Source organism: Ranitomeya imitator, chromosome 2 (assembly GCF_032444005.1).
Source record: "Ranitomeya imitator isolate aRanImi1 chromosome 2, aRanImi1.pri, whole genome shotgun sequence".
Classification (NCBI taxonomy): Eukaryota; Metazoa; Chordata; class Amphibia; order Anura; family Dendrobatidae; genus Ranitomeya; species Ranitomeya imitator.
Window position 1 is genome coordinate 246447035 of NC_091283.1, and position 144179 is coordinate 246591213.

At 45.9% G+C, this 144179-nt stretch overlaps 1 protein-coding gene across 1 annotated transcript; it reads left to right on the forward strand.

The window, feature by feature from the left end:
• Window positions 1–24314: 24314 nt before the first annotated feature.
• Window positions 24315–76210, forward strand: LOC138662893 (oocyte zinc finger protein XlCOF6-like). The gene is made up of 7 exons (XM_069748886.1): window positions 24315–24374; window positions 25676–25864; window positions 25994–26155; window positions 26238–26361; window positions 26441–26538; window positions 26737–26827; window positions 71898–76210. The coding sequence occupies exons 1-7, from the start codon at window positions 24348–24350 to the stop codon at window positions 73400–73402; spliced, it is 2196 nt and encodes a 731-aa protein (XP_069604987.1). The 5' UTR covers window positions 24315–24347; the 3' UTR covers window positions 73403–76210.
• Window positions 76211–144179: the final 67969 nt, after the last annotated feature.

Genomic DNA, 144179 nt, shown 5'->3' on the forward strand with positions numbered 1-144179 from the left:
GCAAACTTGTGTCCTCATTCGTTACTGCACTCCTCACCATCTTCCATCTACACCACAGGGAGCCCTGGGGATATACTCCACCTGTGGGAAGTTATACCATCTAACTGCCATAACATCACCCCAAAGGACCCCCTAAAGCAGCGTTGGTCCCCACTGACCAAATACCACAGGTGGTGTCACGAACACAAACTTTTTCCCCTTTAAAATCCTTTCCCCTTTAACGTTGGTCACCACTGTGACATCCACTTTAAGTACTGGACCCGGTACCGAGTAACCAGCCGTGGGGTGCTCCATCTTTGGCGTCACGAACAGGATGGACTGACCCAGCAAATCCGGTCATGTGCACCTAAAAGACTGTGCCTGAACCGTGCTTTATTGAGAGACTGTTCACTGTGAAATACCACCAAAAATTGCCGCCAAAACCGCCGCCATTACAGCGCAACGAGGAGTGCTGGAGAAGAAGGGCGTGCCACCATGGGAGGAGACTACCAGAGAGGAGCGAACAGTGATGAACACCCCCTACGAATTTTACTATGCGACGAGGATTGGCCCGTCTGCCAAAGAGGTTTGCCTCCTGATGTGTTATGGCGGGGACAAGGAGGAGAAGAAGCCCCGGCCCGAGGAGACAGAGGAGCAGCATGCTTGTGTGGTCGTAGACCCGGAAGAGGAGATGGTGACCAGCGGGTACCCGAAAGACGGCGAAGTGATCCAGGACTCTCTCAGGCCACCTGAGGACTCAGATCTGCTGCTGCCGGAGGATCCAGACTACCTGGAACCGCAGGTGGAGGAGCTGAGCCGCCAGCTCCTAGACACAGAGCTGACAGCAGTGAAGAAATGGAAGTCGGCCTAGTGCAGGAAGATCGCTCTGGAGGAGTCACAGTCCGTGCAGCAGCTGACTCCAGAAGCCTCATCAGCGGAGCGGACTGGAACCGGTGGAACCACATCAGACGCAGGTACAGAAAGCGACCCTGCCCCGGCGACTGATCCCGCTCCAGCGACTGCTCCTCCCCCAGTCACTGACCCTGCTTTAGCGACAGGTCCTTCCCCAGATGAAGGCCCTGCTCCGGCGACTCTTACCGCCACCGACGAGATGCTGACAGGCCCACTCCCAACACCCATAGGCACACCGCTGAAGGTGAGCCCTGAGGAGGTGGTTTTCCAATGGGACAATCCAAGAGCAGAACAAATCGGGTCCCCTGGGAAGGCCCAACCGGAAGCATCCCATATTGAAGCCCTCACCTGGGAGGAGCATTACCATCGTCTGGTGCTAAAATGGAAGGAGGAAAGTGGGAGTGACACCCTACGCAAAGCGCCGGCCCCTGAAACCCAACAATGTAACGAAATCCCAGTAAAATGAGGTATAGTAGTAGCCTTCCACCTAAAAAAAGGTTGGGGTTTCATTCAGGAGTCAGGAATGCCGACAAAGGTCTATGTCACCCGCCGTGATGTGGAATCTCATCTCCGGGAAGGACATTCAGGCCGGGACCTATACCGAGGGAGTCATGTGACCTACACCCGTCACTGGGGTGAAAAAGGCTGGTACACTAAGAATGTTAAGAAATGCGTACCCACAACAGCGCCACCTAGCGTCAAAGTTGATACCATCATTATCCCTCCGGTCACGGAGCCAGTAACCCCTCAAACCATCACTACTACCTCTGTGTGCATAATCACCACCACTGAATCCACTGTAGCAGCTGCACCAGTAGATATGCATACTCAGGACACGCAAACTCTAATTACAGCCTGTGACTTGCCCTTATATTGGACCATACCAGGGGCTACCATGGATGATGCCACAACTGAGATAAAGTAAAACAATTCTGAACATGACTGTAAATAGTTAACTTAAGCCTTTGCTACAAGTTTCTAAATTGACTGTTGCTGTTCACAAGTTCATTAAACCCACCAGGGTTTCTACTTAAAGGGGCCCCACATTTAAAGGGATCCTATGTTTACAAAGTTACATTTTGTTTAAAGACACTCGAGTCATGGACAGTGAATGGCTCACAAACTTTCCATTGTAAATAGTTTGCGCCTTCTTAAAGGTGTTTCCTACTTGTTTTACAAAGAAGTTTTAAAAAGACTGCTTCTAACATTTCACTGAAAGTTACTTTGTTTTTCAGAGACCTGAAGAAAAACCCATCTGGTATGGCAGGATTCCAGGTCTGGATACACGCCTTGTAGCCCGCCCAAGGCAAACGTTGAGGGTTAATGACGGGTCCCTCGCATCATTGCTACTGTTGCAAAGTTAATGACTGACTTGAGTATTGATTGCACTACCTCAGTATTGAAAGACTTTGTATTTTGAAATACTGTTTGCACTAGGGTTGAGCGACCTTGACTTTTTTAGAGTCGAGTCGGGTTTTGCAAAACCCGACTATCTCAAAAGTCGGGTCGAGTGAAGTCGGCCGATTATGACGTTAAGTCGGGATCAACCGAAACACGAAACCCAATGCAAGTCAATGGGGCAGCATAGTCGGCAGTGAGTGGGGGCCAGGAAAACACCTAGAGTGCCCATTTTAATGGCAAAACCATCCATTCTTCTTAATGAAGCTTGTCAATCTTAATTTCCCTTATAATAATAGTTAGGCATTGGAAATTGGGGGTCATTTGGCTAAAGTTGTGGGGGGTAGGGCTGGTTCAAGTATTTAGTGGGCCCAGGTAATCTGGACCACCTCAGGGCAGTGGAGCAGGGAGAGGTACCGGTAAGTATTTAAACTTTGCATGTGCTGTGATCCTGAGCAAGCAGGGGGGGCCCACTCGTTGGCATTGGCACTGGCACAGGGCCCCTCAAAGTACGGCGGTGTGTTTGCACGGCGGGGGCGCCTCCCACCGGCAGCGACACTTTTACGTACTATGAGGGGCCCTGTGCCAGTGACGTCACCAACGAGTATTCCTCCCCCCACCTGATGAAGGAACCTGCACTTTCATCTGCACCTTCCTCTTTGTCCCCGTGTAAGGTGGTATGGTATGCGTGAAGAGGAACCTGACTTTCAGCAGGGCCACAATCTTGCTGTGTAGCGTGCACGAGGAATGTTGCGTTATGGGTCAATGTACCAGCAGACTCATCTATCACTGGCTGGGCAATGGGCAGGATGAGGAGGAAACACAGATATAGGCCCAAAGAATAAAGTGGGCTAAATGCAGTTCAAAATTGGTAACAGGTCTAACCAGGGGGCATTGTTTTGTTCAGTGGAGGACAACTGGAATGAGAGGCTGACACAGAGAATAGGCCCAAATCAGTAAGTAGTCTAAATGCAGTTCAAAATTGGCAACCGTAGTAAACAGGCGGCACAGCTTTGTTCAGTGGAGGAGAACATCAAGGAGTGGCAGACACCAATAGTAGGCCCCAACACAACTAGTAGGCCAAATGCAGTCTAACATTAACAACTACTTAACGAGAGCCTGAAAATTGAATTTCAGGACAGGAAACCAGGAGAACAGCAAGGAGCGGCAGACACTGTTAGTAGGCCCCAACCCAACTAGTAGGCCAAATGCAGTTGTTCCATTTAACAACTATTTAACAAGAGCCTGAAGATAGAAGCTCAGGAAAGGCAACCTGGAGAACACCTTGGAGCGGAAGACACCGTCTCTACAACCCAGACCCAACTTGTAGGCCGAATGCAGTGTTGTTTTCAACAACTACTTAAGAAGAGCCTTAAGATTGAAGCAATGGAGAGGCAACCTGGGGAACACCTTGGAGTGGAACACACCGTCTCTATACCCCAGACCCAACTTGTAGGCCGAATGCAGTGTTGTTTTCAACAACTACTTAAGAAGAGCCTTAAGATTGAAGCAATGGAGAGGCAACCTGGGGAACACCTTGGAGTGGAACACACCGTCTCTACACCCCAGACCCAACTTGTAGGCCGAATGCAGTGTTGTTTTCCACAACTACTAAATGAGAGCTGTAAGATTGAAGCAATGGAGAGGCAACCTGGGGAACACCTTGGAGTGGAACACACCGTCTCTATACCCCAGACCCAACTTGTAGGCCGAATGCAGTGTTGATTTCAACAACTACTTAAGAAGAGCCAGAAGATCAAAGCAATGGAGAGACAACCTGGGGAACACCTTGGAGTGGAACACACCGTCTCTACACCCCAGACCCAACTTGTAGGCCGAATGCAGTGTTGTTTTCCACAACTACTAAATGAGAGCTAGAAGATCGAAGCTAAGGAGAGGCAACCTGGGGAACACCTTGGAGTGGAACACACCGTCTATACACCCCAGACCCAACTTGTAGGCCGAATGCAGTGTTGTTTTCCACAACTACTAAATGAGAGCTGTAAGATTGAAGCAATGGAGAGGCAACCTGGGGAACACCTTGGAGTGGAACACACCGTCTCTATACCCCAGACCCAACTTGTAGGCTGAATGCAGTGTTGTTTTCCACAACTACTAAATGAGAGCTAGAAGATCGAAGCTATGGAGCGGCAACCTGGGGAACACCTTGGAGTGGAACACACCGTCTCTACACCCCAGACCCAACTTGTAGGCCGAATGCAGTGTTGTTTTCCACAACTACTAAATGAGAGCTGTAAGATTGAAGCAATGGAGAGGCAACCTGGGGAACACCTTGGAGTGGAACACACCGTCTCTACACCCCAGACCCAACTTGTAGGCCGAATGCAGTGTTGTTTTCAACAACTACTAAATGAGAGCTAGAAGATCGAAGCTATGGAGAGTCAACCTGGGGAACACCTTGGAGTGGAACACACCGTCTCTACACCCCAGACCCAACTTGTAGGCTGAATGCAGTGTTGTTTTCAACAACTACTTAAGAAGAGCCTTAAGATTGAAGCAATGGAGAGGCAACCTGGGGAACACCTTGGAGTGGAACACACCGTCCCTACACTCCAGACCCAACTTGTAGGCCGAATGCAGTGTTGTTTTCCACAACTACTTAAGAAGAGCCAGAAGATCAAAGCAATGGAGAGGCAACCTGGGGAACACCTTGGAGTGGAACACACTGTCTCTACACCCCAGACCCAACTTGTTGGCCGAATGCAGTGTTGTTTTCCACAACTACTAAATGAGAGCTAGAAGATCGAAGCTATGGAAAGGCAACCTGGGGAACACCTTGGAGTGGAACACACCATCTCTACACCCCAGACCCAACTTGTAGGCCGAATGCAGTGTTGTTTTCAACAACTACTAAATGAGAGCTGTAAGATTGAAGCAATGGAGAGGCAACCTGGGGAACACCTTGGAGTGGAACACACCGTCTCTACACCCCAGACCCAACTTGCAGGCCGAATGCAGTGTTGTTTTCAACAACTACTTAAGAAGAGCCTTAAGATTGAAGCAATGGAGAGGCAACCTGGGGAACACCTTGGAGTGGAACACACCGTCTCTACACCCCAGACCCAACTTGTAGGCTGAATGCAGTGTTGTTTTCAACAACTGCTTAAGAAGAGCCTTAAGATTGAAGCAATGGAGAGGCAACCTGGGGAACACCTTGGAGTGGAACACACCGTCTCTACACCCCAGACCCAACTTGTAGGCCGAATGCAGTGTTGTTTTCCACAACTACTAAATGAGAGCTGTAAGATTGAAGCAATGGAGAGGCAACCTGGGGAACACCTTGGAGTGGAACACACCGTCTCTATACCCCAGACCCAACTTGTAGGCCGAATGCAGTGTTGTTTTCCACAACTACTAAATGAGAGCTGTAAGATTGCAGCAATGGAGAGGCAACCTGGGGAACACCTTGGAGTGGAACACACCGTCTCTACACCCCAGACCCAACTTGTAGGCCGAATGCAGTGTTGTTTTCCACAACTACTTAAGAAGAGCCAGAAGATCAAAGCAATGGAGAGGCAACCTGGGGAACACCTTGGAGTGGAACACACCGTCTCTATACCCCAGACCCAACTTGTAGGCCGAATGCAGTGTTGTTTTCCACAACTACTAAATGAGAGCTAGAAGATCGAAGCAATGGAGAGGCAACCTGGGGAACACCTTGGAGTGGAACACACCGTCTCTACACCCCAGACCCAACTTGTATTCTGAATGCAGTGTTGTTTTCAACAACTACTTAAGAAGAGCCTTAAGATTGAAGCAATGGAGAGGCAACCTGGGGAACACCTTGGAGCGGCAGACACCGTTAGTAGGCCCTACCAAAGTAGTAGCCCGAATGCAGTTTTCAAATTCCTAGAGGCTGAAAACAAGACTATTGACGCTCAGCTTTTTTCAAAGGAGGACAGCTGTATTGAGTGGCGCAGACAGACACAGGTAGTAGGCCTTAATCCAAAAATGTGGCTCAATGCAGTTTTAAAAAGGTTACAGGGGTACACAGGCAGCATTGGTCTGGTCAGTGGAGGACAATTTCAATTATGGACCGCAGACAGACTTTGTACGCCTACTATTCAAGAAAGGATGCTCTATGCAATTAAAAATAGGATCCAGGGGTCCACGGGCAGCAGTGGTGTGGTCAGTGGAGGAGTATTGGAAGGAGGGACCGCAGACAGGCGTAGTAGGCCTAACATAACAAAATTAGGCTGTAGGCACTTTAAAATTGATTCCAGGGGTACACGGTCAGCAGTGGTGTGGTCAGCGGAGGACAATTTGAATTAGGGACTGCAGACAGACTTTGTTGGCCATTCCCTTGTGGACCATGCATCCAAAACATTAACCCAGTGCGCCATAATGGACACGTAACTTTTTGTGGACATGCCTACTGGTCCATGCGTCTCTTGTCAGGTGCACCTTTCTACTGTTTGATTGCCTGAGTGCTATGACAATGCAGACTTTTTCATGCCGGTGGAGGGCTGGGATGGCTTTTCTCGCAAAAGTGTCGACTGGGTAGCTTGAACCGTGGTACAGCGTAGTTCATCAGGGCTTTATAAATATAAAACAACGGAAAAAAGTTGGCTCCATGCACTCTCAGCTTGGTTCCAGGGGTACACGGCCAGCATTGGTTTGGTCAATGGAGGCCTAGTGGAAGGTGGGAGCGCAGACAGGCTTCGAAGGCCTAACATAATAAAATTGTTCTGTAGGCACTTTAAAATTGGTTCAAGGGGTACACAGGCAGCAGTGGTCTGGTCAGTGGAGGCCTAGTGGAAGGAGGGACCGCAGACAGGCTTCGAAGGCCTAACATAATAAAATATGGCTGTAGGCACTTTAAAATTGGTTCCAGGGGTACATGGGCAGCAGTAGACCGGTCAGTGGAGGCCTAGTGGAAGGAGGGACCGCAGACAGGCTTCGAAGGCCTAACATAATAAAATATGGCTGTAGGCACTTTAAAATTGGTTCCAGGGGTACACGGGCAGCAGTGGTCTGGTCAGTGGAGGACTAGTGGAAGGAGGGACCGCAGACAGGCTTCGAAGGCCTAACATAATAACATTGGGCTGTAGGCACTTTAAAATTGGTTCCAGGGGTACACAGGCAGCAGTGGTCTGGTCAGTGGAGGCCTAGTGGAAGGAGGGAGCGCAGACAGGCTTCGAAGGCCTAACATAATAACATTGGGCTGTAGGCACTTTAAAATTGGTTCCAGGGGTACACGGGCAGCAGTAGACTGGTCAGTGGAGACCTAGTGGAAGGAGGGACCGCAGACAGGCTTCGAAGGCCTAACTTAATAACATTGGGCTGTAGGCACTTTAAAATTGGTTCCAGGGGTACACGGGCAGCAGTAGCCTGGTCAGTGGAGGCCTAGAGGAAGGAGGGACCGCAGACAGGCTTCGAAGGCCTAACATAATAACATTGGGCTGTAGACACTTGGAATTCTCTTGCAGGGGTACACAGGCAGTATTGGTGTTGTCAGCGGAGGGCGATTGTAATGAGTGTCTGCATGTTAGTAGTCCCAAACAATAAATACATGTTAATGTCTCGCATTACAACAACACGAAAACACAAAAGGGTGCAATCATTAGGTACAGGGGTGGGCTCCTCTGCGTAGTTTCAGACCTAGTAATTTGGCGCAAAGTATTTACTTGGGTAAATATAGGACACTGCCCCTGACTATGTTAAGTACCATCATACATGTCAACACAATGTTATTGTCAGTGGCAGGAATTTAAGGATGTCAGCGCATAGACTAAACATTGATGGAACTGTGAGAGATAATTATGCAAGTGGTAAAGCAATGTTTGAGCTGGGGGTGGGGGAACTCTCTTGTGGCCGGCGGTACAGGCCCAGGGCCCCTCATGTTACAACAGTGTGTCTGACGTTGGGTGCGCACCACCACCGCCAGAGACACTTTATTGTACTATGAGGGACCCAGTGGCAGTGCCGTAGACCAAAAGCGGGCACACCAACCTATTCAGACAAACAGCACTCTCACGGGTGCTTGCGCCAAGTGGTGATACCATGGCCCCGTGTGGGGAGTTTGGCCATTTTGGGAGGTGTAAACATGTCGTATGCTGGACTATCAGCTGCTGCAAATTACGAGATTGGTAAAGTCATTCAGAGTAGTCGACAGGCAAGACCTTTTCATAGGAAAGCTAGGTGTCGGCCGGGCAAGGTGGGGCAAAAGATTTTGAAATCCAGTTGTGGTTCATTTTAATGAAGGTTAGATCATCAACATTTTGGGTAGCCAGACGAGTCCTTTTCTCGGTTAATATTGAACCTGCAGCACTGAATACTCTTTCTGATAGGACACTAGCTGCCGGGCAAGCAAGCTCCTGCAATGCATATTCTGCCAATTCTGGCCAGGTGTCTAATTTGGATGCCCAGTAATCAAATGGGAATGACGGTTGAGGGAGAACATCGATAAGGGATGAAAAATAGTTAGTAACCATACTGGACAAATGTTGTCTCCTGTCACTTTGAATTGATGCTGCAGTACCTGTCCTGTCTGCGGTCATAGCAAAATCACTCCACAACCTGGTCAGAAAACCCCTCTGTCCAACGCCACTTCTGATTTGTGCACCTGTAACACCTCTGGTCTGCTGCCCCCTGCAGCTCGTGTGAGAACGATCACGGGCGCTGTGTGCTGGGAATGCCTGAAGCAAACGGTCAACAAGAGTTGATTGTTTGGTTGCTAATATTAGTTCCAAGTTCTCATGTGGCATAATATTTTGCAATTTGCCTTGATAGCAAGGATCAAGGAGGCAGGCCAACCAGTAATCGTCATCGTTCATCATTTTAGTAATGCGTGTGTCCCTTTTGAGGATACGTAAGGCATAATCCGCCATGTGTGCCAAAGTTCCAGTTCTCAAATCTGCGGTTGTGCTTGGTTGAGGGGCAGTTTCAGGCAAATCGACGTCACTTGTGTCCCTCAAAAAACCAGAACCCGGCCTTGCCACGCCACCAATTTCCAGTGTACCCGGGAAAGCTTCCTCATTAAAAATAGACTCATCCCCATCATCCTCCTCGTCCTCCACCTCCTCTTCGCCCGCTACCTCGTCCTGTACACTGCCCTGACCAGACAATGGCTGACTGTCATCAAGGTTTTCCTCTTCCTCTGCTGCAGACGCCTGCTCCTTTATGTGCGTCAAACTTTGCATCAGCAGACGCATTAGGGGGATGCTCATGCTTATTATGGCGTTGTCTGCACTAACCAGCCGTGTGCATTCCTCAAAACACTGAAGGACTTGACACATGTCTTGTATCTTCGACCACTGCACACCTGACAACTCCATGTCTGCCATCCTACTGCCTGCCCGTGTATGTGTATCCTCCCACATGAACATAACAGACCGCCTCTGTTTGCACAGTCTCTGAAGCATGTGCAGTGTTGAGTTCCACCTTGTTGCAACGTCTATGATTAGGCGATGCTGGGGAAGGTTCAAAGACCGCTGATAGGTCTGCATACGGCTGGAGTGTACGGGTGAACGGCGGATATGTGAGCAAAGTCCGCGCACTTTGAGGAGCAGGTCGGATAACCCCGGATAACTTTTAAGGAAGCACTGCACCACCAGGTTTAAGGTGTGAGCCAGGCAAGGAATGTGTTTCAGTTGGGAAAGGGAGATGGCAGCCATGAAATTCCTTCCGTTATCACTCACTACCTTGCCTGCCTCAAGATCTACTGTGCCCAGCCACGACTGCGTTTCTTTCTGCAAGAACTCGGACAGAACGTCCGCAGTGTGTCTGTTGTCGCCCAAACACTTCATAGCCAATACAGCCTGCTGACGCTTGCCAGTAGCTGCCCCATAATGGGACACCTGGTGTGAAACAGTGGCAGCTGCGGATGGAGTGGTTGGGCAACTGCGGTCTGTGGACAAGCTCTCGCTTCTGCACAAGGACGAGGAGGAGGAGGAGGAGGGGGTGCGAATGCCTACAGCCAACTGTTTCCTAGACCGTGGGCTAGGCAGAACTGTCCCGAAATTGATGTCCCCTGTGGACCCTGCATCCACCACATTCACCCAGTGTGCCGTGATGGACACGTAACGTCCCTGGCCATGCCTACTTGTCCATGTATCTGTTGTGAGGTGCACCTTTGTACTCACAGATTGCCTGAGTGCATGGACGATGCGCTCTTTAACATGCTGGTGGAGGGCTGGGATGGCTTTTCTAGAAAAGAAGTGTCGACTGGGTAGCTCGTAGCGTGGTTCAGCGTAGTCCATCAGGGCTTTGAAAGCTTCACTTTCAACTAAAGGTACCTTCACACTAAACGATATCGCTAGCGATCCGTGACGTTGCAGCGTCCTCGCTAGCGATATCGTTCAGTTTGACACGCAGCAGTGATCAGAATCCTGCTGTGATGTCGTTGGTCGGAGCTAGAAGGCCAGAACTTTATTTCGTCGCTGGACGTCCCGCTGACATCGCTGAATCGGCGTGTGTGACACCGATTCAGCGATGTCTTCTGTTGTGATTTGGTAATTCAGTACCACAATGGACATAGAAGTCCAATACTAGAACATTTACTGGAGGCCAGGATCAAAGCACTAGGTGGAGTTAAATAGAGCAGCACCTAACGACTTCACCACATCACCTGAGGAAGGAAACTCAGAAGCCGCAGTACCACTTTCCTCCACCAACGGAAGCTCATAGAGAGAATCAGCCGAAGTACCACTTGTGACCACAGGAGGGAGCTCTGCCACAGAATTCACAACAGTCTTCACTGGTAACCAGGGTAAACATCGGGTTACTAAGCGCAGGGCCGCGCTTAGTAACCCGATGTTTACCCTGGATACCATCCTAAAAGTAAAAAAACCAAACGCTTCATACTTACCTTCCGCTGTCTGTCCCTCGGCGCTGTGCTTTCCTGCACTCACTGTGAACACGGCGGACGGAAAGCAGAGCGGTGACGTCACCGCTCTGCTTTCCGGCCGCTGTGCTCACAACCAGTACAGAGAAGCACAGCGCCGGAGACAGACAGCCGAAGGTAAGTATGAAGCGTTTTTTTTTTTTACTTTTAGGATGGTAACCAGGGTAAACATCGGGTTACTAAGCGCGGCCCTGCGCTTAGTAACCCGATGTTTACCCTGGTTACCGGCATCGTTGGTCGCTGGAGAGCGGTCTGTGTGACAGCTCTCCAGCGACCAAACAGCGACGCTGCAGCGATCCGGATCGTTGTCTGGATCGCTGCAGCGTCGTTTAGTGTGAAGGTACCTTAACCGGTAGGGCATCATCTCTAACAAGATTAGTCTAGCTATGTGGGCGTTCAAACCCTGTGTACGCGGATGCGAGGATAAGTACTTCCTTTTTCTAACCAGAGTCTCATGTAGGGTGAGCTGGACTGGAGAGCTGGAGATCGTGGAACTAGCGGGGGTGCCGGTGGACATGGCAGACTGAGAGACGGTTGGAGACGGTATTGTTTCCGCCGGTGCCCTAGATGCAGTGTTTCCTACTACGGAACTGGTGATTCCCTGACCCTGACTGCTTTGGCCTGGCAAAGAAACCTGCACAGATACTGCAGGTGGTGCGGAAAAATGGTGGCCTTACAGTGACGGAAGGGATGTAGCGTTGCTGACTAGCTTCATTGGCCGAGGGTGCTACAACCTTAAGGGACGTTTGGTAGTTAGTCCAGGCTTGCAAATGCATGGTGGTTAAATGTCTATGCATGCAACTTGTATTGAGCCTTTTCAGATTCTGACCTCCGCTTAAGGCAGTTGAACATTTTTGACAGATGACTTTGCGCTGATCAATTGGATGTGGTTTAAAAAAATGCCAGACTGCACTCTTTCGAGCATCGGATCCCTTTTCAGGCATTGCAGACTGAGCTTTAACCGGATGGCCACGCTGTCCTCCAACAGGTTTTGGCTTTGCCAAGCGTTTTGTCCCATCTACGGGCCCGGCAGATGGAACCTGTTGCGACGTTGATGCCTGCTGCGGCCCCTCCTCCTCCGCTTCAGAACTACTGCCGCCTGCACCCTGTTCCCCCAATGGCTGCCAATCGGGGTCAACAACTAGGTCATCTATAACCTCCTCTTCGAGCTCGTGTGCAACTTCGTCTGTGTCACCGTGTAAGTCGGTGGTATAGCGTTCGTGACGGGGCAACATAGTCTCATCAGGGTCTGATTCTGGATCAGTACCCTGCGAGGGCAATGTTGTGGTCTGAGTCAAAGGACCAGCATAGTAGTCTGGCTGTGGCTGTGCATCAGTGCACTCCATGTCAGATTCAACTTGTAATGGGCATGGCCTGTTAAATGTTTCACTTTCTAAGCCAGGGACGGTATGTGTAAAGAGCTCCATGGAGTAACCCGTTGTGTCGCCTGCTGCATCCTTCTCTGTTGTTGTTTTTGCTGAAGAGGACAAGGAAGCGACTTGTCCCTGGCCGTGAACATCCACTAGCGACGCGCTGCTTTTACATTTACCAGTTTCAAAAGAGGAGGCAAAAGAGCTAGAGGCTGAGTCAGCAAGGTAAGCCAAAACTTGCTCTTGCTGCTCCGGCTTTAAAAGCGGTTTTCCTACTCCCAGAAAAGGGAGCGTTCGAGGCCTTGTGTAGCCAGACGACGAACCTGGCTCCACAGCTCCAGACTTAGGTGCAATATTTTTTTTCCCACGACCACCTGATGCTCCACTACCACTACCCTCATTACCAGCTGACAATGAACGCCCACGGCCACGACCTCTTCCACCAGACTTCCTCATTGTTTTAAAAACGTAACCAAAGTAACGGTATTTGTTGCTGTCAAACAACTTACACGGTGAGCTATAACTTAAGTATGATTTAGATATCCCTTTACAGGTGGGTGAGACCGCAAGGAAAATCAGGCACAATGTTACACACTCTGTTTTTGGTGGCACCAAATGAGAGAGATGCCACACACGCAGGACTGTCACTCATGCACAAATGTCAATATTAATCTCCCACTGTTTTTTTTTATTTTTTCAGGAAGAATTTAGAAAACAAATAATAAAAAATGATTTTTTCAGGAAGAATTTAGAAAACAAATAAAAAAAAAAATAGGCTTTCTATGGCCCACTATTTGAGAGAGAGAGATGGCACACCCAGGAGTCAGGACTGGCACACAAGCAGAAAGGCCAATATTAATCTCCCACTGTTTTTTTTTATTTTTTCAGGGAGAATTTAGAAAACAAATAAAAAAAGTGATTTTTTCAGAGAGAATTTAGAAACCAAATTTAAAAAAAAAAAATAGGCTTTCTATGGCCCACTATTTGAGACAGAGAGATGGCACACCCAGGAGTCAGGACTGGCACACAAGCAGAAAGACCAATATTAATCTCCCACTGTTTTTTTGTATTTTTTCAGGGAGAATTTAGAAACCAAATTTAAAAATAAATAAATAAATAAATAGGCTTTCTATGGCCCACTATTTGAGAGAGAGATGGCACACTCAGGACTGGCACACAAGCCCAAAGGCCAATATTAATCTCCCACTGTTTTTTTTTTTGCATGGAGAATTTAGAAACCCCCCAAAAAAAAACAGAAAAAAAACAGAAAAAAAAAATAGGCTTTCTATGGCCCACTATTTGAGACAGAGAGATGGCACACCCAGGAGTCAGACTGGCACACAAGCAGAAAGGCCAATATTAATCTCCCACTGTTTTTTTTTATTTTTTCAGCGAGAATTTAGAAACCAAATTTTTTACAAAAAAAATAAATAAATAGGCTTTCTATGGCCCACTATTTGAGAGAGAGATGGCACACTCAGGACTGGCACACAAGCCCAAAGGCCAATATTAATCTCCCACTGTTTTTTTTTTCAGGGAGAATTTAGAACCCCCCCCAAAAAAAAACAGAAAAATAAAAAGGCTTTCTATGGCCCACTATTTGAGACAGAGAGATGGCACACTCAGGACTGGCACACAAGCCCAAAGGCCAATATTAATCTCCCACGGTTTTTTTTTTCAGGGAGAATTTAGAAACCCCCCCCCAAAAAAACAGAAAATTTAAAAAGGCTTTCTATGGCCCACTATGTGAGATGGCACACACAGGGATGGCACTCAAGCAGAAATGCCAATCTTAATCTCCCACAGCTTTTTTTTTAGGGAGAATTAAAAAAAAAAAAAAAACAGGGACTGTCCTACAATTACTATCTCCCTGCAGTAATCTCAGCAATGTATGGCAAGCAGCAATAAGGAGTGGACTGCTGCACAAATTAAATCAAAAGTGTGGACAAACAAACAAGATAGCTGTGCAGAAAGGAAGGAACAACAGGATTTGTGCTTTGAAAAAAGCAGTTGGTTTGCACAGCGGCGTACACACAGCAATGCAGCTATCAGGGAGCCTTCTAGGGCAGCCCAATGAGCTACAGCGCTGAGGAAAAAAAAATGTAGCTTCCACTGTCCCTGCAAACAAGGGTGGTGTTGGACAGTGGAAATCGCTACAGCACAAGCGGTTTGGTGGTTAATGGACCCTGCCTAACGCTATCCCTGCTTCTGACAAAGCGGCAGCAACCTCTCCCTATGCTCAGATCAGCAGCAGTAAGATGGCGGTCGGCGGGAACGCCCCTTTATATCCCCTGTGACGCCGCAGACAGCAAGCCAATCACTGCAATGCCCTTCTCTAAGATGGTGGGGACCAGGACCTATGTCATCAGGCTGCCCACACTCTGCGTCCACCTTCATTGGCTGAGAAATGGCGCTTTTCGCGTCATTGAAATGCGACTTTGGCGCGAAAGTCGCGTACCGCATGGCCGACCCGCACAGGGGTCGGGTCGGGTTTCATGAAACCCGACTTTGCCAAAAGTCGGCGACTTTTGAAAATGAACGATCCGTTTCGCTCAACCCTAGTTTGCACCCATAAACGGAATGTTAAATCGTTGCACTTTGCTGATCTGGTGCCTAGAGTTGGTTAGAAATGCACTTTATATGCTAGTTGGTTAATATATTAGAGTTAATATAGTGAATAATAGTAAAATTGAGAGTTGAAGTTAGATAGTATTGTATACAGATATATAGGAAGATATCTCATGATGCACTGCTGAATAAAATGAGTAAGATACAGTGAGTCCGTGGGGGTTGGTTTAAAGTTTTGTACTTGAAGAAGAGTAAAGATAAAATGCTTGTTTTGCACTTTGAAGCCTTAAGATAGTATACCCATAGCGGGTAATTGTTTTTCATAGTTAGTTAATTGTTATATTGTTTTATTAAATTGCTCTATTCTTAAAAGTGTATCCACCATGTAAATAGTTCATGTAAAGTTCAAGTGTCCTCACCTCCCATAAAGGGAAGCTCTAGTTTATATAATTAACTTCCAAAAATTGTAAGTCTTTTTGCTAAATTGTATTGTTGTTCTTCTTTTCCCAGTCCGGGAGTACTGGATTTAACAGGGGGGAATGTGGCTCCCCAGGGCCCTGGTCGTGTCAGTAGCATTGCTTTCCTCCCGGGGAGAGTGTTGTTACGCTTGAAGGCAAGAAGGGATAACTGCAACCAGCTGTTAGGGTTGGTGGAACACACTGAGTATATATATATATGTATAAATAGGTGCGTTCGTAACCCGGGGTCCTCCGTGCAGGAGAGGACCCTGCTGCTCGCAAATGGCGGTGCTATAAGCAAACTCTGTTAACTCCACAGAGTCGCTAGAAATAAGATGCTGTGCCCTGTTAGCGTCACAGGGGAGCACAGCTAACTGCTGAGCTGATGGAAGTCAGTGGTCACGCACCCAGAAAAGCACACAAACACTCCTCACCGGAGGTGCCGGTATTCTAGGGGCCTATTTCAGCCGGGTCCCACACATACAGGTGCGACCACAAATAATAAGCTCATGACATGAGGTGACACTAACGCATGGCCGTGCGGCCATGCAAACCTTTTATAGCTGTAGTAGATTCAGGACCTTCCTAGAGGACCAATGATAGCTGCTGCAGTACCTGAGCATGTGATCCCTGACCTCCAATGAGAGGTCTTTCCTTGGGCATGCTCAGTGTGTGCAAGGCAGGACTTTGTCCCAGAAAAGCCTGCTCGCCGCTGACCAGTGCAGGCTACAACAGCAGAGCCTAGAAAAGCAGCAGTAACCCTTTGCACAATATCAGACTGAGCGAGACGCTGGACCAACGTCTCTGCTGAGCAGGCTCCACTGCGGTCGATGTAAAATGGGAGACCGCAGCATACATGGCTTGAGATCCCCCTGTGCAGCAGCCGGATCTCGACTTCTAACACCAGGTGTTGTGATAGGCAATTCAGTAACACAATGTACATAGCGATCAGAGCACATACAGTGATCTGACAATAACCCAAAATAATAGAACGAGCTCTGAGACGTGGGAACTCTGCAGACTGCAATCCCTGATCCTCTCCTAACACAACTAGAGGCAGCTGTGGATTGCGCCTAACGCTCCCTATGCAACTCGGCACAGCCTGAGAAACTAACTAGCCTGAAGATAGAAAAATAAGCCTACCTTGCCTCAGAGAAATACCCCAAAGGAAAAGGCAGCCCCCCACATATAATGACTGTGAGTAAGATGAAAAGACAAACGTAGGGATGAAATAGATTCAGCAAAGTGAGGCCCGATATTCTAGACAGAACGAAGATAGGAAAGATGACTTTGCGGTCTACACAAAACCCTAAAGAAAACCACGCAAAGGGGGCAAAAAGACCCTCCGTACCGAACTAACGGCATGGAGGTACACCCTTTGCGTCCCAGAGCTTCCAGCAAAACAAATAGACAAGCTGGACAGAAAAAATAGCAACAAATAGCAAAGAAGCACTTAGCTATGCAGAGCAGCAGGCCACAGGAATGATCCAGAGATACACAAGTCCAACACTGGAACATTGACAGGAAGCATGGATCAAAGCATTAGGTGGAGTTAAGTAGAGAAGCAGCTAACGAGCTCACCAGATCACCTGAGGGAGGAAACTCAGAAGCTGCAGTACCACTTTCCTCCACAAACGGAAGCTCCCAGAGAGAATCAGCCGAAGTACCACTTGTGACCACAGGAGTGAACTCTGCCACAGAATTCACAACAGTACCCCCCCCTTGAGGAGGGGTCACCGAACCCTCAACAGAGCCCCCAGGCCGACCAGGATGAGCCACATGAAAGGCACGAACAAGATCGGGAGCATGGACATCAGAAGCAAAAACCCAGGAATTATCTTCCTGAGCATAACCCTTCCATTTAACCAGATACTGGAGTTTCCGTCTTGAAACACGAGAATCCAAAATCTTCTCCACAATATACTCCAATTCCCCCTCCACCAAAACCGGGGCAGGAGGCTCAACAGATGGAACCATAGGTGCCACGTATCTCCGCAACAATGACCTATGGAATACGTTATGTATGGAAAAAGAATCTGGGAGGGTCAGACGAAAAGACACAGGATTAAGAACCTCAGAAATCCTATACGGACCAATAAAACGAGGTTTAAACTTAGGAGAGGAAACCTTCATAGGAATATGACGAGAAGATAACCAAACCAGATCCCCAACACGAAGTCGGGGACCCACACAGCGTCTGCGATTAGCGAAAAGTTGAGCCTTCTCCTGGGACAAGGTCAAATTGTCCACTACCTGAGTCCAAATCCTGCTGCAACCTGTCCACCACAGTATCCACACCAGGACAGTCCGAAGACTCAACCTGTCCTGAAGAGAATCGAGGATGGAACCCAGAATTGCAGAAAAACGGCGAAACCAAGGTAGCCGAGCTGGCCCGATTATTAAGGGCGAACTCAGCCAACGGCAAAAAGGACACCCAGTCATCCTGATCAGCAGAAACAAAGCATCTCAGATATGTTTCCAAGGTCTGATTGGTTCGTTCGGTCTGGCCATTAGTCTGAGGATGGAAAGCCGAGGAAAAAGACAAGTCAATGCCCATCCTACCACAAAAGGCTCGCCAAAACCTCGAAACAAACTGGGAACCTCTGTCAGAAACAATATTCTCTGGAATGCCATGCAAACGAACCACATGCTGGAAGAACAAAGGCACCAAATCAGAGGAGGAAGGCAATTTAGACAAGGGTACCAGATGGACCATCTTAGAAAAGCAATCACAGACCACCCAAATGACTGACATCTTTTGAGAAACGGGAAGGTCAGAAATAAAATCCATAGAGATATGTGTCCAAGGCCTCTTCGGGACCGGCAAGGGCAAAAGCAACCCACTGGCACGAGAACAGCAGGGCTTAGCCCGAGCACAAATCCCACAGGACTGCACAAAAGTACGCACATCTCGCGACAGAGACGGCCACCAAAAGGATCTAGCCACTAACTCTCTGGTACCAAAGATTCCAGGATGACCAGCCAACACCGAACAATGAAGTTCAGAGATAACTCTATTCGTCCACCTATCAGGGACAAACAGTTTCTCCGCTGGGCAACGATCAGGTTTATTAGCCTGAAATTTTTGCAGCACCCGCCGCAAATCAAGGGAGATGGCAGACACAATTACTCCTTCCTTGAGGATACCCGCCGGCTCAGATAAACCCGGAGAGTCGGGCACAAAACTCCTAGACAGAGCATCCGCCTTCACGTTTTTAGAGCCCGGAAGGTACGAAATCACAAAGTCAAAATGGGCAAAAAACAACGACCAACGAGCTTGTCTAGGATTCAAGCGCTTGGCAGACTCGAGATAAGTCAAGTTCTTATGATCAGTCAATACCACCACGCGATGCTTAGCTCCTTCAAGCCAATGACGCCACTCCTCGAATGCCCACTTCATGGCCAGCAACTCTCGGTTGCCCACATCATAATTTTGCTCAGCAGGCGAAAACTTCCTGGAAAAGAAAGCGCATGGTTTCATCACTGAGCAACCAGGACCTCTCTGTGACAAAACAGCCCCTTCTCCAATCTCAGAAGCATCAACCTCGACCTGGAACGGAAGAGAAACATCTGGTTGACACAACACAGGGGCAGAAGAAAAATGACGCTTCAACTCTTGAAAAGCCTCCACAGCAGCAGAAGACCAATTGACCAAATCAGCACCCTTCTTGGTCAAATCGGTCAATGGTTTGGCAACACTAGAAAAATTGCAGATGAAGCGACGATAAAAATTAGCAAAGCCCAGGAACTTTTGCAGACTTTTCAGAGATGTCGGCTGAGTCCAATCATGGATGGCTTGGACCTTAACCGGATCCATCTCGATAGTAGAAGGGGAAAAGATGAACCCCAAAAATGAAACCTTCTGCACACCAAAGAGACACTTTGATCCCTTCACAAACAAAGAATTAGCACGCAGGACCTGAAAAACCGTTCTGACCTGCTTCACATGAGACTCCCAATCATCCGAGAAGATCAAAATGTCATCCAAGTACACAATCAGGAATTTATCCAGGTACTCACGGAAGATGTCATGCATAAAGTATTGAAACACTGATGGAGCATTGGCAAGTCCGAACGGCATCACTAGATACTCAAAATGACCCTCGGGCGTATTAAATGCAGTTTTCCATTCATCGCCTTGCCTGATTCTCACCAGATTATACGCACCACGAAGATCTATCTTAGTGAACCAACTAGCCCCCTTAATCCGATCAAACAAATCAGATAACAATGGCAAGGGGTACTGAAATTTAACAGTGATCTTATTAAGAAGGCGATAATCTATACACGGTCTCAGCGAACCATCCTTCTTGGCTACAAAAAAGAACCCTGCTCCTAATGGCGACGATGACGGGCGAATATGCCCCTTCTCCAGGGATTCCTTCACATAACTGCGCATAGCGGTGTGCTCAGGCACGGATAAATTAAACAGTCGACCTTTTGGGAATTTACTACCAGGAATCAAATTGATAGCACAATCACAATCCCTATGCGGAGGTAGGGCATCGGACTTGGGCTCATCAAATACATCCCGGTAATCAGACAAGAACTCTGGAACCTCAGAAGGGGTGGATGACGAAATTGACAGAAATGGAACATCACCATGTACCCCCTGACAACCCCAGCTGGACACAGACATGGAATTCCAATCCAATACTGGATTATGGGCTTGTAGCCATGGCAACCCCAACACGACCACATCATGCAGATTATGCAACACCAGAAAGCGAATAACCTCCTGATGTGCAGGAGCCATGCACATGGTCAGCTGGGTCCAGAATTGAGGCTTATTCTTGGCCAAAGGTGTAGCATCAATTCCTCTCAATGGAATAGGACACTGCAAGGGCTCCAAGAAAAACCCACAACGTTTAGCATAATCCAAGTCCATCAAATTCAGGGCAGCGCCTGAATCCACAAACGCCATGACAGAATACGACGACAAGGAGCATATCAAGGTAACGGACAGAAGAAATTTTGACTGTACAGTACCAATGGCGGCAGACCTAGCGAACCGCTTAGTGCGCTTAGGACAATCAGAGATAGCATGAGTGGAATCACCACAGTAGAAACACAGCCCATTCAGACGTCTGTGTTCTTGCCGTTCAACTCTGGTCATAGTCCTATCGCACTGCATAGGCTCAGGTTTAATCTCAGGTAATACCGCCAAATGGTGCACAGATTTACGCTCACGCAAGCGTCGACCGATCTGAATGGCCAAAGACATAGACTCATTCAAACCAGCGGGCATAGGAAATCCCACCATGACATCCTTAATGGCTTCAGAGAGACCCTTTCTGAAAATGGCTGCAAGCGCAGATTCATTCCATTGAGTGAGCACGGACCATTTTCTAAATTTCTGGCAATATAGCTCTATCTCATCCTGAGCCTGACAAAGAGCCAGCAAATTCTTTTCTGCCTGATCTACTGAATCAGGCTCATCGTACAGCAATCCAAGCGCCAGGAAAAACGCATCAATATTACTTAATGCAGGATCTCCTGACGCAAGAGAAAATGCCCAGTCCTGAGGGTCGCCACGCAAAAAAGAAATGACGATCCTAACCTGTTGCGCTGGGTCACCAGAAGAGCGAGGTTTCAAAGCCAGAAACAGTTTACAATTATTCTTGAAACTCAGAAATTTAGTTCTATCTCCAAAAAACAAATCTGGAATAGGAATTCTCGGTTCTAACAAAGAATTCTGAACCACAAAATTTTGAATATCTTGAACTCTTGCCGTGAGCTGATCTACACATGAAGACAGACCTTTAATGTCCATTGTAACACTTGTGTCCTGAAGCACCCAAATGTCTAGGGGAAAAAAAAGACAAATCACAGTGCAAAGGAAAAAAAATGGTCTCAGAACTTCTTTTTTCCCTCTATTGAGAATCATTAGTACTTCTGGCTTCCTGTACTGTTGTGATAGGCAATTCAGTAACACAATGTACATAGCGATCAGAGCACATACAGTGATCTGACAATAACCCAAAATAATAGAACGAGCTCTGAGACGTGGGAACTCTGCAGACCGCAATCCCTGATCCTCTCCAAACACAACTAGAGGCAGCTGTGGATTGCGCCTAACGCTCCCTATGCAACTCGGCACAGCCTGAGAAACTAACTAGCCTGAAGATAGAAAAATAAGCCTACCTTGCCTCAGAGAAATACCCCAAAGGAAAAGGCAGCCCCCCACATATAATGACTGTGAGTAAGATGAAAAGACAAACGTAGGGATGAAATAGATTCAGCAAAGTGAGGCCCGATATTCTAGACAGAACGAAGATAGGAAAGATGACTTTGCGGTCTACACAAAACCCTAAAGAAAACCACGCAAAGGGGGCAAAAAGACCCTCCGTACCGAACTAACGGCACGGAGGTACACCCTTTGCGTCCCAGAGCTTCCAGCAAAACAAATAGACAAGCTGGACAGAAAAAATAGCAACAAATAGCAAAGAAGCACTTAGCTATGCAGAGCAGCAGGCCACAGGAATGATCCAGAGATACACAAGTCCAACACTGGAACATTGACAGGAAGCATGGATCAAAGCATTAGGTGGAGTTAAGTAGAGAAGCAGCTAACGAGCTCACCAGGTCACCTGAGGGAGGAAACTCAGAAGCTGCAGTACCACTTTCCTCCACAAACGGAAGCTCCCAGAGAGAATCAGCCGAAGTACCACTTGTGACCACAGGAGTGAACTCTGCCACAGAATTCACAACAACCAGGCACCACAAACATGCAACACATTTACACTCCAGGCCAACAGGGGGAGCTTTTGATCGTACTTGCTAGGTGACTCCCCATATATATATATATATCTATATATATATCTATATATATATATATATATATATATATATATATATATATATATATATAATTGGTAGTCTGTAGGGAGAGACAGAACAGTACTTGCCACGGAACAGACTGGATCAGTCTGAGGCAAATCAGAAGGTTTTACAGCGCTGCGTAGCCCCAGTGCAGCAGTCCCTTGAAAGAGACATTGAGAAAGCCGAATTGGCTGCAGAAAGCATGCAGGAGAGCAAAGCACAGGAGTGGATATTAGAGGGAGCCCAGCCCCGAGCAGGCAGCCTCCTTCTGAGGTGCAGAAACCGGTAGCCAGAACACCGAGGATTGTAAGGCCCTCTATGGCTATGTGCACACATATCCTGGTCTACTGCGGATTTTTCCATGGCAGATTTGATAAATCCGCAGTTGAAAACCGCTATGGATTTACTGCGGTTTTACAACTGCGGATTTCTATTGGAGCAGTTGTAAAACCGCTGCGGAATCCGCAGAAAGAAGTGACATGCTGCGGAATGTAAACCGCTGCATTTCCGTGCGTTTTTTTCCGCAGCGTGTGCACAGCGTTTTTTGTTTCCCATAGGTTTACATTGTACTGTAAACTCATGGGAAACTGCTGCGGATCCGCAGCTGCGGAAACACTGCGGATCCGCAGCACGTACCCTATGACTTACATAAGAGACCGGCAGGACAGATGAACTTTAGGTTACCTGTCCGACCTAACACCCAGGAGGCACGGTGGCATCCCTCAGAGGCCGGGGCATGCTAGAGTCCCTATAAACCGCATCAAGCCAACACTCATACGGGTAATGTCCTATCCTACCCGGGGGACAGAGAGCGAGACATCTGTGAGGACCATATGTGAGCTTTTAGCAGTAAGGAACTACAACACCATGGCGGTAAAGGAAAGCTTTTGATTTCCACCTGGGTAAGGGGACTTCTAACTTGCCTCCAAGCCGGCCGGACATTGCCTGCCCTGTGATCTGGTACTCTGGACTGTGGATGCTGAAGCCTTCAGTAAACAAGGTAAAGAGACTGCAACCCTGTGTCCTCGATCTTTACTGCACTCCTCACCATCTTCCATCTACACCATCGGGAGCCCTGGGGACATACTTCACCTGTGGGAAGTTATACCATCTAGCTGCCACAACATCACCCCAGAGGACCCCCTAAAGGTGGCATCACAAACATAAACTTTATCCCTTTAAAGACCTTTAATGTTGGTGACCAGGGTAACGGACCGGGTCGCCACCGTGACATCCCCTTTAAATACTGGACCCGATACCGAGTACGCAGCCGTGGTGCATTCCATGTGCACATACCCTAAAGGATAGGGAAGGTGAGCTGTGATTTTATTAATCTCTCTGAAGTCCAAGCATGGACGCCGCCCTCCATCCTATTAACAAACCCCACAGTGACTGGAGAGGGGCATGGCCGTATATGACCCTTAGGCCGGAGTCACACATGCGAGAAACACGTCCGTGTCTCGCATGTGAAAACCAAGCTCTGGCGCCGTCACTTGGGAGCGGAGCGTGCGGTTCCATGTGTTGCTATGCGGCCGCACGCTCCGCTCTGGAGTTCCGGCGCCAGAGCTTGGTTTTCACATGCGAGACACGGATCTGTTTCTCGCATGTGTGACTCCGGCCTTAACCGGACACTGGAAGGGGGTAAATAAGTGAAATTTCGGCATTTTAGCTCCTGGTGTGGAGGCGATAGCACAATCATATGCCGCCATATACTAGACGTCCGGTAACCGGTAATAATTCCCTCATGTGTGGGGTCTATTTGTCTCCAGAGAAATCACACGTTACATTCCACACATAACATTGTGTAGAAAAGGTGGCGCGAGGTAATTGTGCCAGTAGTGAGGGCGAATAATGGCGGAAATGTCACTGACTGAGGAGAAGTCTCCATGTAGCGTCTTCACTGCGGATCACGTGACCCCTGACTCCTCCCCCTGTGACCTCATCACAGGTCCTGTGCGCACAGAGCAGCCATATATGTGGAGTGCGGCTCTGCAGGTGGAGGTATGTGGAGATTCCCCATTACTGAGCGCGGGGACATTAACCCCTTCTGCACGGAGACTCTTTATAAGAATCATAACGTTGTTGTTCTGTTTCCTGTAATAGATACATACGAGCCAACTATGGAGGACAAGAAGTGAGGGAGCGGATTGTTCTCCTAGTACAGGGCCCCTTTCTTGGCCCCACACAGTGTAATGCCCCCATTATGCCCTGTAAGCAGGGTTCTGCCCCACACCCAGCTGCCTCGGGCTCTTTACCATTAGCTGGTACCTCAGATTCTTCCCCGCACCCCTTTCCTTTGCTTAGCGCCAAATCTGTTCTGCCTTTGGGGCTCCGGCCTTTATAATATCAGTAACCTGCGTCATCAAGGTCTCGCCGTGCTTGGACCTTCTTATGCCCATTTGCAGACGTCTCCAGCTGTGCCGCTTGACCCATTGGAAGAATTTAATATGCCATTGAATTTGGATCCAACCCTTTGCATCAATCGGAAGATTTTGCACTCACATTTACTTTTGGATTAATTATCATGTGCTGTATTTTTATGGAAATAGTGTTGTCTGATATTATGGTATGATTAATTTAATTATTGATATGGGGCTGCCCTGCGGTAACTTCTGAGGGGAGTATTTGGTGGCGCGCATGTGCCGTGTCTATCCAGCAGCTCCTCGTCTGCCGCGGCGTCTTCCCAGCCTCTCAAACATGCTTTCCTGCATGCAAGATTGTGCCTGACGTCAGCGGCCGCTGTAGGACCTGCGGAGTGCAGGGCACATGCGCCAAGATACCAATACTATTGGCTGAGACACATCATGTGACCGGCGTTAGATGAGTCACCAATGGGATAAAAAGGTCCTTGTGTGCAGTAAGAGTTATCCCCTTGAGAAAGCAACAAACAAACAAGCGAAACTTACTTTGGGGGCTCTGTTGGATTCCTCTGGTGTCATCCACCCCATTCTGGTGTTAGCTGCTGGTAAGCGCCATTTACAGCTACAGTATTTGCTTTGACGAGTACGGTATATGGTTACTTTGGGTCAGCACATCATTTTTTTTTTTCTTTAGTGCTACTCATTTCGTTTGGTGCTGGCTGCAGGGAAGTGCTATTGTACAATTTATTCAATGAGACCACACTATTGCTCTATATTAGCACTTTCATTATGGCATGCCTTCCTGATTTATGTGATACTGGCAGCTACGTGGGGTATATGGCACTCATGATATTTCGTGTCATCCTGTTGTAATTTTTACTGTGTGTTACACTTTATTAAATTTTCACAATAAAATACTCCCTTTTCCTCCTAATTTTTCAGGATTCTTCTGATGTTACATCGGCTCATCTTCTCATTCAGGTCTCTACAATAACGGATCCTCTCAGTGAAGATCTGCTACAAAAGAACATTTTCCTGATTTACCCATCAAACATGGATATGGACAGAGACAAGATGGCGGAGAGGATATTACACCTCACCCTAGAGATCCTCTTCCGGCTTACTGGAGAGGTGAGAGGTTCTGATGACGTCACATTACATCATTCTTATCTATGGGAATAACAGATGGACAGAACTGGAGAGGTGAGGACTCTGGAGATGTCTGTAGTGAGATTTATTAATGTGTCTCTCCATTACCAGGATTACACAGTGGTGAAGAAGACCTCTAGTGATCGCTGTCAGGACCCTGTGTCTGAGGGATGGGGAAGACCCCTGAGCCCAATCACGGGGCCTCCACCTCACATCCATGACCAGAAGATCCTAGAACTCATCTACAAGATGATTGAGCTGCTGACTGGAGAGGTGACACTGCTGGGAATGCTGGGACATTATACAGTAACACTATGAAGGGATCGGGGGATGACGGTATCATTGTATGTGTCAGGTTCCTATAAGGTGTCAGGATGTCGCTGTCTATTTCTCCATGGAGGAGTGGGAGTATTTAGAAGGACACAGAGATCTGTACAAGAACGTCATGATGGAGGTTCCCCAGCCCCTCACATCTCCAGGTAATAGGAGTAAATACACATGGCCTATAATTATCTGTACGTAAAGAATGAATTCTCTCCCTGTATGTGTTTCCTCCAGATCTATCCAGTAAGAGGACAACACCAGAGAGATGTCCCCGTCCTCTTCTTCCACAGGACTGTAACCAAGAAGATCCCAATGCTCCTCAGGATCATCAGGTAGATGGAGAGAAGGTGTCAGGAGATCTCCCCTATGATGTGTAGACGCCGGTGAAGGTCTTGTGCTCAGTCTTGTTTTATCCACCAGTATTGTATGTTTTATACCTGTGTAATGAGAGCGGTGGAGATGGCAGGATTAGAGCTGATCATAAATGTGACTTCTCCATCTGTCGGTGACTTTTACAATATTTGTTTCAGGGTGAAGATCTGACCCATATTAATACTACAGAGACATATGTGAGGGGGGATGAGCGGTGTAAAGAGGAGATTCCCACATATGGCTACCCAGGTGAGTAGTAACCACTAAATGCAGAGAAGTCACAGATTCTTCTCAGTCACCGGCTGTGGCTGCTTTATCGGAGGTGTAGTCCGGCCGTATTACCATGGTCACCATTTTACCTCTAGACCACAACATTCTCCTCCACCCAAAACTGTTCAAATGACTTTGGTCATTGAAAGCCCTTTTCTATAGATCTTACAACCTGGTAGATCCACCTACCCCCTGGGTTTAGGAGACGCTGTTACTTGCCCAGATTTGTGAACTATAAAGCCAAATGACAGCGTACGTAGAATGTGCTGACAAGATAGAAAATCACTTGAAGAAAAATATTATGATGGTCCTGTAAGAGAAAGTGGAGGGTAATGATGCTGTTGGCTTCCTAGAACCCTGAGATCTTATCGGATGAATCTCCCTTCTCTCCCTTCTGTGCTGCTGAATGTGATCATATGGTCCCTACAAGACCAGGTCCAGTCTTTCTGCCCAAACTTCCAGGAGGATTGTAATAATCTACATAAACCCATCACACCGGTGCCATGATATATCTCTGAGCTGTGCGTGGCTGATGGCTGGAATATACATTTATTCCCGCCTGCAGGAGATGTGTTGGCTCCAGCCCTGGTTTCATGGATTCACTCCACCTCATAAATTACATTGTTTTTGATCCTAAGAAGTTCAGATTACTGCACAATCTCTCCTGAAATGGGGAGCAATATTATTTCCTCTAATCTTCTGGTCAGGATTCATAGTAGCTCCAATGGTCCACCATAAATGAATGCAACTCTGGTTTACTGCTGTGTAATCTGTATTTGGAGTTTTCAGTTAATGAGATTATCGTGTTCTAGGGCGGGGCTGTGGGCGGGGCTTTATGTGGTGCTCTGGGGCGGGGCTTTATGTGGTGCGCTGATTACATATTCATCTGTATTGGCCTATGACAGGTCACTGATCCCTCACTGACCCCCATTTTTACATAATGCATATAATAGTGTTGATATTATTGTTGATAATGCCTATAATATTGTGGCTATTGTGAGGCTTAGAAAAAAAATTACATCCAGCAAAATGACACCAGCGGTTCCTGTCCAGTAGCATCTATCTCTTACTTATAGATGCTACTGCACAGGCGCCGCCATCGCCGGTGACATTTTGCTGGATGTAATTTTTTTTCTAAGCCTCACAATATTATAGGCATTATCAACAATAATATCAACACTATTATATGCATTATGTAAAAATGGGGGTCAGTGAGGGATCAGTGACCTGTCATAGGCCAATACAGATGAATATGTAATCAGAACACCACCTAAAGCCCTGCCCACAGCCCCGCCCCAGAGCACCACATAAAGCCCCGCCCACAGCCCTGCCCCAGAGCACGAGAATCTCATTAACTGAAAACTACAAATACAGATTAAACAACAACCACAAGACGGATTTCATCACCAGGTATCGGTGTAGTCAGTATAACGGCACCGACCTGAGAGTGTCTGTAGTCACTGAGCACAATCCTGCTGACAGGTTCCCTTTAAGACCTCTCTGCTCTGCACTATTATACACAGTTCTCTTTAAATGTGTAATATTTCTTCTTGAAACTCATCTGACAGAAAATATTGGATTTTCCGATAGTTTAGATTGTGAAGTCACCGAGCCCCGTGCTCTAATTCCCCCAGAGAGGTTTCACCACTAGCTGCTCATTTATTACTGATGGAGACAGTTCAGTTTGAGCATTTCAGTAGATGTTATTGTCTATAGTCAGTTTTTGATTACAGTAGTGTCCAGAATCCTCTGATTTATCCTCTTCCCGCAGCCAGTTTTGTGTTCTTAATCAGGCCCCATTTTTACAATCTGACGTGTGTCACTTTATGTGGTGATAACTTTGGAATTATTCACAAATGATAATAGAAAACAAATGGATCTTACAAATTATTTTCCAGCTTCTCACAATACCCTAAATACGATTGTACACTACTCTCTGGGCACATGGCAGTGTTCAGAAGGGAAGGAGCGCCATTTAGCTGTTTGAATGCAGATCTAGCTGGAATAGTTTGCAGACACAATGTATTGGGAGCACTGTTCATGGTCAACTGGCAGCTCAAAAGATCTCCACCATGAACATGCTTGGCACTATCTTCTCCGCTTTCCATATCCCAAGGATTGCCTTGCTCATCGCCCTTTAACACCATTACATGGATCTGGACTTACACTGGGACCCCTAGGCTTGGACCATGGTGTTACCTGCTATTCTGTGGTATTAGATGGCAAGAAGAATAGTCAGGTAGCTGGGTCAGAACCGGAAGGACAGAATACAGAATCGGAAGACACAAGAGTAGTCAGTAAACGGGCCACGGTCACAACTATGGTTGAGCGAAACGGGTCGTTCATTTTCAAAAGTCGCCGACTTTTGGCAAAGTCGGGTTTCATGAAACCCGATCCGACCCCTGTGCGTGGTCGGCCATGCGGTACGCGACTTTCGCGCCAAAGTCGCGTTTCAATGACGCAAAAAGCGTCCTGGTTCCCACCATCTTAGAGAAGGGCATTGCAGTGATTGGCTTGCTGTCTGCGGCGTCACAGGGGCTATAAAGAGGCGTTCCCGCCGACCACCATCTTACTGCTGCTGATCTGAGCATAGGGAGAGGTTGCTGCCTCTTCGTCAGAAGCAGGGATAGCGTTAGGCAGGGTCCATTAACCACAAAACCACTTGTGCTGTAGCGATTTCCACTGTCCAACACCACCTTCGGTTTGCAGGGACAGTGGAGGCTGCATTTTTTTTTCCTCAGCGCTGTAGCTCATTGGGCTGCCCTAGAAGGCTCCCTGATAGCTGCATTGCTGTGTGTACGCCACTGTGCAAACCAACTGCTTTTTTCAAAGCACAAATCCTCTTGTTCCTTCCTTTCTGCACAGCTATCTTTTTTGTTTGTCCACACTTTTTATTTCATTTGTGCATCAGTCCACTCCTTATTGCTGCCTGCCATACCTGGCTGAGATTACTGCAGGCAGGGAGATAGTAGCTGTAGCAATATGTTATATGTTCATGTGGCCTCTAGGGGTCTCACTACTTTTATGTGTGTTCTATCTTCTGTGTTTGGAACTTGTTGGATGTTGTTGTACTCGGAATTCATGTAATGGAGGTTGAGACATGATGTGAATAAAGAGCCTGGAGATACTCACAGAGTGTGATTTATGACAGGATTCATCAAACAGAACATGGTGGCAGCCGGGCACAGAACCTGCAAATTCTTAGAGCTTATATGAGGCTGGAACTGCACAGATCACTGCAACTGTAAGTACAGATTCCCTGACAGTACAGAAAAATGGAGACTGGTCTGAAGCCCCCTCAGAGACTGGATGTCACTTCATGTAATCTGTCCCAGACTTGGAGACATTGGAAGGAAGAGTTTACACTGTATGTGGATCTGACTGTGGGCCCCACTGATGACAAACGGAAAGTAAAGCTGTTTTATTACCTAATTGGGGAAAATGGCAGAGAATTAGCCCACACCTTGCTCCCAGACACAGACAACCTCCTCCTAGCAGACATTGTGCAGGCATTTGATAAACACTGTGACCCAAAGAAGAATGAGACAGTGGAAAGATATAAGTTTTTCACAAGACATCAGGAGGATGGTGAAAATGTGGACAGATATCTGACAGAGCTGAGGAGACTTGCAGAAACATGTGGCTTTGCAGAGATCAGGGACAGTCTAATCAAGGACAGAATGGTGTGTGGCATAAAGGACAGTCATCTCAAAGAAAGATTACTGAGAGAGGAAGACATGACTTTAGAGAAATGTATGCAAATCTGCAGGGCTGCTGAGCTCACAAAGCACAGCCTGAAGATGATGGCAGGCACCAGTGAGAATAATGATTACAAGGTACATGCAGTATCTATGAAAGGAAAGACAGGACCAGACTACCCTATAAACACTGTCCACTGCAAGTATTGTGGGAAAAGACATGAGAGAGACAAAACCAAGTGTCCAGCATATGGGGAAACCTGCAGGTCATGTGGCAAGAAGAATCATTCCTCTGCTGTCTGCAGGCAAGGAAGAGGCAAACAGTACAGACAGCTCCACACTGTGACACCAGACACTGACAGTGCAGAGGACATTACATGGCTACAAATGCAGTCTACAACAGAGAAAGTCAATGTAGTCGGGCAGTCAGTAGTGAAGGATGTCAAGCAGCTTTATGCAACATTCTTGTTGGATGAGAAGCCCATTAGATTTCAGCTGGATTGTGGAGCAAGCTGCAATGTAATTTCATTTGATCTGCTAAACAAACAGGTTTCTATTGAGCCAACTGACAAGGTACTGGTGATGTACAACAAAAGTGTTCTGAAACCAATGGGGACATGTAAGCTAAAAATACGAAACCCATGTAACAGAAAGAGTTATAGAGTTGAATTTACCATGTTACGGGGTGGTAACCATGTACCATTACTGGGAGTAAAAGCAGTTCAGGCAATGGACTTAATAAAAGTACAGTCTCAGAACATTATGTCTGTTGAAGTTGCCCAGGATATACAAAATCCAAAACTAAATGCAGAGCACAACTTGGACATGCAGAAAATAAAAGCAGAGTATGCTGATGTATTTGAAGGTGATGGATGCTTTGAAGGTAAATATAGGCTAGAAATTGACAACACAGTGCAGCCCACCAGATTACCTACAAGAAGAGTGCCTGTAGCGTTAATGCAACCGCTGAAAGTAGAACTGCAAGATCTACAGAGAAGAGGCATGATAGCACCAGTCCATAAGAGCACAGATTGGATCAGCAGTTTGGTCATAGTGCAGAAACCATCGGGCAAGTTAAGAATATGTATTGATCCTAAGCTACTCAACAAGGCGCTGAAACGAAATCATTACCCAATGCCAACATTAGATGATGTTCTACCAGATTTATCAAAGGCTAAAATATTTTCTGTATGTGATGTAAAAAATGGATTCTGGCATGTGGCCCTGACTGAAGATTCAAGTTTATTGACAACATTTTCTTCACCATTTGGACGCTTTAAATGGCTGAAAATGCCCATGGGACTAAAACCTGCTCCAGAGATATTCCAGCAGAAATTGATGCAGGCTTTGGAAGGACTTACTGGAGTGAAGACAATAGCGGATGATATCCTAGTAGTGGGAGAAGGTGAGACTATGGAATCTGCAATCAAGGATCACGATCAGAAGATGATACAATTTTTGGACAGATGCAGAGAAAAAAACATAAAGCTGAATTTGGACAAATTCAAATTGAAAATGACAGAAGTGGCCTATATTGGTCATCGACTGACTTCAACTGGGGTCAAAGTGGATCCTGAAAAGGTGAGAGCAATACAAGATTTGCCTACCCCTACTGATGTTTCTGGAGTACAACGATTTTTGGGCATGGTGAATTATCTCTCAAAATTTTGCAGACATCTGTCAGACATGTGTGAGCCACTGAGACAGCTAACCCACAAAGATGTGCGCTGGGAATGGACAGAAAGCCAGGAGACTGCTTTCCGAGCAGTAAAGAATGCCATTGCAGATACAGCAACCCTAAAGTATTTCGATCCAGATCGAGAAGTGGTGGTACAATGTGATGCTTCGGAAAAAGGCCTTGGAGCCACATTAATACAGAACAAACAGCCAATTACATTTGCAAGCAGAGCCCTTACAACAACAGAGCAGGGATATGCGCAGATTGAGAAGGAACTACTGGCTGTGGTATTTGGGATGGAGAAGTTTCACCAGTACACCTATGGTCGACGGGTAACAGTGCAGTCGGATCACAAACCATTGGAGAGCATTACAAAGAAACCATTACTAAATGCCCCAAAGAGACTACAGCGCATGCTGTTGCGACTTCAGAAATATGATGTTGACATCGGGTACTGTCCAGGAAGAGACTTACTGATTGCAGATACGCTAAGCAGAGCTTACCTTCCTATCACAAATGATGAGCAGGAAGACATTGAAACCATCAATATGTGTAACTACCTTGCAGTGTCAAAAGAAAAGGTCAAGCAAATCCAGACTTTTACAGAGAAGGATAAAAGTCTCCAGAGTTTAAAGACTGTCATCTTGCAGGGCTGGCCAAAATACAAGCAGCATGCTCCGAGGGAAGTCTCACCATTCTTCCACATAAGAGATGAATTGTCAGTGCAGCAAGGAATCATCTTTAAAGGAGACAGGGCTGTTATACCTGAAGTTCTCAGAAGAGGCATATTGAAGACATTGCACTCTTCTCACTTAGGCATGGAAGGATGCCTACGTCGTGCACGAGAATCAGTTTATTGGCCAGGAATGAATGACCACATAAAAAATTACATAGCACAATGTGAAATATGTGCATCCCGCAATGATAAGCAACCAAACGAGACATTGCAACCTCATGAAATTCCACATAGGCCTTGGTCAAAAATAGGAACAGACTTGTTCACATGGAATGACAAAGAATACCTGATTACAGTGGACTATTTCTCTAACTTCTAGGAGGTTGATTTGGTGCAGGACACAAGGGCGAGAACAGTGATTAAAAAACTCAAGGCCCATTTTGCCAGGTATGGCATTCCAGATATCGTTTTCTCTGACAATGCGGCACAGTTTACGTCGGAAGAATTCAAAACTTTCAGTAAGAAATGGGAATTTGAACACCAGACGTCTTCTCCAAGATATCCTCAGAGTAATGGGAAAGCAGAGTCAGCAGTAAATACGGCCAAAAGACTCATGCAGAAAGCAAACCAGGCGGGTGCTGATGTATATCTGTCTATACTGGATCATAGAAACACACCCACCCAAGGCCTAGACAGCAGTCCGGCACAGAGGCTCATGAGTAGGCGTACAAAGACACTAGTACCAACTGCGTGTCATCTGTTAGAGCCAAAGCTGCTGGGAAACATCGAAGCTAAATTACAGAAGAATCAAGCTAGGCAAGCTTTCTATTACAATAAATCTGCAAAGGATCTGCCTGAGCTCCAGAGAAATGACAACATTCGGCTGCAGCCAAGCACCACATTTGACAAACACTGGCAAAAGGCAAAGGTTGTCCAGAAACTGGGACCTCGGTCTTACGAAATTCTAACAGACGATGGAAGAAGACTAAGGAGGAATCGAAGATATTTGAGGAAAACGCAAGAAAGAGATGATTCATGGCCTTTTGAACAGTATCCAGACACCCAAGACAACGAGGCAGCAAGTACAAGTCAGGCACCAACAGTGACAGCTGACCATCAGGGTGAGGACTCTGGCCAGAGACAGACAATATCAGAAGAACTACCAGATGTACCAGATGTAGAAAGTGACACATCTTATATTACCAGAGCTGGCAGAATTAGCAAAAAGCCGGCGCACCTTAAAGATTATATCTAACTGGACGTACTAGGTTAATTTCTAACTTTGTCATAGTATACATTAGTTTAGTATCTTTTATTGTTCCTCTAGTTAAAAGAGAAAGGATGTAGCAATATGTTATATGTTCATGTGGCCTCTAGGGGTCTCACTACTTTTATGTGTGTTCTATCTTCTGTGTTTGGAACTTGTTGGATGTTGTTGTACTCGGAATTCATGTAATGGAGGTTGAGACATGATGTGAATAAAGAGCCTGGAGATACTCACAGAGTGTGATTTATGACAGGATTCATCAAACAGAACAGTAGCTGCCTGCCATACCTGGCTGAGATTACTGCAGGCAGGGAGATAGTAGCTGCCTGCCATACCTGGCTGAGATTACTGCAGGCAGGGAGATAGTAATTGTAGGACAGTCCCTGGTTTTTTTGTTTTTTTGTTAGTTTTTTGGTGGGAGATTAAGATTGGCAATTTGGCATTTCTGCTAGAGTGCCATCCCTGTGTGTGCCATCTCTCTCACATAGTGGGCCATAGAAAGCCTTTTCATTTTTCTGTATTTTTTTTGTGGGGTTTATAAATTCTCCCTGATAAAAAAAATACAGTGGGAGATTAATATTGGCCTTTGGGCTTGTGTGCCAGTCCTGAGTGTGCCATCTCTCTCTCAAATAGCGGGCCATAGAAACCCTATTATTTTTTTTTTTTATTGGGTTTCTAAATACTCCCAGAAAAAATAAAAAAAAATCAGTGGGAGATTAATATTGCCCTTTCTGCTTGTGTGCCACTCCTGACTCCTGGGTGTGCCATCTCTCTCTCTCAACTAGTGGGCAGTCACTGGGCCATAGAAAGGCTATTTTTGTTCTTTTTGTTGATTTGGTTTCTAAATTCTACCTGAAAAAATCAATAAATCAATCAGTGGGAGATAAATATTGGCCTCTGGGCTTGTGTGCCACTCCTGACTCCTGTGTGTGCCATCTCTCACTCAGTGGGCCATAGAAAGCCTATTTTTTTTTTTGTTTCTAAATTCTTCCTGAATAAATCATTTTATTTAATTTTGTTTCTAAAGTCTCCCTGAAAAAAAAAAATCAGTGGGAGATTAATATTGCCCTTTCTGCTTGTGTACCACTCCTGACTCCTGGGTGTGACATCTCTCTCTCTCAAATAGTGGGCAGTCACTGGGCCATAGAAAGGCTATTTTTTTTCTTTTTGTCGATTTTGTTTCTAAATTCTCCCTGAAAAAATCATTTTATTTAATTTTGTTTCTAAAGTTTCCTTAAAAAAAAATAAATAAAACAGTGGGAGATTAATATTGACATTTGTGCTTGAGTGACAGTCCTGCGTGTGTGGCATCTCTCTGATTTAGTGCCACAGAAAACAGAGTGTGTAACATTGTGCCTGATTTTCCTTGCGGTTTCACCAACCTGTAAAGGGATATCGAAATCATACAGAAGTTATAGCTCACCGTGTAAGTTGTTTGACAGCAACAAATAAAGTTACTTTGGTTAAGTTTTTAAAACAATGAGGAAGTTTGGTGGAAGAGGTCGTGGCCGTGGGCGTTCATTGTCAGCTGGTAATGATGGTAGTGGTAGTGGAGCATCAGGTGGTCGTGGGAAAAAAATTATTCCACCTAAGTCTGGAGCTGTGGAGCCAGGTTCGTCATCTGGCTACACAAGGCCTTGAACGCTCCCTTTTCTGGGAGTGGGAAAACCGCTTTTAAAGCCGGAGCAGCAACAGCAAGTTTTGGCTTACCTTGCTGACTCAGCCTCTAGCTCTTTTGCCTCCTCTTCTGAAACTGGCAAATCTAAAAGCAGCGCGTCGTTAGTGGATGTTCACGGTCAGGGACAAGTCGTTTCCTTGTCCTCTTCAGCAAAAACAACAACAAGAGAGAAGGATGCAGCAGGCGACACAACGGGTTACTCCATGGAGCTCTTTACACATACCGTCCCTGGCTTAGAAAGTGAAACAGTTAACAGGCCATGCCCATTACAAGTAGATTCTGACATGGAGTGCACTGATGCACAGCCACAGCCAGACTACTATGCTGGTCCTTTGACTCAGACCACAACATTGCCCTCTCAGGGTACTGATCCAGAATCAGACCCTGATGAGACTATGTTGCCCCATCACGAACGCTATACCACCGACCTACACGGTGACACAGACGAAGTTGCACACGAGCTAGAAGAGGAGGTTATAGATGACCCAGTTGTTGACCCCGATTGGCAGCCATTGGGGGAACAGGGTGCAGGCGGCAGTAGTTCTGAAGTGGAGGAGGAGGGGCCGCAGCAGGCATCAACATCGCAACAGGTTCCATCTGCCAGGCCCGTATCTGGCCCAAAACGCGTGGCAAAGCAAAAAACTGTTGGAGGACAGCGTGTCCATCCGGTTAAAGCTCAGTCTGCAATTCCTGAAAAGGGATCCGATGCTAGGAAGAGTGCAGTCTGGCATTTTTTTAAACAACATCCAATTGATCAGCGCAAAGTCATCTGTCAAAAATGTTCAACTAGCTTAAGCAGAGGTCAGAATCTGAAAAGTCTCAATACAAGTTGCATGCATAGACATTTAACCACCATGCATTTGCAAGCCTGGACTAACTACCAAACGTCCCTTAAGGTTGTAGCACACTCGGCCAATGAAGCTACTCAGCAACGCAACATCCCTTCCGTCACTGTAAGGCTACCATTTTCTTCACCACCGGCAGTATCTGTGCAGGTTTCTTTGCCAGCCCAAAGCAGTCAGGGTCAGGGAATCACCAGTTTCGTTGGAGGAAATACTGCATCTAGGGCACCGGCGGAAACAATACCGTCTCCAACCGTCTCTCAGTCTGCCATGTCCACCGGCACACCCTCTAGTTCCACGATCTCCAGCTCTCAAGTCCAGCTCACCCTACATGAGACTCTAGTTAGAAAAAGGAAGTACTTATCCTCCCATCCGCGTACACAGGGTTTGAACGCCCACATAGCTAGACTAATGTCGTTAGAGATTATGCCCTACCGGTTAGTTGAAAGCGAAGCTTTCAAAGCCCTGATGGAGTACGCTGAACCACGCTACGAGCTACCCAGTCGACACTTTTTTTCCAGAAAAGCCATCCCAGCCCTGCACCAGCATGTTAAACAGCGCATTGTCCATGCACTCAGGCAATCTGTGAGTACAAAGGTGCACCTGACTACAGATGCATGGACCAGTAGGCATGGCCAGGGACGTTACGTGTCCATCACGGCACACTGGGTGAATGTGGTGGATGCAGGGTCCACAGGGGACATCAATTTCGGGACAGTTGTGCCTAGCCCACGGTCTAGGAAACAGTTGGCTGTAGGCGTTCGCACCCCCTCCTCCTCCTCGTCCTCCTGCAGAAGCGACAGCTCTTCCACTGACCGCAGTCGTCAAACCACTCCATCGTCAAAGACAAATAGAAGAAAAAATGCGGCAGCACTCACCGAAGGTTGCGTGGTCTGAATCCTTTATTGCAGACACTTACAATACAAGTAGCATGCTGACGGCACGGGGGAGCAGGAAAGATGAGGTGAGCAGGGAAAAGACAACGGCCGTTTCGCGCCGACGGTAGCGCTTCAACGGGTCTCAGGTGTCAGGAAATGACGTGGGCAAGATAAAGGTGAGTAAACACACCCTCCCCTCACACCTCCAATCCCTGACACCTGACAAAATACAATAGCTTCTATGGTGACTAGTGCAACACATAAACAGACAAAATACACAAGGCTGGAAGCCAAATGTCTGTGAATTAAAACAAGATTTTTGCTGATGAATCAATGCAAATATAACAATGGAGATATAAATATCATTATTTAAATAAAGAACGGAGATAATCCATGAAATAAGAATAGTAATACTCCTGCAACAATACTTACTAGTGATGTATCACATACTAACCATAGCGCGAGTTTTAACACTATTTTGTATATATATGCGATTTTTTTATATACGATTTTTATCTGCGATTTTTTTATTAGAAATAACAAACAATTTTTTCCCCCTCAAAAAGCGGCTTGAAATTTAATCACACCAAACGGGGAACACCAGGAAACAGAAAAATATATACTAGCCGGCAGATGACAGTAAATCTCTGCGGGGATCACAGAAACACAGCCATATCAACTCTATCGTTTAACCCCGCAGATCCTGTGGCCTGAGTGCGTATAATCCACATAGCTTCCTGTCTAAGCAGTAGCTTATGTAGATCTCCCCCTCTGGCGGGTAAAGTAACCCTTTCTAAGCCGGCAAAAGAAAGGACTGATGGATTCCCCGCATGTGCCTCCCTAACATGGGTGATGAGTCTAGGCACCCCTTTGCCTGTCCGAACTGACCTGACATGTTCCCTAAAGCGTACAAATAACTGGCGAATGGTCTTTCCCACGTAAAAACGTTTACAGGGGCAGAAAACTACGTAGACCACGTACTCAGTTTTACAAGTAATAAAATGCTGGACAGTATGTTTTATGGGACCCACTTGTATACTCCGCCCTGTAACATGGTGTGCACAAAAATTACATTGGCCACAACGAAAATTTCCTCTCGGGGCAGAATGTTCCAACCATCTGATTTGAGGACTTGGCATATAATTTCGCACCAAAACATCTCTAATGCGTGTACTACGCCTATTGGAAATTAGGGGCCCTTCAGCTGCCTTCCCTGCCAAGTCCCTATCTCTTTCAAGGATATGCCAGTGCCTTCTAATAGCAGCCCTTATCTCTTGGTCCATTGGACTGTAACGAAAACAAAAGGTGAACCGCGGTGTCGTTGATACGGCCCTGGGACCATCCCGTTCACCAGAGTAACCCCTGACCCGATCCATTGCTGTCTGTAGAAGAGCACTGGGATATCCTCTATCCTGAAGCCTGCCACACAACTCGCTGGACTGACGTTCAAAACCATCTTGGGTACTATTCACTCTTTTTGTCCGCAAAAGCTGGCTATATGGAAGGGAACGTCTGACATGGGCTGGATGAAAGCTATTATAATGTAGGACAGAGTTTGACGCGGTAGGCTTGCGATGAATGGTAGTGCAAATATTATCATCCTAGATAGTCACCAACACATCCAAAAATTCTAATCTGTGACCTCCAAAGATGGAAGTAAAGGACATACCCATATTGTTAGACCTATTTAAATAATCCACAAACGAACCAAACTCTTCCTCCGTTCCGTCCCACACCAGAAACACATCATCAACATATCTCAAAAAAAGCTTTATATGCTGAAGAAAACGATTTTTCGTAGAATAAACAAAATCCTCCTCAAGTACTGCCAAAAATAAATTGGAAAAAGTACATGCAACCGGGGTCCCCATGGCAGTCCCAGTAGTCTGAAGATACCAGGTGTCCAAAAAAGTAAAGGCATTATGGGTAAGTATGAAGTTTAACCCATTGCAAACAAAATCAATGAAAGCGTCACCCCTGCCAGACACACTTAAAATGCGTCTGACAGTGTCCACACCCATTGTCTGCGGGATACTGGTATAAAGGTTGACTACATCGATGGATGCCATGGAGAACCCCGGCTGCCAAACAAAATCACGAATATAATTCAAAAAGGAGGTTGTGTCTCTGGTGTAGGACGGAACGGATCGGAGTAATGGATGTAGCAACCATTCCAAGTATTGGGATAAGGGTTCAGTTAACGATCCAACCCCCGACACAATAGGTCTACCGGGGGGTTGGGTTACAGATTTGACCAAGGAGGCCTACATTCAGGAGGCCACTAGACAATTGTCAGACATGAATACTTATCATAAGTTATCACAGGATCCGACAAGTAGATTCAAAAAAGAGTTACGGTCATTCCTGAGAGTTTCTGTAGAGCGTCAGGTATTAACACAGAAAAAAGCAGAGAAGCTCTTGCCAGAGTTTCCCACCAAACCTTACTGGTATTATCTTCCTAAGGTGCACAAATCTGTAACCCAACCCCCTGGTAGACCTATTGTGTCGGGGGTTGGATCGTTAACTGAACCCTTATCCCAATACTTGGAATGGTTGCTACATCCATTACTCCGATCCGTTCCGTCCTACACCAGAGACACAACCTCCTTTTTGAATTATATTCGTGATTTTGTTTGGCAGCCGGGGTTCTCCATGGCATCCATCGATGTAGTCAACCTTTATACCAGTATCCCGCAGACAATGGGTGTGGACACTGTCAGACGCATTTTAAGTGTGTCTGGCAGGGGTGACGCTTTCATTGATTTTGTTTGCAATGGGTTAAACTTCATACTTACCCATAATGCCTTTACTTTTTTGGACACCTGGTATCTTCAGACTACTGGGACTGCCATGGGGACCCCGGTTGCATGTACTTTTTCCAATTTATTTTTGGCAGTACTAGAGGAGGATTTTGTTTATTCTACGAAAAATCGTTTTCTTCAGCAAATAAAGCTTTTTTTGAGATATGTTGATGATGTGTTTCTGGTGTGGGAGGGAACGGAGGAAGAGTTTGGTTCGTTTGTGGATTATTTAAATAGGTCTAACAATATGGGTATGTCCTTTACTTCCATCTTTGGAGGTCACAGATTAGAATTTTTGGATGTGTTGGTGACTATCCAGGATGATAATATTTGCACTACCATTCATCGCAAGCCTACCGCGTCAAACTCTGTCCTACATTATAATAGCTTTCATCCAGCCCATGTCAGACGTTCCCTTCCATATAGCCAGCTTTTGCGGACAAAAAGAGTGAATAGTACCCAAGATGGTTTTGAACGTCAGTCCAGCGAGTTGTGTGGCAGGCTTCAGGATAGAGGATATCCCAGTGCTCTTCTACAGACAGCAATGGATCGGGTCAGGGGTTACTCTGGTGAACGGGATGGTCCCAGGGCCGTATCAACGACACCGCGGTTCACCTTTTGTTTTCGTTACAGTCCAATGGACCAAGAGATAAGGGCTGCTATTAGAAGGCACTGGCATATCCTTGAAAGAGATAGGGACTTGGCAGGGAAGGCAGCTGAAGGGCCCCTAATTTCCAATAGGCGTAGTACACGCATTAGAGATGTTTTGGTGCGAAATTATATGCCAAGTCCTCAAATCAGATGGTTGGAACATTCTGCCCCGAGAGGAAATTTTCGTTGTGGCCAATGTAATTTTTGTGCACACCATGTTACAGGGCGGAGTATACAAGTGGGTCCCATAAAACATACTGTCCAGCATTTTATTACTTGTAAAACTGAGTACGTGGTCTACGTAGTTTTCTGCCCCTGTAAACGTTTTTACGTGGGAAAGACCATTCGCCAGTTATTTGTACGCTTTAGGGAACATGTCAGGTCAGTTCGGACAGGCAAAGGGGTGCCTAGACTCATCACCCATGTTAGGGAGGCACATGCGGGGAATCCATCAGTCCTTTCTTTTGCCGGCTTAGAAAGGGTTACTTTACCCGCCAGAGGGGGAGATCTACATAAGCTACTGCTTAGACAGGAAGCTATGTGGATTATACGCACTCAGGCCACAGGATCTGCGGGGTTAAACGATAGAGTTGATATGGCTGTGTTTCTGTGATCCCCGCAGAGATTTACTGTCATCTGCCGGCTAGTATATATTTTTCTGTTTCCTGGTGTTCCCCGTTTGGTGTGATTAAATTTCAAGCCGCTTTTTGAGGGGGAAAAAATTGTTTGTTATTTCTAATAAAAAAATCGCAGATAAAAATCGTATATAAAAAAATCGCATATATATACAAAATAGTGTTAAAACTCGCGCTATGGTTAGTATGTGATACATCACTAGTAAGTATTGTTGCAGGAGTATTACTATTCTTATTTCATGGATTATCTCCGTTCTTTATTTAAATAATGATATTTATATCTCCATTGTTATATTTGTATTGATTCATCAGCAAAAATCTTGTTTTAATTCACAGACATTTGGCTTCCAGCCTTGTGTATTTTGTCTGTTTATGTGTTGCACTAGTCACCATAGAAGCTATTGTATTTTGTCAGGTGTCAGGGATTGGAGGTGTGAGGGGAGGGTGTGTTTACTCACCTTTATCTTGCCCACGTCATTTCCTGACACCTGAGACCCGTTGAAGTGCTACCGTCGGCGCGAAACGGCCGTTGTCTTTTCCCTGCTCACCTCCTCATCTTTCCTGCAACCCCGTGCCGTCAGCATGCTACTTGTATTGTAAGTGTCTGCAATAAAGGATTCGGACCACGCAACCTTCGGTGAGTGCTGCCGCATTTTTTCTTCTATTTGTCTTGGACTTAACATTTATCTTCATGCGAGCACCGCTGTTGGGAGGATCAGGTTTTTTCCATTATACCACCACGAGGTTACTACAACTGGTAGTATAAGCGGCTGTGCAGCTTTACTTTTTTCTTGGATGTATACCACTCCATCGTCAGCTGTCACTGTTGCACACCAGTTGTCCCATTATGGGGCAGCTACTGGCAAGCGTCAGCAGGCTGTATTGGCTATGAAGTGTTTGGGCGACAACAGACACACCGCGGAAGTTCTGTCCGAGTTCTTGCAGGAAGAAACACAGTCGTGGCTGGGCACAGTAGATCTTGAGGCAGGCAAGGTAGTGAGTGATAATGGAAGGAATTTCATGGCTGCCATCTCCCTTTCCCAACTGAAACACATTCCTTGCCTGGCTCACACCTTAAACCTGGTGGTGCAGTGCTTATTGAAAACTTATCCTGGTTTCTCCGACCTGCTCCTCAAAGTGCGTGGACTTTGCTCACATATCCGCCGTTCGCCTGTACACTCCAGCCGTATGCAGACCTATCAGCGGTCTTTGAACCTTCCCCAGCATCGCCTAATCATAGACGTTGCAACAAGGTGGAACTCAACACTGCACATGCTTCAGAGACTGTGCCAACAGAGGCGGGCTGTTATGTTTTTGTGGGAGGATACACATACACGGGCAGGCAGTAGGATGGCAGACATGGAGTTGTCAGGTGTGCAGTGGTCGAAGATACAAGACATGTGTCAAGTCCTTCAGTGTTTTGAGGAATGCACACGGCTGGTTCGTGCAGACAACGCCATAATAAGCATGAGCATCCCCCTAATGCGTCTGCTGATGCAAAGTTTGATGCACATAAAGGATCAGGCGTCTGCACCAGAGGAAGAAAGCCTTGATGACAGTCAGCCATTGTCTGGTCAGGGCAATGTACAGGACGAGGTAGCGGGCGAAGAGGAGGTGGAGAACGAGGAGAATGATGGGGATGAGTATATTTTTAATGAGGAAGCTTTCCCGGGGGCACTGGAAATTGGTGGCGTGGCAAGGCCGGGTTCTGGTTTTTTGAGGGACACAAGTGACGTAGATTTGCCTGCAACTGCCCCTCAACCAAGCACAACCGCAGATTTGACAACTGGAACTTTGGCCCACATGGCGGATTATGCCTTGCGTATCCTCAAAAGGGACACACGCATTACTAAAATGATGAACGATGACGATTACTGGTTGGCCTGCCTCCTTGATCCTCGCTATAAAGGCAAATTGCAAAATATTATGCCACATGAGAACTTGGAACTAATATTAGCAACCAAACAATCAACTCTTGTTGACCGTTTGCTTCAGGCATTCCCAGCACACAGCGCCCGTGATCGTTCTCACACGAGCTCCAGGGGGCAGCAGACCAGGAGTGTTAGGGGTGCACACATCAGAAGTGGCGTTGGACAGAGGGGTTTTCTGACCAGGTTGTGGAGTGATTTTGCTATGACCGCAGACAGGACAGGTACTGCTGCATCAATTCAAAGTGACAGGAGACAACATTTGTCCAGTATGGTTACTAACTATTTTTCATCCCTTATCGATGTTCTCCCTCAACTGTCATTCCCATTTGATTACTGGGCATCAAAATTAGACACCTGGCCAGAATTGGCTGAATATGCATTGCAGGAGCTTGCTTGCCCGGCAGCTAGTGTCCTATCAGAAAGAGTATTCAGTGCTGCAGGTTCAATATTAACCGAAAAAAGGACTCGTCTGGCTACACAAAATGTTGATGTTCTAACATTCATTAAAATGAACCACAACTGGATTTCGAATTCTTTTGCCCCACCTTGCCCGGGCGACACCTAGCTTTCCTATGAAAAGCTCTTGCATGTGGACTACTGTGAATGACTTTTCAAATGTCTTAATTTGCAGCAGCTGATTGTCCAGCATACGACATGTTTACACCTCCCTAAATGGCCAAACTCCCCACACGGGGCCGTGGTATCGCGACTTGGCGCAAGCACCCGTGAGAGTGCTGTTTGTCTGAAGAGGTGGGTGTGCCCACTTTTGGTCGACAGCACTGCCACTGGGTCCCTCATAGTACAATAAACTGTCTCTGGCGGTGGTGGTGCGCACCCAACGTCAGACACACTGTTGTAACATGAGGGGCCCTGGGCCTGTACCGCCGTCCACAAGAGAGTTCACCCACCCCCAGGTCAAACATTGCTCTGCCACTTCCACAATTATCTCTCACACTTCCACCAATGTTTAGACTATGCGCTGACATCCTTCCATTCCTGCCACTGACAATACCATTGTGTTGACATGTATAATGGTACTTAACATAGTCAGGGGCAGTGTCCTCTATTTACCCAAGTAAAAACTTTGCGCCAAATTAGTAGGTCAATAACAACGCAGAGGATCCCACCCCTGTACCTAAAGATTGCACCCTTTAGTGTTTTCGCTGGATTTTAATGTGAGACATTCACATTTATGTATTGTTTTGGACTACTAACTGGCAGACACTCATTACAATCATCCTCCGCTGACCAGGCCACTGCTGGCCGTGTTCACCTGGAACCAATTTAAAATTGCCTACAGCCATATGTTATTATGTTAGGCCTTTGATGCCTGTCTGTGGTCACTCCTTCCACTAGGCCTCCACTGACCACACCACTGCTGCCCGTGTACCCCTGAAACCAATTTTAAATTGCCTACAGCCAGCCCAATTTTTTTATGTTAGGCCTTCGAAGCCTGTCTGCGGTCCGTTCTTTCTACTACTACTACACTGACCAGGCCACTGCTGCCCGTGTTCCCCTGGAACCAATTTAAAATTGCCTACAGCCATCTGTTATTATGTTAGGCCTTCGATGCCTGTCTGCGGTCACTCCTTCCACTAGGCCTCCACTGACCACACCACTGCTGCCCGTGTACCCCTGGAACCAATTTTAAATTGCCTACAGCCAGCCCAATTTTTTTATGTTAGGCCTTCGAAGCCTGTCTGCGGTCCGTTCTTTCTACTACTACTACACTGACCAGGCCACTGCTGCCCGTGTTCCCCTGGAACCAATTTAAAATTGCCTACAGCCATCTGTTATTATGTTAGGCCTTCGATGCCTGTCTGCGGTCACTCCTTCCACTAGGCCTCCACTGACCAGACCACTGCTGCCCGTGTTCCCCTGGAACCAATTTTAAATTGCCTACAGCCAGCCCAATTTTTTTATGTTAGGCCTTCGAAGCCTGTCTGAGGTCCGTTCTTTCTACTACTACTACACTGACCAGGCCACTGCTGCCCGTGTTCCCCTGGAACCAATTTAAAATTGCCTACAGCCATCTGTTATTATGTTAGGCCTTCGATGCCTGTCTGCGGTCACTCCTTCCACTAGGCCTCCACTGACCAGACCACTGCTGCCCGTGTTCCCCTGGAACCAATTCTAAATTGCCTACAGCCAGCCCAATTTTTTTATGTTAGGCCTTCGAAGCCTGTCTGCGGTCCGTTCTTTCTACTACTACTACACTGACCAGGCCACTGCTGCCCGTGTTCCCCTGGAACCAATTTAAAATTGCCTACAGCCATCTGTTATTATGTTAGGCCTTCGATGCCTGTCTGCGGTCACTCCTTCCACTAGGCCTCCACTGACCAGACCACTGCTGCCCGTGTTCCCCTGGAACCAATTTTAAATTGCCTACAGCCAGCCCAATTTTTTTATGTTAGGCCTTCGAAGCCTGTCTGCGGTCCGTTCTTTCTACTACTACTACACTGACCAGGCCACTGCTGCCCGTGTACCCCTGGAACCAATTTTAAATTGCCTACAGCCAGCCCAATTTTTTTATGTTAGGCCTTCGAAGCCTGTCTGCGGTCCGTTCTTTCTACTACTACTACACTGACCAGACCACTGCTGCCCGTGTTCCCCTGGAACCAATTTTAAATTGCCTACAGCCAGCCCAATTTTTTTATGTTAGGCCTTCGAAGCCTGTCTGCGGTCCTTCCTTCCAATAGTTCTCCACTGACCAGACCAATGCTGGCCGTGTACCCCTGGAACCCAGCTGAAAGTGCATGGAGCCTCCTTTTTTTCTTTGTTTTATTTTTAGAAAGCCCAGATGAACTACGCTGTACCACGGTTCAAGCTACCCAGTCGACATTTCTTTTGCGAGAAAAGCCATCCCAGCCCTCCACCGGCATGAAAAAGTCTGCATTGTTATAGCACTCAGGCAATCAAACAGTAGAAAGGTGCACCTGACAAGAGACGCATGGACCAGTAGGCATGTCCACAAAAAATTACGTGTCCATTACGGCGCACTGGGTTAATGTGTTGGATGCATGGTCCACAGGGGACAGCCTACAAAGTCCCTAATTCAAATTTTCCTCCGCTGACCACACCACTGCTGCCCGTGTACCCCTGGAACCATTTTTAAAGTGCCTACAGCCTAATTTTGTTATGTTAGGCCTACTACGCCTGTCTGCGGTCCCTCCTTCCAATACTCGTCCACTGACCACACCACTGCTGCCCGTGGACCCCTGGAACCGATTTTTAATTGCATAGAGCATCCTTTTTTTAATAGTAGGCGTACAAAGTCTGTCTGCGGTCCACTATTGAAATTGTCCTCCACTGCCCAGAGCAATGCTGCCTGTGTACCCCTGTAACTTTTTTAAGCTGCAGTGAGCCACATTTTTGGTTTAAGGCCTACTACCTGTGTCTGTCTGCGCCACTCAATTCAGCTGTGTTCCTTTGAAAAAAGCTGAGCGTCAATAGTCTTGTTTTCAGCCTCTAGGAATTTTAAAACTGCATTGGGGGTACAACTTTGGTAGGGCCTACTAACGGTGTCTGCCGCCCCAAGGTGTGCCCCAGGTTTCGTCCACATTGCTTCGGTCTTCCGACTCTCGTTTAGTAGTTGTAGAAAACTACACTGCATTAGGCCTACAAATTGGGTATGGGGTGTAGAGAGATGGTGTGTTCCACTCCAAGGTGTTCCCCAGGTTTCCTCTCCATTGCTTCGATCTTCATGCTCTCGTTTAGTAGTTGTTGGAAACTACGCTGCATTAGGCCTACAAATTGGGTATGGGGTGTAGAGAGATGGTGTGTTACACTCCAAGGTGTTCCCCAGGTTTCGTCCACATTGCTTCGGTCTTCCGACTCTCGTTTAGTAGTTATAGAAAACTACACTGCATTAGGCCTACAAATTGGGTATGGGGTGTAGAGAGATGGTGTGTTGCACTCCAAGGTGTGCCCCAGGTTTCCTCTCCATTGCTTCGATCTTCAGGCTCTCGTTTAGTAGTTGTTGGGAACTACACTGCATTAGGCCTACAAAATGGGTATGGGGTGTAGAGAGATGGTGTGTTCCACTCCAAGGTGTTCCCCAGGTTTCCTCTCCATTGCTTCGATCTTCATGCTCTCGTTTAGTAGTTGTTGGAAACTACGCTGCATTAGGCCTACAAATTGGGTATGGGGTGTAGAGAGATGGTGTGTTGCACTCCAAGGTGTTCCCCAGGTTTCCTCTCCATTGCTTCGATCTTCATGCTCTCGTTTAGTAGTTGTTGGAAACTACACTGCATTAGGCCTACAAATTGGGTATGGGGTTGTAGAGAGATGGTGTGTTACACTCCAAGGTGTTCCCCAGGTTTCGTCCACATTGCTTCGGTCTTTCGACTCTCGTTTAGTAGTTGTAGAAAACTACACTACATTAGGCCTACAAATTGGGTATTGTGTGTAGAGAGATGGTGTGTTGCACTCCAAGGTGTTCCCCAGGTTTCCTCTCCATTGCTTCGATCTTCAGGCTCTCGTTTAGTAGTTGTTGGGAACTACACTGCATTAGGCCTACAAAATGGGTATGGGGTGTAGAGAGATGGTGTGTTCCACTCCAAGGTGTTCCCCAGGTTTCCTCTCCATTGCTTCGATCTTCATGCTCTCGTTTAGTAGTTGTTGGAAACTACGCTGCATTAGGCCTACAAATTGGGTATGGGGTGTAGAGAGATGGTGTGTTGCACTCCAAGGTGTTCCCCAGGTTTCCTCTCCATTGCTTCGATCTTCATGCTCTCGTTTAGTAGTTGTTGGAAACTACGCTGCATTAGGCCTACAAATTGGGTATGGGGTGTAGAGAGATGGTGTGTTGCACTCCAAGGTGTTCCCCAGGTTTCCTCTCCATTGCTTCGATCTTCATGCTCTCGTTTAGTAGTTGTTGGAAACTACACTGCATTAGGCCTACAAATTGGGTATGGGGTGTAGAGAGATGGTGTGTTGCACTCCAAGGTGTTCCCCAGGTTTCCTCTCCATTGCTTCGATCTTCATGCTCTCGTTTAGTAGTTGTTGGAAACTACACTGCATTAGGCCTACAAATTGGGTATGGGGTGTAGAGACGGTGTGTTCCACTCCAAGGTGTTCTCCAGGTTGCCTTTCCTGAGCTTCTATCTTCAGGCTCTTGTTAAATAGTGGTTAAATGGAACAACTGCATTTGGCGTACTAGTTGGTTTGGGGCCTACTAACAGTGTCTGCCGCTCCTTGCTGTTCTCCTGGTTTCCTGTCCTGAAATTCCATTTTCAGGCTCTCGTTAAGTAGTTGTTAATGTTAGACTGCATTTGGCCTACTAGTTGGGTTGGGGCCTACTATCGGTGTCTGCCACTCCTTGCTGTTCTCCTCCACTGAACAAAGCTGTGCCGCCTGTTTACTACGGTTGCCAATTTTGAACTGCATTTCGACTACTTACTGATTTGGGCCTACTCTCTGTGTCAGCCTCTCATTCCAGTTGTCCTCCACTGCAATGCCCCCTGGTTAGTCCTGTGTTACCAATTTTGAACTGCATTTAGCCAACTTTATTCTTTGGGCCTATATCTGTGTTTCCTCCTCATCCTGCCCATTGCCCAGCCAGTGATAGATGAGTCTGCTGGTACATTGACCCAGAACGCAAAATTCCCCGTGCACGCTACACAGCAAGATTGTGACCCTGCTGATAGTCAGGTTCCTCTTCCCACATACCATACCACCTTACACGGGGACAAAGAGGAAGGTGCAGATGAAAGTGCAGGATCCTTCATCAGGTAGGGGGAGGAATACTAGTTGGCGACGTCACTGGCACAGGGCCTCTCATAGTACGCAAAACTGTTGCTGCCGGTGGGAGGCGCCCCCACCGTGCAAACACACCGCTGTACTTTGAGGGGCCCTGTGCCAGTGCCAATGCCAACTAGTGGGCCCCCCCTGCTTGCTCAGGATCACAGCACTTGCAAAGTTTAAATACTTACCTCTCCCTGCTCCACTGCCGTGACGTGTTCCAGATTTCCTGGGCCCACTAATTACTTGAACCAGCCCTACCCCCCACAACTTTAGCCAAATGACCCCCAATTTCAAATGCCTTCCAATTATTATAAGCTAAATTACGATTGACAAGCTTCAGTAACAAGAATGGATGTTTTGCCATTAAAATGGGCAGTGTAGGTGTTTTCCTGGCCTCCACTCACTGCCGACTATGCTCCCCCATTGACTTGCTTTGGGTTTCGTGTTTCGGGCGATACCCGACTTTTCGCGATAATCGTCCGATTCCACTCGACTCGACTTCTAAGATAGTCGGGTTTCGCGAAACACGACTCGACTCTAAAAAGGTCAAGGTCGCTCAACCCTAGTCACAACAGTAAACAAATACACAAGCCACAAGCTGAGCACAGAGGACTGAACCAGAGGAGAACAACGCTGTTTATGGCAGATTCCGGCCATGTGCTTTGAGCTTTAGTAGGGTGTGGTACTTTCCAATTGGCTGAAGTAGGGAGCAGATTACTCCAGCTGGACAGCAGGAACAGATCCCAGATGAGATTGGACGCACCATATGCAGAAGCCCAAATATGACTAAATGACAGAAAACCAGAAGAGTCAAAATCCCCATAAAGTGATTCCATTTTATAAATTAATTCACTGAGGGTTATAATTTATACATATGTGGTCAAAATTGTTGGTTCCCCTCGTTTAATGACAGAAAACCCCACAATTGTGACAGAAATAACTTGAATCTGACAAAAGTAATAAAAAAATAAAAAAATCTATGAAAATGAACAAATGAAAGTCAGACATTTTCCACCATGCTTCTATGGAATTTAAAAAAAATAAATAAAACTCATGAAATAGGTCTGGACAGAAATGATGGTACCCCTGAAAATAATGTGACAAAAGGGACATGTTAAATCTCAGTGTGTCCACTAACTATCATCACAGGTGTCTACAATCCTGGAATCAGTGAGTGGCCTGTATATAGGGCTACAGATACTCACTGTGCTGTGTAGTGACATGGTGTGTATCACTCTCAACATGGACCAGAGGAAGCGAAGGAAAGAGTTGTCTCAGGAGATTAGAAAGAAAATTATAGACAAACATGTTAAAGGTAAAAGTTATAAGACCATCTCCAAGCAGCTTGATGTTCCTGTGACTACAGTTGCACATATTATTCAGAAATGTAAGATCCATGGGACTGTAGACAACCTCCCTGGACATGGCTGCAGGAGGAAAATTGATGACAAATCAAAGAGACGGATAATAAGAATAGTAACAAAAGAGCCCAGAAAAGCTTCTAAACAGATTAAAGGTGAACTTCAAGCTCAAGGAGCATCAGTGTCAGATCGCACCATCCGTCGTTGTATCAGCCAAAGTGGACTTCATGGGAGACAACCAAGGAGAACACCATTGCTGAAAAAAACCATAAAAAATCAGACTGGAATTTGCATACATGTTGACAAGCCACAAAACTTCTGGGAGAATGTCCTATGGACAGATCAGACAAAAATGGAACTTTTTGGCAAGGCACATCAGCTCTATTTTCACAGATGGAAAAATGAATCATATCAAGAAAAGAACACTGTCCCTACTGTGAAGCATGGAGGAGGCTCTGTTATGTTCTGGGGCTGCTTTGCTGCATCTGGCACAGGGTGTCTAGAATCTGTGCAGGGTACAATGATATCTCAAAATTATCAAGGGATTCTAGAGAGAAATGTGCTGCACAGTGTTGGAGAGCTTGGTCTCAGGCGCAGCTCATGGGTCTTGCAACAAGATAATGACCCAAAACACACAGCTAAAAACACCCAAGAATGGCTAAGAGGGAAACATTGGACTATTCTGAAGTGGCCTTCTGTGAGCCCTGACCTAAATCCTATTGAGCATCTTTGAAAAGAGCTGAAACCTGCCATCTGGAAAAGGCAACCTCCAAACACAAGACAACTGGAGCAGTTTGCTCTTGAGGAGTGGCCAAAATACCTGTTGAGAGGAGCAGAAGTCTCATTGACAGTTACAGGAATTGTTTGATTGCAGTGATTGCCTCAATAGATTTTCAGCAAAATATTAACCCTTTCACACCTGGGCCTGTTTTTACCTTCATGACCGGGCCAAAGTTTTCATTTCTGACCAGTGTCACTTTATGAGGTCATAACTCTAACACCTCAATGAATCCTGGTGATTCTGAGATTGTTTTCTTGTGACATATTGTACTTTATGATAGTGGTAAAATTTCTATGATATAACTTGTATTTATTTGTTAAAAAATGGAAATTTGAGAAAATTTTGCAATTTTCTAAATTTTAATTTTTATGCCCTTAAGGCCGGCGTCACACACAGCGTATTAAAATACAGTCCGTATATCACGGCCGTAATATGCTGAAAAGTCCCGAAAATAGTGGTCCGTAGCTCCTCCGTAGGCAGGGTGTTTCAGCGTTTTTTGCGCATGGCATCCTCCGTATGTAATCCGTATGTCATCCGTACTGCGTGTTTTTATCGCAGGCTTGCAAAACCGACATACGGCTATACAAGGGATCCATGTGTGAAAAAAACAAACAAACATATATACTGTGTGTATATATATATATATATATATATATATATAGATAGATAGATAGATAGGAAAAAACGAGAGCAGCACAATCCTCACCGGTGGGTGCCAAGCCTCCTGGATAGGACCATCCACTAGTCCAACCACGTAATATATCAAGCAAAAAAAGAAGGCAGCACTCCAACATCAGATAAAGGTGAAAAAAGGCTGTGAAGTTTATTTCAGACCCACATCTCGCGACGTTTCGGCTCGCACTGAGCCTTTCTCAAGCAATGGGTGGTAACAAGTTGTGTCCTTATATACAAACCATCCTCAATCATTTACATAATACATAGCCAAATATGTGTTTACAAATATTTATAATACATATACATTATATTTCCACAGTGCTCCAAGTGTTACCCTATATAAAGTGCATAGTGCTAAAGTGCTTTTTAATTTCTCTCCTTTCCCCCTGCCCACAAGTAATACTGCTTTTAGGGTTATTCATAGTTAATTAATGTACATAAAAGGATTCATAACCTCATATATTATTAATGTATGGCGCTTACCCTGCCGAATAGACGGAGTCACCTGGAGGACTAACATGCCGCTGATTTTCGGCGTTCTCTAGGATCTACTGCGCATGTCAAAAACCTCCCATTCCCATGTGGTGTGACGCTAGCCAGTGAGACAACAGATGTTACTTCATTTCATCCGCGCCTGCGCACAAGGACAATGTCTGCCCCGCACTTCCATCTTAGTTGTGGCAGCGCAAAGCTATTAGATAAGCTCTCTCTATTAATGTTCCTTGCTGTTTACGCAATAAATCCATCTTATATCCAGATATCAAAGGGGCCACTATAACATTCTACCTTCGGCAAGCAGGACAACACCTTATTCAGGTTGTCTCCCGCTGCCCATGGACCTTTACTTCGACCTGTGACCTTCTCAGACCACATAATCTCCGTAAGAGGACCCATATCAGTGTGCCTTTCTTATGCCCAGTATCTTAAACAGAGCAGAGATACTTTCAATATTAAATTAATATATTCGCTATTGAATGCCAAATTGTATATTTATTAGTCATATGAAGACAATCTCAACTGGCCAGCATACCAACATCAGGAAAATATACGGGGAATAACTATAAATTATAACAGATAAAAAAATAAAAAAATTATATTAATAATTGTGTCCTCCACCGTGAACATCCAATTCGTAAACAGCAGGGCAAGGACCTTTTTGCTGGGAGCGGAGATGTATCTAAAAAAATACAAACATAACACTTATTAAAATTGGAGCAGTAGAACAGTCTTCATTCTGCATGTTCCATATAACCGGAATGTATATACCCCAATTCATATAGATATATCCCATTAAGGTAGCACCATTGATGGATAGATTTTAAATTCTACATTTAAACCTTTAGGTTTTAGTGTATTTAGTTCATAGATCCAACGAAGTTCTAATTTTTTTAGGAGATTTATTCTGTCTCCCCCTCTTCTTTGCGCTGGGACTCTATCTATGATTCTAAATTTTAGATCCTTTTCCGTATGTTTAAATTCTACAAAATGTTTCGAGACTGGTAGATCTTGTCTTTTTTTCCTTATTGAGAAGCGATGGTTATTCATGCGGGTTTTAAACTCGCATGTTGTTTCCCCAATATACCATAATTTGCAGGGGCATTCCAATAGATAAATAACATGGTCAGAGTTACATGTAAGATATTCACGAATTCTATATTGCTTATTTGTAACTGGATGATCAAAAGTAGATCCCTTTATCATATGTTTACAATTTACACATGATAAACATGGGAAACACCCATGCTGTTTGTTACCTGTGATTGTGGTTTGACCAGTGTTTTTGAGGGAACCAATATCTGATTTTACTATATGATCACCAAGATTTTTATTTCTACGGTATGAAAAAAGTGGAGGTTCTCTAAACTCTTTAATATTGGGTAGGCATTTGCCCAACATACCCCAATGTTTCCTAATTACCTCCGAGATAGCTCCACTCTCTTCCGTATATGTCATTACACATGGGATTCTATTTAGCATTTTTTTCTCTGTATTTTTCTCAATTAATTCACTTCTATTTCTATTGAGTATCCCATGCTTGACTCCATTAAGTAATTTCTTCGGGTATCCTCTCTTCAAGAACTTTTGTGCCAGTTTGTCTATTATTCCCTCAATCTCATTTTCCTCTTTCACTATTCTGCGTACCCTTAGCATTTGGCTAAGGGGTATTGACCTAATCATACTACTGGGATGTTGACTATTGAACATTAACAGGTTGTTTTTATCTGTTTCCTTGACAAATAAGGTTGTAGTGAGTTCACCGTTCTCCTGTCTCACCAAGACATCCAGGAACTGTATACTTGTCCTTGAAGATATCAACGTGAATTTAATAGTCCTATCTATCGTATTTAAATACTCATGGAAGTACGTAAGCTCTATTTCTGTCCCTGTCCATAGGAGGAAGACGTCGTCTATGTATCTCCACCACACCAGCACATGCTGGAAGTGGTGGGACACATGGACGAGATCCTCCTCCAGGACACTCATTACCAGGTTTGCATAAGCGGGGGCCATACTGGCCCCCATTGCTGTACCGCGTTGTTGCGAGTAAAACGTATCCCCAAAAAGAAAGTAGCTCCGCCCCAAAATAATTTCCAATAATTTCAATATAAATTGTTTCCCTTCCATAGACACTTCAATTGTATTTAGCTTCTTTTCTACTGCTTTTAATCCAGTTTGGTGTTCAATTGATGTATAGAGAGAGATGACATCAAATGACGCCAAAATTGTCTCTCCCTCTAATTTAATGTCTTCCAATTTTTTTTAAAAATCTGTTGTGTCTTGGATATATGATTTGCTTTTTCTGGCAATTGGGTTGAGGATCTTGTCTAAAAATGTACCCATCCTACTGAACACTGAGTCCACCCCCGACACTATAGGTCGTCCAGGGGGGTCCTTTAGTGTCTTGTGGATTTTAGGGGTCGTATATATTACAGGTGTTCTCGGGAATTCTATATATAGATAATCCATAAGCTCTTGATCTATTACGTTATTTTTTACTGCATCTTCTAGACATTTTTTAATTTCAGCCATAATGGTAAATTTCGGGTCACCTTCCAATTTATGATACACCGTACCATCTCTAAGTTGGCCCTCAATCTCTGCAATATATTTGTGCTTGTCCATGATGACGACAGCACCCCCCTTATCCGCGGGTTTAATGATGATGTCGTCATCATGGACAAGCTCCTTCAATGCCTTGGATTCCTCCACCGTAATGTTCGGATGTTTGAAATTTTTAGTAGCCCCATTCCTCAATTCCTCTATCTCCCCTCTTACCACCTTTTCAAACGCACTGATAACTGCAGAATTTACTTGCGGTACAAACTCACTACTTTTTCTCAGTCCCATAGATTTAGAATTAAACTCAGTATTTTCTACAGTATACATTATGTTTTTGTCATGAAACCACTCTTTTAATTTTATGGATCTAAAAAATAAATATACACCTGAGGATGAGGAGCGTATCCTTGGTGGAACATCCGAACATTACGGTGGAGGAATCCAAGGCATTGAAGGAGCTTGTCCATGATGACGACATCATCATTAAACCCGCGGATAAGGGGGGTGCTGTCGTCATCATGGACAAGCACAAATATATTGCAGAGATTGAGGGCCAACTTAGAGATGGTACGGTGTATCATAAATTGGAAGGTGACCCGAAATTTACCATTATGGCTGAAATTAAAAAATGTCTAGAAGATGCAGTAAAAAATAACGTAATAGATCAAGAGCTTATGGATTATCTATATATAGAATTCCCGAGAACACCTGTAATATATACGACCCCTAAAATCCACAAGACACTAAAGGACCCCCCTGGACGACCTATAGTGTCGGGGGTGGACTCAGTGTTCAGTAGGATGGGTACATTTTTAGACAAGATCCTCAACCCAATTGCCAGAAAAAGCAAATCATATATCCAAGACACAACAGATTTTTTTAAAAAATTGGAAGACATTAAATTAGAGGGAGAGACAATTTTGGCGTCATTTGATGTCATCTCTCTCTATACATCAATTGAACACCAAACTGGATTAAAAGCAGTAGAAAAGAAGCTAAATACAATTGAAGTGTCTATGGAAGGGAAACAATTTATATTGAAATTATTGGAAATTATTTTGGGGCGGAGCTACTTTCTTTTTGGGGATACGTTTTACTCGCAACAACGCGGTACAGCAATGGGGGCCAGTATGGCCCCCGCTTATGCAAACCTGGTAATGAGTGTCCTGGAGGAGGATCTCGTCTATGTGTCCCACCACTTCCAGCATGTGCTGGTGTGGTGGAGATACATAGACGACGTCTTCCTCCTATGGACAGGGACAGAAATAGAGCTTACGTACTTCCATGAGTACTTAAATACGATAGATAGAACTATTAAATTCACGTTGATATCTTCAAGGACAAGTATACAGTTCCTGGATGTCTTGGTGAGACAGGAGAACGGTGAACTCACTACAACCTTATTTGTCAAGGAAACAGATAAAAACAACCTGTTAATGTTCAATAGTCAACATCCCAGTAGTATGATTAGGTCAATACCCCTTAGCCAAATGCTAAGGGTACGCAGAATAGTGAAAGAGGAAAATGAGATTAAGGGAATAATAGACAAACTGGCACAAAAGTTCTTGAAGAGAGGATACCCGAAGAAATTACTTAATGGAGTCAAGCATGGGATACTCAATAGAAATAGAAGTGAATTAATTGAGAAAAATACAGAGAAAAAAAATGCTAAATAGAATCCCATGTGTAATGACATATACGGAAGAGAGTGGAGCTATCTCGGAGGTAATTAGGAAACATTGGGGTATGTTGGGCAAATGCCTACCCAATATTAAAGAGTTTAGAGAACCTCCACTTTTTTCATACCGTAGAAATAAAAATCTTGGTGATCATATAGTAAAATCAGATATTGGTTCCCTCAAAAACACTGGTCAAACCACAATCACAGGTAACAAACAGCATGGGTGTTTCCCATGTTTATCATGTGTAAATTGTAAACATATGATAAAGGGATCTACTTTTGATCATCCAGTTACAAATAAGCAATATAGAATTCGTGAATATCTTACATGTAACTCTGACCATGTTATTTATCTATTGGAATGCCCCTGCAAATTATGGTATATTGGGGAAACAACATGCGAGTTTAAAACCCGCATGAATAACCATCGCTTCTCAATAAGGAAAAAAAGACAAGATCTACCAGTCTCGAAACATTTTGTAGAATTTAAACATACGGAAAAGGATCTAAAATTTAGAATCATAGATAGAGTCCCAGCGCAAAGAAGAGGGGGAGACAGAATAAATCTCCTAAAAAAATTAGAACTTCGTTGGATCTATGAACTAAATACACTAAAACCTAAAGGTTTAAATGTAGAATTTAAAATCTATCCATCAATGGTGCTACCTTAATGGGATATATCTATATGAATTGGGGTATATACATTCCGGTTATATGGAACATGCAGAATGAAGACTGTTCTACTGCTCCAATTTTAATAAGTGTTATGTTTGTATTTTTTTAGATACATCTCCGCTCCCAGCAAAAAGGTCCTTGCCCTGCTGTTTACGAATTGGATGTTCACGGTGGAGGACACAATTATTAATATAATTTTTTTATTTTTTTATCTGTTATAATTTATAGTTATTCCCCGTATATTTTCCTGATGTTGGTATGCTGGCCAGTTGAGATTGTCTTCATATGACTAATAAATATACAATTTGGCATTCAATAGCGAATATATTAATTTAATATTGAAAGTATCTCTGCTCTGTTTAAGATACTGGGCATAAGAAAGGCACACTGATATGGGTCCTCTTACGGAGATTATGTGGTCTGAGAAGGTCACAGGTCGAAGTAAAGGTCCATGGGCAGCGGGAGACAACCTGAATAAGGTGTTGTCCTGCTTGCCGAAGGTGGAATGTTATAGTGGCCCCTTTGATATCTGGATATAAGATGGATTTATTGCGTAAACAGCAAGGAACATTAATAGAGAGAGCTTATCTAATAGCTTTGCGCTGCCACAACTAAGATGGAAGTGCGGGGCAGACATTGTCCTTGTGCGCAGGCGCGGATGAAATGAAGTAACGTCTGTTGTCTCACTGGCTAGCGTCACACCACATGGGAATGGGAGGTTTTTGACATGCGCAGTAGATCCTAGAGAACGCCGAAAATCAGCGGCATGTTAGTCCTCCAGGTGACTCCGTCTATTCGGCAGGGTAAGCGCCATACATTAACCCCTTTACCCCCAAGGGTGGTTTGCACGTTAATGACCGGGCCAATTTTTACAATTCTGACCACTGTCCCTTTATGAGGTTATAACTCTGGAACGCTTCAATGGATCCTGGTGATTCTGACATTGTTTTCTCGTGACATATTGTACTTCATGACAATGGTAAAAATTATTTGATAGTACCTGCGTTTATTTGTGAAAAAAACGGAAATTTGGCGAAAATTATGAAAATTTCGCAATTTTCCAACTTTGAATTTTTATGCAATTAAATCACAGAGATATGTCACACAAAATACTTAATAAGTAACATTTCCCACATGTCTACTTTACATCAGCACAATTTTGGAACCAAAATTTTTTTTTGTTAGGGAGTTATAAGGGTTAAAAGTTGACCAGCAATTTCTCATTTCTACAACACCATTTTATTTTAGGGACCACATCTCATTTGAAGTCATTTTGAGGGGTCTATATGATAGAAAATACCCAAGTGTGACACCATTCTAAAAACTACACCCCTCAAGGTGCTCAAAACCATATTCAAGAAGTTTATTAACCCTTCTGGTGCTTCACAGGAATTTTTTGAATGTTTAAATAAAAATGAACATTTAACTTTTTTTCACAAAAAATGTAGTTCAGCTCCAATTTGTTTTATTTTACCAAGGGTAACAGGAGAAAATGGACCCCAAACATTGTTGTACAATTTGTCCTGAGTATGCCAATACCCCACATGTGGGGGTAAACCACTGTTTGGGCGCATGGCAGAGCTCGGAAGCGAAGGAGTGCCATTTGACTTTTCAATGCAAAATTGAATGGAATTGAGATGGGACGCCATGTTTCGTTTGGAGAGCCCCTGATGTGGCTAAACATTGAAACCCCCCACAAGTGACACCATTTTGGAAAGTAGACCCCCTAAGGAACTTATCTAGAGGTGTGGTGAGCACTTTGACCCAACAAGTGCTTCACAGAAGTTTATAATGTAGAACCGTAAAAATAAAAAAACATTTTTTCACAAAAATTATCTTTTCGCCCCCAATTTTTTATTTTCCCAAGGGTAAGAGAAGAAATTGGACCCCAAAAGTTGTTGTACAATTTGTCCTGAGTACGCTGATAGCCCATATGTGGGGGTAAACCACTGTTTGGGCGGATGGGAGAGCTCGGAAGGGAAGGAGCGCCGTTTGACTTTTCAATGCAAAATTGACAGGAATTGAGATGGGACGTCATGTTGCGTTTGAAGAGCCACTGATGTGCCTAAACATTGAAACCCCCCACAAGTGACACCATTTTGGAAAGTAGACCCCCTAAGGAACTTATCTAGAGGTGTGGTGAGCACTTTGACCCACCAAGTGCTTCACAGAAGTTTATAATGTAGAACCGTAAAAATAAAAAATCATATTTTTTCACAAAAATTATCTTTTTGCCCCCAATTTTTTATTTTCCCAAGGGTAAGAGAAGAAATTGGACCCCAAAAGTTGTTGTACAATTTGTCCTGAGTACGCGGATACCCCATATGTGGGGGTAAACCACTGTTTGGGTGGATGGGAGAGCTCGGAAGGGAAGGAGCGCCGTTTGACTTTTCAAAGCAAAATTGACAGGAATTGAGATGGGACGCCATGTTGCGTTTGAAGAGCCACTGATGTGCCTAAACATTGAAACCCCCCACAAATGACACCATTTTGGAAAGTAGACCCCCTAAGGAACTTATCTAGAGGTGTGGTGAGCACTTTGACCCACCAAGTGCTTCACAGAAGTTTATAATGCAGAGCCGTAAAAATAAAACAAAATTTTTTTCCCACAAAAATTATTTTTTTAGCCCCCAGTTTTGTATTTTCCTGAGGGTAACAGGAGAAATTGGACCCCAAAATTTGTTGCCCAATTTGTCCTGAGTGCGATGATACACCATATGTGGGGGGAACCACTGTTTGGGCACATGGGAGGGCTCAGAAGGGAAGGAGTGCCATTTGAATGCAGACTTAGATGGAATGGTCTGCAGGTGTCACATTGCGTTTGCAGAGCCCCTAATGTACCTAAACAGTAGAAACCCCCCACAAGTGACACCATTTTGGAAAGTAGACCCCCTTAGGAACTTATCTAGATGTGTGCTGAGCGCTTTGACCCACCAAGGGCTTCACAGAAGTTTATAATGGAGAGCCGTAAAAATAAAACAAAAATTTTTTCCCACAAAAATTATTTTTTAGCCCCCAGTTTTGTATTTTTCCGAGGGTAAAAGGAGAAATTCGACCCCACAATTTGTTGTCCAATTTGTCCTGAGTGCGCTGATACCCCATATGTGGGGGGGAACCACTGTTTGGGCGCATGGGAGGGCTCGGAAGGGAAGGAGCTCCATTTGGAATGAGGACTTAGATGGAATGGTCTGCAGGTGTCACATTGCATTTGCAGAGCCCCTAATGTACCTAAACAGTAGAAACCTCCCACAAGTGACACCATTTTGGAAACTAGACCCCCTAAGGAACTCATCTAGATGTGTTGTGATAGCTTTGAACCCCCAAGTGTTTCACTACAGTTTGTAACGCAGAGCCGTGAAAATTAAAAAAAAAAATCTTTCCCCCCAAAATTATTTTTTAGCCCCCAGTTTTGTATTTTCCCGAGGGTAAGAGGAGAAATTCGACCCCAAAAGTTGTTGTCCAATTTGTCCTGAGTACGCTGATACCCCGTATGTTGGGGGAAACCAACGTTTGAGCGCATGGCAGAGCTCGGAAGGGAAGGAGCGCCATTTGGAATGCAGACTTAGATGGAATGGTCTGCAGACGTCACATTGCGTTTGCAGAACCCCTAATGTACCTAAACAGTAGAAACCCCCCACAAGTGACCCCATATTGGAAACTAGACCCCCCAGGGAACTAATCTAGATGTGTTGTGAGAACTTTGAACCCCCAAGTGTTTCACTACAGTTTATAACGCAGAGCCGTGAAAATAAAAAATCTTTTTTTTCCCACAAAAAATATGTTTTAGCCCCGAGTTTTGTATTTTCCCAAGGGTAGCAGGAGAAATTGGACCCCAAAAGTTGTTATCCTATTTGTCCTGAGTACGCTGATACCCCATATGTTGGGGTAAACCCCTGCTTGGGCACACGGGAGAGCTCGGAAGGGAAGAAGCACTGTTTTACTTTTTCAACGCAGAATTGGCTGGAATTGAGATCGGACGCCATGTCGCGTTTGGAGAGCCCCTGATGTGCCTAAACAGTGGAAACCCCCCAATTATAACTGAAACCCTAATCCAAACACATCCCTAACCTTAATCCCAACAGTAACCCTAACCACACCTCTAACCCTGACACACCCCTAACCCTAATCCCAACCCTATTCCCAACCGTAAATGTAATCTAAACCCTAACTGTAACTTTAGCCCCAACCCAAACTGTAGCCCTAGCCCTAACCCTAGCCCTAACCCTAGCCCTAACCCTAACCCTAGCCCTAGCCCTAACCCTAGCCCTAACCCTAACCCTAGCCCTAACCCTAGCCCTAACCCTAACCCTAGCCCTAACCCTAGCCCTAACCTTAGCCCTAACCCTAGCCCTAACCCTAGCCCTAACCCTAGCCCTAACCCTAGCCCTAACCCTAGCCCTAACCCTAGCCCTAGCCCTAGCCCTAACCCTAGCCCTAACCCTAGCCCTAACCCTAGCCCTAACCCTAGCCCTAACTCTAACCCTAGCCCTAATGGGAAAATGGAAATAAATACATTTTTTTAATTTTTCCCTAACTAAGGGGGTGATGAAGGGGGGTTTGATTTACTTTTATAGCGGGTTTTTTAGCGGATTTTTATGATTGGCAGCCGTCACACACTGAAAGACGCTTTTTATTGCAAAAAATATTTTTTGCGTTACCACATTTTGAGAGCTATAATTTTTCTATATTCTGGTCCACAGAGTCATGTGAGGTCTTGGTTTTTGCGGGACGAGTTGATGTTTTTATTGGTAACATTTTCGGGCACGTGACATTTTTTGATCGCTTTTTATTCCGATTTTTGTGAGGCAGAATGACCAAAAACCAGCTATTCATGAATTTCTTTTGGGGGAGGCGTTTATACCGTTCCGCGTTTGGTAAAATTGATGAAGCAGTTTTATTCTTCGGGTCAGTACGATTACAGCGACACCTCATTTATATCATTTTTTTATGTTTTGGCGCTTTTATACGATAAAAACTATTTTATAGAAAAAATAATTATTTTTGCATCGCTTTATTCTCAGGACTATAACTTTTTTATTTTTTGCTGATGATGCTGTATGGCGGCTCGTTTTTTGCGGGACAAGATGACGTTTTCAGCGGTACCATGGTTAGTTATATCTGTCTTTTTGATCGCGTGTTATTCCACTTTTTGTTCGGCGGTATGATTATCAAGCGTTGTTTTTTGCCTCGTTTTTTTTTTTTTTTTCTTACGGTGTTTACTGAAGGGGTTAACTAGTGGGCCAGTTTTATAGGTCGGGCCGTTACGGACGCGGCGATACTAAATATGTGTACTTTTATTGTTTTGTTTTTTTTATTTAGATAAAGAAATGTATTTATGGGAATAATATTTTTATTTTTTTTTTCATTATTTTGGAATATTTTTTTTTATTTTTTTTTACACATTTGAAATTTTTTTTTTTACTTTTTTACTTTGTCCCAGGGGGGGACATCACAGATCAGTGATCTGACAGTTTGCACAGCACTCTGTCAGATCACTGATCTGATAGGAGTGCAGGCTGCTTCACAGTGCCTGCTCTGAGCAGGCTCTGTGAAGCCACCTCCCTCCCTGCAGGACCCGGATCCGCGGCCATCTTGGATCCGGGGCTGGAGGGAGCAGGGAGGGAGGTGAGACCCTCGCAGCAACGCGATCACATCGCGTTGCTGCGGGGGGCTCAGGGAAGCCCGCAGGGAGCCCCCTCCCTGCGCGGTGCTTCCCTGTACCGCCGGCACATCGCGATCATCTTTGATCGCGGTGTGCCGGGGGTTAATGTGCCGGGGGCGGTCCGTGACCGCTCCTGGCACATAGTGCCGGATGTCAGCTGCGATAAACAGCTGACACCCGGCCGCGATCGGCGGCGCTCCCCCCGTGAGCGCTGCCGATCGCATATGACGTACTATTGCGTCCTTGGGAAGTAAAGCCCACCCCACATGGACGCAATAGTACGTCTAATGGCAGAAAGGGGTTAATAATATATGAGGTTATGAATCCTTTTATGTACATTAATTAACTATGAATAACCCTAAAAGCAGTATTACTTGTGGGCAGGGGGAAAGGAGAGAAATTAAAAAGCACTTTAGCACTATGCACTTTATATAGGGTAACACTTGGAGCACTGTGGAAATATAATGTATATGTATTATAAATATTTGTAAACACATATTTGGCTATGTATTATGTAAATGATTGAGGATGGTTTGTATATAAGGACACAACTTGTTACCACCCATTGCTTGAGAAAGGCTCAGTGCGAGCCGAAACGTCGCGAGATGTGGGTCTGAAATAAACTTCACAGCCTTTTTTCACCTTTATCTGATGTTGGAGTGCTGCCTTCTTTTTTTGCTTGATATCTATATATATAATTGCCTAAGGGTTTTTCCGTCTGTCTGTCTGTCTGTCTGTCTGTCCTGGAAATCCCGGCTCTCTGATTGGTCGAGGCCGCCAGGCCTCGACCAATCAGCAACGGGCACAACGACGATGATGTCATAATGGTTGCCATGGCGACGATGATGTCATAAAGGTCGCACAACAGACAACCATACACAAATATGCACAAATCATCATTGGCCATATACTACGGGGACATGCATATTCTAGAATACCCGATGCGTTAGAATCGGGCCACAATCTAGTATATATATATATATATGTATATGTATATGTATATATATATATATATATATATATATATATATATATATACATATATATATATATATAATGTATGTGTATGTGTATATATATATATATATATATATATATATATATATATATATATATATATATATATATATATATATATATATATATAAAGTCAGTAGACACATATATGTATATATATTAATAGTTCATCCAGCGCGATATAACAGAAAGCTGGTAATTCAATTACCGGCTTTTGCTTTCTCCTTCCTAAACCCGACATGATATGAGACCTGGTTTACATACAGTAAACCATCTCATATTCCCATTTTTTGCATATTCCACACTACTAATGTTAGTAGTGTGTCTATGCAAAATTTGGCCGTTCTAGCTAGTAAATTAAAGGGTTAAATGGCGGAAAAAATTGGCGTGGGCTCCCGCACAATTTTCTCCGCCAGAGTAGTAAAGCCAGTGACTGAGGGCAGATATTAATAGCCTGGAGAGGGTCCATGGTTATTGCCCCCCCCCCCCTGGCTAAAAACACCTGCCCCCAGCCACCCCAGAAAAGGCACATCTGGAAGATGCGCCTATTCTGGCACTTGGCCACTCTCTTCCCATTCCCGTGTAGCGGTGGGATGTGGGGTAATGAAGAGTAGAATGAGAGTAGAATAAATCAATACAACAACCTGTGTGATTTTTTCATTAAATTGATTTTTAATAATGTGTGTGTGTTTTTTTTTTTTTAACCCTTTACTAGTATTGGATTAATAATGGATAGGTGTCATAATTGACACCTCTCCATTATTAATTAGGCTTAATGTCACCTTACAATAGCAAGGTGGCATTAACCCTTCATTACCCCATATCCCACCGCTACACGGGAATGGGAAGAGAGTGGCCAAGTGCCAGAATAGGCGCATCTTCCAGTAACCGTGGACCCTCCCCAGGCTATTAATATCTGCCCTCAGTCACTGGCTTTACTACTCTGGCGGAGAAAATTGTGCGGGAGCCCATGCCAATTTTTTCCGCCATTTAACCCTTTAATTTACTAGCTAGAATGGCCAAATTTTGCATAGACACACTATTAACATTAGTAGTGTGGAATATGCAAAAAAATGGGGATATGAGATGGTTTACTGTATGTAAACCAGGTCTCATATCATGTCGGGTTTAGGAAGGAGAAAGCAAAAGCCGGTAATTGAATTACCGGCTTTCTGCTATATCGCGCTGGATGAAATAATAATATATATACATATATGTGTCTCAATGACATATATATATATATATATATATATATATATATATATATATATATATATACACAGTATTTTTCGGACTATAAGACGCACCGGACTATAAGACGCACCCAAGTTTTAGAGGTGGAAACTAGGGAAAAAAATATTCGAAGCAAAAAAGTGGTAAAATGTAATAACATAAATAACATTCTATTGTATGTGGTGTTATTATATATAAAAGTATGTTATTATGTTGGAAGCTGCGGAAAGAAGATGGTGCTGCGGGACCAGTGTGGTAGCTGTAAAGTACTATATGAAGACACTGGATGGTGAGTATAAGAATGGGTGCACAGGGCTTATATTTAAAGCACCACTCCAGCACTGCAAAATAACACTGGAGTGCTGCTTTAAAATCCCATGGGAGAACTATAACTCCCATCATGTCCTGCAGATCCTATGGCATGCTGGGAGTTATAGTTCACCAAAGGATTGGCAGAGCAGAGTGCTTTATTGTGTGTTGTAAAGACTAACCTCTTAATTGTGACAGCCAGCCACTGTGGTGAGGTAAAAGCATCCCATGACTGCACACACAGAGCCCTCTCTCTTGTTGCCTCTCCACAGGTCATAAGAGGAAGCCAGCAGATTCTAGTGCGTAGTCTGAAGGACCTGTGATGACGTCAGAAAAGGGAGGGCTCTGTGATGTCATGTGATGCTCCAGCTCCCCAGTTCATGACATCACACAAATCCTTATGCTCAGCATCCAGCACAGCCACGCAGGTATGCAGCGATCTTGTCCCCTCTGGCCCCTGCTGCTGCCCCCTCCTCCACTGGACACACAGATCTCCCCAGCTGCTGCAGGAATCCAGGCTGGGGAAACCATGTGTGTGGCTGCTTAAGTGAAGGAGTATTCATTTGCTGCTCCCTGCTCAGCTGACAGGTGGGCGGGGAAGCGGCTAATGAATATTCACTGCACTTAATCATCGGGACCATGTGGTTTCCCAGCACTGATTCCAGCAGGGGGGACATTTTTCTGCCTCCTGAAAGTGGGATCCCAGTGCGATCCCACTATCCGCTGCCCCCCTCCACACGTTACATCCCTACCATAAGACGCACCCACACTATCCTCCCAAATTTGGAGGAAAAAAAGTGCGTCTTATGGTCGGAAAAATACAGTGTATATATATATATATATATATATATATATATATATACCTATTCTATGTGTACACATTTATTCTACCTATTCTACTGTAAGCTGTCAGTGTGATTTTACTGTACACCACACTGAATTGCCGGCTTTTCTGTCTAACAGCGCTGCGTATTCCTCGCAAGTCACACTGCTGGTCCGTGTGTAATCCGTATTTTTGGGGCTTCCATAGACTTTCATTGACGTTTTATTTGCGCAATACGGTGACAAACGCAGCATGCTGCGATTTTCTACGGCCGTAGAAAGCCGTATAATACTGATCAGTTTAATACGGCAGATAGGAGCAGGGGCATAGAGAATAATTGTGCCGTATGTTTTGCGAGTTTTACGGACGTAGTTTCTGCGCTCTTATGTCCGTAAAACTCGCAAGTGTGACGCCGGCCTAAAACAGAGAGTCATATCACACAAAATAGTTAATAAGTAACATTTCCCACATGTCTCCTTTACATCAGCACAATTTCTGAAACACAATTTTTTATGTTAGGACGTTATAAGGGTTAAAATTTGACCAGCAGTTTCTCATTTTTACAACAAAATGTACAAAACCTTTTTTTTAGGGACTACCTTATATCTTTAGTGAGTTCGGGGGATCAGTATGACAGAAAATACCCAAAAGTGGCACCATTGTCAAAACTTCACCCCTGAAGGTGCGCAAAACCACATTCAAGAAGTTTATTAACCCTTCAGGTGCTTCACAGGAATGAATGGAAGGTGGAAGGAAAAAATAAGCATTTACTTTTCTTTCACAAAAATGTTCCTTTAGACCTAATTTTTTTTACTTTCATAAGGGTAACAAGAGAAAATGCTCCATACAATTTGTTGTGCAATTTCTCCTGAGCACGCCGATACCCCATATGTGGGGGAATACTACTGTTTGGGCGCACGGCAGAGCTCAGAAGGGAAGGAGCGCCATATTGGAGAGCAGATTTTGCTGGAATTGTTTGTGGGTAACATGTCACATTGTCAGAGGCCCTGATGTGTCCAAACAGTGGAAACCCCCAACAAGTGACCCCATTTTGTAAACTAGACCCCCCCAAGGAACTTATCTAGATGTGTAATGGGCACGTTGAACCCCCAAGTGCTTAACAGAAGTTAACTACGTAGAGCCGTGAAAATAAAAAAATCATATTTTTTCCACAAAAAAATTATATTTTCGTCTTCAATTTTTTTTCAAAAGGGTAACAGGACAAATTGGACCCCAAAAGTCATTGTGCAATTTGTCCTGAGTATGCTGACACCCCATATGTGGGGGTAAACCACTGTCTGGGCGCATGGCAGAGCTCAGAAGGGAAGGAGCGCCATATTGGAGAGCAGATTTTGATGGAATTGTTTGTGGGTGACATGTCACATTGTCAGAGCCCCTGAGGTGCCAGAACAGCATAAGCCCCTAAAAGTGACTGCATTTTACAAAATACTTCCGTGAATGAATTCTTCTAGTGGTGCAGTGAGCATACTGACACCACAGCTGTTCCATAGAAAATTATACCATTGGACAGTGAAGAAAAATAATTACATTTTTACCACTAAAATGTTGTTTAACCCCAGATTTTACATTGGAAAATGGTTAGATCAGTAAATGGTCACTACACCCATAGATGAATTCGCAGAAGGGTGTCATTTCCAATTCCCAGAGGGGTATCTTTTCCAAATTGGGGTCACTTTAGGGGGGATTCTGCTGTTATGGCACTTTGGAGAGCTGCTAACTGCCAGAACAACAGAATCCCCCCTGAAGTGACCCCATTTTGGAAATGACACCCCTCTGTGAATTCATCGATGGATATAGTGACCATTTTCACTACAAGGATGATTTCCAGAAACACGTAGTGGAAGTTTTAGAGCAAAAATTGCAAAAATGTCATTGTGGTGCCCAATATATTGTGCCCAGCTTGTGTCTCTGGAGACATCCCCCCACCTACCCCGGAAATTAAATCAGCTCTACTCAGATGTGTCTGTCACTAAATAAACCAAATGCTTGAATGTCAAAACAGTTTAAAAACGTGGTTCTGTGTGGAAGATTGTAAATCAGTCATGGAGACATAAGGCTGGCAATGATGGGCATTGTGGGCAATAATAGCGGGTATCATGCCTCATTCCTCTCTTGGAATATACACGACATCTTCTCTGGAGGTTCTTTCGTGTCTCAGTTGCTGGAATGAGTGCAATAAAATGTCGCTCAGTGAGTCTTCTGACATCTTCAGATTCTAAAGGATTGGCGAGTACAACATTTTCAAAAACAAGAATTTCAATGACCTTTTCCTGGTAATCAAGGAAAGTATCTGCATTTCCGGCTTTTTTGTAGAACACAAAAGAATTTTATATGTGGCCACCTGAAACAAATAAATGACTAACTTTTTATACCAGGTATATGATTTTCTTGATACCTGGTATGGCTGTAGAACGTGATCTGCAAGGTCCACACCCCCCATATATTTGTTGTAGTCAATGACAGACACAGGTTTTGGAGTAGTGGATCCCTGCTGGTCTGCAGTGGCCCTTGTGGCATCTGTGTGGATCGAGCTCCGGATAAAAATATCTTTTTTATCCTCATACTTAAGGGCACACGGTTCTCCATTGCTAAAGCCCCTGACTGCCCCTTTCAGAACTTTTCATTGACCAATGATTGTGGAAACCCCTGATGGTTTTTGCGAATGGTCCCACAAGCCCCCATGTTATGTTCAACCAGACTTTTAAATGGGGGTACGCTGATGTAGTAGTTGTCAACATACACAACATACAGATTATAGCCTTTTTGTAAAAATGGAGTTATCAGCTCCCAAACGATTTTTCTAGATGTCCTCAGATAAGTAGGGCATCCTGGTGGGTTTAGTTGGCTATCTTTCCCCTCATAAATGCAAAAAGCTGATGTGTATCCAATTGAACTCTCGCACATTTTATAGAACTTTATTCCGAATATTGCCCTCTTAGAAGGAATAAATTGCTTGAGGTGCAGTCTTCCTTTGAATTTTACAAGGGACTCATCAATGGAAATGTTTTCTGTTGGGTGTAAAGCTTTAAGAACTTTTGTGTCAAGAATTCGATGATGGGTCTGATTTTGAATAGTCTGTCATGTTCTCGGGCATTTCTGGGCAGGCATTGACTATTGTCTTTAAAATGCCGAAATCACATGAGGATTTCATAACGGGTCCTAGGAAGAACGGCAGAAAACATTGGGGTGGCTTGAACAAGGCGGTTGGACCAATAGGACCGAATCCTGTTTTTTTTAGCAGGCCCCATAGTGAATGTAAGTCGTAAATTGTTTTTTAATTTCTAGGACATTATTTGGTGTCCATAAATTTGACCTAGCATGATAGGATCTTGGATTCTGGCTGATGAATTGGGAAGCATATAAATTTGTTTGTAGGATAATATGCTCTAGCAAGGTATGTGTGAGAAACAAATTAAAAAAATTAATTGGTCCAAAGTTTTCCACCTCCACATTTATACCAGGAATGGCATTAAAATTAGGGATGAATGGAGTAGCCGAATCCGAAGCCTCCCATCTGGGAAATGCTGCATCAAGAGGCAAAGCCCCTTGGACATTGGTGTGCACCAACTCACGAGCACTAGGGACAGCGCTAGTACTGGGCATTGTTCCCTGAGTTGGAGACATTTCTTGCTATTTGTCCTTCTTGTTGTACTGGTCCTTGTGTGTGAGGATGGACCAGAATCACTGCTCATTTCTGAGCTATCACTGTCGCTGCTACTAAAGCCCTCGAAATCCACATCGCCATCTAACACTGCACTTTCTTCGCTGCCAGAACATAAAAGTGCATAAGCCTCCTCTGCACTATAATACTGGGGCCATTTTATTCATTTTTATTTGTTTTTGATTTTTTTTGTTAATAGAAATCTCTGACCTGTCGTGACCAAATTATTGGTGAGACAATTGAGAAAAGCCTGATTCTTTAACCTAAAAGTATCCCTAACTTTAGCCTAACAGTAACCATAACTTTATCCTAGCAGTAACCCTAACTTTAGCCCCAACACTAACCCTAACTATAGCACTAACCCTAACCTGCCTTGTCTGTTTGTTTTTTACTTTTTAACAAGATCGCTGACTGACACAGCTGTTGCCAGCAGCACTTGTAACACTGTTTCTCCTCTAATCTCTCACTGACAGGAGATCTGAGGATAAACAGCGTTTTTATGAGGTAGATCGCCCGAGAAAGTTCGTTGCTGCAACAAACTTTCCTAGTGATTTGTTTCATTGACTGGTGTGACGCTGACTTCATCAGGACCTGATCCAATCAGGTCTTGATGAGGTCGGGGTCACAGGAAGTGTTGTGCGCCAGAATCCCCTTTTAATAAGGTACGTGGGGGTCCCGATGAGAACAAAACCGCGCACCATAGACAAAAGTTGGCACAGCACAAAGCCCTGCTAGCGCCGACATTTATCTACTGTTGACGGTTAAGGGTACCATCATTTCTGTCCAGGCCTATTTCATGAGTTTTATTTTTTTTAATTCTGTGGAAACATGGTTGAAAAGCAATGTCTGACTTTCATTTGTTCATTTTCATAGAATTGTGATTTATTACTTTTGTCAGATTCAAGTTATTTATGTGACCATTGTGGGTTTTTCTGACATTAAACGAGTGAAACCAACAATTTTAACCACATTTGTAGGTGGAATGAATATTTTGACTCCACAGCCACTTTCTGGAAATTAGCACGAAGTGGAAGTTGGAGAGTGAAAATTACACATTTGCCATTTTATTACCCAGCACATAGTGCCCAGATTGTGCTCCAGGAGACAGACACTGCAAATTAAGTGGATTCTTCTCACTATATAATATTGGTAAATAGAGGGATCCTAAATGTTGTTTGAGCACACTGCAAGACTCAGAAGTGAGAGCAGATTTTGCTGGATTGGTTTATAGAAACTCTGTTGCTTTTCAACAGCCTTTGAGCCACTAATAGTTTGGGAACCTCTGTTTTTTCCATTGACAGATGATGGACCTGAGTGGGGACTTGGCTTTTTTTTGTGAGATGAGAATAGGTATTATTTTCACCTACATAACATTGATTGTTCATTCTGCCTCCCAAATATGGAATAAAAAGAAACCAAATAGTTGAACACCACGCACTACTGGTTCATCAAACAAGGTTTTCTATTAGACTGTGACCTGTCATTGTCTTGGTAAATAATTAAAGTTTTTTTACATAGCTTGCAATTTTATGGACAGTTAAAGTAGAAATGTTTAAAAATTTAAAACTCAAGGATATTTTATTTAAAAAAAATGTTTTTTATCTTAGCAGATGACTGGACCAGGAGATCAGAGGGACAGCTGACATCTTCAATTTTTAAATCTGATGATCTTGAGATCCTACAAGATACAACTGAAGTGATTGCTGTTACTCCAGATATATCATCATCCATTCACAGCAAAGATCTGTCATCTGATCCTATGAAACAGGTCCCATCTTCTGATTCATTACTGACTACTAAGGAAAATCAAAGTCACAAAAGAGGCATTGAAAAACAAACTGCTCCTAAAGCAAAGAAGTCATTTTCATGTTCACAATGTGGGAAATGTTGTAACTACAAATCACAATTGGTAACACACCAAAGAACTCACACAGGGGAGAAGCCTTTTTCATGTTCAGAATGTGGGAAATGTTTTAAATGCAAATCAGATTTGGTTCGTCACCATATAACTCACACAGGGCAGAAGCCTTTTTCATGTTCAGAATGTGGGAAATGTTTTAATTGGAAATCTGCTTTGGTTCTTCACCATAGAACTCACACAGGGGAGAAGCCTTTTTTCTGTTCAGAATGTGGGAAATGTTTTAACCAGAAAGGGAGTCTTGTTAAACACCAAATATCTCACACAGGAGAGAAGCCTTTTTCATGTTCAGAATGTGGGAAAAGTTTTACCAACAAAAGGAATCGTGATGAACACCAAAGAACTCACACAGGAGAGAAGCCTTTTTTATGTTCAGAATGTGGGAAATGTTTTACCAACAGAGAGAGTCATGATGAACACCAAAGAACTCACACAGGAGAGAAGCCTTTTTCATGTTCAGAATGTGGGAAATGTTTTACCAACAAAAGGAATCGTGATGAACACCAAAGAACTCACACAGGAGAGAAGCCTTTTTCATGTTCAGAATGTGGGAAAAGTTTTACCAACAAAAGGAATCGTGATGAACACCAAAGAACTCACACAGGAGAGAAGCCTTTTTTATGTTCAGAATGTGGGAAATGTTTTACCAACAAAAGGAGTCGTGATGAACACCAAAGAACTCACACAGGAGAGAAGCCTTTTTTATGTTCAGAATGTGGGAAATGTTTTACCAACAAAAGGAATCGTGATGAACACCAAAGAACTCACACAGGAGAGAAGCCTTTTTTATGTTCAGAATGTGGGAAATGTTTTACCAACAAAAGGAATCGTGATGAACACCTAAGAACTCACACAGGAGAGAAGCCTTTTTTATGTTCAGAATGTGGGAAATGTTTTACCAACAAAAGGAATCGTGATGAACACCAAAGAACTCACACAGGGGAGAAGCCTTTTTCATGTTCAGAATGTGGGAAATGTTTTAAATGCAAATCAGATTTGGTTCGTCACCATATAACTCACACAGGGCAGAAGCCTTTTTCATGTTCAGAATGTGGGAAATGTTTTAATTGGAAATCTGCTTTGGTTCTTCACCATAGAACTCACACAGGGGAGAAGCCTTTTTTCTGTTCAGAATGTGGGAAATGTTTTAACCAGAAAGGGAGTCTTGTTAAACACCAAATATCTCACACAGGATAAAAGCCTTTTTTATGTTCAGAATGTGAGAAATGTTTTACCAACAAAAGGAGTCGTGATGAACACCAAAGAACTCACACAGGAGAGAAGCCTTTTTCATGTTCAGAATGTGGGAAATGTTTTAACAGATCACATCTTGGTAGACACCAGAGAACTCACACAGGGGAGAAGCCTTTTTCATGTTCAGAATGTGAGAAATGTTTTAACCAGAAATCAGATTTGGTTCGTCACCATAGAACTCACACAGGGGAGAAGCCTTTTCCTGTTCCTTTATGAGGTTTTAACTCTGGAACGCTTTTCTCGTGACATATTGTACTTCATGTTAGTGGTAAAATTTCCTTGACATTACTTGAGGTTATTTGTGAAAAGAATGGAAATTTGGCAAAAATTTAGAAAATTTCGCAGTTTTCCAACTTTGAATTTTCAGGCCCTTAAATCACAGAGACATGTCACACAAACTACTTAATAAGTAACATTTCCCACATGTCTACTTTACATCAGCACAATTTTGGAACCAAAATTTTTTTTTGTTAGAGAGTTATAAGGGTTAAAAGTTGACCAGCAATTTCTCATTTTTACAACACCATTTATTTTTAGGGACCACATCACATTTGAAGTCAGTTTGAGGGGTATATACTGTATGATAGAAAATACCCAAGTGTGACACCATTCTAAAAACTGCACCCCTCAAGGTGCTCAAAACCACATTCAAGAAGTTTATTAACCCTTCAGGTGTTTCACAGGATTTTTTGGAATATTTAAAAAAAAAAATGAACATTTAACTTTTTTTAACAAAAAATTTACTTCAGATCCCATTTTTTTATTTTAGCAAGGGTAACAGGATAAATTGGACACGAAAAGTTGTTGAACAACTTGTCCTGAGTACGCTGATACCCCACATGTGGAGGTAATCCACTGTTTGGGCGCATGGCAGAGCTCGGAAAGGGAAGGAGCGCCATTTGACTTTTCAATGCAAAATTGGTTGGAATTGAGATAGGACGCCATGTGTCGTTTGGAGAGCCCCTGATGTGCCTAAACAGTGGGAACCCCCCGAAACGTGGCACCATTTTGGAAAGTAGACCCCCTAAGGAACTTATATAGTTGTGTGGTGAGCACTTTGAACCGCCAAGTGCTTCACAGAAGTTTATAATGTAGAGCCATAAAAATAAAAAATCTTTTTTTTTACAAAAATGATTTTTCGCCCCCAATTTTTTATTTTCTCAAGGGTAACAGGAGAAATTGGACCCCAAACGTTGTTGGAGGCGACATGAGGTGGCAAGAGGATTGCGATGAATCTGGTAGAGCTAATAGTAAAATCCGCCCGGGGTCACCAACACATATTTGTAGTTGTAGACTACGCCACCCGGTAGTGCCCTAATCCTATCGTCAGGCGGTGCTCGACATGGCTCACACTCACATGCTGGGAGGGCATTTGGGGGCCAAAAAGAAGCAGGAACGCATACTACAGCAGTTTTTTTGGCCTGTTGTCTACACTGAGGTCCAAAGGTGCTGCATACATGTCCGGATTGCCAACTAACCTCACTCACCATGAACTACCAGAGTCCATTTGCCTATAATAGAGGTACTTTTTGAGCGGATTGCGATGGATCTGGTAGGGCCAATAGTTAAATCAGCCCAGGGCCACCAACACATATTAGTAGTCATAGACTATGCCATCCGGTACCCAGAGGCAATACCTCTCTGCCACACCTCGGCTAAACTAATAGCTTGTGAACTATTTGCTAAGTTTTGTTGCATTGGGCTACACAAGGAGATCCTTACAGATCAGGAAACTCCTTTTATGTCTAATATGATTAAACAGCTACATAGAGTACAGACCAAAAGTTTGGACACACCTTCTCATTTAAAGATTTTTCTGTATTTTCAGGGCTATTAAAATGGTACATTCGTACTGAAGGCATCAAAACTATGAATTGACACATGTGGAATTATATACTTAACAAAAAAGTGTGAAAAAACTGAAATTATGTCTTATATTCTAGGTTATTCAAAGTAGCCACTTTTGCTTTGATGACTGCTTTGCACACTCTTGGCATTCTCATGATGAGCTTCAAGAGGTAGTCACCGGGAATGGTCTTCCAACAATCTTGAAGGAGTTCCCAGAGATGCTTAGCACTTGTTGGCCCTTTTGCCTTCACTCTGCTGTCCAGTTCACCCCAAACCATCTCGATTGGGTTCAGGTCTGATGACTGTGGAGGCCAGGTCATCTGGCGTAGCACCCCATCACTCTCCTTCTTGGTCAAATAGCCCTTACACAGCCTGGAGGTGTGTTTGTGGTCATTGTCCTGTTGAAAAATAAATGATAGTCCAACTAAACGCAAACCGGATGGAATAGCATGCCGCTGCAAGATGCTGTGGTAGCCATGCTGGTTCAGTATGTGATAGAAATATTTATATCATTTAGATCTCACTTGCATTTATACTCCTCTATAATCATATATACTCATATAAACGCAAATATATCTATATACATTATAATCAATTGCTTAAAATGGCTGACATAAACGAATATAAGCCAGACAGACTGTTCGGTGTTTCCCACCCAAAAAGCAGAAGAACTCCAGATGTATTAAGTGCTGATGAGTTGTCTCAACTTTGTCCCAGATGCAGAGAACTTCATTTTAGTTGCTTAATCAGCAGTCATATGTGCATTAATCACAATATTCCATATATATTCAGATAACCAATAACAGAGGAGCTAGACAATATGTTAATTAACTAACCACCCCTAACCACTCCTTTCTATATGCAATTATAAAACTATGTACCAGGAAATAAAGAGGCAGTATTGATGGAATGCTTTCCTGTCACAATCGTGTACAGACTCATTCTTGAGCGCTCAAAATACTCAGTCTTATTGGGAACGGCCGCAGCACACACGGCATAGATTTATCCAACCCAAATTTCCATATCAAGTATGCCTTCAATTTTGAATAAATCACCAACAGTGTCACCAGCAAAGCACCCCCACACCATCACACCTCCTCCTCCATGCTTCATCGTGGGAACCAGGCATGTAGAGTCCATCCGTTCACCTTTTCTGCGTCGCACAAAGACACGGTGGTTGGAACCAAAGATCTCAAATTTGGACTCATCAGACCAAAGCACAGATTTCCACTGGTCTAATGTCCATTCCTTGTGTTCATTAGCCCATACAAGTCTCTTCTGCTTGTTGCCTGTCCTTAGCAGTGGTTTCCTAGCAGCTATTTTACCATGAAGGCCTGCTGCACAAAGTCTCCTCTTAACAGTTGTTGTAGAGATATGTCTGCTGCTAGAACTCTATGTGGCATTGACCTGGTCTCTAATCTGAGCTGCTGTTAACCTGCGATTTCTGAGGCTGGTAACTCAGATAAACTTATCCTCAGAAGCAGAGGTGACTCTTGGTCTTCCTTTCCTGGGGCGGTCCTCATGTGAGCCAGGTTCTTTGTAGCGCTTGATGGTTTTTGCCACTGCACTCGGGGACACTTTCAAAGTTTGCCCAATTTTTCGGACTGACTGTCCTTCATTTCTTAAAGTAATGATGGCCACTCGTTTTTCTTTACTTAGCTGCTTTTTTCTTGCCATAATACAAATTCTAACAGTCTGTTCAGCAGAACTATCAGCTGTGTATCCACCAGACTTCTGCACAACACAACTGATGGTCCCAACCCCATTTATAAGGCAAGAAATCCCACTTATTAAACCTGACAGGGCACACCAGTGAATTGAAAACCAATCCCGGTAACTACCTCTTGAAGCTCATCAAGAGAATGCCAAGAGTGTGCAAAGCAGTCATCAAAGCAAAAGGTGGCTACTTACGATAACCTAGAATATAAGACATAATTTCACTTGTTTCACACTTTTTTGTTAAGTATATAATTCCACATGCGTTAATTCATAGTTTTGATGACTTCAGTGTGAATGTACAATTTTCATAGTAATGAACATACAGAAAAATCTTTAAATGAGAAGGTGTGTCCAAACTTTTGGTCTGTACTGTACGTTTGTGTACCACCCACAAACCGACGGGTTGGTGGAGAGGTTTAATCAGACCATCAAAGCCATGCTCAAAAAGGTGGTTGCCAAGGATGGGAGGGATTGGGACATGTTACCAACCTATCTAATGTTCATCATCTGAGAGGTTCCTGCAGGCGTCCACGGGGTTCTCTCCATTTGAGCTATTGTATGGCAGGCACCCAAGGGGACTGCTGGATGTAGCCAAGGAGACGTGTGAACAGGAGCCCACTCCACTTAAGTGTCATCGAGCCTGTGGCAAGTGTGGAGGATTGGATTGCGGCCGCGCGGCACATAGTAAAGGAGCATCTGTTGGATGCCCAGGCCTCTCAGAGCTGCACGTATAATAAAAGGGCCACATCAGGACCTTTAAAGAAGGAGACTGGGTGTTGGTACTAGTGCCCATCCTAGAGAGAAAGCTCATGGCCAAGTGGCACGGGCCATTTGAGATAGGAGGGAAGGTGGGCGAAGTGAATTATAGGGGGCACCAACCCAGGATAAGGAAACATGAGCAACTGTGTCATGTTATCCTGCTAAAAGCCTGGAAGGCTGGGAGTGCTTAGTCACAGAGGCGACTTTGCGCATACCAACGGGGAACCCTCTGGCCCCGGGCAGGGATGTGGCCAGGTGTGAGGTAAAAGTACAGTGCCTTGAGAAAGCCCCCTGAAACTTTTCAGCCTTTTCCCACATATCATGCTTCAAACATAAAGATACCAAATGTAAATTTTTGGTGAAGAATCAACAACAAGTGGAACACAATTGTGAAGTTGAACAAAATTTATTGGTTATTTAACATTTTTGTGGAAATTCAAAAACTGAAAAGTGTGGGGGCGTGCAATATTATTCAGTCCCTGTAACTTAATACTTTGTTGCGCCACCTTTTGCTGCAATTACAAGTCTCTTGGGGTTTGTCTCTATCAGTTTTGTACTTCGAGAGACTGAAATTCTTGCCCCATCTTCCTTGGCAAGCAGCTCGAGCTCAGTGAGGTTTGATGGAGATCGTTTGTGAACAGCAGTTTTCAGCTCTTTCCACAGATTCTCGATTGGATTGAGGTCTGGACTGTGACTTGGCCATTCTAACACCTGGATACGTTTATTTGTGAACCATTCCATTGTGGATTTTGCTTTATGTTTGGGATCATTGTCTTGTTGGAAAACAAATCTCCATCTCAGTCTCAGGTCTTTTGCAGACTCCAACAGGTTTTCTTCAAGAATAGTCCTGTATTTGGCTCCATCCTTCTTCCCATCAATTTTAACCATCTTCCCTGTCCCTGCTGAAGAAAAGCAGGCCCAAACCATGATGCTGCCACCACCATGTTTGACAGAGGAAATGGTGTGTTCAGGGTGATGACCTGTGTTGCCTTTACACCAAACATATCATTTGGCATTGTTGCCAAAAAGTTTGATTTTGGTTTCATCTGACCAGAGCACCTTCTTCCACATATTTGGTGTCTTCCAGGTGGCTTGTTGCAAACTTTAAATTACACTTTTTATGGATATTTTTGAGAAATGGCTTTCTTCTTGCCACTCTTCCATAAAGGCCAGATTTGTGCAGTGTGCGACTGATTGTTGTCCTATGGACAGACTGTCCCTCCTCAGCTGTAGATCCCTGCAGTTCATCCAGAGTGATCAAGGGCCTCTTGGCTGCATCTCTGATCAGTCTTCTCCATGTTTGAGATGAAAGTTTAGAGGGACAGCCGGGTCTTGGTAGATTTGCAGTGGTATGATACTCCTTCCATTTCAATATGATCGCATGCACAGTGCACCTTGGGATGTTTAAAGTTTTGGAATTCATTTTGTGTCCAAATCCGGCTTTAAACTTCTGCACAACAGTATCACGGACCTGCCTTTTGTGTTCCTTGGTCTTCATGATGCTTTGTGCTTCAAACACAACCCTGAGACTATCACAGAGCAGGTGCATTTATACAGAGACTTGATTACAAACAGGTGGATGATATTTATCATCATTAGGCATTTAGGACATCATTGGATCATTCACAGATCTGCAATGAACTTCTGAAGTGAGTTTGCTGCACTGAAAGTAAAGGGGCTGAATAATATTGCACGCCCCCACACTTTTCAGTTTTTGAATTTCCACAAAAATTTAAAATAACCAATAAATTTCGTTCAACTTCACAATTGTGTTCCACTTGTTGTTGATTCTTCACCAAAAATGTACATTTGGTATCTTTATGTTTGAAGCATGGTATGTGGGAAAAGGTTGAAAAGTTCCAAGGGGCCGAATACTTTTGCAAGACACTGTAAATGACGCCCTCACAAAACAGCAGCAAAGAGAGATTCGAACTTGCAGCAGAATACGGACATATTCTCAGAGCTACTGGGGCAAACCTCGATAATCCAACATGACATGGTCACTGAACCCCAGGTACAGATGAAACCACAGCAGGTACCAGAAGCCCGGAAGCAAGCCTCAGCAGCTGAAGTGAAGTGAAATTCTTCAATTGGGAGTCATCGAGGAGTCCTGGAGTGAGTGGACTAGCTCCATTGTGCTAATACCTAAACCAGACGGGTCGTTACGCTTCTGTAATGACTTCAGAAAGTTAAATGAGGTGTCAAAATTTGACCTCTATCCAATGCCCCGAGTGGACGAGCTAATTGAGAGACTGGGAAAGGCCCAGTACTTCACCACGCTCAATCTCACCATAGGTTACTGGCAGGTCCCGCTAACAGAATCAGTGAAAGAGAAGACTGCATTTATAATGCCAGAGGGCCTATATCACTATGTTGTCTTGCCTTTTGGGTTACATGGGGCTCCGGCCACATTCCAGAGCCTGATGGACATAGAATTAAAGCCTCATCGGAAATACGCATCGGCGTATTTGGATGACATAGTCATCTTTAGTCCCAACTGGGAGACCCATCTGTCCCAGGTATAAGCAGTGCTGGCGTCTCTCAGAGTCACAGAGTTAACAGCAAACTCAAAGAAATGCACGATAGGACTCATGGAAACCCGGTACGTAGGTTATGTGACTGACTGCTTGGATAAGTAAACAAGATCGAGGCCATCCAAAGTTGGTCCAAGTCGTTGAGTACCAAACAGGTGAGGGCTTTTCTTGGCAACATTGGGTACTATCTCCGGCTTATACCCAATTTTGCAGGGAAATCAGCACCCCTAACTGACCTCTTAATGAAGTCAGTTATGATGTGGTGGAATCCTCAAGCGGAGGAAGCATTCCAATCCCTGAAGTTGGCATCAACTTCAAAGAAAGGTTTATAGCGCACTCCGATGCTTCAGAGGTAGGCCTAGGAGCTGTGCTGTCGCAAGAGGTGAACAAATAAAGCATCCAGTCACCTATCCGAGCAGGAAACTGACCCCGGCGGAGAAAAATTATAGCGTAGTGGAGGAGTGCTTGGCGATTGTCACAATAATGTAAGAATCCCATGTTCTGAGTAATTTTCTAGAAGGTTCCATGGTTCCAGATACACGCTGCAGATTCGACCCCCTCCTTTTTCCCCCCACTGCATTCGCTGATACAAAAGCAAAGCCCTATGGCAGATACACACTGTGGGCTCTCTGACCCCCCCCCCCCCCCTTCACTCTGAGTGTCTACGCTGTGAAATTCTAAACCCCTTATCCCCCCTCCCGCCTAATACCAACTACAACTGGTATAGCAGCTTCAAGCAGCATGGGGACTCCTTTGTTCTTTAAAAGTTACGTATAATGGCACCGACTAGAGATAGAGACTAGTGATGACTGAATATACTCGTTACTCGAGATTTCTCGAGCATTCTCGGGGGTCCTCCGAGTATTTGTTTAGTGCTCGGAGATTTAATTTTTATTGCCGCAGCTGATTGATTTACATCTGTTAGCCAGCATAACTACATGTGGGGATTCCCTAGCAACCAGGCAACCCCCACATGTACTTATGTAAGTACATGCAAAGTATGTAGTACAAAGTAAGGCAGCCTTTCTGGCGACTAATTACCCTAGGTGCAGTACGTTGACTGACCTGAGGGTAAGGGGGCGCGCCAGAGAGCTGCAAGTTCCAAACCGGCCAAACGATGATCATAAGGCAAGTATTTATATATCATAAAAATATTATTTTACTGTAGAAAAACATAATTTAAAACCATACTGCCAGAACTGGGAGAATAGAAAAACCTGCTTCACACAATCACCCATTAAGACACGCAGGTCCAGGTGAAAACAGCTATTGTGCATGCATACATATAAAAGAGAGGGGTTGCCAATAATCTATTGACATCACAAAGAAAATGGATGTGATGCGCCATGTTGCCTAGTCAACGGCAACGCCGGCGTCATAACGAAAGCAAGCAGTATGGTTTTCAATTATGTTTTTCTACAATAAAATTATATTTTTATCATATATAAATACTTGCCTTATGATCATCCTTTTGTTGGATTCTATGCAGTATTTGATGATGGGCTTTAGTAATCCAGGTGGATACATGGTTATAGAATTGTTGAATAGTATACCATGTTTTTCTGTCATACTTGTTATTTAAGTTTCAAACCGGAACTGGGAAGTGGGATATAGAGAAATCCCCTTCAGAAAAGGACCAGGGGCAATCAAACAACCTCGGTTCATGACATATTGGTGTGAGCGGTGGGGATGATACAAATATCCCCCCTTTGATTCATGACATATTTGGTGGCAGTGTTGGGATGATAGAGCATTATTGATCAGGTTTGAGCAATCATTCCTCTTACTAAAAACTTGCACAGTTCTTGCGAGGACTCTGTACAAAAAAGTTTTGGAGAATAAACTCAGTGTTTACTAGTCCTGAGACAGTAGTGTGAATAACAATTACCCCCTCCCTTGTGTTTGTTTTTCTATCCTATCTTTTATTTAGCAATGATGGCCACAAAAGGGGAAGGCTAGTATCAGCAGCATACCAAGGACACTTTTATTGCCCTTTGCGGGTTGAGACAGAATGACACCACGGGCGAAAACAAAAGCCAACTGGTCATGAATCTGGTGCAACTGGAAATCATTCAGAGCCAGCGGGCGCAGAAGCCAGCCCAGGTGTTCAACCACTGAATGCTGGCCCTACTCTTAGTCAGGGAGGATTGGACCCCCAACTGTAGGCGACCTTGGAACAACTCCCCGCCAACGACCGTGATGGATGTGTGAGGTTGATCCAGCAATACCAGCAGGAGGCCCAAGCACAACGGGAGGCAGAGAGAGCGGGAGTACCAGCTAGAGTTAGCCTGACTCCACGGGCCGAGGTCGTCCCAGTCCAGTGGTGAGTCCAGCAGCGCTCAGTTTTCCAAACCCCGGCTAGAGCACTTTCCTGTGATGGAAAAGGATGAGAACTTGGACACTTTTCTGAGGGCCTGTGAAAGCCTGCCACAGTACTTGCTGCCTGAGGACCTATGGACCCGATACCTGACCCCAGGGCTAAGAGGCAAAGCTCTGGAGGCATGTGCTGCTCTCCCTCAAGACCAAGATGGTGACTATGAGGCCATCAAGCAGGCGCTGATAAAGAAATACCAGCTAACACCTGAGGTTTACCGTAGAAAGTTCTAGAACCTCCAACATGGCCCACACGACAGTTATAGCGATGTGGTGCATGGACTCAGGACCCACTTTAACCAGTTGATCCAAGGACTGTTAGTGACCATCTTTGATCAGCTGGGAGACCTGATGATCAATGACTAGTTTCTACACCTGTGCCCAGCTGAAGTGCAACAGTTCGACAGTTCGTGATGGACCGAGAGCCCAAAGACGCAGATGAAGCAGCGCAGATTGCCGACGCCTATGAGGCCAACCATAAATCGGAAGTGCGGAAGCCAGTTACCGCCAGCTGGAGAGGGGGTAAGCCTGCAACCAACGCCAGTACCCCTGCCAGCCAACTCACCGGAGGCCCTGTCCCCTTTGCCAACACAACCAGATCTACCACCTATCTTCGCAAGTGTTTATGCTGCAATAAAATGGGTCATATCAGTGCCCTGTGTTTGGAGAAGCAGAAGAACCCCCAGCCAAGGCCCCAGGGCCTAATGCAGCAGTTTTGGTGGGGGGCGGTTGGGAGGGTCTATGACAACGTGTAGCAGGGGGCCATGTCGCTACAGGCCTCAAGGACACCGAGGTTGAACGAACCCTCATCCAACCAGAACTGGCGGCCCCTGAAAAGATTATTCCAGGGAAAACCCTGACTGTCACCGGGATTGGGGGCATCCGTTGTCCCTTGCCGATGGCCTGGTTGTTTATAGATTGGGATGCCTGGAGCGGGGTGAAGGAGGTGGGTTTGACCGAAAACTTGCCCACCAACGTTTTTTGGGGACTGATTTGGGGCAGATGGTTGCATATTATGTCCCTGACCCCCCTCCCCAATCTAATGCTGATGATAGCGATGGGAAATTGCATGTGTTACCTGACAACGCTTTAATAAGTTACCAGGTGCAGGAGTGCTCAGCCACGCCACTCTGCAGGATGGGATGGCTGAGGAACCCCTAACAGGATCAAACGATAGTGCTATAGGGAATGGGGAGATGCATAGGAACCTTGAGGAAGGTGATGCCGTGCACCTGACCAGTGCCACAGAAGAAGGTAACTGTCCCATAAGTAGCACTGCTCCTGAGGTAATGGGGGTGGATGGGGAGGTAGTACCCATAGCAGCACCGACTGATGTGTCTGTGGATATTCCTGGGGAGACAGCCTATGTAGCTGGTGTCACCCTTAGTCAGAGTGCACGGAACACAGAAAACGTTCTGCCTTCCGGACCCTCCACAGTCACAGGGGTGACTGAACCAGAAATGGACCTGGAGCAGGTCCCAGAGGGTTCCCGTGGGGAAGGGACCCTGACGTTGCTTCTGGCTGCCCCTAGCCAGAAGTTCCAGGCTGCTCTGCACTCAGATGCTAGCCTGGAGAGTTTGAGACACCTCGCCGAGACACCCACCTCCATGACTGATAAGGAGAGGGTGTTCTGGGAATGAGGGAGGTTGTATCGGGAAACAGTACCCAGTCAATCCCAAAAGGAGTGGTTGAGGGAAAGACAGCTGGTTGTCCTGTATCAATTCAGGGGTGAGTTGATGCGGATTGCCCATGAGATCCTACTCGCTGGACACTTGGCGATCAGCAAACCTAAGGCATGGCTGTCTCAACACTTCTATTGGCCCAAGGTGGGGACAGATGTGACAAATTACTGCCGCTCCTGTATCACATGCCAAAGAGTGGGCAATGCGCGGGCCTGCTCATAAGGCTCCCCTGATCTCTTTGCCAGTGATAGAGGAGCCTTTCCAGAGGATCGCAGTTGACATTATGGGCGCGCTGGCCATCCCCAGCAGCTCTGGAAAGCAATACATCCTCACTGTGGTAGACTACGCTACCCAGTACCCAGAGGCAGTGGCTCTGTCCTCAAGTAGGGCAGATAAGGTGGTGGACGCACTGTTGGCCATCTTTCCATGGATAGTATTTCCAAAGGAGATGATTACCGGTCAAGGGACCCAATTCATGTCCCACCTAATGGAGGCTCTCTCTAAGAGAATGCAGGTGAAGCGTCTGGTATCGAGTGCGTATCACCCACAGACCAATGGCTTGTGTGAGCGCTTCAACGGTACCCTCAAACATGCTACATATGCTGGTTGAGACCCAAGGACACACCTGGGAACAGTATCTCCCACACCTGCTATTCGCTTACCGAGAGGTTCGGCATGCCTCAACGGGGTTCTCCTCTTTCGAGCTCCTGTGCGTCAGGCGAGTCCAGGGACCCCTTGGGTTGGTAAGCGAATCCTGGGAAGAGGAGCCAAACCCTTCTGAAGTGTCCATAGTGGAGTATTTCATGTACTTCCTTGACAAAATGCAGACTTTGAAGCAGTTGGTGCATGATAACATGATGCAGGCTCAGGCTAACCAGAAGCACTGGTACGACTAGAACACCCCCGAAAGAGGACCTACCAGGTGGGTCAAAAGGTGTGGGTGCTGGTCCCCGTGCCAAAGGATAAGCTTCGGGCAGCCTGGGTAGGCCTGTACGTCGTCCACCAATAACTCAGCCCAGTCAACTACGTGGTCATGCTTGGGGTAGGCGAAAGGCCTTTCACGTCAATATGATGAAGGTTCATCATGAAAGTGAAGCCTATGTCCTACCGGTCTGCAGCCTGCCCGAAGATGGGGAGGAAGACCCCTCTCCTGGACATGCTGGCCCAAGGCTGGTGGGTCAATTGAGGATGTGGAGGTAAGCGCCTTGTTAACTGAACCCCAGTGGTTGCAGTTGCAAACCAGGCTGAGACCCTTCTGTCACGGGGTCCTTCTCCAGTACCACACAATCAATAGAGCTAGAGTATAGTAAACAATTCCATGACCTTTATTTAGGAAAAAATACGAAAGGTCCATATACGATCCACCACACAAAGGATAAAATAGTCCAGAACACGATGCAGTTCAGTAACAGGATAAAAGTCCAACAATCCAGCAGACAGAGGATAGCATAGTCCATATACTCTTCTTTCTCTCGGAGATGCTGTAAACACATAATCATTCCACACAGGACTCATCTGTGCCTCACCTTCCTGATATTTACAAGTCCCTCTCCTCATTCACAGGTTATGGGGGTGGGTCGCAGGGACTCATTGTTTCAACAAGCTAGGTCAATATGTCATTAGCATATTAGCAAACAATACTGTGGGGGCTGATATCAGATGGCAGCAACAGCCATTCATCAATTAGCAAATAACTCCTTCTACAAGAGAACACCATCAAAATAAGTAAAATAGAAATATACACAAAAATGATACCCACATAGCATATCACACCATTACAACCTCTCCCCCCTCATAATAAGCGAGCACGCTATGAGGTCTACACAGACCTCTTGGCTGCTCACTTTAGCACACATTGCTCAATAGTTTATAGTTCCTTGTACAGTGGCAGGGGTTGCAATAATCATGAGCACTTGTCCATAAATTCCCAGGTCGTGGCTTTATGGTCATACCAGTCTTTTTGACTGGACTAGGCCGTTCACTGATGTTCATTAGCCAAGGTAGCTAGCTGGGCGAGACAGTCTCTGAACTCTAAAACGTCGAGAATGATGGGTGTTCCGGTATCTGCAATATCTCCCTCCAATTGTTCTTTCAGAAGAGTGAGAGGCCCACGGACCTTCTGCTCCCACAAAATGACTTTGTAACTCCCCAATATCATTTCCAAGGAGGATATCTGTGGGAAGTCCTCTCATAACTCCAATCCAACACAGTTTTTCTCCAAAACCATAATCCAAATGTACCAAAGCTCGCTGTATATATTTGCGGACACCCTTCACCAGGACAATGGGAATTCCCGAGCCCTGGTGAATTGCATTGGGTCGAACCACACGGGGGTCAGCGATAGTCAGGAATGCCCCCGTGTCTCTAAATCCTGACACTTTGTATCCATCAATTAAGACATCCTGCAGGTGGTAATGCCGTTGCTCTGTATTTCTGATGGACAAAGGCTGGAGTCCGTACACTCCAGGAGGGGTATCTATGGTGCCGTAGTCGGTGATCCACTCTGGTGGGGGTGGTGGTAGCTCTTCCTCAAGTGGGATGGAGTGCACAAGATGTACTGGATGAGGTGGGACTCCCCCCGAATCCTTGAGGAACAGCCAGACTGCAAATGTCCAGGTTGCCCACACCCATAACATCTCTCTGTGATACCCCCATGTCATGGTTGGAACTGTTGGAGCCCAGGATTGTGAGGCGTGATTGTCATTGGCTTGCGACTGGGTGGAAGGGCAGATATAATTGGGGGGGATGGGATGCGGGAGAAGGCCGTGGTTCATTGTGCAGAAGCCTCCTCCATTGCGGTCGGATAGTAAGGGCTTCATCGGCCAGGGCTGCAGCTCTATCCACGGTGCACGGCGTGCGCTCCCGGACCCATTCCTGTACCTCTGCGGGGCACTTAGCAAGAAATTGTTCTATAAGGAACGCCTGTATAACATCTTCCACAGTAAAGGCGTTTTCTGCTACCAGCCATCTCTGACATGCCTGGAACATCTTATGTGCAGACATCCTAAACGATCCCCCTGTAGTGCATGGGAGGTTTCGGAACTTGGCCCAATATGAGTCTGGGGTGATAGCATGGTAATCCAGGATAGTCTGCTTTACAATGTTATAATCCCGATTCTGCTGTGCGTCAATGGTTCGGTAAGCCTCTGCCAGGCTACCGTTCAGGAGTCCCACTAAAAAACGCATCCAGCCAGAGTGGGGCACCTCCATCACAGCACACTGCTGCTCAAAGTCCTTGAAGAACCCCTCCACATCTACGGAAGCCTTATCAAATGGCTTAAACTCGGTCCGGGTGATCAGTACAGGCTTCCAGATTGTTGGGTTTACACTCCATATTGCGTTACTCCCTCTTTCAAGCTCCATTGCTTCTTGTCTCTGCTGTGCCCGGCGAGCAGCCTCCTCCTTGTACTCCTGAGAGATGCCTGGGCCCAAAACTGCCATCTCTTCTTTGTACCACACCACCCAGTGGTTTTTTGGGGTGGGGGTCCTCGTCTCCAGTGCTCGTCCTTCAGAGATTTGGGAGGAGGTGGCCGGGCTGGCACCCACCTGTATGTCAGTTAAGGCCTCTTTAGTCAGCCCCTGGAAGTTCAGGCCCAGGTCTCTGGCTCTCTCCTGTAAACTGGATACAGTCCAATTTCTGTACTCACTCTGTGGGCGGTTCTTCATTAGGTTACGCTTTGTTGATCCCACTGCTTGCCACCAGTTGTCACGGGGTCCTTCTCCGGTACCACACAATCAACAGAGCTAGAGTATAGTAAACAATTCCATGACCTTTATTTAGGCAAAAATATGAAAGGTCCATATACGATCCACCACACAAAGGATAAAATAGTCCAGAACACGATGCAGTTCAGTAACAGGATAAAAGTCCAACAATCCAGCAGACGAAGATAGCACAGTCCATATACTCTTCTTTCTCTCTGAGATGCTGTGAACACATCATCATTCCACACAGGACTCATCTGTGGCTCACCTCCCTGATATTTACAAGTTCCTCTCCTCATTCACAGGTTAGGGGGGTGGGTCGCAGGGACTCATTGTTTCAACAAGCTAGGTCAATATGTCATTAGCATATTAGCAAACAATACTGTGGGGGCTGATATCAGATGGCAGCAACAGCCATTCATCAATTAGCAAATAACTTCTTCTACAAGAGAACACCATGAAAATAAGTAAAATAGAAATATACACAAAAATGATACCCACATAGCATATCACACCATCACACCTTCCGAGCCATGTTCTCCAACCGACCTGGAAGAACTGAGTTAGCGGTCCACGAGGTGGACACTGGGAATCATGCCCCACTACAGCGAACACCCTATCGGATCACCGGCGAGGTGCAGCAGGTTATGCGCCAGGAGATCGATGAGATGTTACAGCTGGGGGTGATTCAACGGTCAAAGAGTGCATGGGTCTCACCTGTAGTTGTTCTTCCAAAGAAGAATCGGACCACCCAATTCTGCGTGGACTACAGGGGGCTCAACGCCATCACAGCCTCTGCCGCGCATTGAGGAGCTGCTTGAGCAGTTAACTGGCACCAAATATCTGTCTATAATGGATCTGAATCGGGGATACTGGCAGATTGCCCTGAGCTCCGAGGAGCAGGAGACGTCCGCCTTTGACTGTATGAGTCGACGGTCATGCCCTTCGGCATGAAGAATGCCCCTGCCACTTTCCAGCGGATGGTCAACCACCTGCGTCAGGGACTGGAGAAGTACGCGGTGGCGCACCTGGATGACATTGCATCTTCATTCTTTACTGGGGGAACACCTGCAGCATCTCCATTATGTGCTCAGGAGAATTCACCAAGCAGGTCTGACCATCAAGCTGGGAAAGTGCCAGATGGGCATGAGAGAGGTCCACTACCTGAGGCACCGAGTAGGCAGTGGCTCTATGAAGCCAGAGCCTTGGAAAGTGGACACAATCGCGTCCTGGCCCACACCCAGGACCAAGAAACAGGTGAGGTCCTTCTTGGGCACTGCAGTCGCTTCGTACAGAACAATAGTAGCCTGGCAAAACTGTTGACGGACCTCACCAGAAAGAAGCTACCCCAGTAAACTGGATGGACAGCTGTAAGTTGGCTTTCTGGGCTTTAAAAACAGCCCTGTGTAACTCTCCCGTGTTAAAAGCAGTCGACAGCAGGTGACCATTCCTGGTGCAGACTGATGCCAGCGAGTTTGGCCTCGGTGTTTTGCTCAGACAGGTCAACTCAGGGAACCAAAAGCACCCCGTGTTGTACCTGAGCCGGAAGCTTCTGCCAAGGGAAGTGGCCTATTCCACCATCAAGAAGGAGTGCCTGGTCATGGTCTGGGCCTTGCAACATTTGCAGCCCTATGTGTACAGTCACACATTCACTGTGGTGACCGACCACAACCCTCTGTGCTGGCTACAATCCATGCCTGGAACCAACTGAAGGTTGCTACGCCGGAGCCTTGAACTCCAACAGTATGACTTTACCATGAAACACAAAAAGGGCAGCAAGCATGGCAATGCAGATGGGTTGTTCTGCCAGGGTGAAGCTGCCGAGGTGTGCATGGAGGAGTACCGAGAGATCGTGCCTCCGTAGTGCAAGCCAAAAGGGGGAGGTGTCATTATAATGTAAGAATGCCATGTTTTGAGCAATTTTCTAGAATTTCAATGGTTCCAGACACATGCTGCAGATCCGACCCCCTCCTTTTTTCCCCCACTGCATTTGCTGATACAAAAGCAAAGCCCTATGGCAGACACACACTGTGGGCTCTTCCCCCCTCCCACCTGATACCAGCTACAACTGGTATAACAGCTTCAAGCCGCATGGGGACTCCTTTGTTCTTTAAAAGTTACATATAATGGCACCGAGTAGGGATAGAGACCTAAAAGTTGCATATTCCGGATGTCCACCGAGAGATCTATACCCCACTGAAATCTCTCTGTTTAACACCTGATAAAACTCAAGGAGCAGATTTCTCTTGAAGAAGGTCATGTATCCACTGCGTGTTTTGTTGTGAATTCTGCTCTTGGGTTCCCTCCAGTGGTTGTAGGTGGGAATGCAGTTGTCTCTGACTCGCAGTCCTGGCCAGGTGTATCGGATGATTACAGTTCTGACTGGGATATTTAGGTGTGCAGGATCCTTTAGCCCTTGCCAGTTGTCAATGTTCCTTGTGAAGTGTTGGATCACTTTCTGGCTTCTCCTGCTTGCTGCCAAATTCAGTGTTTGGTTTTTGTATCTGTGGCACACTGCTGTGTGCTTGTTTCAGTTTTATTCCTGCTCTGATTGTAGGATTCACTGGAGTTGCAGATTTACGCTCCTACATCTGTTAGTTAGATGTAGGAAGTTTTTTTGTATATTCTGCTCTGGATGTTTTTGAATGGTTTTAATACTGACCGCACAGAACTCTGTCCTATCCTGTCCTATCTAGCTAGAGTGGCCTCCTGTGCTAAAACTTGTTTTTCTGCCTGTGTATGTTTTTTCCTCTCCGACTCACCGCCAATATTTGTGGGGGGCTGTCTATCCTTTGGGGATTTTCTCTGAGGCAAGATAGTATTCCAATTTCCATCTTTAGGGGTATTTAGTCCTCCGGCTGTGACGAGGTGTCTAGGTGTGTTAGGTACACTCCACGGCTACTTCTAGTTGCGGTGTTAAGTTCAGGATTGCGGTCAGTATAGTGGCCACCTTCTCCAGTGAAAGTTCTCATGCAGCTCCAAGGTCACCGGATCATAATAGTACAACTGGTCAACAATGAGTTAAATGCATCTCAGAAGAAGGGAAGGAAGCTCTTGAGCCAATTTTTTTTCTCCAGTCTGTTTTGTGTTCTCTTCCCTCTTAATATCTGGGTGGCTGAGGAGCTTGGTGCAAGCATGAATGTTCAGGAATTAGCTTCTCGTGTAGACCAGCTTGCTGCTAGGGTGCAAGGTATTTCTGACTATATTGTTCAGACTCCTGCTTTAGAACCAAAGATTCCTACTCCTGATTTGTTTTCTGGTGACAGGTCTAAATTTTTGAGTTTTAAAAACAACTGTAAACTGTTTTTTGACCTGAGACCTCGATCCTCTGGTGATTCCATTCAGCAGGTAAAGATCGTAATCTCCCTGCTGCGTGCTGACCCGCAGGATTAGGCGTTTTCCCTGGAATCTGGGAATCCGGCTTTGCTTAATATTGACTCCTTTTTTCAGGCTTTAGGGCTATTATATGATGAACCTAATTCTGTGGATCAAGCTGAGAAGACCTTGTTGGCCCTGTCTCAGGGTCAAGAGGCGGCAGAATTGTATTGACAGAAATTCAGAAAATGGTCTGTGTTGACTAAATGATGCTTTGGCGGCATTTTTCAGAAGGGGGCTTTCTGAATCCATTAAAGATGTTATGGTGGGGTTTCCCACGCCTTCCGGTCTGAGTGATTCTATGTCTCTGGCCATTCAGATTGACCGACGCCTGCGGGAGCGCAGAACTGTGCGCGCTGTGGCGTTATCCTCAGAGCAAATTTCTGAGCCTATGCAATGTGGTAGAATTCTGTCTAGAACGAAACGACAAGGTTTCAGACGTCAAAATAGGTTGTGTTATTATTGTGGCGATGCTTCTCATATCATTTCTGTCTGCCCTAAGCGGACAAAGAGGATCGCCAGTTCAATTACCATCAGTACTGTACAACCTAAATTTCTGTTATCTGTGTCCTTGATCTGCTCATTGTCATCATTTTCTGTCGTGGAGTTTGTGGATTCAGGCACCGCCTTGAACTTAATGGATTTTGAGTTTGCCAAGCGTTGTGGTTTTCCCTTGCAGCCTTTGCAGAACCCTATTCCTTTAAGGGGCATTGATGCTACACCCTTGGCTAAAAATAAGCCCCAGTTTTGGACACAGGTGACCATGTGCATGGCTCCAGCTCATCAGGAAGATTGTCGATTTCTGGTGTTGCATAACTTGCATGATGTTATCGTGCTGGGTTTTCCATGGTTGCAGGTACATAATCCTGTGTTGGACTGGAAGTCCATGTCTGTGACTAGTTGGGGTTGTCAGGGGGTTCATAATGATGTTCCTTTGATGTCAATCTCCTCTTCTTCACCTTCTGAAATTCCAGAGTTTTTGTCTGATTTTCAGGATGTATTCAATGAGCCCAAGTCCAGTTTCCTTCCACCGCACAGGGACTGCGATTGTGCTATTGACTTGATTCCAGGCTGTAAGTTTCCTAAGGGTCGTCTTTTTAATCTATCTGTGCCTGAACATACCGCCATGCGGAGCTATATTAAGTAGTGTTTGGAGAAAGGGCATATTCGGCCATCTTCTTCACCGTTGGGAGCGGGGTTCTTTTTTGTTGCTAAAAAAGATGGTTCCTTGAGACCCTGTATAGATTATCGCTTCTTGAATAAAATCACGGTCAAGTTTCAATACCATTTACCTTTGTTTTCCGATTTGTTTGCTAGGATTAAGGGAGCTAGTTGGTTTACCAAGATTGACCTTCGAGGGGCATATAATCTTGTTCGTATTAAGCAGGGTGATGAATGGAAAACTGCGTTTAACGCGCCCGAAGGCCATTTTGAATACCTTGTGATGCCATTCGGACTCTCTAATGCTCCATCTGTTTTTCAGTCCTTCATGCATGATATCTTCCGGACTTATCTTGATAAATTCTTGATTGTATATTTGGACGATATTTTGATTTTTTCTGATGATTGGGAGTCTCATGTGCAACAGGTCAGGATGGTATTTCAGATCCTTCGTGACAATGCCCTGTTTGTGAAAGGGTCCAAGTGTCTCTTTGGGGTGCAGAAAGTATCTTTTTTGGGCTTCATTTTTTCTCCTTCGTCTATAGAGATGGATCCGGTTAAGGTTCAGGCCATTCATGATTGGATTCAGCCCACATCCGTGAAGAGCCTTCAGAAATTTTTGGGTTTTGCAAATTTTTATCGCCGTTTCATTGCTAATTTTTCCAGCGTGGTTAAACCCTTGACCGATTTGACGAAGAAAGGTGCTGATGTGGCGAATTGGTCCTCTGCGGCTGTCTCTGCCTTTCAGGAGCTTAAACGTCGATTTACTTCTGCTCCAGTGTTGCGCCAACCGGATGTTTCTCTTCTGTTTCAGGTTGAGGTTGACGCTTCGGAGATTGGGGCAGGGGCCGTTTTGTCTCAGAGGGATCCTGTTGGTTCCTTAATGAAACCGTGTGCCTTCTTTTCCCGTAAGTTTTCGCCTGCTGAACGCAATTATGATGTCAGCAATCGGGAGTTGTTGGCTATGAAGTGGGCGTTTGAGGAGTGGCGACATTGGCTTGAGGGAGCTAAGCACCGTATTGTGGTCTTGACCGATCATAAGAATTTGATTTACCTCGAGTCTACTAAACGGCTGAATCCTAGACAGGCTCGATGGTCCTTGTTTTTTTCCCGTTTTGATTTCGTGGTCTCGTACCTTCCGGGTTCTAAGAATATTAAGGCTGATGCCCTCTCTAGGAGTTTTTTGCCTGATTCTCCTGAGGTCTTAGAGCCGGTCAGTATTCTGAAAGAGGGGGTGGTCCTTTCTGCCATTTCCCCTGATTTACGACGGGTTCTTCAGGGATTTCAGGCTGACAAACCTGACCGCTGTCCTGTGGGGAAATTGTTTGTTCCTGACAGATGGACTAGTAGAGTGATTTCTGAGGTTCACTGTTCCGTGTTGGCCGGTCATCCTGGCATTTTTGGTACCAGAGATTTGGTTGGCAGGTCCTTTTGGTGGCCTTCATTGTCACGTGATGAGCGTTCTTTTGTGCAGTCCTGTGGGACTTGTGTGCGGGCAAAGCCTTGTTGTTCCCGTGCTAGAGGGTTGCTTTTGCCATTGCCAGTCCCTGAGAGGCCCTGGATGCATATTTTGATGGATTTTATTTCTGATCTTCCGGTCTCCCAGAAGATGTCTGTTATCTGGGTTGTTTGTGACCGGTTCTCTAAGATGGTTCATTTGGTGCCCTTACCTAAATTGCCTTCCTCTTCAGATTTGGTTCCATTGTTCTTTCAGCATGTGTTTCGTTTGCATGGTTTTCCGGAGAATATTGTGTCCGACAGAGGTTCCCAGTTTGTTTCTAGGTTTTGGCGGGCCTTTTATGCTAGGCTGGGCATTGATTTGTCTTTTTCTTCTGCATTTCATCCTCAGACAAATGGCCAGACCGAGCGAACTAATCAGACCTTGGAGACTTATTTGAGATACTTTGTGTCTGCTGATCAGGATGATTGGGTGGCCTTCTTGCCATTGGCCGAGTTTGCCCTTAATTATCGGGCTAGTTCTGCTACCTTGGTTTCGCCTTTGTTTTGTAATTTTGGTTTTCATCCTCGTTTTTCTTCTGGGCAGGTTGAGCCTTCTGACTGTCCTGGTGTGGATTCTGTGGTGGACAGGTTGCAGCAGCTTTGGGCTCATGTGGTGGACAAGTTGGTGTTGTCTCAAGAGGAGGCTCAACATTTTGCTAATCGTCGTCGGTGTGTTGGTTCCCGGCTTCGGGTTGGGGATCTGGTCTGGTTGTCTTCCCGTCATGTTCCTATGAAGGTTTCTTCTCCTAAGTTTAAGCCTCGGTTTATTGGTCCTTATAGGATTTCTGAGATTATTAATCCGGTGTCTTTTCGACTGGCGCTTCCGGCCTCTTTTGCTATCCATAATGTCTTCCATAGATCTTTGTTGCGGAAATATGTGGAGCCCGTTGTTCCCTCTGTTGATCCTCCGGCCCCTGTGTTGGTTGATGGGGAGTTGGAATATGTTGTTGAGAAGATTTTGGATTCCCGTTTTTCGAGGCGGAAGCTCCAGTACCTGGTCAAATGGAAGGGTTATGGCCAGGAGGATAATTCTTGAGTTTTTGCCTCTGATGTCCATGCTGCTGATTTGGTTCGTGCCTTTCATCTGGCTCGTCCTGGTCATCCTGGGGGCCCTGGTGAGGGTTCGGTGACCCCTCCTCAAGAGGGGGGGTACTGTTGTGAATTCTGCTCTTGGGTTCCCTCCAGTGGTTGTAGGTGGGAATGCAGTTGTCTCTGACTCGCAGTCCTGGCCAGGTGTATCGGATGATTACAATTCTGACTGGGATATTTAGGTGTGCAGGATCCTTTAGCCCTTGCCAGTTGTCAATGTTCCTTGTGAAGTGTTGGATCACTTTCTGGCTTCTCCTGCTTGCTGCCAAATTCAGCAAAGATAAGTGTTTGGTTTTTGTATCTGTGGCACACTGCTGTGTGCTTGTTTGTTTTATTCCTGCTCTGATTGTAGGATTCACTGGAGTTGCAGATTTATGCTCCTACATCTGTTAGTTAGATGTAGGAAGTTTTTTTGTATATTCTGCTCTGGATGTTTTTGAAGGGTTTTAATACTGACCGCACAGAACTCTGTCCTATCCTGTCCTATCTAGCTAGAGTGGCCTCCTGTGCTAAATCCTGTTTTTCTGCCTGTGTATGTTTTTTCCTCTCCGACTCACCGCCAATATTTGTGGGGGGCTGTCTATCCTTTGGGGATTTTCTCTGAGGCAAGATAGTATTCCAATTTCCATCTTTAGGGGTATTTAGTCCTCCGGCTGTGACGAGGTGTCTAGGTGTGTTAGGTACACTCCACGGCTACTTCTAGTTGCGGTGTTAAGTTCAGGATTGCGGTCAGTATAGTGGCCACTAGGGTTGAGCGAAACGGGTCGAACATTTTCAAAAGTCGCCGACTTTTGGCGAAGTCGAGTTTCATGAAACCCGATCCGACCCCTGTGCGTGGTCGGCCATGCGGTACGCGACTTTCGCGCCAAAGTCGCGTTTCAATGACGCGAAAAGCGCCATTTCTCAGCCAATGAAGGTAAACGCAGAGTGTGGGCAGCGTGATGACATAGGTCCTGGTCCCCACCATCTTAGAGAAGGGCATTGCAGTGATTGGCTTGCTGTCTGCGGCGTCACAGGGGCTATAAAGGGGAGTTCCCGCCGACCGCCATGTTACTGCTGCTGATCTGAGCTTAGGGAGAGGTTGCTGCCGCTTCGTCAGAAGCAGGGATAGCGTTAGGCAGGGTCCATTAACCACAAAACCGCTTGTGCTGTAGCGATTTCCACTGCCCAACACCACCTTCGGTGTGCAGGGACAGTGGAAGCTCCTTTTTTTTTTTTTTCCTCAGCGCTGTAGCTCATTGGGCTGCCCTAGAAGGCTCCCTGATAGCTGCATTGCTGTGTGTACGCCGCTGTGCAAACCAACTGCTTTTTTCAAAGCACAAATCCTCTTGTTCCTTCCTTTCTGCACAGCTATCTTGTTTGTTTGTCCACACTTTTTATTTAATTTGTGCATCAGTCCACTCCTTATTGCTGCCTGCCATACCTGGCTGAGATTACTGCAGGGAGATAGTAATTGAAGGACAGTTCCTTTTTTTTTTTTTTTTTTTTTTGTGGGAGATTAAGATTGACATTTCTGCTAGAGTGCCATCTCTGTCTGTGTCATCTCTCACTCAGTGGGCCATAGAAAGCCTATTTATTTTTTTGCTTGATTTGGGTTCCAAAATCTACCAGAAAAAATCACAACATCAATCAGTGGGAGAAAAATATTGGCCTCAGGGCTTGTGTGCCACTCCTTACTCCTGTGTGTGCCATCTCTCACTCAGTGGGCCATAGAAAGCCTATTAATTTTTTTGCTTGATTTGGGTTCTAAATTCTACCTGAAAAAATCAATAAATCAATCAGTGGGAGATTAATATTGGCCTTTGGGCTTGTGTGCCAGTCTTAAGCGTGCCATCTCTCTCTCTCTCAGATAGTGGGCCATAGAAAGCCTATTTTTTTATTATTTTATTGGGTTTATAAATTTTCCCTGGAAAAAAAAAAAAGTGGGAGATTAATATTGGCCTCTGGGCTTGTGTGCCAGTCCTGAGCGTGCCATCTCTCTCACAAATAGTGGGCCATAGAAAGCCTATTTATTTTTTTGGTTGATTTGGGTTCATAATTCTACCTGAAAAAATCAATCAATCAATCAGTGGGAGATTAATATTGGCCTTTGGGCTTGTGTGCCAGTCCTAAGCGTGCCATCTCTCTCTCTCAGATAGTGGGCCATAGAAAGCCTATTTATTATTATTTTTTTTATTGGGTTTATAAATTTTCCCTGGAAAAAAAAAAAAAGTGGGAGATTAATATTGGCCTCTGGGCTTGTGTGCCAGTCCTGAGCGTGCCATCTCTCTCACAAATAGTGGGCCATAGAAAGCCTATTTATTTTTTGGGTTGATTTGGGTTCCTAATTCTACCTGAAAAAATCAATCAATCAATCAGTGGGAGAAAAATATTGGCCTCAGGGCTTGTGTGCCACTCCTTACTCCTGTGTGTGCCATCTCTCACTCAGTGGGCCATAGAAAGCCTATTAATTTTTTTGCTTGATTTGGGTTCTAAATTCTACCTGAAAAAATCATTAAATCAATCAGTGGGAGATTAATATTGGGCTTTGGGCTTGTGTGCCAGTCCTAAGCGTGCCATCTCTCTCTCTCAGATAGTGGGCCATAGAAAGCCTATTTATTATTATTTTTTTTATTGGGTTTATAAATTTTCCCTGGAAAAAAAAAAAAATTGGAGATTAATATTGGCCTCTGGGCTTGTGTGCCAGTCCTGAGCGTGCCATCTCTCTCACAAATAGTGGGCCATAGAAAGCCTATTAATTTTTTTGCTTGATTTGGGTTCCAAAATCTACCTGAAAAAAATCACTAAATCAATCAGTGGGAGATTAATATTGGCCTCTGGGCTTGTGTGCCACTCCTGACTCCTGTGTGCGTCATCTGTCACTCAGTGGGCCCTAGAAAGCCTATTTTTTGTTTTATTTGTTTTCTAAATTCTCCCTGAAACAATCATTTTATTTTCTTTGGTTTCTAAATTATTCCTGAAAAAAATCATTTTTTTTTTTTTTTTTCTCTCAAGTCTCCCTGAAAAAAAAAAAAAAAAAAAAATCTGTGGGAGATTCATATTGCCCCTTCTGCTTGTGTGCCAGTCTTGACTCCTGGGTGTGCCATCTCTCTCTCTCTCCCCAATTGTGGGCCATAGAAAGCCTATTAATTTTTTTGCTTGATTTGGGTTCCAAAATCTACCAAAAAAAATCACTAAATCAATCAGTGGGAGATTAATATTGGCCTCTGGGCTTGTGTGCCACTCCTGACTCCTGTGTGCGTCATCTGTCACTCAGTGGGCCCTAGAAAGCCTATTTTTTGTTTTATTTGTTTTCTAAATTCTCCCTGAAACAATCATTTTATTTTCTTTGGTTTCTAAATTATTCCTGAAAAAAATCATTTTTTTGGTATTTTTTTTTCTCTCAAGTCTCCCTGAAAAAAAAAAAAAAAAAAAAAATCTGTGGGAGATTCATATTGCCCCTTCTGCTTGTGTGCCAGTCTTGACTCCTGGGTGTGCCATCTCTCTCTCTCTCCCCAATTGTGGGCCATAGAAAGCCTATTAATTTTTTTGCTTGATTTGGGTTCCAAAATCTACCAAAAAAAATCACTAAATCAATCAGTGGGAGATTAATATTGGCCTCTGGGCTTGTGTGCCACTCCTGACTCCTGTGTGCGTCATCTGTCACTCAGTGGGCCCTAGAAAGCCTATTTTTTGTTTTATTTGTTTTCTAAATTCTCCCTGAAACAATCATTTTATTTTCTTTGGTTTCTAAATTATTCCTGAAAAAAATCATTTTTTTGGTATTTTTTTTTCTCTCAAGTCTCCCTGAAAAAAAAAAAAAAATAAAATCTGTGGGAGATTCATATTGCCCCTTCTGCTTGTGTGCCAGTCTTGACTCCTGGGTGTGCCATCTCTCTCTCTCTCCCCAATTGTGGGCCATAGAAAGCCTATTAATTTTTTTGCTTGATTTGGGTTCCAAAATCTACCAAAAAAAATAACTAAATCAATCGGTGGGAGATTAATATTGGCCTCTGGGCTTGTGTGCCACTCCTGACTCCTGTGTGCGTCCTCTCTCACTCAGTGGGCCCTACAAAGCCTTTTTTTTTTTTTTTTTCCTAAATTCTCCCTGAAACTATCATTTCATTTTATTTGTTTTATAAATTCTTCTGTAAAAAATAATTTTTTTTTAATTTTTTTTTTTTCTGAAGTCTCCCTTTTAAAAAAACCAAACACAAATCAGTGGGAGATAAATATTTACATTTGCGCTTCAGTGACAGTCCTGCGTGTGTGCCATCTCATTTGTTGCCAACAACAACAGAGTGTGTAACATTGTGGCTGATTTTCGTTGTGGTCTCACCCACCTGTAAAGGGGTAGCTAAATCATACTGAAGTTATAGCTCACCGTGTAAGTTGTGTGACAGCAACAAATACCGTTCGTTTGGTAACGTTTTTAAAACAATGAGGAAGTCTGGTGGAAGAGGTCGTGGCCGGGGGCGTTCATTGTCAGCTGGTAATGAGGGTAGTGGTAGTGGTGGAGCATCAGCTGGTCGTGGGAAAAAAAATATTGCACCTAAGTCTGGAGCTGTGGAGCCAGGTTCGTCGTCTGGCTACACAAGGCCTCGAACGCTCCCTTTTCTGGGAGTAGGAAAACCGCTTTTAAAGCCGGAGCAGCAAGAGCAAGTTTTGGCTTATCTTGCTGACTCAGCCTCTAGCTCTTTTGCCTCCTCTCGTGAAACTGGTAAATGTCAAAGCAGCGCGTCGTTAGTGGATGTTCACGGTCAGGGACAAGTCGCTTCCTTGTCCTCTTCAGCAAAAACAACAACAGAGAAGAATGCAGCAGGCGACACAACGGGTTACTCCATGGAGCTCTTTACACATACCGTCCCTGGCTTAGAAAGTGAAGCAGTTAACAGTCCATGCCCATTACAAGTTGAATCTGACATGGAGTGCACTGATGCACAGCCACAGCCAGACTACTATCCTGGTCCTTTGACTCAGACCACAACATTGCCATCGCAGGGTGCTGATCAAGAATCAGACCCTGATGAGACTATGTTGCCCCATCACGAACGCTATACCACCGACCGCCACGGTGACACAGATGAAGTTGCACACGAGCTACAAGAAGAGGTAATAGATGACCCAGTTCTTGACCCCGATTGGCAGCCATTGGGGGAACAGGGTGCAGGCGGCAGCAGTTCTGAAGCGGAGGAGGAGGGGCCGCAGCAGGCATCAACATCGCAACAGGTTCCATCTGCCGGGCCCGTATCTTGCCCAAAACGCGTGGCAAAGCTAAAACCTGTTGGAGGACAGCGTGGCCATCCGGTTAAAGCTCAGTCTGCAATGCCTGAAAAGGTATCCGATGCTAGAAAGAGTGCAGTCTGGCATTTTTTTAAACAACATCCAATTGATCAGCGCAAAGTCATCTGTCAAAAATGTTCAACTACCTTAAGCAGAGGACAGAATCTGAAAAGTCTCAATACAAGTTGCATGCATAGACATTTAACCACCATGCATTTGCAAGCCTGGACTAACTACCAAACGTCCCTTAAGGTTGTAGCACCCTCGGCCAATGAAGCTAGTCAGCAACGCAACATCCCTTCCGGCAGTGTAGGGCCACCATTTTCCGCACCACCTGCAGTATCTGTGCAGGTTTCTTTGCCAGGCCAAAGCCGTCAGGGTCAGGGAATCACCAGTTTCGTAGTAGGAAACACTGCATCTAGGGCACCGGTGGCAACAATACCATCTCCCACCGTCTCTCAGTCTGCCATGTCCACCGGCACCCCCGCTAGTTCCACGATCTCCAGCTCTCCAGTCCAGCTCACCCTACATGAGACTATGGTTAGAAAAAGGAAGTACTTAGCCTCGCATCCGCGTACACAGGGTTTGAACGCACACATAGCTAGACTAATCTCATTAGAGATGATGCCCTACCGGTTAGTTGAAAGCGAAGCTTTCAAAGCCCTGATGGACTACGCTGTACCACGCTACGAGCTACCCAGTCGACACTTTTTTTCCAGAAAAGCCATCCCAGCCCTCCACCAGCATGTTAAAGAGCGCATCGTCCATTAACTCAGGCAATCTGTGAGCACAAAGGTGCACCTGACAACAGATGCATGGACCAGTAGGCATGGCCAGGGACGTTACGTGTCCATCACGGCACACTGGGTAAATGTGGTGGATGCAGGGTCCACAGGGGACAGCAAGTTTGGGACAGTTCTGCCTAGCCCACAGTCTAGGAAACAATTGGCTGTAGCCGTTCGCACCCCCTCCTCCTCCTCTTCGTCCTCCTGCAGAAGCGAGAGCTCGTCCACAGACCGCAGTCGCACAACCACTCCATCCGCAGCTGCCACTGTTGCACACCAGGTCTCCCATTATGGGGCAGCTACTGGCAAACGTCAGCAGGCTGTATTGGCTATGAAGTGTTTGGGTGACAACAGACACACCGCGGAAGTTCTGTCCGAGTTCTTGCAGAAAGAAACGCAGTCGTGGCTGGGCACTGTAGATCTTGAGGCAGGCAAGGTAGTGAGTGATAACGGAAGGAATTTCATGGCTGCCATCTCCCTTTCCCAACTGAAACACATTCCTTGCCTGGCTCACACCTTAAACCTGGTGGTGCAGTGCTTCCTGATAAGTTATCCGGGGTTATCCGACCTGCTCCTCAAAGTGCGTGGACTTTGCTCACATATCCGCCGTTCGCCCGTACACTCCAGCCGTATGCAGACCTATCAGCATTCTTTGAACCTTCCCCAGCATCGCCTAATCATCGACGTTGCAACAAGGTGGAACTCAACACTGCACATGCTTCAGAGACTGTGTGAACAGAGGCGGGCTGTTATGTTTTTGTGGGAGGATACACATACACGGGCAGGCAGTAGGATGGCAGACATGGAGTTGTCAGGTGTGCAGTGGTCGAAGATTCAAGACATGTGTCAAGTCCTTCAGTGTTTTGAGGAATGCACACGGCTGGTTAGTGCAGACAACGCCATAATAAGCATGAGCATCCCCCTAATGCGTCTGCTGATGCAAAGTTTGACGCACATAAAGGATCAGGCGTCTGCAGCTGAGGAAGAGGAAAGCCTTGATGACAGTCAGCCATTGTCTGGCCAGGGCAGTGTACAGGACGAGGTAGCGGGCGAAGAGGAGGAGGAGGACGAGGAGGATGATGGGGATGATTATATTTTTAATGAGGAAGCTTTTCCGGGGCCACTGGAAATTGGTGGCGCGGCAAGGCCGGGTTCTGGTTTTTTGAGGGACACAAGTGACGTGGATTTGCCTGAAACTGCCCCTCAACCAAGCACAACCGCAGATTTGAGAACTGGAACTTTGGCCCACATGGCGGATTATGCCTTACGTATCCTCAAAAGGGACACACGCATAACTAAAATGATGAATGATGACGATTACTGGTTGGCCTGCCTCCTTGATCCTCGCTATAAAGGCAAATTGCAAAATATAATGCCACATGAGAACTTGGAACTAATATTAGCAACCAAACAATCAACTCTTGTTGACCGTTTGCTTCTGGCATTCCCTGCACACAGCGCCCGTGATCGTTCTCACACGAGCTGCAGGGGCCAGCAGACCAGAGGAGTTAGAGGGGCAGAAATCAGAAGTGGCGTTGGCCAGAGGGGTTTTCTGACCAGGTTGTGGAGTGATTTTGCTATGACCGCAGACAGGACAGGTACTGCAGCATCAATTCAAAGTGACAGGAGACAACATTTGTCCAGTATGGTTACAAACTATTTTTCATCCCTTATCGATGTTCTCCCTCAACCGTCATTCCCATTTGATTACTGGGCATCAAAATTAGACACCTGGCCAGAATTGGCAGAATATGCATTGCAGGAGCTTGCTTGCCCGGCAGCTAGTGTCCTATCAGAAAGAGTATTCAGTGCTGCAGGTTCAATACTAACAGAAAAAAGGACTCGTCTGGCTACCCAAAATGTAGATGATCTAACCTTCATCAAAATGAACCACAACTGGATTTCGAAATCTTTTGCCCCACCTTGCCCGGCTGACACCTAGCTTTCCTATGAAAAGGTCTTGCCTGTGGACTATTCTGAATGCCTTTTCCAATCTCGTAATTTTCAGCACCTGATTGTCCAGCATACGACATGTTTACACCTCACTAAATGGCCAAACTCCCCACACGGGGCCGTGGTATCGACACTTGGCGACAGCACCCGTGAGAGTGCAGTTTGTCTGAAGAGGTGGGTGAGCCCGCTTTTGGTCGACGGCACTGCCACTGGGTCCCTCCTAGTACAATAAAGTGTCTCTGGCGGTGGTGGTGCGCACCCAACGTCAGACACACCGTTGTAATATGAGGGGCCCTGGGCCTGTACCGCCGGCCACAAGACAGTTTCCCCCCACCCCAGCTCAAACAGTGCTCTACCACTTGCAAAATTATCTCACAGCTCCACCAATGTTTAGTCTATGCGCTGACATCCTTCAATGCCTGCCACTGACAATACCATTGTATTGACATTTTTGTTATGTTAGGCCTTCGATGCCTGTCTGTGGTCACTCCTTCCACTAGGCCTCCACTGACCACACCACTGCTGCCCGTGTACCCCTGGAACCAATTTAAAATTGCCTACAGCCATGTGTTATTATTTTAGGCCTTCGATGCCTGTCTGTGGTCACTCCTTCCACTAGGCCTCCACTGACCACACCACTGCTGCCCGTGTACCCCTGGAACCAATTTAAAATTGCCTACAGCCAGCCCAATTTTTTTATTTTAGGCCTTCGATGCCTGTCTGCGGTCCATTCTTTCAACTACTACTACACTGACCAGGTCACTGCTGCCCGTGTACCCCTGGAACCAATTTAAAATTGCCTACAGCCATGTGTTATTATTTTAGGCCTTCGATGCCTGTCTGCGGTCACTCCTTCCACTAGGCCTCCACTGACCACACCACTGCTGCCCGTGTACCCCTGGAACCAATTTAAAATTGCCTACAGCCATGTGTTATTATTTTAGGCCTTCGATGCCTGTCTGCGGTCACTCCTTCCACTAGGCCTCCACTGACCACACCACTGCTGCCCGTGTACCCCTGGAACCAATTTAAAATTGCCTACAGCCAGCCCAATTTTTTTATTTTAGGCCTTCGATGCCTGTCTGCGGTCCATTCTTTCAACTACTACTACACTGACCAGGGCACTGCTGCCCGTGTACCCCTGGAACCAACATCAGAAAATATAAAAATAAGTATTTTGCTTACAAAAAAGAAAATACTGGAGAGATATCAAATGCAGACATTTTAACATTAAAAACAAACACACAACTAAAATCTGGTACAGTACTAAAAATGGCCACCAGCTACAATTACTTTCTCCTGCAAGTAGTTAACTGAAACTCATCCCCGGACGAAGCTACACGCGAAACGCGCGTCGGGTTGCTGCTACCACCGCTAGGTAATTACTATGGCTGCTTATTTCCCATCGGTTGCACTGCTGCACGTTTAGCCTATGTGACTCTAAACTTAGACGGGTCTTTATCCCATCATCCCTCCAAATTCTCTGCTTAGTTGCATACACTGGTTTAGCCATCTGGTTGCATTATAGGCATAGGTTTATCGCTATGTTCATTTGCTGCGCATACTAAGTTCTTACAGTTAATAAACATTTTTTGATATTTTTTTTTGAGGATGGCTCCATTTTACTTAAGAACTTTTTTCTTATTATATATTTAGATATTCTGTTTGCAGTGTACTATTTAACCAATTTTGGTTTGCCGTAGGGATTTACTACATTTTTTGTATTACATGTGAACACTGTCTGATGGGACTATGTAGCATGCCGGTCTTTCTTTTGTTTTCACTTTTGCACGGCATAGGCTATTGCCATGTCTGACATTTGTCTGGTGCGTACAGTTTAACATATTGAAGTCATTATATATATATTTTTTTCATTGATTACCTCGGTACATTTAGTATTTGCATTATATTTTTCCTTACGGTGGTTTTTCTTTTTGCATATTTTCTGCCCCAGTTTTTATAAACTTTTTTGTCTTATGTATTGATATGTGTTCTAATAAAATTTGACTTATTTTATGGCTATGTTGCTTCATAGTTGCTCTTTTGGATGATGATTATACCTATTTGGAGCATTGCCACTTGACTAGGCAGGTACTTTTTCTGATTTGATGTATAGTTAACTGAAAGGTTTTTTAAATTGAAAACACAGATATGGCATCCACCGAGTGTTGTCCTGTCGCGTCTTCTTTATATTATTGCCGAGAAGATGCAAAACAATGAAAATAATAAAATCATTAATTACCAAAATAATAGAGAAAGTCAACACCACATTGCAAATAAACATTCATTCCAAATAAAGAAGCAGGGCGCGTCCGAGGGTGAGTATATACCTAATAAGAATATAATCACCCTCGGACGCGCAATGCTTATTTCCAACAGCCTTCCTTCCTAAGAATCAGCCCTTCCGTGGTGTAGAGAGACGTTGTGTTACACTCCAAGGTGTTCCCCAGGTTGCCTTTCCTGAGCTTCGATCTTCCGGCTCTCGTTTAGTAGTTGTTGGAAACTACGCTGCATTAGGCCTTCAAATTGGGTATGGGGTGTAGAGAGATGGTGTGTTCCACTCCAAGGTGTTCCCCAGGTTGCCTTTCCTGAGCTTCGATCTTCCGGCTCTCGTTTAGTAGTTCTTGGAAACTACACTGCATTAGGCCTTCAAATTGGGTATGGGGTGTAGAGAGAGGGTGTGTTACACTCCAAGGTGTTCCCCAGGTTGCCTTTCCTGAGCTTCGATCTTCATGCTCTCGTTTAGTAGTTGTCGGAAACTACGCTGCATTAGGCCTACAAATTGGGTATGGGGTGTAGAGAGAGGGTTTGTTACACTCCAAGGTGTTCCCCAGGTTGCCTTTCCTGAGCTTCGATCTTCCGGCTCTCGTTTAGTAGTTGTTGGAAACTACGCTGCATTAGGCCTTCAAATTGGGTATGGGGTGTAGCGAGAGGGTGTGTTACACTCCAAGGTGTTCCCCAGGTTGCCTTTCCTGAGCTTCGATCTTCCGGCTCTCGTTTAGTAGTTCTTGGAAACTACGCTGCATTAGGCCTTCAAATTGGGTATGGGGTGTAGCGAGAGGGTGTGTTACACTCCAAGGTGTTCCCCAGGTTTCCTTGCCATTGCTTCGGTCTTCCGACTCTCGTTTAGTAGTTGTAGAAAAGTACACTGCATTAGGCCTACAAAATGGGTATGGGGTGGAGAGAGATGGTGTGTTACACTCCAAGGTGTTCCCCAGGTTGCCTTTCCTGAGCTTCTATCTTCAGACTCTCATTAAATTGTGGTTAAATGGAACAACTGCATTTGGCGTACTAGTTGGTTTGGGGCCTACTATCGGTGTCTGCCACTCCTTGCTGTTCTCCTGGTTTCCTGTCCTGAAATTCCATTTTCAGGCTCTCGTTAAGTAGTTGTTAATGTTAGACTGCATTTGGCCTACTAGTTGGGTTGGGGCCTACTATCGGTGTCTGCCACTCCTTGCTGTTCTCCTCCACTGAACAAAGCTGTGCCGCCTGTTTACTACGGTTGCCAATTTTGAACTGCATTTCGACTACTTACTGATTTGGCCCTACTCTCTGTGTCAGCCTCTCATTCCAGTTGTCCTCCACTGCAATGCCCCCTGGTTATTCCTGTGTTACCAATTTTGAACTGCATTTAGCCCACTTTATTCTTTGGGCCTATATCTGTGTTTCCACTTCATCATGCCCATTGCCCAGCCAGTGATAGATGAGTCTGCTGGTACATTGACCCATAACGCAACATTCCCCGTGCATGCTACACAACAACATTGTGACCCTGCTGAAAGTCAGGTTGCTCTTCCCGCATACCATACCACCTTACACGGGGACAAAGAGGAAGGTGCAGATGAAAGTGCAGGTTCCTTCATCAGGTGGGGGGAGGAATACTAGTTGGCGACGTCACTGGCACAGGGCCTCTCATAGTACGCAAAAGTGTTGCTGCCGGTGGGAGGCGCCCCCGCCGTGCAAACACACCGCTGTACTTTGAGGGGCCCTGTGCCAGTGCCAATGCCAACAAGTGGGCCCCCCCTGCTTGCTCAGGATCACAGCACTTGCAAAGTTGAAATACTTACCTCTCCCTGCTCCACTGCCGTGACGTGGTCCAGATTTCCTGGGCCCACTAATTACTTGAACCAGCCCTACCCCACACAACTTTAGCCAAATGACCCCCAATTTCAAATGCCTTCCAATTATTATAAGGTAAATTACGCTTGACAAGCTTCATTAAGAAGAATGGATGGTTTTGACATTAAAATGGGCACTCTAGGTGTTTTCCTGGCCCCCACTCACTGCCGACTATGCTGCCCCTTTGACTTGCATTGGGTTTCGTGTTTCGGTCGATCCCGACTTTACGTCATAATCGGCCGATTTCACTCGACCCGACTTTTGAGATAGTCGGGTTTCGCGAAACCCGGCTCGACTCTAAAAAGGTCAAGGTCGCTCAACTCTAGTGGCCACCTTCTCCAGTGAAAGTTCTCATGCAGCTCCAAGGTCACTGGATCATAACAGTGTTTATACTTAAACAAACCCCCATGTCCTGGTGAGCATAATGATAACTTTGTCATCTTTCTATGAGGTTCATACGCCGAGATATGTAGGATGATGTTTTTTCACATACTTAAGAAAGAGGAGTGCATTCCATAGCTCTGCCCACCCCATGAGGTCATCCGGGGGGGGGGGGGAAGCCCTAAGTTTTGAGCAAAGGTATAAAACTCAGAGGCCCAGACAAGGGAGGGTCTTTTGACGGGGGATTCAGCTACGACAGGCTGTGCAATTTGACCTGATGATTTTGGGAAGGTCCCCTTCCCCGCCACCACATGGTGTATCATGAAATGATATCAAAGAACTGCAAGTCTATTTTCTTCCGTTAATCCCTTTTTATTTGTAATCGTTCTGTATATATATATGTGTCTCATTTTATAATATCTTTTTACACTTTTGTAAACACTGCCTATCTTTTGGTGTAAAATATATAAAATTACTAGCTTCATTTCTCCTTGCTCTATAACGTACTGTCAAGTCCTCTGAAGTGAATTACGCTACTAATTGGGTTGGCTCCAGACCCGTTATTAATTAAGAAATCGGAGCTGGTGGCAGCAGACTTGTCTTGTGCCTTTAGGGAAACCTGGTAGCTATGGACGGCGTTGATAATTATTGTTCCCTCCTGAGTGGGAGTAGTTATATCGACTTCGCTGCAGTGTGCCCATTAGCCAGTACAAAGTAAGGCAGCCTTTCTGGTGACTATCCTAGGTGCACTATGCTGACTGACCTGAGGGTAAGTGGGGTGCCAGAGAGCTGCAATTTCCAAACCAGAACTGGTAAGTGGGATATAGAGAAATCCCCTTCAGAAAAGAACCAGGGGCAATCAAACACCCCGGTTCATGACATATTGGTGTGAACGGTAGGGATGATAAAAAAATATCCCCCCTGTGATTCGTGACAGCGATTAATTGGGCCTTGGAGTCCCTACGCTATTTTTTGCTCAAGGGAAGGATCACCACTCAAAGATCATATAATAGGCCAGTGGTGATCCTTCCCTTGTGCTCCAGTTTCATCTGTGGAGTCCTACAAATGATCTTTTGAACTTCTTGTATCTAAGCATTTTTTCCTATGTCTTGTTTCCAGTATATTTAGTCTTATATGACCATAATGGTCTGTCTTTCCTTTGTTTGTATATTATTTATTATATATTATAACAGTATCTTATTTCTCTGTTTTGCAGAAAACAGACATAACTTGAAAAAGGCATGATTAGCCAAAATGTTGTAAATTAAATAATCTGTAATAATCTTTTTTTCATATAATCACCACGTGTGGCATTATAAACGAAAATAAAATAAAAAATAAAAATTATATTGCTTGAAGAATATTTGCGAGTGCCGTAGTTTATCTAATTTTATAGGACTATTTTTTTCTCCTGAGCACCGGTCTTTAATTTACTGTGAGGACCCCATAAACTTTCTGACTTTATTTTTTGCTCAGGGGTCAGTTTCGTTTGGTAACGAACCATTCATCCCTCGTGTGGATGAGAAACGCAAAATAGAGGAATGCTTGGGTGACCAGATGGTTCTTGTCCCTGCAAAACTTCAGTTTCTCAGTGGAATATCGGGCGGGAAAGTCACAGGGAAATACGGATGCCCTATCCAGGGCCCCCTGTATGGTAACAAATGTTTAACCCCACAAGTTTGAACAGGGGGGTATGTGAGGTAGTAACTGGTGTGATTTGCGAGGGTCGCTATGTGTCCCTTACGATGCGCTCAGAAGAGTATTAGATCCGCTGGAATATCTTGTGGTCACAGCAGGACGCCTGTGAGTCACAATGAAGAATAAGGGTATGTGCACACATTGCGGATTCCATTGCGGATTTTTCCATGTGGATTCTGCAGAATCCGCAGGTAAAATGACCTGCGTTTTACCTGCGGATTCCCTGCGGGTTTTCTGCAGATTTTGTGCAAATTTTGTGCGGATTTCTCCTGCATTTTTACACTTGCAGATTCCTATAATGGAATGGATTCCACACAAAGAATTGACATGCTGCAGAAAATAATCCACTGCGTTTCTACGCGGAACTTTCTGCAGCATGTGCACAGCGGATTTGGTTTTCCATAGGTTTACATGTTACTGTACATTGCATGGAAAACTGATGCGGATCTGCAGGGCCATATCCGCAACGTGTGCACATACTCTATAAGTAAGCATGAACCTTGTCAAGCTATTTGGCCAAGGAATTGTTAAGGAAAACCTGGTATGGGCTTTTATTTTTGAAACGTACTGCAGGAAGGTAGTGGGGTCAGTCCATTTCCTCAAGCACGGATCTTACAAGTGGCCCACGGCCACAGAGTCAAGATGAGGAAAAAAACCCTGCAGGAAGGGGTTTGGGTGTGTCAGTTTGGAGTTGGCATGGTGTAGAGCAGACAGCTCTACAAAAGTTCTGCCTGTGTGAGGGAACACAGAGCCCAGTGGGGCAAACTCCTGGGACTCCGCAGCATGATACTGTAGTGCGGTCGGCCCTGGCAGCCAGACGCATTTATGGACTGTTTTGCTTCCTGGCTGCGGTCCGGAGGATACCATTTCTTTTGTTTGTAAGTTTTTTTGGACATTAAAACCTATGTTTACTTTGAACTTTCTTGGGTCACTGCCTCATCATTGCACAGCGTGGACACTGCTGCACTACAGAATGTAGTAGAAAAATCATCTGCAAGGCCTTCAGGAGGGTAAGAGATACCCCCATATTAGAGTTACTGAAACCAAACGTTAAGAAGGAAGATACCCAACAGGTCCGATTCATCTCACAGTATACCACCAACTGGAAAATGATGAGAGATGCATTGCAAATATTCTGGCCTCTTCTCTCCCTGTATGTGCCACGCACAACCTCCATATGCCAGCTCCCCCTGTATATGCCACACACAACCTCCATATGCCAGCTCCCCCTGTATAGGCCACACACAACCTCCATATGTCAGCTCCCCCTGTATGTGCCATGCACAACCTCCGTATACTAGCTCCCCCTGTATATGCCACGCACAACCTCCATATGTCAGCTCCCCCTGTATATGCCACGCACAACTTCCATATGCCACGCACAACCTCCATATGCCACGCACAACCTCCATATGTCAGCTCCCCCTGTATATGCCACACACAACCTCCATATGCCAGCTCCCCCTGTATATGCCACGCACAACCTCCATATGTCAGCTCCCCCTGTATATGCCACGCACAACTTCCATATGCCATGCACAACCTCCATATGCCACGCACAACCTCCATATGTCAGCTCCCCCTGTATATGCCACACACAACCTCCATATGTCAGCTCCCCCTGTATATGCCACACACAACCTCCATATGTCAGCTCACCCCTGTATATGCCACACACAACCTCCATATGCCAGCTCCCCCTGTATATGCCACACACAACCTCCATATGTCAGCTCCCCTTGTATATGCCACACACAACCTCCATATGTCAGCTCACCCCTGTATATACCACACACAACCTCCATATGTCAGCTCACCCCTGTATATGCCACACACAACCTCCATATGTCAGCTCCCCCTGTATATGCCACACACAACCTCCATATGTCAGCTCCCCCTGTATATGCCACACACAACCTCCATATGTCAGCTCACCCCTGTATATGCCACACACAACCTCCATACGCCAGCTCCCCTTGTATATGCCACGCACAACCTCCATATGCCAGCTCCCCTTGTATATGCCATGCACAACCTCCATATGCCAGCTCACCCCTGTATAGGCCACACACAACCTCCATATGCCAGCGCCCCTTGTATATGCCACACACAACCTCCGTATGCCAGCTCCCCCTGTATAGGCCACACACAACCTCCATATGCCAGCGCCCCTTGTATATGCCACGCACAACCTCCATATTCCAGCGTCCCTTGTATATGCCATGCACAACCTCCATATGCCAGCTCCCACCTGTATATGCCACGCACAACCTCCATATGCCAGCGCCCCTTGTATATGCCATGGACAACCTCCATATGCCAGCTCCCCTGTATATGCCACGCACAACCTCCATATGCCAGCTCACCCCTGTATATGCCTCGCACAACCTTCATATGTCAGCTCCCCCTGTACCCTGTTACAGGGTCTGACTATGGGAGTGCAGCCTTATTATAGGGTCTGACTATGGGGGTGCTGCCTTATTACAGGGTCTGACTATGGGGGCTGTCTTATTACAGGGTCTGACTATGGGGGTGCTTCCTTATTATAGGGTCTGCCTATGGGGGTGCTGCCTTATTACATGGTCTGACTGTGGGGGTGCTGCCTTATTACATGGTCTGACTGTGGGGCTGCTGTCTTATTATCGTGTCTGACTGGGGGCTGTCTTATTACCGTGTCTGACTATGAGGATGCTGCCTTATTACATGGTCTGACTATGGGGGTGCTGTCTTATTACAGGGTCTGACTATGGGGGTGCTGCCTTATTACATGGTCTGACTATGGGAAGCTGTCTTATTACCGTGTCTGACTATGAGGATGCTACATTATTACAGGGTCTGACTATGGGGATGCTGCCTTATTACAGGGTCTGACTATGAGGATGCTGCATTATTACAGGGTCTGACTATGGGGATGCTGCCTTATTACATGGTCTGACTATGGGGGTGCTGCCTTATTACAGGGTCTGACTATGGGGGCTGTCTTATTACCGTGTCTGACTATGAGGATGCTGCCTTATTACATGGCCTGACTATGGGGGTGCTGCCTTATTACACGGTCTGACTATGGAGTGCTGCCCTATTACAGGGTCTGACTATGGGGGTGCTGCCTTATTACAGGGTCTGACTATGGGGTGCTGCCTTATTACATGGTCTGACTATGGGGATGCTGCCTTATTACATGGTCTGACTATGGGGGTGCTGCCTTATTACATGGTCTGACTATGGGGATGCTGCCTTATTACATGGTCTGACTATGGGGATGCTGCCTTATTACCGTGTCTGACTGGAGGCTGTCTTATTACCGTGACTACGGAGACCCGTGTGTCGTAAATAGTGCCTTCCCCCTACCACCAATCCCGAAAAGATAACACGAACAGGCTTAGATGGGTTGAACTAGTCGGTCACAGTTTATTAATTTGATAAGCAGGGAGGGGCAAATTACATTTCGCAACGGGCTCATCGCCGTGGGCCCAGTCTGCGACCGACAGGCGGCCAGCCAATGAGCGGCTACGAAGCTTCGCCCCTCCCTCCACTTCCGCTGTGACTTAAAATTAACAGTATAATTATCGTCAGCATTAAGGTTCAAGTATATGAAAATATTTTAATAAAACGTCACAAAAACATTAGCAAATATGTAAGGGAGGGAGGGTGGGACAATTGCTTCCAGAGGATCAGCCGGGGGGAAAGAGGAAGGAACTGACCCCGGCACCTGGATTTAACCCTTGTGGGTGTGGCCGGCCTCCCGTTGGTCAGCTGGGCGTCCCAATTAGTGCATCACCTGTGGGAGTGGCGTGAGGGGGAATTGGCACTGCACGGTGTTCTTATTGGCTTCGTCTATAAGGGGCTCCGCAGTCAGAGGCACATTCCCTATGCAGTACCGTGCCTACCAGACTACGGAGACCCGTGTGTCGTAAATAGTGCCCTCCACTTCCGCCACGGAGGATCATGTGTACTACCTACACGTGACTCCGACCCCCACCCATCAGCATTAGGGCCTGTTCGATTCCGTCTTGTAAACCTGACAAAAATATATCAAGCCCCAATGTCCGTGAGATGAATGCTGTCGGGCCTCAGCAGTCCTGATTTGTCACCTTCCAGTTGGTAGTGGCGAACTACAATGCCGAATTTTGATTTTACAAATCTTGCCACTCTCAGGTTGATCTTCTTTCTTGATCGTTCTAAGCCCTTTGGGTCCTTAGCCCCATGCCAGACCGCTCGCGGCACCAACTCCGACCACACCAGTATCATATCGGGCAGTAGGTGGAAGAAACGCTCGATATCAGCTGTTATCGTTGAACTGAGGTCAATACATCTCCGTTTTCCCAGATCGTTGCCACCAGCGTGCAAGACTAGTATCACCGGCCCACTGGCCCTTTTAGCAATGTTGATGACTTCTGGGAAGATTTTTGGCCACTGTAGGCCTCTTATCCCTCTCCAGTTGACCACAACGTTCCTGAAACCTAGATTCACGCCCCCGGGCCGATGTTCGGCCCGCTTCTTTGCCCAGTAGATGTATGAATGTCCAACCACCCAAACTGCAGGTTTTTTAGCACCTGGAAAAGACAAGATATGTTACTTAAGCAGGTCGGGTCTTATGTATCTGGCAAAGCATGTGGATTTCCATCGACCTAAACGCTGAACTTCGGCCTCGGGGATGCCAGCCTTAGCCGCCTCGGTGGCAGCCCCTATACGAAAAGAATGTGTCCCGTATTCTGACGGATCGACGCTAGCGGCTTCGAGACATCGAGTAAAAATTGTGTGGAACTGGTATTTGGTAAGGGGAGAGCCATCGGTGTGAGACAGAAAAAATCTACCCGCGCATTTCATAGCCGTGTATTTTTTCACTACGTTTAGTGGGCATACGGGGCCATCCGACGATTTAACGAGGACCCACGTCCCTCTCCCAGCGGGATCGCATTTCGATTTGCGCACCCTAATGCGCAGTGCACCGTTACATATGACGAGGTCTTCGTCGATTAGTCCGCCGTCTAGTGAGGTTTTTGACCGTGGTACCAGCTCGTTGATCCGAAGCGCCCCGAAAAATGCGATGGCAAACGCGGCAGACACTAGGACTGACTCGTAATGGGAGGTGCATACCGAAGGGGAAATCGTGATAATATCGTGTAGTAATCTCGAAGAAATGGGGCGATGGCACTCCTGACTGGGTTGGAGCCTTTTCCAGCCTTTTACGGCTTGTTTGATGAAAAAGTATTTAGTCACGTCTGCCCACCCCAAGAGCTGGAAGAAAAACGCTATTCCCGAGAGATGGCGCTGCGCCGATGTTCCCGACGTGCCTCTTTGCCTGAGCAAATTCAAAAGATCGACCAGCACTTCGCATCTCGCCCGGTCACACCTATCAACTGGTCTTCCGTGAATTAGTGAGCACCACTCGTCCCACGCCTTACGGTAAACCTGCCAGGTAGCCGGCGTAACTGATGCGCGGATCAGTGGCATCATTGATTGGCTACTGTGTCCAAAAGGAGTGTTGGACACTGGGCACCCGATGGATGCGTGGTCGGAAGGATAGCTTTGAAGGCCTGCCAATCGGAAAACAACAGAGCGTTAACAAGGTTATTATCAACTGACGTAAATGTGGCGCGACACCAGATGTTGTGTCTCAGGCATAGTAATGCCAGGCGGCGTAGCAGCGCGAGTAAAGGTGGGGATGCAGAAGACATGCTGTTCAAGCTCTTTGCTGTGCCGGGGTGTTTTGTGGAGAATCTTATGTTCCTGTTCTCTAGTTGTGCGCCCCAGAGCTCCACTGCAGCTACGATCGCAAAGACTTCTAGCAGGGCTGGGTCGCGGCCCCAATTGGCGGTGGCCCATGAGGCTGGCCAGCCCGCTTTGCACCATTGGTCTTGGTAGATTGCCACAAACCCGTCTCTGAGGTTTCCACCCGCTGCTAGCCCCGGCTCTTCGCTTGGCGTTTCTTGAGACATGAGGCAAGTATGGCCGTTGTAGGAATGTAGGAATATTTTCCAGAGTAGTAAATCTTCCTTCAGTGTGCGAGTAAGCCTAATTCTATGGCCTGGCTGGGAGATGCCCTTCGTCGCCAGCGATAAACGGCGTGAAAAGGTTCTACCCACTGGCATTACGCGGCAAGCAAAATTGAGCAAACCTAGCAGGGACTGCATCTGTTGGAGGGTGACTTTTTTAACCCCGCAGAAATCTTCGACCGTTGGCAGCGTTTTCAACAATTTATCCTCTGGCAATCTAAATACCATTGCGTTGGTGTCTATCTCTATGCCCAGGAAAGGCAGCACATTACACGGGCCAACCGTTTTTTCCATTGAGAGAGGTACGCCGAAGTGATTGGCTAGAAATTTAAATTTTTTGTAGGAGGAAATAGCCGAGTTTCGAGTCTTTTGGCCCGATGAACAGGAAATCGTCGAGGTAGTGGACCGTCGAATTGCTGCCGGTTTCGTGACGCACTACCCAGTCAAGAAAAGTGCTGAACAGCTCGAAGTAGTGACAGGAGATGGAGCAGCCCATCGGTAGGCACATGTCAAAGTAAAAGAGCTGGTCCACCTTACAACCCAACAGGTGGACGCACTCAGGGTGAACGGGTAGTAGGCGGAACGCTGACTCTATGTCCGATTTTGCCAGCAGGGCGCCGGGCCTGTCAAACGAAGCATAGATTACTGATGCCTCTTCTGGGAGTATCGCGTCGTTAACCGAATCGCCTTTAGGGTATGAGAGGTGATGGATTAACCAATATTTTCCCGGTTCTTTTTTAGGGACGATGCCCAGGGGTGAGATTCTAAAATTACTGAATGGCAGTGATGTAAATGGGCCCGCCATCCTGCCTAGCTCTATCTCTTTTTGTACGTAAGATCTCGGGAAATTTGCAAGCGGATTTAAGATTATCTGCTGATTTCGTCTCGCGACTAAAGTTAAAGGGGATAAAGAAACCGAATTTAAAGCCGAAATTGAGTTGCCGCGCGGCCTCTTTATTAGGATAGAGGCATAGCCAAGGGAACGAACTTAGGTCTGTTTCTTTCGAATCCTGTCCTCCGCTCCTTATCTACGGATTGTTGGTCTTCTGACAATAGCGACCATATATCCCCGTAATCATTATCCCATATTTTCTGCTTTATCTCTGGTTCAACGTGTGTACCTAGGCGACTAATTCCACAGAAAAGCCGTTACGGCTGATGGTGTCGCTCCCGCCATGTCAATGTGAGGCTGAGCCGTTACCGCTAATGGTGTCGCTCCCGCCATGTTAATGTGAGGCTGAGCGGTAACCGCTGTTGGCGTCGCTCCAGCCCCGATGGATCCTCGGGGTGCGCGCCGTCTTCTATGGTACCGCCTCTCGCGGCACTCGGAACTGTCAGACTGTCCCGATGTGTACGGTGAGCGCCACCTAGCGGACCGGGATCTGTGGCGATACGTATGTGTGCGGCGCCTGGGGGGGGAATGGTGGGGATTTGGGGTGCCGTGGACGTAATGCTGTGAATCTTCGGAGGAGGATGGGGACGGTCTGTGGCGTATGCGCCTGTGACTGTCGTGGTTAGGGGATGTTATGGAGGCGCGCTGGCTGTGTGCCATAGCTGGTGTGGGGCGGGGTGAAGGCATTGGCGATAACGCGACGAAGTTAGCCGCCAGGGGTGTGTGTGGGGGGGGGGACTGAGGAGGGAGTATTAAGCAGCTCCGTTTGCGTCTGGGTGTATGGGGGTGTCGGCGGCGCGCCGTTTATTAGTGGGATGCGTGTGTTGCGTGCGCACGTGTTTGTGTTATACTGTGCTGGTCGTGGAGCGCGCCAGTCGGACGAGATGGCCCGATCGGCGCGTCCGCGACCGCGTTGTAGGGGGATAGGCCTGACCCCACGAACCCCCGTGCGGGCATTGCAGCGATGCCTGCCGGAAGGGCGATGTGGGCCAGGCCGCGGTTGGCAGATGATCTGTGCTGGGGTGTGGGGTGGCTGAGAGGGAGCTGACTGGGGAGACCAGACAGCGCAGCCTGTGAAGCACCCCTCCGGATGATTTGGTGGGCGGGGTCCCCCCAGGCTAGCGCTGCGGTCGCTGAGAGTGCAGCTGCATGTGGAGCAGGCAGCAGGGAGGGGGATCTGCCTGTAGCTGCGGGGGGCCTGCGGCGCGGCCGGGCTGTCCGGCCGCGTCGCGCCGCTATCCCGCCGAGCGGCTGGCGCACCGCAGAGTTAACGGGGGCGGTGTGCGGTCCCTCCTGATGCCCAGAGCTCCGGGCTGCAGGTAGGAAGTGGGGGCGGAAGTGGGCGTGTCCCTGCCGGCCCGCGGTGCACTCTGGGAGATGGGACGGGCCTGCATCCTTGGGAAGTGCAGGGCTTGCTCCACGAGCGCCGGGCCCCGGTCTACAAAGCAGGGACCGGAAGTGACCGGGGCCTGCGTGTTTGCAGGAAGAGCGGGGCAGCGTGGACGGGCGCGGTGCTGCGGCACCTCGCGGCGTGCGGCGGCGCCCAGCGAAGACGGGGCGGCTGGAAGAGCACGGTGGCCTATAACTGCCGGCTCCCCGCCGACACGCAGGCGCTCGGGGGGGCGTGAGGAACGCCCCGAGTGTCTGCCCGGGGGAAGCGCTGCAGCGGCGAAAAGAGCGGCGGTGGCAGAGGGCAGAAGCCCCGGCGGGGTGGAGGAGGAGGAACAGCCCGCCGCTCCAGCGATGGACAGAGGTGGCTCCGCGGGCAGGGGAGCGGGTACAGTCAGTCCCGGAGAGGGAGCAGCGGTGCTCCGGGAGACACCGAGGTCTGCGGGCAGGGGAGGGGGGGGGGGTTGTTAGCCCCGGGGCGGCAGGAGAGGATGAGGCCCTGGGGGACAGTGTCTGGGAGGACGAAGCCCTGGGGGACGGCAAGGAGTCTTGAGGGGAAGCTAGGGGGTGAGGAGAGGGCACAGGAAGGTGAGCACCCAGGCCAGAAATAAGCGATCGCAACCATTGCTCACCTTCCTGTGCAGCTCCCCGCTGTATGGCCTCGATCATGGGGTCGGACATGGCAGACGGGATATCCGGGACTCAATTGCTTCCAGAGGATCAGTCGACAATTGCTTCCAGAGGATCAGCCGGGGGGAAAGAGGAAGGAACTGACCCCAGCACCTGGATTTAACCCTTGTGGGTGTGGCCGGCCACCCCTTCCTCTCTCCTCCCGTTGGTCAGCTGGGCGTCCCAATTAGTGCATCACCTGTGGGAGTAGCGTGAGGGGGGAATTGGCACTGCACGGTGTTCTTATTGGCTTCGTCTATAAGGGGCTCCGCAGTCAGAGGCACATTCCCTATGCGGTACCGTGCCTACCAGTCTGACTATGAGGATGCTGCCTTATTACCTGGTCTGACTATGGAGGTGCTGTCTTATTACAGGGTCTGACTATGGGGGTGCTGCCTTATTACATGGTCTGACTATGGGGATGCTGTCTTATTACCGTGTCTGACTATGAGGATGCTGCATTATTACAGGGTCTGACTATGGGGATGCTGCCTTATTACATGGTCTGACTATGGGGGTGCTGCCTTATTACAGGGTCTGACTATGGGGGTGCTGCCTTATTACAGGGTCTGACTATGGGGGTGTTGCCTTATTACATGGTCTGACTATGGGGATGCTGCCTTATTACAGGGTCTTACTATGGGGGTGTTGCCTTATTACAGGGTCTGACTATGGGGGTGCTGCCTTATTACAGGGTCTGACTATGGGGGTGCTGCCTTATTACAGGGTCTGACTATGGGGGTGCTGCCTTATTACAGGGTCTGACTATGGGGGTGTTGCCTTATTACATGGTCTGACTATGGGGATGCTGCCTTATTACAGGGTCTTACTATGGGGGTGCTGCCTTATTAAAGGGTCTGACTATGGGGGTGCTGCCTTATTACAGGGTCTGACTATGGGGGTGCTGCCTTATTACAGGGTCTGACTATGGGGGTGCTGCCTTATTACAGGGTCTGACTATGGGGTGTTGCCTTATTACATGGTCTGACTATGGGGATGCTGCCTTATTACAGGGTCTTACTATGGGGGTGCTGCCTTATTACAGGGTCTGACTATGGGGGTGCTGCCTTATTACAGGGTCTGACTATGGGGATGCTGTCTTATTACAGGGTCTGACTATGGGGGTGCTGCATTATTACAGGGTCTGACTATGGGGGTGCTGCCTTATTTCATGGTCTTGTTGAGGGAGGATCTAAATTGATCCTTCACGGTTGACTCAGTGATTTCCAAATTAATCTACAGGGCGTTGTCGGCAACTGAAAATGACCAGACGGAGACTCGTGCCTCTGTGTGGGGGATCGAGCAGATCTCTGGGCCCCCGTTTATTGTGTATGAGTTTTCATAGTCATAGAAATTATACTTCAACCAATCAGCATAAGAATACGCTCACAGTTCTTAACCTATAAGAATACAGGAAAAACTTAACCCATGAGGATACAGGAAAAATGGAAACTACAGATATGGTCATGTCTTTTTGGCATAGAAAAACATATTAACAGATGCCTCAGTCTTGTATAGCGATACACCCACGAGTCTCTTATCTGGCTCACTCGAGTTAGAATACTCAAGGTCTTTATACTAATTATGAACCATAGACTAGCTGAATAACAAAATGTTATCTTCGTGAGAAACAGAACAGTTACTTCATAGCAGCTGTAACCTTCTACCTAAATAAATAACAGAATTTATCTTTAACCAACAACAAAATGGAGTCAAAGCACAAAATGGAGAATCTTTCATAATTTGTTCCTTCACATTCCCCCCTAGATAAATTTTGTTAATTAATGTCCAGCATCAGAGGTACTATCCCAAGCTATAAGCTCGAGGGGTACTGGTCTTCACATGACTGGTGCCATGTTACCAGCCATGGCTGTTGCGGCGTACCCGTCCCCCCTGTATACTAGAATTTATGAATAACAATTATTGATAACGGTCGTGGGGATCTTTTGAAGATAGCCATGCGCTTGGCTTCAACATCTTCATCTGATAACTTTGTGAAATCTACACCGAGAGCAGGGGTGGCAACGCTTTTGGTTTCATTATTAGTTGTCTTAGTGCCGAATTTCCTAATACATGCAGAAATACACCAAAGAACAAGTTTTAGTATTACATACATGACAAGGATAAAGGCAGCGATGTGTAACAAACTTTGCAAGATTCCAGCTATCCAGCCGCAAGTCCCTCAAACCAATTGGTTGGATTAAGAAAGGAGAAGGTGTCTGCCCACCAACTGTCCTTATTACAGTCATTGTCTTTATCATATTGATCTCTGACTTTTTGAATATCTTCTAACTTTAACTTTAAAGTACTATTGGGATCTATATAATGACAGCATGCGGGTCCAATAACCTGACACATACCACCCTGTGCTGCTGTTAAGTAGTCCAGTACTACAGTATATTGATTAGTGACTATGATAAGTTGGTTTTGGACAGCGACAGTAGTATTAAGTATAGTATATTCAATATATCCCAAATTTGATCATCTGGATAATCTGTGGCCCTAAGCAATTTATCCCACATTTGTGTAATCATAGGGTAAATGAAAATAGAACTGAATTTTATTGGCTATACCCATCTGTACTATTAATCTTTCATGATATTGTACAAACTTATTATTCAAGGATGTTGGAGAATTTAGGCTGTCCCATTCGGTTATCAATATTATTATATGGAAATACGAAATACCAAAACATCATGTCCCCTTATTTGCCACTAGTCTGTTTGACCAGCTTGCAGTGCGATACGTGGATCCACGTCGGCCTTCCTTCCAGCTTTACTGACATCGGAGTAATGAGGAGGACTTGGTAGGGACTGTCATACAAGGGCTCTAGTCCGTGTTTTCTGACATAGCTTTTCACGACCATAAAACCACCAGGCTTCAAATTGTGACAAGTGTCGGTTTCTGCTGAATCTGGAAGGAAAGAAGAAACTAAAACATGGGTGTTAGCAACATTTTTACTAAGCTGAATAACATATTGAACAGCACGGTCAGTTTCTTCTGATAACTACTGAGACTGGAAATTTGCAACTGAGAACCTAGCACCAAACAATATCTCATATGGGGACAGGCCATGTTTTGCAATAGGGGTAGTACGAATGTGTAAGAGCCCTGGCCATGGAGCCGTAGTCTCCTGCATAATTTTGGTCAATTGTCCCTTCAGTGTGCCGTTCAGCCTCTCAACTTTCCCACTGGATTGTGGAGAGTATGGAGGGCAGCAGTGGATCTAAGCATTGTCAGAACCTCCTGATACACATGAGAAGAAAAGGCCGGGCCTTGGTCACTTTCGACGACTTCTGGAACACCATATCTGCATATAACTTCCATCACCAGTTTCTTTGCTGTGGTTTTTGCAGTCATGTTGGTAACGGGGAATGCTTCTGGAGAACATGTCGACAACCACCAGACAATATTCATACCTTCCAGACTTAGGCAACGTGATGTGGTCCACCTGGAGCCTTTGGAAAGGATAGTCGGGCTTAGCAAGATACTTTGGGGGTACACGTTGAAGTTGACCGGGATTGCAGGTCTGACAGATATATATATTACATATACGGTTGAGTGCTGTCAGGCCTGTAGAAATACCTGGAGCCCAGTAGAATTTTTGTATCAGGTCAAGGGCCTGTTTTTTTTTTTTTCCTCGATGTGTGGGCCCATGTGCCCACATGGCAATAGCAGGGTACATCCGCTTAGGGAGACACACAAGTTGGTCCTTTTTCCAGAGACCATTGTCCATACATGCTCCATCAGCCTTCCACTGCTTCACCTCTTCCTTTGGAGATATTCTCTGCATCGTCATTAAACAGTCTCGCGGGGTCCGGCAGAAAACCTCAGTCTGGCATAGATCATCAGGTTCCTGTAGAGTCAGTGTTTACGCTGAGAGCGTGTGGTCACCATAGTTGGTATGGTTAGTTCAACAGACAGAAGAGCAGCGGCTTTTGCTTGCATATCCGCAAAGGCGTTACCAACAGTCTGTGGACTGTTCCTAGGGCCGTGAGCCTTGACCTTGATAATGGCCACCTGGGTAGGTAGTTTGATTGAGTCCATGAGGGTTTTAACAGCTTCAGCATTCTTCACTGGAGTTCCGGCGGTAGTAACAAATCCTCGATTAGCCCATAGGGCTCCGAAATCATGAGCAATACCCAATGCATACTGTGAGTCCGTGTATATATTAGCCCCCCTGTCCTTGGCCAGAACACATGCAGTAGACAGAGCCTGAAATTCTGCTTCTTGTCCTGACAGGGTGGGAGGGAGTGCACTCCGTGCAATACAGTGTCTTCCGTAGTAACAGCGTATCCGGTGTGGAATCTGCCAAAATCATCACCATATCTTGAACAGTCTTTCAGGGCATTGTAGAGAGGTAGCATTATGCGGGATGCGTCCGGTATTCACTGACAACAATAAATACATAGTCCAAGGAAACACTGGAGTTCAGTCTCATCTTTTGGAAATGGAAGGGAGCTGATGGCTATTTTTCTTTCTTCTGTGAGGTGTCTGGCACCCTGAAGGAGACAGTGACCCAAAAATATCACTTGACCAAGGCAGAACCGAAGTTTCGAGGCCGAAACCTGACAGTCCAGATCTGCCAGATACTTGCAAAAACTAACAGTGGCAACAATGGCTTCCTGCTCTGTCTGTACACACAACAAAAGATTACCCACATACTGAAGCAACGTGACATAGGGATATTCTAACTGCCAGGGTTAAAGACACTCGCCCATATATTTTTTGCAAACTGATTGGGAAAAGGCGTGTAAGATACACATCTCATTATATTCATCTGCATAGGGGTTATATAACGTAAATACCATTTGACCATCATCTTGGAATTGTATTCTGGAGTGGAACTGTGATAATAAATCTGCCCCCAGTAAATTTACCGGACATGAGGGAGAGATTACGAACTGAGCAGTAACTTCAGGGAAAGGTCCCACAGGGATGGGTTTTGTGAGAGTATATTTATTGGGTCTGCCATCTACTCTAATTAAAACAAGCTCTTGATCTGAGAATTAACATAGCGAGGGTGATTCCCAGACATAGGGTTAAAATGAATATTGGAGTATGAGACTGGATTTGTGTAAGGGAGGGGGAGGGCAGGAGCTGGAGCCTGGGCCACTGATAAGGAAGGGAGCTGTGTTCTTGAAGCTGCGGGGGCTAGAGAGCGAGTAAAAAAATCACTGCAGCTGTTGATTTAACCCTTGATATCACTGCTGATACAGAATGGGTTAAGTTCTTCTGGAAACTTTGTACTACTTTTTTTTTTTTTTTCTTCAATGCATCGTCTGGAATGGAAGTCTCAATATCGGATCTGACTGACATTATTGCCTCTTTCAATTCAGGTTTGAGGCTGGGACATCAAAGCTACCACATAAAGGTGTGAATGGGCTTTATTATACAGTGAAAACCCCAAATCTTTAAGTACTACCATAAGACGCCCATAGAACTTCTCGGCAAACCAGGATATATTGGTGCCTTGGGGTTAAGGGGCACAGAGCTTACAGTTGGGAGAAGAGGCTTAATTTCCTGGGGAGGGACCATATTACCTAACAGGGAGCCCCCCCTGTACCAAATTTCTTATTGTTTGCTTTCCCAACACATTAATCCCAGTCACTTTCTCAGTTCCTTTTTGTACCACAAAACATCCAGTTTTTTTTTGTCATAGCAATAGACAACTTTTCCTTTTTCAACGTAACAAAAACAAATCCGAATTCACTTTCTCTGTTAATCCTTAATTTGCTATATATCAACCATTCAACTTGAAGCAGATGAGTCTTTTACCAATCTTTCAATTACACTGATAACCAAACGATCTCTTTCAAGTTTCCTTCTAAAACAAAACACCATATTTCACTTTAAACTTACAATAATTCTTTCTACTTTAATACAATATTGTACTATTGCTTTAAATAAAGCACAGATCTTCCAGTACATATTACACAAGGATAGAAAATTCAGAGAGGACGCAGCATTGTGCCCCCTCCATACCAGAAACACAGAACAGATAAGAACATCACAGCATTCCTCAACACAAAAGAAAGCAATAGCGCAGCTGTTTGACCCCTCCCATCGGATATTTTGGAAATCTATACACAGAAACGGAATACAGCAGTTCTCAGACTTAATTAATTTCTACAAAACCTTCATCACACAATTCATATGCCAGAACACCTTAGAAAAACCAATGATTGAGAATATTTTCCTCATCTTTGGGCTAACAGTATCAGATTCAACACACAAATTCAAAGTCTTCTCTTACTTCCATGGAAACATGATTCTCCTTTAGAGCTAAATATCCTTACTTTGTTGTGCACAATACCGAAAGGCCTTTACGGTTTGTTCCACTGGGTCTCTCTGTCCCCCGCTGGGACAAACCAAAAACGCGGTACTCAGTGAAAGGAGGAGGGCGTCTTAGACTTCCCTCCGAATACCTCTGGATATATATATTGTATACTTCTATATATTCCTGAGTTACGTATCCTACCCAATCTTCGATCACCTCACCGCGCCTGATTCTAACAATGATCAGGAATTCAGGATATTTTGACTATAAAGAGAATTACATCACTGGTCAATCCAGGGTGTCCGTCCCTTATGAGGTACGGTTCGAGCACTGGGCTCCCAACGGAACTACACCTCTATATGATTCCACCCAAAAATCACCCACCATCGGGGACAAACCTCAGATCCTCTTTGCAGCAATAAACACAGGAAAACCACACCAAACGGTCAGTCTGGACAGTATAACTGCCAACTTACCGTGGTTGTTGTGGGGGATGATCAGTCCCAATTTTCCAGTGCCTGTGTCCGATCCGAGGGTCCTTTGTCTTGTTGTCCTCCGGGGGGCAGAGGCGTTCCTGTTTGGGGCCCCACATTTTCGGGCGCCAAGCTGTTGAGGGAGGATCTAAATTGATCCTTCACGGTTGACTCAGTGATTTCCAAATTAATCTACAGGGCGTTGCCGGCAACTGAAAATGACCAGACGGAGACTCGTGCCTCTGTGTGGGGGATCGAGCAGATCTCTGGGCCCCCGTTTATTGTGTATGAGTTTTCATAGTCATAGAAATTATACTTCAACCAATAAGCATAAGAATACGCTCACAATTCTTAACCTATAAGAATACAGGAAGAACTTAACCCATGAGGATACAGGAAAAATGGAAACTACAGATATGGTCATGTCTTTTTGGCATAGAAAAACATATTAACAGATGCCTCAGTCTTGTATAGCGATACACCCACGAGTCTCTTATCTGGCTCACTCGAGTTAGAATACTCAAGGTCTTTATACTAATTATGAACCATAGACTAGCTGAATAACAAAATGTTAAATTCGTGAGAAACAGAACAGTTACTTCATAGCAGCTGTAACCTTCTAACTAAATAAATAACAGAATTTATCTTTAACCAACAACAAAATGGAGTCAAAGCACAAAATGGAGAATCTTTCATAATTTGTTCCTTCACAGTCTGACTATGGGGATGCTGCCTTATTACATGGTCTGACTATGGGGGTGCTGCCTTATTACATGGTCTGACTATGGGGATGCTGCCTTATTACAGGGTCTGACTATGGCGATGCTGCCTTATTACAGGGTCTGACTATGGGGATGCTGTCTTATTACAGGGTCTGACTATGGGGATGCTGCCTTATTACAGGGTCTGACTATGGGGGTGCAGCCTTATTACAGGGTCTGACTATGGGGGTGCAGCCTTATTACAGGGTCTGACTATGGGGGATGTCTTATTACAGGGTCTGTCTATGGCGATGCTGCCTTATTACAGGGTCTGACTATGAGGATGCTGCCTTATTACATGGTCTGACTATGGGGATGCTGCCTTATTACAGGGTCTGACTATGGGGATGCTGCCTTATTACAGGGTCTGACTATGGGGGTGCTGCCTTATTACAGGGTCTGACTATAGGGGAGCTGCCTTATTACAGGGTCTGACTATGGGGGTGCTGCCTTATTACATGGTCTGACTATGGGGATGCTGCCTTATTACAGGGTCTGACTATGGGGATGCTGCCTTATTACAGGGTCTGACTATGGGGGTGCTGCCTTATTACATGGTCTGACTATGGGGGTGCTGCATTATTACAGGGTCTGACTATGGGGATGCTGCCTTATTACATGGTCTGACTATGGGGGTGCTGTCCTATTACAGGGTCTGACTATGGGGCCTGTCTTAATACATGGTCTGACTATGGGGGTGCTGCATTATTACAGGGTCTGACTATGGGGGTGCTGCCTTATTACAGGGTTTAAGGGAGTGCTGCCTTATTACATGGTCTGACTATGGGGGTGTTGCATTATTACAGGGTCTGCCTATGGGGGTGCTGCATTATTACAGAGTCTGCCTATGGGAGCTGCCTTATGCTATAGAGTCTGCCTATGAGGAGTGCAATATACTTTATTGAGGACTATCTGGTGCATTATACTATGGAGACTATCAAGGGGGCCATCATACAGTGTGGAGATTACAGTGAGGGGGCCATCATACAGTGTTGGAGCCATCAAACAGTTTGGGGGCTACTAAGGGGTCAGTATACTGTGTGGGTGGTACTATACAGTGAGGGGGCATCATGATAATTATAGGGGAGCTGTACAGGGGGAGACTTGGAACATTATTAAATGTAAAGTGGGCACTTATTGTTATAGGGGAACTCAGGTTACTGTGACTATCAAAGGGGCACACAGGGCAATATTACTTTCTAGGGGGCAAAATGTGGGCACTGTTTTCTAGGGCACTTGCGCCTGGCATTACTATATTATAGAGGGTTACTTTAGAATTTAGAAGGCACAGAGAACCACACAGCAGGTGAAGTAATAGCTACATATACGGCAGCAGCGGCTCAGTATCGGGGTATCAGGTGCAGTAATAGGGATACATACGGCAGCAGCGGCTCAGAATTGAGGTATCAGGGGCAGCAATAGGGACACATACGGCAGCAGCGGCTCAGTATTGGGGTATCAGGTGCAGTAATAGGGACACATACAGCAGCAGCCGCTCAGTATTGGGGTATCAGGTGCAGTAATAGGGACACATACAGCAGCAGCGGCTGAGTATTGGGGTATCAGGTGCAGTAATAGGGACACATACGGCAGCAGCGGCTCAGTATTGGGGTATCAGGGGCAGTAATAGGGACACATGGCAGCAGCGGCTCAGTATTGGGGTATCAGGGGCAGTAATAGGGACACATACGGCAGCAGTGGCTCAGTATTGGGGTATCAGGTGAAGTAATAGCTACACATACGGCAGCAGCGGCTCAGTATTGGGGTATCAGGGGCAGTAATAGGGACACATACGGCAGCGGCTCAGTATTGGGGTATCAGGTGCAGTAATAGGGACACATACGGCAGCAGCGGCTCAGTATCGGGGTATCAGGTGCAGTAATAGGGATGCATACGGAAGCAGCGGCTCAGTATTGGGGTATCAGGTGAAGTAATAGGGACACATACGGCAGCAGCAGCTCAGTATTGAGGTATCAGGTGCAGTAATAGGGACACATACGGCAGCAGCCGCTCAGTACTGGTATATCAGGTGCAGTAATAGGGACACATACGGCAGCAGCGGCTCAGTATTGGGGTATCAGGTGCAGTAATAGGGACACATACGGCAGCAGTGGCTCAGTATTGGGGTATCAGGTGCAGTAATAGGGACACATACGGCAGCAGCGGCTCAGTATTGGGGTATCAGGTGCAGTAATAGGGACACATACGGCAGCAGTGGCTCAGTATTGGGGTATCAGGTGCAGTAATAGGGACACATACGGCAGCAGCGGCTCAGTATTGGGGTATCAGGTGCAGTAATAGGGACACATACGGCAGCAGAGGCTCAGTATTGGGGTATCAGGGGCAGTAATAGGGTCACATGGTAGCAGAGGCTGACCCTATTACTGCCCCTGATATCCCAATACTGAGCCGCTGCTGCCGTATGTGTCCCTATTACTGCACCTGATACCCCAATACTGAGCCGCTGCTGCTGTATGTGTCCTTATTACTGCCCCTGATGTTGTGAATTCCGTTCTGGAGCTCCCTCCTGTGGTTGCTAATGGTATTTTTGTGAGTTCTGCCCTTGGGCTCCCTCTGGTGGTTTCGAGTGGAACTGCTGCTCCTTTAGGTAGCTGTAGCAGCTGCCTTCACTAATCGCCTTGCCTGGGTTTGTTATTTAAACCTGCTCTGGGCTTTAGTTCATGCCTGCTGTCAATGTTCTTGGTTGGATTTGGTTCTCTCCTTGGAATTTTCATATGGCCAGTCCTTGTCTGCAAAAGATAAGTTTTTGCCAGTTTTTGTTTGTCCATTTGTTTGGACTCTATTGCTTTGCATTTATGTCTCTTTTTGTCCAGCTTTCCAAGAGAAAGAAAAGATGGTCGACAGCACTCACAGCTTGGAGCGCCCGTCCAGGTCCAGGGAACCCACTAGGACCATAGAAGACTCAGACAATAGAATGACAGCGCTCCATCAGGGTGTAAAGTCGAAACGAAAAAGTTTATTGAGCCATCCAACAGCAACGTTTCGACCCAATGGGTCTTTGTCAAGCATACAACAGAGTGCACAGGTGTGGCTTTAAATAGTGTGTGTGTCACGCAGGACACCAATCACCATCAAGCCGCCCTCCAACATGTTTAACATATAATACAGATTAAAAACAGACATCAGACATGTACATGTTAAAAGTTCCCAACCGTCAGTACTCATAATATATATGGCAAGTCGATATCCCTGCAGTATAGATATATATAAAAGTAAATAAAGAGTCTCCGGCAGTCACAGGATCATAATAGCAGCCTTATCCAATCCCCACAAGACCACATGGCTACCTGTAAACAAAGCAGAGCCAATAAGCTCCATGCTTCCATAAGCATGGACCCATACGTCATTGCCGGGGAGTCCTCAGCTGTTGTCTGAAGATCCACGGCGCCGCGCTAATGGAACGCATGCGCAACTGTCCGAACCAGCCCCTCTCACGTGACCGTGCCAGGGCCCGCCTCCAAACATAGCGCGTCACGTATCTACCCAATGCGGCGCCCCGAGAAGCCAGAAGCGGTTGCTAAGGTAACTAAGACCAAGGAGTCCATAGCCGCTACCTAGGATACCGCAACGCAGTGCTAAGGGAGCGCATGCGTTCCATTAGCGCGGCGCCGTGGATCTTCAGACAACAGCTGGGGACTCCCCGGCAATGACGTATGGGTCCTTTGGACTTGGTAGGAGCCCCGGGATTCGTCGGGAGGGCACTTCCTGAGACTAGTGATTGGCGACATTAGTGGGCATGGAGCTTATGGAAGCATGGAGCTTATTGGCTCTGCTTTGTTTACAGGTAGCCATGTGGTCTTGTGGAGATTGGATAAGGCTGCTATTATGATCCTGTGACTGCCGGAGACTCTTTATTTACTTTTATATATATCTATACTGCAGGGATATCGACTTGCCATATATATTATGAGTACTGACGGTTGGGAACTTTTAGCATGTACATGTCTGATGTCTGTTTTTAATCTGTATTATATGTTAAACATGTTGGAGGGCGGCTTGATGGTGATTTGTGTCCTGCGTGACACACACACTATTTAAAGCCGCACCTGTGCACTCTGTTGTATGCTTGACAAAGACCCATTTTGTCGAAACGTTGCTGTTGGATGGCTCAATAAACTTTTTCGTTTGGACTTTACACCCTGATGGAGCGCTGTCATTCTATTGTCTGAGTTTTTGTCCAGCTTGTCACTATGTCTTATTCAGGCTAGCTGGAAGCTCTGGGAAAGCAGATTTGCCCCTCCACACCGTGAGTCGGTGTGGAGTTCATTTTTGTAAACTCTGCGTGGATTTTGTAGTTTTTATACTGACCGCACAGTATCCTTTTCTCTCTGTCTATCTAGTTTAGTATTGGCCTCCTTTGCTGAATTCTGATTTCATTTCTGTGTACGTCATTTCCCTCTCCATTCACAGTCCATATTTGTGGGGGGCTATCTTTCCTTTTGGGGGTTTTCTCTGAGGCAAGATAGCTTTCTATTTCCTTCTTTAGGGGTAGTTATTTCTTAGGCTGTGAAGAGGTGTCTAGGGAGAGTCAGGAACATCCCACGGCTATTTCTAGTGTTGTTGTTAGGATTAGGGACTGCGGTCAGTAGAGATACCACCTTCTCAGAGCTCGCTCCATGTTGCGTTTTAGCCACCAGGTCATATCAGTGTGGCCTCTTAACCACCAGGTCATAACAGTACAGCAGGCCAGAAAGGAATTAAATGCATCTCAAAAGAAGGAAAAGAAAGTTCTGAACCATTTTTTTTTCTGTGCTCTGTTCTGTCTTTTTTTTCCTCTTGATATCTGGGTGGTGCTGGATATATGCTCTGGTATGGAGGTTCAGAGTTTGTTTTCTCGTGTGGATCAAACTTGCTGCAAGAGTCCAGAGTATCCAAGATTATATTGTCCAGACTCCGGCTCTAGAGCCTAGAATTCCTACTCCTGATTTGTTTTTTGGGGACAGATCCAAGTTTTTGAACTTTAAAAATAGCTGTAAATTGTTTTTTGCTTTGAAACCCCGTTCTTCTGGTGATCCCATTCAGCAAGTAAAAATCATCATATCCTTACTGCGTGGAGATCCTCAAGACTGGGCTTTTGCTCTTGAAACAGGGGATCCGGCATTGTTGAGTGTGGATGCATTTTTTCAAGCGCTCGGATTGTTGTATGACGAACCTAACTCTGTAGAGCATGCTGAGAAAACACTGTTGGCCCTGTGTCAGGGTCAAGAAGCATCAGAGTTATACTGCCAGAAATTTAGAAAATGGTCTGTGCTCACTAAGTGGAATGAAGAGGCTCTGGCTGCTATTTTCAGAAAAGGTCTTTCTGAAACCCTTAAAGATGATATGGTGGGCTTTTCTACGCCTACCGGTTTGAGAGAATCTATGTCTCTAGCCATTCAGATTGATCGGCGCTTGCGTGAGCGCAAGGTGGTGCACCATATGGCAGTGTCCTCTGAGCAAAGTCCTGACTCTATGCAATGTGATAGGATTTTGACTAGAGCAGAAAGACAGAAATTCAGACGTCAGAATGGCCTGTGTTTTTACTGTGGTGATTTTGCTCATGCTATTTCTGATTGCCCTAAGCATACTAGGAGGGTTCCTGGGTCTGTTACCATTAGTACTGTACAGCCTAAATTTCTCTTGTCTGTTACCCTGATTTGCTCATTGTCGTCCTTTTCTGTTATGGCATTTGTGGATTCTGGCGCTGCCCTGAACTTAATGGACTTAGAATTTGCCAAGCGCTGTGGTTTTTCCTTGGAGCCTTTGCAGAGTCCTATTCCCTTAAGGGGGATTGATGCTACGCCATTGTCCAAGAATAAACCTCAGTATTGGACTCAGTTAACCATGTACATGGCTCCAGCACATCAGGAAAATATTCGCTTTTTGGTGTTGCATAATTTGCATGATGTTGTTGTGCTGGGTTTTCCATGGTTACAGGTACATAACTCAGTGCTGGATTGGAGATCTATGTCTGTAACTGGTTGGGGTTGTCAGGGGATACATAGTGATATTCCTTTGATGTCCATTTCCTCGTCCCCTTCTTCTGAAGTTCCTGAGTTTTTGTCGGATTTCCAGGATGTATTTGATGAGCCCAAGTCCAGTTCCCTGCCTCCTCATAGGGACTGCGATTGTGCCATTAATTTGATTCCTGGCTGTAAGTTCCCTAAGGGCCGACTTTTCAATCTGTCTGTGCCAGACCATGCCGCTATGCGGAGTTATGTAAATTCGCCCGTCTTCGTCACCGTTGGGAGCGGGATTTTTTTTTGTTGCCAAGAAGGATGGCTCCTTGAGATCCTGTATAGATTATCGCCTTCTCAATAAGATCACTGTCAAATTCCAGTACCCTTTACCTTTACTTTCTGATTTGTTTGCTCGGATTAAGGGTGACATTTTTGCCGTTGGCCGAGTTTGCCCTTAATAATCGGGCTAGTTCTGCTACCTTGGTTTCGCCTTTCTTTTGTAACTTCAGGTTTTCATCCTTGTTTTTCTTCAGGGCAGCTTGAGCCTTCTGACTGTCCTGGTGTGGATTCCGTGGTGGACAGGTTGCAGCAAATTTGGACTCATGTGGTGGACAATTTGACGTTGTCTCAGGAAAAGGCTCAACGTTTTGCTAACCGTCGTCGGTGTGTTGGTCCCCGGCTTCGTGTTGGTGATTTGGTCTGGTTGTCTTCTCGTCATGTTCCTATGAAGGTTTCTTCACCTAAGTTCAAGCCTCGCTTTATTGGGCCTTATAAGATTTCTGAAATTATCAATCCAGTGTCTTTTCGTTTGGCCCTTCCAGCTTCCTTTTCCATTCATAATGTGTTCCATAGATCCTTGTTGCGGAGATATGTGGTACCGATGGTTCCCTCCGTTGATCCTCCTGCTCCGGTGTTGGTTGAGGGGGAATTGGAATATGTGGTGGAGAAGATTTTGGATTCTCGTTTTTCGAGGCGGAAGCTTCAGTATCTGGTCAAGTGGAAGGGTTATGGCCAGGAGGATAATTCTTGGGTTGTTGCCTCCGATGTTCATGCTGCCGATTTGGTTCGTGCTTTCCATTTGGCTCGTCCTGATCGGCCTGGGAGCTCTGGTGAGGGTTCGGTGACCCCTCCTCAAGGGGGGGGTACTCTTGTGAATTCCGTTCTGGAGCTCCCTCCTGTGCTTGCTAATGGTATTTTTGTGAGTTCTGCCCTTTGGGCTCCCTCTGGTGGTTTCGAGTGGAACTGCTGCTCCTTTAGGTAGCTGTAGCAGCTGCCTTCACTAATCGCCTTGCCTGGGTTTGTTATTTAAACCTGCTCTGGGCTTTAGTTCATGCCTGCTGTCAATGTTCTTGGTTGGATTTGGTTCTCTCCTTGGAATTTTCATATGGCCAGTCCTTGTCTGCAAAAGATAAGTTTTTGCTAGTTTTTGTTTGTCCATTTGTTTGGACTTTATTGCTTTGCATTTATGTCTCTTTTTGTCCAGCTTGTCACTATGTCTTATTCAGGCTAGCTGGAAGCTCTGGGAAAGCAGATTTGCCCCTCCACACCGTGAGTCGGTGTGGAGTTCATTTTTGGAAACTCTGCGTGGATTTTGTAAACTCTGCGTTTCATTTTTGGAAACTCTGCGTGGATTACTACACCTGATACCCCAATACTGAGCCGCTGCTGCCGTATGTGTCCCTATTACTGCACCTGATACCCCAATACTGAGCCGCTGCTGCCATACGGCATATTACCGCATACAGTAGAAGGTGCAGCCAGGAGAGGAAGCAGCGACAGCCAACGAGGGAGCCGGGTGAGTATTTTCAGAACAGCGGGGGGGCGCACAAAGGGTGGGGACATGGACCTTTATTTTATACACGAAAAACCACAAAAAGAATGGATTATTCATATCTTCTTTACAGCAAACGCTGCTGCACAGAAGATATGAATCGCGGCTTCAGCACCATGTGGGGGGGACAGCGCTTACTGGAGCGCTGTCTCCTGCACGGCACACGGACTGCACATGGACAACGTCCGTGTGCGGTATGTGTTTTACACGGACCCATTGACTTTAATGGGTCCGTATAATACGTGCGCTCCCACGAACACTGACATGTCTCCGTGTTTAGCACACGGAGACACAGTCTGCAAAAAATCAATGACATCTGCACAGATGAATTGATTTCAATGTGTCTACCTGTGTCAGTGTCTCACGTACCGGAGCCACTGACGTGTGAAACCGGCCAAAGGCCGGCGTCACACTCAGTGTAAGACAATACGGTCCGTATATTACGGCCGTAATACGCTGAAAAGTCCCCAAAAAAGTGGTCTGTAGCTCCTCCGTAGGCAGGGTGTGTCAGCGTATTTTGCGCATGGCATCCTCCGTATGTAATCCGTATGGCATCCGTACTGCGTGTTTTTCTCGCAGGCTTGCAAAACCAACACATGGCTATACAAGGGATCCATGTGTTTAAAAAAAAAATTATATATATATACTGTCTATATATATATATATATATATATATATATATATGTGTCAATAGACACATATATGTATATATATTATTACTTCATACAGCGCTAGATAGCTTTAAAGCTGGTAATTCAATTACCGGCTTTTGCTATCTCCTTCCTAAACCCGACATGATATGAGACCTGGTTTACATACAGTAAACCATCTCATATCACCTTTTTTTTTTGCATATTCCACACTACTAATGTTAGTAGTGTGTATATGCAAAATTTGGCCGTTCTAGCTATTAAATTAAAGGGTTAAATGGCGGAAAAAATTGGCGTGGGCTCCCGCGCAATTTTCTCCACCAGAGTAGTAAAGCCAGTGACTGAGGGCAGATATTAACCCCTCTGTGACCTTAGACGTACTATCCCGTCGAGGTGCCCTGGGCTTATCTGACCCTGGACGGGATAGTACGTCATAGCCGATCGGCCGCGCTCACGGGGGGAGCGCGGCCGATCGCGGCCGGGTGTCAGCTGCTTATCGCAGCTGACATCCGGCACTATGTGCCAGGAGCGGTCACGGACCGCCCCCGGCACATTAACCCCTGGCACACCGCGATCAAAGATGATTGCGATGTGCCGGCGGTACAGGGAAGCACCGCGCAGGGAGGGGGCTCCCTGCGGGCTTCCCTGAGCCCCCCGCAGCAACGCGATGTGATCGCGTTGCTGCGAGGGTCTCCTCACCTCCCTCCCTGCTCGAGCCCCGGATCCAAGATGGCCGCGGATCCGGGTCCTGCAGGGAGGGAGGTGGCTTCACAGAGCCTGCTCAGAGCAGGCACTGTGAAGCAGCCTGCACTCCTATCAGATCAGTGATCTGACAGAGTGCTGTGCAAACTGTCAGATCACTGATCTGTGATGTCCCCCCCTGGGACAAAGTAAAAAAGTAAAAAAAAAAATTTCCAAATGTGTAAAAAAAATAAAAAAAAATATTCCAAAATAATGAAAAAAAAAAAATATATTATTCCCATAAATACATTTCTTCATCTAAATAAAAAAAAAAAACCAATAAAAGTACACATATTTAGTATCGCCGCGTCCGTAACGGCCCGACCTATAAAACTGGCCCACTAGTTAACCCCTTCAGTAAACACCGTAAGAAAAAAAAAAAAAAAACGAGGCAAAAAACAACGCTTTATTATCATACCGCCGAACAAAAAGTGGAATAACACGCGATCAAAAGGACAGATATAAATAACCATGGTACCGCTGAAAGCGTCATATTGTCCCGCAAAAAAAGAGCCGCCATACAGCATCATCAGCAAAAAAATAAAAAAGTTATAGTCCTGAGAATAAAGCGATGCAAAAATAATTATTTTTTCTGTAAAATAGTTTTTATCGTATAAAAGCACCAAACCATAAAAAAATGATATAAATGAGGTATCGCTGTAATCGTACTGACCCGAAGAATAAAACTGATTTATCAATTTTACCAAACGCGGAACGGTATAAACGCCTCCCCCAATAGAAATTCATGAATAGCTGGCTTTTGGTCATTCTTCCTAACAAAAATCGGAATAAAAAGCGATAAAAAAATGTCACGTGCCCAAAAATGTTTTCAATAAAAACGTCAACTCGTCCCGCAAAAAACAAGACCTCACATGACTCTGTGGACCAAAATATGGAAAAATTATAGCTCTCAAAATGTGGTATTGCAAAAAATATTTTTTGCAATAAAAAGGGTCTTTCAGTGTGTGACGGCTGCCAATCATAAAAATCCGCTAAAAAACCCGCTATAAAAGTAAATCAAACCCCCCTTCATCACCCCCTTAGTTAGGGAAAAATAAAAAAAAATGTATTTATTTCCATTTTCCCATTAGGGCTAGGGTTAGGGCTAGGGTTAGGGCTAGGGTTAGGGCTAGGGTTAGGGTTAGGGCTAGGGTTAGGGCTAGGGTTAGGGCTAGGGTTAGGGCTAGGGTTAGGGCTAGGGTTAGGGCTAGGGTTAGGGCTAGGGTTAGGGCTAGGGTTAGGGTTAGGGCTAGGGTTAGGGCTAGGATTAGGGTTAGGGTTAGGGTTGGGGCTACAGTTAGGGTTGGGGCTAAAGTTAGGGTTAGGGTTTAGATTACATTTACAGTTGGGAATAGGGTTGGGATTAGGGTTAGGGGTGTGTCAGGGTTAGAGGTGTGGTTAGGGTTACCGTTGGAATTAGGGTTAGGGGTGTGTTTAGATTAGGGTTTCAGTTATAATTGGGGGGTTTCCACTGTTTCGGCACATCAGGGGCTCTCCAAACACGACATGGCGTCCGATCTCAATTCCAGCCAATTCTGCGTTGAAAAAGTAAAACAGTGCTCCTTCCCTTCCGAGCTCTCCTGTGTGCCCAAACAGGGGTTTACCCCAACATATGGGGTATCAGCGTACTCAGGACAAATTGGACAACAACTTTTGTGGACCAATTTCTCCTGTTACCCTTGGGAAAATACAAAACTGGGGGCTAAAAAATAATTTTTGTGGGAAAACAAAAAGATTTTTTATTTTCACGGCTCTGCGTTATAAACTGTAGTGAAACACTTGGGGGTTCAAAGTTCTCACAACACATCTAGATAAGTTCATTGAGGGGTCTAGTTTCCAATATGGGGTCACTTGTGGGGGGTTTCTACTGTTTAGGTACATTAGGGGCTCTGCAAACGCAATGTGACGCCTGCAGACCAATCCATCTAAGTCTGCATTCCAAATGATGCTCCTTCCCTTCCGAGCCCTCCCATGCGCCCAAACGGTGGTTCCCCCCCACATATCGGGTATCAGCGTACTCAGGACAAATTGGACAACAACTTTTGTGGACCAATTTCTCCTGTTACCCTTGGGAAAATACAAAACTGGGGGCTAAAAAATAATTTTTGTGGGAAAACAAAAAGATTTTTTATTTTCACGGCTCTGCGTTATAAACTGTAGTGAAACACTTGGGGGTTCAAAGTTCTCACAACACATCTAGATAAGTTCATTGAGGGGTCTAGTTTCCAATATGGGGTCACTTGTGGGGGGTTTCTACTGTTTAGGTACATTAGGGGCTCTGCAAACGCAATGTGACGCCTGCAGACCAATCCATCTAAGTCTGCATTCCAAATGATGCTCCTTCCCTTCCGAGCCCTCCCATGCGCCCAAACGGTGGTTCCCCCCCACATATCGGGTATCAGCGTACTCAGGACAAATTGGACAACAACATTTAGGGTCCAATTTCTCCTGCTAACCTTGGAAAAATACAAAACTGGGGGCTAAAATATAATTTTTGTGGAAAAAAAAATATTTTTTATTTGCATGGCTCTGCGTTATAAACTGTAGTGAAATACTTGGGGGTTCAAAGCTCTCACAACACATCAAGATGAGTTCCTTAGGGGGTCTACTTTCCAAAATGGTGTCACTTGTGGGGGGTTTCTACTGTTTAGGTACATTAGGGGCTCTGCAAACGCAATGTGACGCCTGCAGACCATTCCATCTAAGTCTGCATTCCAAATGGCGCTCCTTCCCTTCCGAACCCTCCCATGCGCCCAAACGGTGGTTCCCCCCCACATATGGGGTATCAGCGTACTCAGGACAAATTGGACAACAACTTTTGTGGTCCAATTTCTCCTCTTACCCTAGGGAAAATACAAAACTGGGGGCTAAAAAATAATTTTTGTGGGAAAAAAATTTTGTTTTATTTTTATGGCTCTGCATTATAAACTTCTGTGAAGCCCTTGGTGGGTCAAAGTGCTCACCACACATCCAGATAAGTTCCTTAGGGGGTCTACTTTCCAAAATGGTGTCACTTGTGGGGGGTTTCAATGTTTAGGCACATCAGTGGCTCTCCAAACGCAACATGGCGTCCCATCTCAATTCCTGTCAATTTTGCATTGAAAAGTCAAACGGCGCTCCTTCCCTTCCGAGCTCTCCCATGCGCCCAAACAGTGGTTTACTGCCACATATGGGGTATCAGCGTACTCGGGACAAATTGGACAACAACTTTTGAGGTCCAATTTCTTCTCTTACCCTTGGAAAAATAAAAAATTGGGGGCAAAAATATAATTTTTGTGAAAAAATATGATTTTTTATTTTTACGGTTCTGCATTATAAACTTCTGTGAAGCACTTGGTGGGTCAAAGTGCTCACCACACCTCTAGATAAGTTCCTTAGGGGGTCTACTTTCCAAAATGGTGTCACTTGTGGGGGGTTTCAATGTTTAGGCACATCAGTGGCTCTCCAAACGCAACATGGCGTCCCATCTCAATTTCTGTCAATTTTGCATTGAAAAGTCAAACTGCGCTCCTTCCCTTCCGAGCTCTCCCATGCGCCCAAACAGTGGTTTACTGCCACATATGGGGTATCAGCGTACTCAGGACAAATTGGACAACAACTTTTGAGGTCCAATTTCTTCTCTTACCCTTGGAAAAATAAAAAATTGGGGGCAAAAATATAATTTTTGTGAAAAAATATGATTTTTTATTTTTACGGTTCTGCATTATAAACTTCTGTGAAGCACTTGGTGGGTCAAAGTGCTCACCACACATCCAGATAAGTTCCTTAGGGGGTCTACTTTCCAAAATGGTGTCACTTGTGGGGGGTTTCAATGTTTAGGCACATCAGTGGCTCTCCAAACGCAACATGGCGTCCCATCTCAATTCCTGTCAAGTTTGCATTGAAAAGTCAAATAGCGCTCCTTCCCTTCCGAGCTCTCCCATGCGCCCAAACAGTGGTTTACTGCCACATATGGGGTATCAGCGTACTCAGGACAAATTGGACAACAACTTTTTGGGTCCAATTTCTCCTGTTACCCTTGGTAAAATAAAACAAATTGGAGCTGAAGTAAATTTTTTGTGTAAAAAAGTTAAATGTTCATTTTTATTTAAACATTCCAAAAATTCCTATTAAACACCTGAAGGGTTAATAAACTTCTTGAATGTGGTTTTGAGCACCTTGAGGGGTGCAGTTTTTAGAATGGTGTCACACTTGGGCATTTTCTATCATATAGACCCCTCAAAATGACTTCAAATGAGACGTGGTCCCTAAAAAAAAATGGTGTTGTAAAAATGAGAAATTGCTGGTCAACTTTTAACCCTTATAACTCCCTAACAAAAAAAAAAATTGGTTCCAAAATTATGCTGATGTAAAGGAGACATGTGGGAAATGTTACTTATTAAGTATTTTGTGTGACATATCTCTGTGATTTAATTGCATAAAAATTCAAAGTTTGAAAATTGCGAAATTTTCAAAATTTTCGCCAAATTTCCGTTTTTTTCACAAATAAACGCAGGTACTATCAAAGAAATTTTACCACTATCATGAAGTACAATATGTCACGAGAAAACAATGTCAGAATCACCAGGATCCGTTGAAGCGTTTCGGAGTTATAACCTCATAAAGGGACAGTGGTCAGAATTGTAAAAATTGGCCTGGTCATTAACGTGCAAACCACCCTTGGGGGTAAAGGGGTTAATAGCCTGGAGAGGGTCCATGGTTATTGGCCCCCCTGGCTAAAAACATCTGCCCCCAGCCACCCCAGAAAAGGCACATCTGGAAGATGCGCCTATTCTGGCACTTGGCCACTCTCTTCCCATTCCCGTGTAGCGGTGGGATATGGGGTAATGAAGGGTTAATGCCACCTTGCTATTGTAAGGTGACATTAAGCCAAATTAATAATGGAGAGGCGTCAATTATGACACCTATCCATTATTAATCCAATAGTAGTAAAGGGTGAAAAAATACACAAACACATTATTAAAAATTATTTTAATGAAAAAATCACAAAGGTTGTTGTAATAATTTATTCTACGCTCAATCCACTCACTGAAGACCCTCGATCTGTAACAAAGTCAAAATAATAAACCAACAATATCCATACCTTCCGAAGATCTGTAATGTCCAACGATGTAAATCCATCTGAAGGGGTTAAAATATTTTGCAGCCACGAGCCTTGCTAATGCAACGTTGTTCGTGGCTGCAAAATCCCGGGGAATGAAGGTAAAGTAGGTCAATGACCTATATTTACCTTCATTTGCGGTGAGGCGCCCTCTGCTGGTTGTACCTAGATCGTGGAAACTTTCCTAGAAAGCTCCCAGGCTCGAGTTCATATGAGGACAACCAGCAGAGGGCGCCTCTTATGAACTGCCATAGAAAGCCGTATAATACTGATCAGTAAAATACGGCAGATAGGAGCAGGGGCATAGAGAATAATTGTGCCGTTTGTTTGGCGAGTTTTACAGACGTATTTTCTGCGCTCTTACGTCCGTAAAACTCGCAAGTGTGACGGCGGCCAAAGTCTGTAAAACCATTTATCTCCAGGTAATTGGCTAAACAGGTCAGGTGTAAGGGGTAAAGGATCGAGAAGGTGAGCTGTGATTTTATTACTCTCTCTGAAGTCCAAGCATGGACGCCGCCCTCCATCCTATTACCAAAACCCCACAGCGACTGGAGAGGGGCATGGCCATATATGACCCTTAGCCGGACACTGGAAGGGGGTAAATAAGCGAGATTTCGGCATATTAGCTCCCGGTGTGGAGGCGATAGCACAATCATATGCCGCCATATACTAGACGTCCGGTAACCGGTAATAATTCCCTCATGTGTGGGGTCTATTTGTCTCCTGAGAAATCACACGTTACATTCCACACATAACATTGTGTAGAAAAGGCGGCGCGAGGTAATTGTGCCAGTAGTGAGGGCGAATAATGGCGGAAATGTCACTGACTGAGGAGAAGTCTCCATGTAGCGTCTTCACTGCGGATCACGTGACCCCTGACTCCTCCCCCTGTGACCTCATCACAGGTCCTGTGCGCACAGAGCAGCCATATATGTGGAGTGCGGCTCTGCAGGTGGAGGTATGTGGAGATTCCCCATTACTGAGCGCGGGGACATTAACCCCTTCTGCACGGAGACTCTTTTGGGGTTGTTGTTGCCACTTTATAAGAATCATAACGTTGTTGTTCTGTTTCCTGTAATAGATACATACGAGCCAACTATGGAGGACAGGAAGTGAGGGAGCGGATTGTTCTCCTAGTACAGGGCCCCTTTCTTGGCCCCACACAGTGTAATGCCCCCATTATGCCCTGTAAGCAGGGTTCTGCCCCACACCCAGCTGCCTCGGGCACTTTACCATCAGCTGGTACCTCAGATTCTTCCCCGCACATGATGCTCCATACTGTATAATGGCCACACATAGCTACTCCTACACACACGGCTCCTCCGTACACCTCGTACACACACGGCTCCGCTCCATACACCTCGTACACATGCGGCTCCTCTCCATACACCTCATACACACGGCTCCGCTCCGTACACCTCATACACACGGCTCCGCTCCGTACACCTCGTACACACGCGGCTCCACTCCATACACCTCGTACACACACGGCTCCGCTCCATACACCTCGTACACACACGGCTCCGCTCCATACACCTCGTACACACACGGCTCCGCTCCATACACCTCGTACACACACGGCTCCGCTCCATACACCTCGTACACACACAGCTCTGCTCCATACACCTCGTACACACACGGCTCCGCTCCATACACCTCGTACACACACGGCTCCGCTCCATACACCTCGTACACACACGGCTCCGCTCCATACACCTCATACACACACGGCTCCACTCCATACACATCATACACACACGGCTCCTCTCCATACACACACGGCTCCTCTCCGTACACACACGGCTCCGCTCCGTACACCTCGTACACACACGGCTCCGCTCCATACACCTCGTACACACACGGCTCCGCTCCATACACCTCATACACACACGGCTCCACTCCATACACCTCATACACACACGGCTCCTCTCCGTACACACACGGCTCCGCTCCGTACACCTCGTACACACACGGCTCCTCTCCGTACACACACGGCTCTGCTCCATACACCTCATACACACACGGCTCCGCTCCATACACCTCGTACACACACGGCTCCGCTCCATACACCTCGTACACACACGGCTCCGCTCCATACACCTCATACACACACGGCTCCTCTCCATACACCTCATACACACACGGCTCCGCTCCATACACCTCATACACACACGGCTCATCTCCATACACCTCGTACACATGCGGCTCCGCTCCATACACCTCATACACACAAGGCTCCGCTCCGTACACCTCGTACACATGCGGCTCATCTCCATACACCTCATACACATGTGGCTCCTCTCCATACACCTCGTACACACACGGCTCCTCTCCATACACCTCATGCACACTCGGCTCCGCTCCGTACACCTCATACACACACGGCTCCGCTCCGTACACCTCGTACACACGCGGCTCCACTCCATACACCTCGTACACACGCGGCTCCGCTCCATACACCTCATACACACACGGCTCCGCTCCATACACCTCGTACACACACGGCTCCTCTCCATACACCTCATACACACACGGCTCCACTCCATACACCTCATACACACACGGCTCCGCTCCGTACACCTCGTACACACGCGGCTCCACTCCATACACCTCGTACACACGCGGCTCTGCTCCATACACCTCATACACACACGGCTCCGCTCCATACACCTCGTACACACACGGCTCCTCTCCATACACCTCATACACACACGGCTCCACTCCATACACCTCATACACACACGGCTCCTCTCCGTACACACACTGCTCCGCTCCGTACACCTCGTACACACACAGCTCCGCTCCATACACCTCATACACACACAGCTCCATTCCATACACCTCATACACACACGGCTCCTCTCCGTACACACACAGCTCCGCTCCGTACACCTCGTACACACACGGCTCCTCTCCGTACACACACGGCTCTGCTCCATACACCTCATACACACACGGCTCCGCTCCATACACCTCGTACACACACGGCTCCGCTCCATACACCTCGTACACACACGGCTCCGCTCCATACACCTCATACACACACGGCTCCACTCCATACACCTCATACACACACGGCTCCTCTCCGTACACACACGGCTCCGCTCCGTACACCTCATACACACACGGCTCCTCTCCGTACACACACGGCTCCGCTCCGTACACCTCGTACACACACGGCTCCACTCCATACACCTCATACACGGCTCCTCTCCGTACACCTCGTACACACACGGCTCCTCTCCATACACGGCTCCGCTCCATACACCTCGTACACACACGGCTCCGCACCATACACCTCGTACACACACGGCTCCACTCCATACACGGCTCCACTCCATACACCTCATACACACACGGCTCCACTCCATACACCTCATACACACACGGCTCCTCTCCGTACACACACGGCTCCGCTCCGTACACCTCGTACACACACGGCTCCACTCCACACACCTCATACACACACGGCTCCACTTCATACACCTCATACACGGCTCCGCTCCATACACCTCATACACACATGGCTCCGCTCCATACACCTCATACACACACGGCTCGGCTCCGTACACCTCGTACACACACGACTCCTTTCCGTACACACACGGCTCCGCTCCATACACCTTGTACACACATGGCTCCACTCCATACACCTCATACACACACGGCTCCACTCCATACACCTCATACACACACGGCTCCACTCCATACACCTCATACACACATGGCTCCGCTCCATACACCTCATACACACACGGCTCCGCTCCATACACCTCATACACACACGGCTCCGCTCCATACACCTCGTACACACACGGCTCCTCTCCATACAGCTCATACACACACGGCTCCGCTCCATACACCTCATACACACACGGCTCCGCTCCATACACCTCATACACACACGGCTCCGCTCCATACACCTCATACACACACGGCTCCGCTCCATACACCTCATACACAGACGGCTCCACTCCATACACCTCATATACATGCGGCTCCGCTCCGTACACTCCATACACCTCATACACACA

Coding starts and splice junctions, on each gene's coding strand:
- LOC138662893 (XM_069748886.1), top strand. CDS start 24,348: ATGTGGAGTGCGGCTCTGCAGGTGGAG. Junction 26,539..26,736: donor ATGCTCCTCAGGATCATCAG/GTAGATGGAGAG, acceptor TATTTGTTTCAG/GGTGAAGATCTGACCCATAT. Junction 26,828..71,897: donor TCCCACATATGGCTACCCAG/GTGAGTAGTAAC, acceptor TTATCTTAGCAG/ATGACTGGACCAGGAGATCA.